We start from the raw sequence: 104,471 nt of genomic DNA, 5'->3' as shown, positions 1-104,471 counted from the left end.
TAGAAAAGGAGAGCCAAACTTGGTCGTATGCCCACGTAATTTTGGGCAGTCCACTAGACAATGGGGGCAAGGTGTCAAGGCTCCCTGTCTCACAGCTACAAAGTATATCGGCAAATGGAATTCTCCCAAAGCAGCCAAACAGTTCTGCTGTTGGGACTGAAATGAGGCGAGCCAACATAAAGGCTCATCAATATTCAGGAACCATCAAGCAATCGAGGTCAGCTGGACTGGAGTTTGAAATCTGCCAATCCCAAATAGTGAGGAGAACAAACTCTATGGGCCCAGATTCTGGTGCTGAACTCATCTAGGGCATAGAAGTATTTCAAAATCAGATTTATGACAGAGGTCAAACTAAGGCAATTGATACCATTAGAGGAGATCCCCAAAAAGTCCAAGTGAGAGGTTACCAATTTCTGCTAAGTTGTTCTAAAGGCGTCCATCCTCAGTAAAAAGAGCCCACCCATTTCTGGGGAACTGTGGGCTTGTAATTTTTTTAATGGGGAGAAAGGGAGCAGTATAGTTGCCAGGTCCCCCCTGTCCACCAGCAGGGGATGGGGGGTGTAGGGTTGCCAGGTTGGGAAACTGGAGATTTAGGGATGGAGCTTGGGGAGGACAGGAATTTCAGTGGAGTACAATGCCATACAGTCCATTCTCCAAAGTACCCATTTTCTCCCGAGGGAACTGATCTCTGGGGATCCTCACCTGGAGCATCCCTAGAGGGGAGCTTTTCAGAAGCCCCTGTGTTTGCTCCAAGTGACTACTTTATTGCTAAAAGGCCTGACCTGAAGAAACAGTAGGCAGGAGCTACAATGAAAGTTCCATTGAACTTTCATTCAGGACCTTCCTGGTGAACTCTTCCTTTCACATTCGCTGAAATTACTTCCTCGGGAGTAGGGTAGCCCTCAGGTAGGGTTGCCAGCTCTGGGTTGGGAAATATTTGGATATTTTGGGGATGGAGCCTGAGCAGGGCAGGGTTTGGTGAGAGCAGGGACTTCAATGAGGTATAATGCCATAGAGTCTACCTTCCAAAGTGGCTATTTTTCCAGGAGAACTGATCTCTGTTGCCTGGAGAACAGTTGTAATAGCGGAGGATCTCCAGCTACCACCTGGAGTTTGGTACCCCTATCCTGAGACCATCTCTTTTCATTCAAGCTAATTTCTTCTGAGAGCCCCGTGGCGCAGAGTGGTAAGCTGCAGTACTGCAGTCCAAACTCTGCTCACGACCTGAGTTCGATCCCAACAGAAGTTGGTTTGAGGTTGCCGATTTAAGGTTTACTCAGCCTTCTATCCTTCTGAGGTCGGTAAAATGAGTACCCAGCTTGCTGGGGGTAAAGGGAAGATGACTGGGGAAGGCACTGGCAAACCACCCCACAAACAAAGTCTGAGTCTGCCTAGAAAATGTCAGGATGTGACGTCACCCCATGGGTCAGGAATGATCCAGTGCTTGCACAGGGGACCTTTACCTTTAATTTCTTCTGATACAGGCCTTCTTAGCATATGTTGGCTGAAATCACTTCCTAGGGAGGAGGGTAAGAACTCTGAGAACTTCACTTCACCTTGGAGGCCTGCTAGGCCAGACTGATGAAATTTCAATAGCTTCTGTAAGTATTTCCAAACATCTCTGGTCGCCAATAGAAATTTGGACATTTCAGATATTGTAAACCTAATGTGGTCCAGCCTTTTAAAGGAGAGATCAGCTGTGATTCTAATTTAGCCCACTCACGTCCTTCATTTGTAGGGGGCAGTTTGTTTCCACTATTTGGCCTGTGCTACTAAAAAAACAACATAGTATAATTTGAAGTTAGTGCAGCCAAAACCTCCCTTGGACTAGTGGAAGTGGTCTTCCAAACTCGAATACAGTATACAGTTACCACTCTGGATGGATTTAATGGAAGATCTTCTGGACCTTGCTGCAAAAGAAAAAGCAACATTTGTCCACAGAGCAATGGACAATAAATTCCATCATATATGAAGACCTTTCCTGGAGCAGCAGAAAACTACATCATTATTACTCTCTGTCTCTTTCTTTCTTTTCTAAAGTAGTTCTTAATCTAATGTTTGAAAAATTTCTAAAATTCAATAAAAATCTCTCTATGTGTGTGTGGGTAAAGTGCCATCAAGTTGCAGCTGACTTAGGGTGACCCCAGTAAGGAGCTTTCTTAGGGTTGCCAGGTCACTTTGCTCCACCAGCGGGAGCTTTGCTGGGCGTGGCTGGGGGCGCTTGATACACGTGTGCACCCTGCACAATGTGCATGTGCCCTTCATGATGCAGATGCTCTAGCAATCTCCTCCAAAAACTCTATGGTTTTCATAGAGTTTTGCCAGAGGTTGCTAGAGGGTCCGCGTCGCTTACGGGTTAACCTGGAAGCGATGTCAGCTCAGTGCAGGGGTTGCACATATGAACATGCGCCTCCCAGTCTTTTGCCTGCCGACTCTCAGCTGGTTGGCGGGCAGCCCGGTGGATGGGCGGGCTTTTGCCCACTCCCACTGGACAATTGGTAAGCCTAGGCTTTCTAGGCAAATAAGAAGCAGAGACCTTTCTGGACAGAGTCTTTCTTGGCTGTCTCCCTTTCAAGTACCGACCCTGCTTAGCTCCTATCCTATCTTAATCTATCTAGCACATTAAGAAGTCATTCTGGTGTCACAGACAATGACAACAGCATTTCTATTGTCTGGAATACTTATCATTCACTGAAATCTCAAAATTAATGTGAACAATATAATGTTTAAAATAAAACTTGCCCTGTGGCATACAATATATCTAAGTCATTGCCACATGGCACACATATTTATATAGTATTTCTTCTGCCACTGTCCCCTAATTTGTGGAAGCTGCTTCTATGATTTATCATGGCAAGAGTAAAGTTAAGAATAATGTAGAATTTCTGAACCTCTTGCAAGTACCAGTCATAATTATGGATCAAGCACTGTACATTGGTGCAATAAAATAACATAAAATAAATCAGTAGTTATAGCCTAAGATCCATGGTGAGGATAAGTTTGTGCTTCTGCTTGGAATCTTTCACATAGAGAGGGTGAGTTGAAGTATAATTAGAATATGAATCAAAGACTGCGGCAGGACACAGCCCTTTCATATCAAGACTATTTATTTATTTTACATTTTTATACCCCAACCTTCAGCCAAATTGTTCTTAGGGCAGATATCACAGTTTATTTCTGAAAGGTGCCCAGGTCAAGAGAACAAAGCATGCACATGAAGTTACTGCATGCAACTTAAACATTTTTAATTCATATTTTACTCCATGGGTTGTGAAGGACAAAAGTCAACAATGGTTTAAGTTTTGAGTTTTGCTTGCATTTGTTCTATCACTGTGGGTTTCAGTCTCACTGAAAACATCTGCTGATGGAGGGATTTCCATCAGTGAAATGTGACTTTCTCACACCCTAACTCCTGTTGCTTCCCAAATGTGCCTCAAAATTAGGGTTGCTGACCTCCACGTACTAGCTGGGGATCTCCTGCTATTACAACTGATCTCCAGCCGACAGAGGTTGGTTTACCTAGAGAAAATGGCCGCTTTGGCAATTGGACTCTATGGCACTGAAGTCCCTGCCCTCCCCAAACCCCACCCTCCTCAGGCTCTGCCCGCAAGCCCTCCTGCTGGTGGCGAAGAGGGACCTGCAACCCTACTCACAGTGCTGCTCCTGGGAGGCAGGGGGGACTCCCCCGGGAACAGCATGAAGGGGGAACTGGAGGTCTGCTGTGGGTGGGAGGAGTGATGGAAGTCAACCCCCCTCCCTTTCATCAGCAGAAACCCTCTGTGGAATCCAAACCTATGAGAGTGAGATTTCACATTGTAATTAGGAACCTTTCCCCAATGGATCCCCTGAATATTCAGACCAACAAAACTGTGCGTTCGGTTTAGATATTTCATATGCTTATGTTGCGAAAAACAATCTGCTGCTGAGCAATTTGGCCATGGGAATTCTGTTGTACATAAATCACAATGCCTGCTTTAAGCCATCTCTACTGACCATGCCTGTGAGCAAAATAACGTTCTTGTACAGAGAGAAGAGGGGGTCTGTTGATATTGCAAATCATACAGCTGCTTTGTGTCAGTGGATGATTGGTGGGGCTAGAACTTGCAAGGTTATGTGAATAATTGGAATGCATGGTGGAGAAGTATGCTAATAATGAAGGAATCCATGCACATTATCAGCCAACAAAGGTTTTGAGAAGTCATTTGCAGGTGATGTATGGAAGCTTTGTTGCAGTCACAGTAGAGACGGAGAACCCATAGTCTGAAGAAAGCAACGGTGGCTTTGTCCTTAATGCAAGAGATTGTTCCACAGTCTGTAGTTGCCACTGTGTGTAGAAGACTGGAGTCTTGGTGCTGGGAAGAGTACAGCCTGTTCCTCAGAGAGAGACTCAAAGAGTGCCTAGTACCATTACCTGATCTTATTAAAAAAAATAAATTTCCACAGCTTTGCCCTCTGCAAAAGTATCAAACATCGTTCAGCTTGCAGGTCAATGGTTTAAAGGCTGTTTACCTTCCCTGATGTTGCCTCCTGGTACTGGTATTCAAAGGTTTATTGCCTCTGATCGTGGAGATTCCCTTTAGTCCCTATGGCTAGTAGCCACTTATAGACCTATCCTCCATACATGTCTGATCCCCTTTCACAGCTGTCTATGCCTGTGGCCATCGCTATAATCTTTGGCAGAGATTTCCACATTTTAATCACTTGTGTAAAGAAGTATTTCCTTTTGTCTGTGCTGAACTACTGCCCATAAGCTTCATTGGATACCCTCAAGTTCTAGTATTTTGGGAGAGGGAGAAAAGGTTCTCTTTGACAACTCTTTCCACCCCATGCATAATTTTATAAACCTCTATCATTTTCTCCCTTTGTTGTCTCTTTTCTAAATTGAAAAGTCCCAGACTTTTCAGCCTGTTTTCATAAGGAAGGTGCTCCAACCCCCTGATCATCTTGGGTGCCCTCTTCTGTACTTTTTTAGATAAGGTGACCAGAACCGCACACAGTGTTCCAAATGAGGCCTCACCATAGATCTATACAGGGCCAATATAATATCGCCATTTTATTTTCAATTTCTTTCCTAATAATCTCCAACACAGAGTTTTCCTTGTTCACTGCAGTCGCACACTGGGTTGACACTTTCATTGAGCTGTCTACTAGGACCCCAAGATCTCTTTCCCTCTCAGTCTCAGCAAGTGCAGTCTCAATTAGCATATACGTAAAGTTGGGATTTTTTGTTACAACATGTATCACCTTACACTTACCAACATTGAACTTCATTTACCACATTGTTGCCCACTCACCCAATTTGTGGAGATCCTCCTGGAGATCTGCACACCATCCTGAATAATTTGCAAATTTGGCTCTAAACTGCTCACCCCTAGTTCCAGATCATTTATGAGCAAATTAAATAGTACTGGCTGCTACACTGACCCTTGTGGGACCCCACTGCCTACTTCCTTCCATTGTGTGAACCGCCCATTTATTCTTACTCTTTGCTTCCCGTCATTTAACCAGTTCTTAATCTGTAAGAGGACCCATCCTCTTATCCCATGACTACTAAGGTGTTTCTTTTTTCTTTTCTTTTTTTGCTGACTTATGGTGACCACTGGTGGGGTTTTCAAGGGAAGAGATGCTCAGAGGTGGTTTACCATTCCCTTCCTCCTCGTCATGACCCTGGTATTCCTTGGAGGTCTCCCATCCAAATATTGCCATGGTCAATCCTGCTTAGCTTCTGATATCTGACAAGATCAGGCTAGCCTGGGCTATCCAGGTCAGGGCCTGTTAAGTTTACTCAGGCCAAGTATATAATGTCTACTGAGTCACTGCTGTCTACATGCTTGTTCACTTTCTCAAAAAACTCCACAAGGTTGGTGAGGCAGGACTTCTCTTTGCAGAAGCCATGCTGATTTTCTTCAGCAGGCTTTATTCTTTTATGTCCCCAATAATTCTGTCTTTGATTACAGTTTCTATTCATTTGCCTGGGACAGACGTCGTTAGTCTCTCTCTCTCTCTCTCTCTCTCTCTCTCTCTCTCTCTCTCTCTCTCTCTCTCTCTCTCTCTCTCTCTCTCTCTCTCTGATACAGGTTTTTGTATAGGGCAGTCATTGATTAAACTATGTACAACTAAGAAGACATTTGAAGAATGTGCCTTTCATGTTATGTTTCCTTGGATATGTAAGCAACTGCAGCATGCTAGTAGAACTGATGTTGTGTGGGATTTGTGTAACAAAAGGAGTTCAAAAGCAGCATTGAAGACTGTAGGAGACAAAGGGGTTCCCAGAATGGTTGAGACGTTTGTTCACCTTCCAGGTAGCTGGTTCAGCTTCTGTGTGTTTGCCGTAATACGACAGAATAAGTCTTCTGCTAAGAAGGTAAATAGATAACAGCAGCAAGTTCCCTTTTCTTACAACATATGGGCGACACTGAGTATGTGTGAAGCATCATGGCATAGCAGCAAGTTGCATCCCTGACCTAAGTACATGCACTTGAAGGTCTATAAAGGTCTCGTGTGCATGCAAGTAAAGCCAGCCAGTTCAGATTTGTCTCACAAGCCCTATTCTCTGTGCCCATGTCTTCAGAGGTGAGGCAGGTGGTGACTAGACACAGGGCATTTTCTGTGGTGGCACCTCATCTTTTGAATACCCTCCCCCTTGAGACCTGGTACCTACTTTACTTTCTTTTAAGTGCCAGACCAAAACACCTAATTTTACTCAGGCTTTTAATTAGGGGTTTATCTTATCAACTTTTTAATGGTATGTTCTGTTTTTTGGATAGTTTTTATGCTGCTTATGGGTGAAAACGCATGGTCACTTTATCTTCCTTCAATCCCTGTTTTAGCCAGGATCGAACACACATTGGGTGAAATGCATATGTTCGATCCTGGCTGAATCCTGGCTGAAACAGGGATTAAAGGAGGATAAAGTGACCATGCGTTTTAACCCTATGTCTAATGGCTTGTGTGTGTGCTTTTTTAAATGGCTGTGGTTTTTAATTGTAAACTGCATTGAGCAGGTCTCTGATGAGGTGGCATAGAAATATTCTAAATAAATGAATAAAGTGTGCCCATGTGGGCACTTCTCCAATAAAAAAGAGAACAAAAAACAGGGTGCCCAATTACAAAAGAGCTATATATGTAGAAGAAGAAGAAGAAGAGTTGGTTTTTATATGCCGATTTTCTCTACTTTTTTAGAGGCTTACAATAGCCTTCCCTTCCTCTCCCCACAACAGACACCTTGTGAGGTAGGTGGGGCTGAGAGAGTTCAGAGAGAACTGTGACTGGCTCAATGTCACCCAGCTGGCTTCATGTGGAGGAGTGGGGAATCACACCCAGTTCTACAGGTTAGAGTCCGTCACTCATGTGGAGGAGCGGAGAATCAAACCCGGTTCTCCCGATTAGAGGCCACCGTTCATGTGGAGTGGGGAATCAAACCCTGTTCTCCAGATTAGAGGCCACCACTCTTAACCACTACACCACACTTGTACACACAAAAGACCTTTACACATATTTCAGTGGAAGTGTATAAATTAGGACTAATCTTGTCACTATGATGGCAGTTCCCACCCCCACCCCCAACATGGTCAATCTCACTAATGTGGTGTGAAAAGAGCTACAGATAGGAAGCAACCTGCAGCATCTCTAAGAGCAACACCTCACAGTTGCCTCCATGTACACATGCTGAGGTAGACTCTGGGATTTTCATGAGCTTTTGGTGTCCTCTAATTTATGATTGCCCTGACCTAGATGGCCCAGGCTAGCCTGATCGCGTCAGAGCTCAGAAGCTAAGCAGGGTCAGCCTTGGTTAGTATTTGGATGGGAGACCACCAAGGAAGTTCAGGGTTGCTGTGCAGGGGAAGGCACTGGCAAACCACCTCTGTTAGTCTCTTGCCATGAAAACCCCATAAGGGGTCGCCATAAGTCAGCTGCAACTTGAAGGCACTTTACACACACACACAATTTATGATTGGCAGCATGAGATTGCCCTAGGTTCTGAAAACTCAAGGGCACATCTGTTTTTCACATATATACCAGTTGTAAGGTTGCCACCTGGCCAGTAAAAAAAAAAAAAAAAAAAAAGCCCTGTCCCTTTAATAGAGGTTTAATATGCAGAAATGTGCAGCTGAGGCTTTTTATGGCACGGAGGTAAATAACATCACCTGCTAATTGCCACAGCTCCAGCTGAGACTGAAGCCACAGCTACAGGGACCAGTTCAAATGTTGGCAACCTTCAAGTTGTCACTCTGTGACCACTTCTAATGGAGAAGGACAGTGTCAAGCACTTGGCATGCATTTCCTAATGAAAATTCTGTATTTGTATCTTTGGCCAGTGCACCGACAGCAATTCTGATGGACAACTTTGCTGAATTACAAAAATGCACCGTTTTATTATTTGAACGTTGTGGTGGAGCTGCTGTCAACAGTGCGCGAAATCAGCTGTTTACTTATAAGGGAAAGGGCACTGATTATTTATTACACACACCCAGATCAGCACTCCTTCAGCATACCAAAAGTACAGCGTATCAGATGAAGCATATCTGGGACCAAACAGTAGCCATGTGTCTACACTCCCCACTCCTCCACATGAGAGGTGGACTCTAATCTGGCAAACCAGGTTTGATTCCCCACTCCTCCCATGAAGCCTGTTGGGTGACCTTGGGCTAGTCACAGTCCTCTCAGAACTGTCTCAGCCCCACCTACCTCACTAGGTGCCTGTTGTGGGGAGAGGAAGGGAAGGTGATTGTAAGCCAGTTTGAGACTCCTTAAGGTAGAGAACATTGGGGTATAAAACCAAGTCTTCTTCTAATCTGGTGAACCGGATTTGTATCTCCACTCCTACACATGAATCCTGCTGGATGACCTTGGGCCAGTCACAGTTCTCTCAATCTCTCAGCCCCATCTATCTCACAAGGTGTCTGTTGTGGGGAGGGGAAGGGAAGGTGATTGTAAGATGCTATTTGACTCCTTAAAGGTAGAGAAAAGTGGGGTATAAAAACCAACTCTTCTTCTTCTACCCGCCTTCCCCATAGTAAGTCTTCCCAGAAGCAAGGTTGGGCTTCTGAATGTTGAAAACTTGTCAACATGACCAGGAAGAAACAGTGGGACAATGGAATGTGAATATGCCCATAATTGATGACTATGTGTGTTGGTGTGGCAGCTGGATCTGTGCAGTTCCTGGCAAGCAGTGCCTTACTTGGAGATGGCCTGCAGAACTCCAGAGGGATAGATATGTAAAAGCAACTGGGGAAAAGAACAAACGAAGAGGAAGGACTCAAAAGTAAGCATTTGAGGAACCACATACAGAGGAAGGAGTTTGACAAGAGGAAGAAATAAATAGGGTGGAAGGGGCAGGTCAAGGAGAGGAGCCAAATAGGGACCTAGAGAGACAATAATATTTTTAACTCAGGGAGGTTTGACACTCAGCCAAGGGCATTTGCTAGCAGCTAAGAACCTGGGTGTGTTAGAGGAAGCAACCATATAAAGTTGAGTGGATTAGGCTGGGTCCCAGTGATGGAACTTGGGGCCTAGGCCTTACATATGGGGCCTATGCCAAGGCATGGAGCTGCATACTAGGCTAGAAGACCTCATGTCTCTACCTTTAGAGCCCACTCAAGGTCAAAAACCACCACCAGGTAGAACCATATTGAGACATCTGGTCTTTTGTTACTAGGCTTACCAGGTCCCTCTTCTTCTTCGGTGGGCGGTTTTTGGAGCGGAGGGGGGGGTCGCGCACTCCCAGAAGTGCTGCATTGCAAAGGGCCGGTTTCCACTCAAACACCCAGTTTGAGTGGTAAAGGCCTGTTGCGATGTGGCACTTCTGGGTGTAAAAAGCACCACAAGGGGCCGTTTTCCACTCAAATGGCCCCTTGTGATGCGTTTTACACCCGGAAGTGCCGCATCGCAACAGGCCTTTACCACTCAAACTGGGAGTTTGAGTGGAAACTGGCCCTTTGCAATGCAGCACTTCCGGATGTGAACCGGAAGTGACCTGTCCCTGCCTGCACAGATTGCCCGCTGACCCTTAGCTGGTCAGCGGGTGGCCAGGTGGATTGGCGGGGGTTTGCCCGCCACCACCTGGCACTTGGCAACCTTATTTGTTATCCACCAAGCAGCTTGCCAGAAATGTTCCTTCTACCCTGGGGACTTTCTGTGGCACTCCTAGGATAGACATGGGGTAATATTATATGCTGGGTTATGTCTTTGTAATATTGACTGCAATGAGTACATTGTTTTGGAAACTTTATCCTGCAATTTAGTAATGTTTATGTCAAATTAATGGTAGATGTTTTGGTACAACATAATGCAAATGGTATTGTCTTGCAGTGCTAGCCTAAACAGATACTCCATTGAAGACAAATTCTGCTTAGGATGACAATGGTTGGCTACCAGTGACTATTATACCCATGTCGAACATACTTCATGCTGAATGAGCCATTCCCTTGTATGGGATAATGTTCCAAAAGTATATGTGTGCAATCTTCCAATGTGGATGTATGAGGTTTCATAATAATAATTGCTTTCCTTTGTAGGACAGTTTATCACACTAGTCTTTCGATAGCCACATAGAAAAACTGCCATTAATATTCAAAGTGGGTGTTGACTCCCTATCTTCTTCACATCTCAACTTTGGTCAGATTTCATGAATAATAAAAGGCACAATCCTAATGGTACATATTGCCTCTATGGGTAGAGGAGCATTTGTAATGATTAATGATGGGATGTTTTTCAAATCCCTTCCTGCCGTTCATTGTGTTAGCAGGTAGCCCTTTCAGAAGCAGTGAATCAAGCATACCACTCCTGGAGGAATAAAAGTGCATGCCTGTAACATAGGTTTAGCTTTGTTTTTCTGCCCATATGAAGTTCTTTTCAAAGAAGTCTTAAACTTGAGGCACAATTTAGTTAATTCAGAATAACTGGATTTTCATCATTTTAGAACTGCATAAGGGATTTTGAGCCATGATCATTATTGCAGATACTCCAGTAGCATCCATATTCATGTTTTATAAATGGGAAAGCTGGTCCCAAAGAGACAGTGGTTTGCTCAAGATCTCTGCAAGTAATGTCTGACCAGGGATTCTTCTTCATAACAAGACATTGTTGTTGTTGTTGTTGTTTAAGTTGTGAGGATAAAATGGAAGAGCAACAAAAACTCTGACTAGCCACCAAATCATTTATGTCTTACAAGGGAAAATAGAAGCCTGTAACTTTTGAAAAGCTTTCCTGCATGGTTTCACAGGAGGCAACCAAGGGCCAAATGCCACATGATAACATACCCAAGTCCATCATGGGGACTTGCAGCTGTACTGCAGCTATGAGTTTCTCATCCCAAATAGGCCAAATAACACCCCGGGGCCATTTTGACTCAGGAAAATGGCATGTGGGAAGGCAGGAGCCCCTCGCCTCCCACACACCATGGTTCCAATCCGAATTGGACACCAGCGATACTTTTACATGGAGTTCTCATTAGGAACTTGCAGCTGCAATATGGCTGCAAGTCCTGTGGTGGTTGTAACGTGTAGTTTGTGTCCAAGAGAGTGGCTATTTAGAAGAATGGGTTACATGGAAAGATGACTCTGTAGTCTGATGATTTTCATCAATAAGTACAGATGAAATGAGGATGATCCTGAGATCTGTGGCCTTAATTTAAAGAACAGTTTGTGAAACATTTATGGTTAGGTATGTTTGAACAGCAAAAGAAAGAGGCACATGAGAAAGTGACTTATTTGACATTGAACATCTAGGTCATGTCTGTAGGAGGGTTTATGTAGCCTTGATTTTGAGTTTGGGTATAAAAAATAAGCCCTGACCTGGATGGCCCAGGCTAGCCTGATCTTGTCAGATCTCAGAAGCTAAGCAGGGTCGGCCCTGGTTAGTATTAGGATGGGAGACCACCAAGGAATACAAGGGTTGCTGTGCAGAGGAAGGCACTGGCAAACCACCTCTGTTAGTCTCTTACCATGAAAACCCCAAAAAAGGGTCACCATAAGTCGGCTGCGACTTGAAGGCACTTTACACACACACATAAAAAATAAAAAAATGTTGAGGCAGCTTCCTGCTCCCAGGCATCGTGTTGTATGGGTACCTCATTCCCTTTTCTGCACTGGCTATACCATCCACAATTACCACAAGAAAACCTTGAAATCAGGGCTCCCCCTTCTGAAGTGCAGAATCAGCATGGAAGCTGTCTGGTTTGTCAAAGTCCTCCTCAAATCCCAGGAAGACATCCCCCAAACTTGCAGAATAACTGGAGTCACTGTATCATTCCAGTATAGATGCTGCATTGCCACATATAAATAGTGTCCCCATTTTCTGAACCCGATTAACCAAACATATACTCCACAACATTTGAGAGATGATCTACACAATATAAGTATCTGGTACGACTCCCTCGCACTCTTTTTTATTCTTCTGTTGCCTCTAATGTGTCTTAGAAATTCTTCATACTGCTAACAGCTCTTTCTATTTGCAATTCATTTTATGCCTTTGCTTCTCTGCGTTTTCCTGTGATTCCTTATCATTATAAAACTCCTGGTGTTGCCACATTAGTCTCTCTTTTTTTAATTCCCTTCCATTCTTTCCACTGCATAAAGCTCGTTCATTTTTGCATCTCTGATATAGACTCATTAAGACAATGCTTTCCTTTAGTGCTTTTTCATTTAGTTTTTCTAGCCATTAGCTGGGCCAGCCCGCACACAATAGATAAAAGGTACATCTGCCCTGGTTTTGCTTTTTAGAGTGTCCCTAGCAGCAACCAGTTAGTGGTTGTCACACTCCAGATACTCTTAAGTTGATATCTAGGTTGAAAGGATGAGATCATAAGCAGATGGTGGTTACTCACATTTCCCACATGTCATCTTGGAGCATCTTAGTAGATAGGAAGTCAAGAAGCATTGGAGTACCTTTACCATCCTCTTCTTTGGATATCCCTACTGTTAGGCAGAGAACTTTTGAATTGTTAAGGAAGTATGATCAGGATAGAATTAACCAGGACGCTAAAAGAGTTTGTTCTGCGCTTTATTGAGGCTTTTCTAGCCCTTTATTTCCTGTCCAGGAACAGCATTTTAACTTTCTTACAGTCCCAATACATCATCAACTTTTCTTGCTAGCCTGGGTAAATGGACTACCTTTGGCAGAAACAGTGGGCTGTTGGGCTGGAGTCCCTCGAGACGAGATTCTGACCATGCAGAAGAGCAGGCATTGAATCATTATATTCCACTCAAAGGGCTTGCTTTATAGCACCTCTTATCGCTAAGGTCCTTTATGCATGGGTACTTTGACTCATGTTCGCCCCTGGACTGACTTGGTTATTCCTTGGAGTTATGCATGAGTTTTCCATCCCTCAGAGATGACCTTGCACTCAACCTTAGAAATGCAGAGTGGGCCCTGGTTAGTACTTGGATTGGAGACCATCAAGCAAGTCCAGGGTCATTACAGGCAATGATAAACCACCTCAGTTCATCTCTTGCCTTGAAAACCCTACAGGGTCGCCATAAGTCTGCTATAACTTGGTGGCACTTTCTATCACCACAGACAGAACAACAAAGAGGATAAAATGGGGGAGAAGACCAACTCTGCTCTGAGCTTTCTGGAGGGTGGGTGGGATAAAAATCTTATAATTAAATAGATTCTTCCTACAGATCAAGGCTCCTTCTACTGGAGCAAAGTTCTTCGCTGTGTGAAAAGGAGTAGTTGAATCCAGCCCTATGAGTATTGTGGTACTTAACTTAGATGAACAATTTTATTGTGGCATAAGCTTATATTACATGAAATGTATGAGTCTCTAAGGTACTGCAAGACTCTTTATTGTTTTTATTCTTTACAAAGTTTGTTCAAGTCCACTTTTCTTGTTAAATTGCTCCCACTCTTTACTTTTCTTTTGAAGACTCGTATAATGAATGTTTTCACCCATTTTGCCAATCAACCTCCATTTTCAACCAATTCCACCCTCTTAGTTAAGATTGGTGCTAAAATAGCTACTACCTAATTACTTCCCCCACCTTTAAAGCAAAGGCTTATATGTGACACATATCAAGAGCTTGCAGAACAGACTGTGCTTTAATAATCTTCCCACAGATACAAAACGAGCTAATAAGGGCGTAAAGTTTCTGCTGAACTGTCTCCATTTTGTTGTACTCACCAAAAGCCAAATTTCTGCCACCCGAATGCGCTACACAAACCTATACAAACAACCTAATTCTTGTGCAGATTGATTAGATTTACAGAATTTTGAGTACTTAAAATGAAATTTGTAATGTCTTGATATAAATAATGTTCTGGGAGAAAAGGAGGAGAGAATATTTTGTTGGAGGTAACAATGTCTAGCATGCAAAGGAACTGAGAAGACCCAGCAGGGGGTGTGCAAGTGGTCAGCTAGATAGGGCTATAAGGTGAGAGACCCTTCCATCCTTTTGTGTCTGTCCTTAGACTGATAATCCCAGGTCTTATTTCCTCCTTCTTCTCAGAAGTCCCTTCCTCGTCCCTATTCTCAGCCAGCTAGACAGCTAGAGGGTCTCTATCTCTTGGCTTTTGTATCTGTAGTTCCCTAATAAACATTTAACTTTATCTTTAGTCAGTGAGTCTACTGCTTCTCTGTGTAATTTGCACTTTTCCAACTTATTTATGGTCACAGGAAAAAAGTCAGTGTGGTAGTGGAGAAGAAAGGGGACAAGTTCACTTGCAGGGTTAGGTAAGTGTGAAGATTATAGAGTTTTTGCTCCTTATCATAAGCGAGAGTGTCTGGAAGTAAGCTTCCCCAGTGCTAAAAGGTGATACTTTTTCCATACCCCCTCCCAACTGCTTGTTCTCAGGTCATACTATTGATTTCTTTACACTCTCTCTTCAAACAAATTCTTCAAGCTTCTGGTTCTTCAGGTCGCTAAAATCTTTATCCACACTCAGATTCCAAAGGCAGCATAAGGTGACCATAAGGTGAGGTAGCCCACAGACAGACTTTGGGTGCCATTAAGAGTTTCAGAATAAGAGCCAAGACCTCTAATTTCAGTGCTCCTGTGAATATACTGACCTACAGAACTAATGGACATAGAATTTTGTGCACTGGATATACCATGGATGAACACACACTGAGGGCCCAACTAGAAGATCTACACAAGTATGTGTTTGGCGATCACTTTCTTTATAGTAAAATAAAACAGGAGTCCAGCAGCACCTTAAAAACTAACAAAATTTATTCTAGCATAAGCTTTTGTGAATCAGAGTTCACTTCATCATATGCACAGGAATGTAAATCCATCCAACCTGATTTATATACCACAGCAGGAGGGGGGATGTAAGAAAGTTGGTTGTTGTTTTTAAATATTTGTATTGATTTTCAATGATAAATAGGGGTACAAAAGGGAAAAAGGGATGGGGAGGGGGAAAAACCAGCAATAAATTATTAAAATAATATTTAGCGGTGTAGCGCCTTATACTACCCCCTTGCATCTTTTTATTAATACCGTTATTTTCTAGTAGGGTGGATTTAAGCTCCACCTTGAATCTACTGTGACTCTTGGAGTCTAATTGTTATTTTTTAGTTGTAACGTAATCATAGAAAGGTGTCCATTTGTCTCTATTTTGTTTTTGATTATTCATTTGTAAAGTTTCAGTCAGTTGTGCCATTGTTATATATTCATAGGATTTATCCATCCAGGTCTCTATGGTAGGGATTCTGTTTGTTTTCCATAGAGATGCTAATACTACTCTTGCTGCTGTGATTAAATATTTCAGCATATTCTGTTGGTCTTTGTCAATATTATCCGGAGTTTTACTTAATAGAAATAATTTGGGGTCATATGATATACTTTGACCAATAATGCCTTCTAAGTTCTTATGTATTTCCTTCCAAAATTTCTGAACTAAATCGCATGTCCACCAGCAGTGATAGAAAGTGCCCCTAGTTTTACAACATTTCCAACATAGGCCAGATGTTAGGTTGTTCATATTTTGAATATCACTTGGCATGAGGTACCACCTATGTAGCATTTTCAACCAGTTTTCCTGGATCCCTTGACATAGCGTAAATTTGAGATTCTTACAAAATAACTGTTCCCATTCATCAATCGTTATGGTCTCATTCAGATTCTCCATCCATTTAATTTGGCACAACATCACTTGTTCGTCTTCTGTATCATATGTCACCAGTAGTTTATAGATTTTACCTAGTAAATGTTGAGTTGGTTTGCATATCATCTGCTCAAATTCTGTTTTCATTTTCAGTACTCCCCAAATTAATCAGTTGGTTTTAAAACAATATTGAATCCAAACAATAATCAGTCGATTCAGCTTAGATGTGACAATCCCAACTGTTGTTGTATGATCAAAACATAAAGCCTAGTACAGGTTGAAATGAGATAAGCAAATAAAGTAGGAGGTTATAGACATTTAGTTGAAGTCATATCCAAGATATCAACATCTATCATAGGTAAGGAATAAAAAGTCCATGTCAAGGCCAGGCTGAAAGACAGGGTTGATCCTGTTGATGAATACATCAAAAGCGTATGAAATGTACCAGAAGGGCACAGTAGGCAGGGCACTGGCTCTCTCAGGTCTGCATTTATAGGCAATCAATGTGCAAGGGCCTATCAATAAGTTTTTTCCCTCACATAGGAGTTCAGCTGGAATCATGAAACTTGCACGGTTTGTTGTCCCATATCCTGCCAATTTATGTTCCAATTGTTGTCTTTTCGGGTTGAAGCATTTGTGAATTAGACTTGCCAGAATGACCAAAGGTGGCACTCTACTGAAACTTGAATACAGAGCAGTGATCAAGTTCCTTCGTTTAAAAGGCAAAGGAGCCATAGAGATCTATGAGGAAATGGAAAGTGTTTATGAGGAACAATGTCCATCCCTAGGCACCATAAAAATGTGGAAAAGACATCTGAAATGTGGACTCAAAGGCTGGAAGATGAACCCAGAGAAGGGAGACCCTGTTCTGCAGCTAATGCTGATGTGGTAAAGAAAACAGGAAGGCTATTCATGGAGGACAAACAAATTACCATCCATTCCATTGTGGCTGAAGTGGGCATTACTTATGTGTCAGTGTCCACCATATTACATGACCACCTTCATATGTTTAAGGACTTGGCACGGTGGGTGCCATGGTTGCTCAGCCCTTTTCAGAAGCAACAGTATCTGGATTGTGTTTCCGCTGGGTTGGCCTTGTGCCTGTCTAATGAAGATGACTTTTTTGGTCATCTAGTGACAATGGATGAATGTTGGGTGCATCACTTTGACCCAGAGACAAAGACCATGAGTAAAGAGTGGAAGCACACCTCCTCACCACCCCACAAGAAGGCCCATGTGCAACCTTCTGCAAAGAAAGTCATTTTGTCTGTCTTCTGGGATTCTAATGGTGCTATCCTCACTGATTACATGATCTGGCCATAGCATTACCGGGGCATATAATAGGGGATTCCTGGAAAGGCTTTGGGATGCTCTGAAGGAGAAATGCTGTGGCAAACTGACTAAAGGTGTTCAGCTGTTGGTGGACAATGGTTCTGCTGAGAAAGCTGAAGAGACACTCACATGTGTGAAACGGTGTGTTGACCATCTCTTTGGGGAAAAAAACCCTTATTCACCTAACCTGGCACCTTCCGACTTCTTCCTCTTTCCAAAAATGAAGGAGTCATTGCAAGGTTGGCATTTTTGTTCTGATGCGGTCGCTTCAGCTGTGGAACAGTAGTTTGAGACGTTATACAAAGATGAGCTGTGAAAGTTGAAATTTCGGTTGGAGAAATGTGTGATTCTGCAAGGTGATTATGTGGAAAAGGGCTAAGGTACCCTGCACGTTTCAGGATTCCAGCTCAGCTCCTATGAAGGGGGACTTATTGGTGGGCCCTCATAGGAGTGATCACAAGGTCAAGGATCATTGCAGAGGATCTTGTGTACTTTGATACACAGTTCATCCATGTCAAACTAAACTGCAGATTTGTGCCCATGTGAGAAGACCCTTTAGGCCAAACCACATGTGATATTGGAGTTCTGTGATTCAATTTTTTTATTTATTTACTTATTTATTTTGGCCTAAGAAGCAGTTGTGTTGAGGCCTGCTATGGACTGGTGCCATGTCTCTGGGGATGGGGGAGTTTATCCCTACTCTCTACACCACTTCCCCCATTCATGTCCCCTCAGCTTCTTTAAATTCTAGTAGAGAGGGAAAAACGGGTCCCCGTCTTGTGCCTGTCTTTTCTCCCCATGGAGGCAAAAAACAGTCCTGAGGGTAGTGTTGAAAAGGGAAGCAGCATGTGGGGGTTAACACCCTCTCCCCAGTTCCATGGCCTCAGTCTGCTACCATATCTGCTTTTTAAGACCAAACACATCTTTGAAGATCCAATCATGGAACTCCAGTGTAATCTGGATCTAAGTCTTCTAGTTCATGAGGTTTACACAAGGCTAGCAACAACCAGTCCAAATTACAGCCCTGTAATCAGAGTTTATATTCAACAGGGTTATCCATCATGAACCCAAATCCTTTTCTTTCCAGGATATATAGTTTATACTTGTACAGCTATCAAATACTCCTTGTTTCCCTTTAGTAAACATCTGTGGATAAAACTTCTAGCTGCTGGGTTCACTTCTTTCAACCAGGATGTTTAATCTCTTTCAAAATTGTTGGGACAAGCCAATTGTAAACAATCAAATCTTGCCAGGGCATAGGGGGGGGGAACCCTCCCCATTTCACATCCACTCACACATAAGAAAGTCAGCAGGAGTTACCTATGTGCTCATTCAGGTCAAAGAGAACTCAGAGAGTGGAAGAACTTCATTTCTTCTTGTACCCTATTGCTGAATATATCAATCTCTGTCCAGTCAACTCAGGCCAGGGGGCAGAGCTGGAGAATATTGCTCAGCTGTCCGCACACTGGCAACTATCCAGTCTGTGGCCACGGTCTGTCAGATTCTTGCAGAAATGGTCTTTTCCTCATATTTGCTTTGAATTTACCTTTTTGGCCACAGCCTTCTGGATAAAGTCTCCCAATTACACAATTCCCCACCAAGTCAATGGTCACTTTAAAGTGCCATGAGGACAGGACTCCAATCCTGAGTACTCCATGATACTTTCCCTACTCGTTATTGGCTGGAAGGACCAGCAACAGAAAGCAGATGTGCTTGTAAAGTTTACAGTAAATTCTGTCTGCCTTTTTTTTTTCCACCAGTGAAGACGCAAAAGGAAACCCGACTTTAAGAACTCTGCAGGTTGGAGCAGATTTATTATCTGCTGTTCTTGCAGAGATCCAGGAAATACTCTAATTGCTAAAGAGGTGGTGTTTGAAAGTGGAGATATTTTCACAGAAAAGAGCGAGTGTAGCCAGGATTGCTGAAGGGGATCTCAAGCGACCTGGGTTGTATCGGTGATTTGCTAGAACATACAAGCTTGCCGTTCTGGAATATACTGAACACTTTAGTGCTCTTCTCTGCGATGAAGCTGTGCTTTGGGACAAGTCCTAGACTGGTGCTTACAATTACAGTGCTATTCCTAATTAAGCAGGTAAGAAACCATGTCATTTTGAGAGTTTCCATTTTAAAACATAGATGTTCCTTTGGGTTAATATTTCAGCATGCGCAAACTATACAACATTTCCACAAACTGCTTATTTTGCAGCTTGTTGGTGCAGTGCATAACAAGTTTTTATAAGACTTTGCATGATGTGTCATCTCTGCCTTTTCACCTTTTCCAGGCCAAATATTATTGCTTTTGTTTTTCGATTGCATTTGTAGATAGGATATATTTGATTTCCATTTTCCTTATGTGCGTTAATTAACTTCAGCACTGGTTTTACTTCTACTTTGTAATTTTACTAGACAAACTATTGTTTGTTAATTCACTTTGCTGTTCTCCATCTTCTATACACACATATCCCTAATTTCCATTTTGAAAGCTTCTTATTTTTCACAGGAGGCTTTAACGAGGAAACATTAGAAACAATGAGTTAATATTGTTTATTTTGTTCACTGCTGGAACTTTCCTCTGAGTTTTAGACTTTTTGTTTAAAATCTAGCATGTTTACAAAGCATCAACAAATGATTTAAGAATTACTAAAATTATTTCACTGCTTAACAACCCCACTGTTGATAGCCAAACTCATGCTTCTGCAGATCTGAAACCATTTCCTGAACAGTTGTATCATTCAGAAAACTCTTCAGGTTGCAAACTTTGCAAAGTAGTTTTTCTCATCAGGAACAAATTAATGCATCCATTCACCTCAGACTGACTTTAAAGACTGGATTTCAACTAGACCTGTGTATAACAGAAGAATTTTAGTGCAGGTAAACACCCTTCACAATCTTTTGATTCAGATAAGTGTATCTTTAAAAAGTTATTCAGCTGAAGACAATGCCCATGGTCTATATATCTCCCCATATAGTGAGAGACTGTCATATTTATTTCATGAGGTTAATTGTCCTGGAAGAGGAGTATGAATAGGAAGCATAGTGGCTTTTGTGCAACTTCATTGTGAAGCACATAGTCAGTCCCTTTAACGTCATCATGGTGTCACAAGTTGACCTGAGATGTTTTGATTCGGAAGTATTACCACATACCAATCACATTGTATTGTTATGTGTCACACTATCCCATTGTGGTAAGAGAAGAAATAGTCCTCTGTTTCCATGACTTTTTTGTAATGTTCAGGATGACACAAGGAGCACAGAAAGGATGAGTGCAATACAGCTGCAGGGAATTTATCACAAGGCTTGGACCCGTAGCATTGGAAGATCGCCTCTCAGCCTGAGATGAGAGGTAACAAGCTGGATTTTACTGACTTAGATCATCACATTTGCCAAGTCCGCAAGGTGATAGTGCACTCGAATCCGTCATGCTGCTGTAAAAACCCAGTGGAGAAGGCACTTGAAGCAACACCTGTCTATAAAACTGGGCTTTATATACTTTGAATTTGGCCCCCAAAAGAGGAAAAGCAGCCTCAACTTTTGGAGGAGGCTGAAGAAGCAGTCTGGGGGAGTGAAGACCTGCTATTGATTTCAGGGAATCATGCTACTTTGGGAATACGGTTGCCTGCTTTTCCCCCCCAACTACTTGTTTTTTGTTTTTAAATAACATTTCTATCCCACCTTTCTGCCCTCACAAGGTAGCTAACAAATTAAAACACGTGTGTGTTAAGTGCCGTCAAGTCACTTCCGACTCATGGCAACCCTATGGATCAATGTCCTCCAAAATGTCCTATCTTTAAAGCATACATAGTAAAATAACTTTTTAAATAATTGCGTATGAGCGTGTGTGCCGTCAAGTCACAGTTGACTTATGGCGACCCTGTAGGGTTTTCAAGGCAATAGACATTCAGAGGTGGTTTGCCATTGCCTGCCTCTGTGTGGGCTAAGAGAGACCATCCAAACAACCACACATAATTAGAACATTTAAAGCCAGAACCAAAATAAAAATAAAAAGACATAAAACAAAAATTAAAACACTGGGCAGGAAAAGGGGATCTCTGAAGGGATGCCAAATGAAACAAAAAATGTCTTCACCTGCTGGTGGAAGATGGCAAAAGAAGGGGACAGACAAATCTCCCTGGGGAGAGAGTTCCAGAGCTTTGGTGCCATGACCAAGAAGGCCCTCTTCTGGGTTGCCACCTGCCTAATCTCAGAAGGTAGGGCCATCTGATGCAGGGCCTCCAAAGACGACTACAGCGGTTGGATAGGCTCATAAGGTTCACCAGATTTCTAGATTTCTAAGCAAGCAAAAACACCCCACCCCACATTTCTCCGGTGTTCTGTTTTCCTAAGGAAACAAACACTGTACAGTTGTTCTGAATCTTCTAACTGCTCAGAGAAACAAGACATGCAAAATGGCATAGAGCTGCTTCATAGCACAGAACTGATTACATAGGATGTGCTGGTATGGAACTTGGGACAACATGATTGAACCGCATCCTCTCACAGCTGGTAGTCATTTTTTGATAGTAGAAATGCAAATATGCCAGAAATGTTTCTAATAGCCTAGTCCTATGCATGTTTATTCAGAAGTAAGTCCTGCTGATGTCAGGGATATGTGTGCACAGGATTGCCATAAATGGTTGGCTCCAATCCTAAACATATATACTTCAAAGAATACATCGCTGACATCGAATCAGTGAGGCTAAAATTGTGGGCAGGTGACTGGTCTGTGTGGAGATGTATGAAGAAGAATTGTTTTTTATACCCCAATTTTCTCTACCTTTTAAGGAGTCTCAAACCGACTTACAATCACCTTCCCTTCCTCTCCCCACAACAGACACCTTGTGAGGTAGGTGGGGCTGAGAGAATTCTGAGAGAACTGTGACTGGCCGAAGGTCTCCCCAGCAGGCTTCATGTGTAGGAGTGGGGAAACAAACCTGGTTCACCAGATTAGAGTCCACCGCTCTTAACCACCATACCACACTGGCCGTGCATGGAGAGAGGATTGTGATCATGCCTGCAGACCCTGTCTAGTATTACGCATGACCCCCATATGTTTGAGGTGACATCTGCAAGGTGCCTCTGTGCATACAGCTATGCCCCAATGTTTGTTCTAAACCTAGATATGTTAGGATATATACATATAGGTCCCTGTGCAAATGTTATCACAAATCCATGGAAACTGGGCGTGGCCAATGGGCCCAACCAATGAACACAGTCCAGAACCCCTTCCACCTGGCCATCTCACTCCATCTATAAAAGCTTTAATTTCCAGTAAACATGTTTGGGATTGAGCAGTTAATCCAGAAGCAAAGTTCATAACAGCTGTGGATTAGGTAGACCAGGTGGCTGGTTTCTTCCCTGGATAAAAAACATGGACGGCTCTCTAGTGAAGTCACATTCAGTTGCCAGCAAGTATAATTGTCAATCCTACCCATAAAGTGATTAATAGAGATAAACTGTCTCCTTCAGTTGTTGTTGGGAGGCGCAAATGCAAATTAAATTAAGTTGAGGATGCAAAAAGCAATTATCAGTAGTTCTGAAAGAAAGCTTTTTGTAAGCCTCACTGATCCCAAAGTAGTAACTTTTTATCAGATGGGAATGCGTTTACATGTTCCGAGGCTGAATTAAATGCAATGCCCATGTAACAGTTTCTCTCTTCTTTTTCACTAAAAAAAAAAAAAAAAAGGCCCGAATAAGTTTAGTTCAGTTTAGTTCAGTTCTTTATTATTATTGCCCAATAGGTATATCAAGGAAACATTAATTACAGAAAGAATAAAATTAATGGCCAGAATAAATAATACTGAAATTAGTACCTTAGGTGGATGGACAATGTTTACGAATCTCAGCAAACACAGAATGACACAGAGTGACCCGTTCCTGTGGAAGCGATCATTTGACCATTGAAATATTGAGGGAAACCCAGCAAGGCTCATCCAGTCCACAGTTTTCTCTAACCTTTGATTAATTTCCACAGTTCATTAACCTTTGATTAATTTCCCTCCTTCTGAACATTTATGTGTAGTCTGGCCACTACTATGCTGGGACACACATATATTCGGTGCATATGTACGTGTGTGTCTTTTTTCCAGTGTGGTGTAGTGGTTAAGAGCGGCAGACTCTAATCTGGTGAACCGTGTTCGTTTCCCCACTCCTTCACATGAGCGGCAGACTCTAATCTGGTGAGCCAGGTTTGTTTCCCCACTCCTACGCATGAAGCCTACTGGGTGACCTTGGGTTAGATTTGACAGGTCCCTCTTCGCCACCGGCGGGAGGTTTTGGGGGCAAAGCCTGAGGAGGGTGGAGTTTGGGGAGGGGAGGGGCTTCAATGCCATAGAGTCCAATTGCCAAAGCGGCCATTTTCTCCAGGTGAACGGATCTCTATCGGCTGGAGATCAGTTGTAATAGCAGGAGATCTCCAGCTAGTACCTGGAGGTTGGCAACCCTGCCTTGGGCTACTCACAGTTCTCTCCGAACTCTCTCAGCCCCACCTACCTCACAAGGTATCTGTTGTGGGGAGAGGAAGGGAAGGCAATTGTAAGCCAATTTGATACTCCTTTGAAAAGGTAGAGAAAATTGGGGTATAAAAACCAACTCTTCTTTTCAAAAAGTGGTTCTAATCTACCTCTTCCTTGAGTGCAGCTATTCCACCTGGGAGTAAGATTATCTCAATTACATCCTTTTGCAAGAGAACAGGACAATGAACTACTACTCTAGAACAGGCTTGCTTTACTTCAGTGATAATTATAGCAGTCATAGTATTATTAATTTTGTCACCTAGAATTCTGGATTCCAGCATTCCAACATTAAAAAAGGTAAAGGTCCCCTGTGCAAGCACTGGGTCATTCCTGACCCATGGGGTGACATCACATCCCGACGTTTCCTAGGCAGACTTTGTTTACTGGGTGGTTTGCCAGTGCTTTCCCCAGTCATCTTCCCTTTACCCCCAGCAAGCTAGGTACTCATTTGACTGACCTTGGAAGGATGGAAGGCTGAGTCAACCTTGAGCCGGCTACCTGAAACCAACTTCCGTTGGGATTGAACTCAGGTCGTGAGCAGAGCTTGGACTGCAGTACTGCAGCTTACCACTCTGCGCCACGGGGCTCTTATTCCAACATTAACTACTTCCAATTCCAGTTCCAAAATTCCAATTCCAAAATTAATTTTATTTCTTCCCTTTCACTTTTGCTAAGTATTTTGGCTAAATAAATCTGAGAGCCAATAGGGACAAAGCAGGTCTCAAAATGTCAAGCAACTTGTAGACAGAATAAACTGCACAGAGAGTCCACAACTAGGAGGATGTGGTCAGTTTTATCTTAGCGGTAGGACGAGCCATCAAGTCACAGCTGACTTACAGCAATCTGGTAGGGTTTCAAGGCAAGAGAAGTTCAAAAGTGGTTTGCCATTGCCTCTTGCTGCATAGCAACCCTAGACTTCCTTGGTGGTCTCCCATCCAAGTATTAACCAGGACCAACCCAGGTTAGCTTCGGAGATCTGACACGATAGGGCTAGCCTGATCCACCCAGCTCAGGGCTACTTTATCTTACCCATTCTGTTATATTCTGGCTTAATGGACAGCACTGGGTCTGTTCTGCCTCTGACCTTGAAAAATTACACTGACAGTAGCAGTCAGTATCATCCACCCAGACCTTGTGGTACCCCAGGCTCTGGCACCAGGGAGGTAATGAGATCAGAGTCCTGGGACTGGATATTACTGCTAAAGCTGGAGATTCAGAACAGATAAAAGGAAGTATTTTTTCACACAACGCATAGTTAAATTGTGGAACTCCCTGACCCAGGATGTGGTGATGGCTGCCAACTTGGAAGGCTTTAAGAGGGGAGTGGACATGTTCATGGAGGAGAGGAGTATTCATGGCTACTAGTAAAAATGAATACTAGTCATGATGCATACCCATTCTCTCCAGGATCAGAGGACCATGCCTATGTTATTAGGTGCTGTGGAACACAGGCAGGACGGTGCTGCTGCAGTCGTCTTGTTTGGGGGCTTCCTAGAGGCACCTGGTTGGCCACTGTGAGAACAGACTTCTGGACTTGATGGGCCTTGGTCTGATCCAGCAGGGCCTTTCTTATGTTCTTATGTACTGTACAGCTCAGGGGTCAATTGGACTTTGCTAGGCAGCTTGAAAGCGAGAAATCTTGTGGGCATGTGACACTTTTCCTCATTAAGGAGGTCTAGGTCCAGTCAGTTTCTGTACAAGAGACTCCCTGGGAGATCTATGCATGCCACCTTAATGTATATCCTCAAAGAAAGTCAGTATATAAATGTAGGAAATAAATAATTAGCCATTTCATTTTGTGGTCAGTACTTAGGGTTGCCAGGTCCCTCTTTGCCACCAGCTGGAGGTTTTTGAGGCGGAGCCTGAGGAGGGCAAGGTTTAGGGAGGAACTTCAATGCCATAGAGTCTGATTGCCAAAGCGGCCATTTTCTTCTGGTGAACTGATCTCTATTGGCTGGAGGTCAGTTGTAACAGCAGGAGATCTCCCGCTACTACCTGGAGGTTGGCAACCCTATCAGTACAGTGTAAGGTTTACAAAGGAGTTGAAGGATTTTTTTTCTTGATGTTTTCCTTTCCCATTCTTACAGAGCATGATTGATAACATGTGAGGTTTGGGCTTCGCTGCAGTCGCCGGGGTGGACGGCGTCCCGCCTGTGATGGAGGATGGCCCGGGACATAACATGTGCACACTCTTACCTTGTGTCTGGCCTCCACTTTTAATATGCTGCTGAACTGGGAAATGAGAGAGCTGCATCTTCCTCCCCCTCAGTCCTGCCATCCATCTCCTTTCTATGTCATGCTGCGTGCCACTCATGGACAGCAGAGGGGAGTAGATAAATTCAATGCCATAGAGGGCAAGGAAAGAGTGGGCACGAATTCAGTAGCAGATTTTAAGGCGTTGGGGGGGGTATATTCTACAAGTTGCAACTTTGGAACTTGGCAGCATCTGCATATGTTAAAAATAAATTGACAAATGTGTCTTCGGAGCATATTTGAAATGGCACATCATATTCCCCCACTCCAAGGGAAAAAAGCTGCTCAGGAAGAAGATGTAGAAGAAAGTACACTGAAAGAGAGAGCAGTAAGAAATCTCTCCCCTTATATGGGTCTTCTGCTGCAGGCTGCAGCTTCTGTGGTTGCATTTTATATTTAAAATAAGGAAACATCAGGAAAAGGCAGCATACAGTGGAACATAATGTGTCGTTAAACCCTGAGCATGTACAGATTGCACAAACAGCACCTGCAGGTTCACTCTTGATTTTTCCTTTAAAGGTCTTTGCTATTGGCTGTTTACTGCTCCTCTTTGTTTTAATGTTAAGTTGGGCCTGTTTAGTTCATAGAGCATGACTTTGATTTTTTTTAAAATGCGTCATTTCAGTTCCTTGCCTCTTAAGACGAGGTTCATTGACCAACAAGTATCCTCTCATCGTTTACATTTGAGGAGAGGGGTGCAGAGAAAGGGGGAAGAGTAAAAAAAAAATCAATTTGGTTTGGATCCTTTCCCTAAAGGAGAATTCCTTTCTCTTGGCTCTAGAAAGCTGTCTTGCCCTGAAGATCATCAAGTGACTCTCTGCGCTCCCAGCACTTGAAACATTCATTAACCTCCCATGTTCTTTTCTGACCAATGCTAAAAAAATTTAAACTGCCAGAGATGATGTGACAAGGGAGGTGGGTGGAGGAAGTAGTTAGTTACCTCTTTCAGCTTTGGAAGTGCTGTGGTTTTTTTCTCTTTGAAGAAGAAGTAGTTGGTTTTTATACCTTGCTTTTCTCTACCATCAGGAGTCTTAAAGTGGCTCCCAGCACAGTAGCAAGTAGTAGATGTTCGCCCCTGTGCTGGGAGCCTTGGCCACATAAACAATCTGTGGCGCAATATTTCACGTGCCTAACTGTACCCCAACAGCGGAGAGCATATATGCTCGCTAGATTAAATGTATTACCATCTGCATTACTACATGGAAGATTTAATAAAGTTCCATATCTAAATCGGGTCTGCCCATGTGGAGAAGGCGACATAGAAACAGTTTCACATATCCTCCTTAAGTGTCCACTCTATGATAGGGGCCATTCCAACCTCATAGACCCGTTACTTGCTGATAGGGACTGGTTACCTACCAATTCAAAGGTGTCCTACCTTATGACCACGCAGGATCCAACCATTATTGACTCAGTGGCAAGGGTTTTTTTGCTTGTAATTAGAGAACGTGATGGCTACTCTGCACCGTATAATGGTTAACTCAGGATTAAATAACCAAGTAACCAATCTAGTGGGATTTGTATGTTCTTATAAAAATGATTTTACAGTAGACTTTACCAGCGATACCTGCATATTTTATATCATGATTTTACTGTAAATTCCACTGAACGTTTTCCCTTTTAATGCCGATAAAGGCTTTCGTATTCTTATTCAAGTGGCTTACAATCGCCTTCCCTTCTGCTCCCCACAACAGACACCCTGGGAGGTAGGTGGGGCTGAGAGAGCTCAAAGAGAGCTGTGACTAGCCAAGGCCACCCAGCTGGCTTCATGTGTAGGAGTGGGGAAACCAGCCCAATTCACCAGATTAGCGTCAGTCACTCATGTGGAGGAATGTGGAATGAAACCCAGCTCTCCAGATTAGAGTCCACCACTCCAAACCACCACTCTTAACCACTACACCACGCTGGCTCTCTAAAGTAGATGGAGTGGTACAGAGATCTTGATTGGATACAGGAGAGGCAAGAGTAACAAGAGGTTGGATGGTCATATCAGACAATAGCAGCTGCTTTGGGTGGGGAGTGCCAAGTAGAAGGAAAAGGAGTTGGAAAGAACCATAATAGGTGGGCAGGAAAAACAACAGGGCCAGTTCAAGGTATTTTGGTGCTGGAGGTGGAAATCCTTGCCAAAACTTTTGTACAGATCCAGTTTATTTGGTGGAGGTTGTATCTTCCAGAACAGGTCTTCCACCTTTGTGGTGGTGAAAAGTGCAGTCAAGTCACAGCTGACTTATGGCAACCCTGTAGGGTTTTCCAGGCAAGTGATGTTCAGAGATGGTTTGCCATTGCCTGCCTTCCACCTTTAATGATACCCAAATACCTGTTTCCATGATGGAAGAAGCTGTGGTGACTAGCCTTTCGGTGTAATGGCATTAGCTTAAGGTGAAAGTCTTTCTTGGGTTGGGAGGTGGATCGACCCCTTCTTATTTGAAGGATTTCCTATATATTTAGCTGCACACACACAATGACAATGTAAAAAAAGAAAAATAAGAATGAGGAGGGAGAGCCAGCTTTCTCCTTTACTTTTGACGCAACCAGACGGAAGGTTAAAAAGCATGTAAGCTATTTCCCCCTGAATTGCTGATAAACTTAGGTGGGTGATGTGACTGCCATCCATTCAAGAGGCAGCAGAATGTGTTTCCAAAACAATAAAGGAAAGCGAATTATTGACTTTCAGCCAGCACTCCAAATAGGTTAGAAGTTCACAATGTGAAGCTTGAAGAATACTTGGATGGAAAACAGGAAAAGATAGCTCTATTCATATTCTGCGCTTCTCTAGAAAAATTTAGTACCCAGCCCAGGAACAGAGTTTCTAGCTTAGTGAAGCCAAGACAGGCGTATGTTGTGTTTCCCTGCCAGTACTTGGACATTTGCCAAGCTGCTAACAACTCAAGTCACCACAGATGTGGGAAGGGCATTAACTCTCTGCTAAATGAAAAAAATAGATTTCCCCTGGAAAGCCTTTCTGTATAGGCTGTCGTTTAAAAGGAAGTTTTGGCATATAGTCAAAAAGCCAGACCTGACAATTTGCACAATTGTCAAAAAGCAACAATTTTTGGTTAGGGTAATAGTGAATGTTTTTTTAGGCATTTCCAGTTGTTATATTGATATTCAACTGTTTAATATGTAATAATTGAAATGACTCCTATCATCAAAATAGCCACCAAATTCACAATCCCGCTGAGCCAAAGTAGTGGAACTAATGTGCTAAATTCTTATTTAATTCAACAAAATATACCCATTGTAAAAAATGCTGTATTCCCAAGGGGTCCAGCCATTCTAGTTCCCCTTGAAAATTAATTCAAGTATTTCCTTCATAGTATTGTGACAAACAGACCCCTAAATATAAAATTTAAACCAAAAACTTCACTCATCTATTTCATCATCTTATATTCTAATAGCGAAGTCGGCCAAATCTTTGAATACTTAAATCCTGTGACTGGAGATGTGAATGGTCAAGACAGACCTTTCTACAAACCTGAAAAGGGTCCTAGATTTGCAGAAAAATGTGACATCTTAAAAAAATACATTGGGAATTTAGAAAATCTGAAAATGATAAAAGGAGAGCCTGTAGCTTCAAGCAATGGATTCCCTCAGTGGAGGGACCTCAGAAGGGTATAATGCCATATACTCCACCTTCCCAAGTAGCCATTTCCTCCAGGGGAACTGGTGTTGCCAAACTCCAGGAGAGGGCTAGAGATCACCCAGAATTACAGCTGATCTCCAGATGACGGAGATCTGAGGATATTCAAATCTGGAGGCTGGACCCATGAAGGTCCAAGACAGATCTTTCAACAAACCTAAAAAAACACCACAGGTTCGCCGAAAAATCTGAAATCTAAAAAAACCCAAAAATTACATTGGGGGTTTAAAAACCCCAAAATGATAAAAAGAGTGCCTGTAGCTTTAAGCAACAGATTTCCTTGGTAGCCATTCCTAGGCAACCACAGCAGGCTTGGTTTCTATCAGTGAAAGGGAGGGAAAGGGCATTTTCCAAGGATATTTTGGCCTTTGAGGAAGGACTTATTGGGGCCAAGCTGGGTAGCAACTACCGAATGGCATGCTACCACCAACTTGCAAGACTTAACCTAGGCTTGGCTGCTTGCTACTATTCTACAGCAGCCGCAACACAAATGCCAGTGTGTTGAAGCAGTTAAATTAGTTTTTTTGAATTCTCATTCTGCAGTGGAAACTCACTAGGTGACCTTGGGGCAGTTCTATCTTCTCAGACCAATTTACCTCACAGGCAGGGGGGAAATGACCATTAAGAGTACCTGGATGCCTCCTGGTGGGCCAATGGCCTGCCCCACCTGGGCTGGCCAGCCCCCTGACAGAAGAGCTGAGACCCACCCACCCAGGCCTTATGCAAGGCAGGAAAGGCAGCACCCAGTCAGCCTGAGGTGAAGCAGGGGAGGCAGAGCCTGGCATGCCATGCCCTGCACGAAAGGCAAGGTGGTGATACCTGAGGGTGCTAGAGGTCACCAGGGATAGAGATGGGTGGCACACTATATGGGGAGGAAACAAAGGTAGCTTGGTTGATGGATGGGAAGGAGAGAAGGAATCAGGAAAGGGGGAGAAGCTATGCAGTCTTTCAAGGAAGGGGAAAAGGAAATAGTGGGGGAGAGGGGGAAAGATTTATCCCGCAAGTTAGACTATAATTCTTTTAGCTCCCCCCACAACCAAAAGAACACAAAGATTAGATATTATATATGTGACCAATTTATATTATTTTGAGTGTGGGCCTTTTGACTTTTCTATCGTCCACATCTTCTACAGAAAGTGTCAAGGAAACATGGTCAATCCATTCGTTTTATCTTGATATGGCAAATTAGGTCCTAGATATTTTCCAACATTTCTTGAGCATGGCCACACTACAAACTTTACAAGTTTTCTTTAAAAAAAGGTCTTCAAAGGTTTAAAGGGTTAAAAGTGTATCGATAGGAGTGCCTGGCTAGGCTAGGGTTCAAATTCCCTCTCAACCATGTGGTTAACGGGGTGATTCTGGGCCTTTCACTCCCTTGATTTCACTTACCTCGCAGGGTTGTTGTGAAGCTAAAATGGAGGAGCAGAGAACAGTGACTTCTTCCCTGAATTAATTGGAGGAAGAGTGGGATAAAGTTTTTAATAGATAGAATTCTACCAGTGAACTCTGAAAAATGTGATTCTGTCACAGTAGTAAAGAAGATCCTGAGCCCCTGCTAAGAACTATATTTCCTCCCAGTTCTTCAAGGTAAACTGATAAAAGTTAAATTCCATTTATGTTGATGGAATAGATAACCCTTAAGTGTGAAGAAGGCTATGTCTACACTTTCACAGTTCCTGGTTTTCTTGTTTCCAGCAGAGGTTAAAGCTGAGAAATTTGTACTCGTATACCACCTAGCAGGCTCCAACTGTTAGGCAATACCAGTCTGAAGATCAGTGGCCTGATTTCCAGGTGCCTAGCTGATAATATTACCAATATGTAGGGTTGCCTCTTCGCCACTGGCAGGAGATTTTTGTGGCAAAGCCTGAGGAGGGTGGGGTTGCCAAAGCGGCCATTTTCTCCAGGTGAACTGGTCTCTATCAGCTGGAGATCAGCTGCAATAGCAGGAGATCTCCAGCTAGTTCCTGGAGTTTGGCAACCCTACCAATATAGTGAGTCATCAGAAATAGTACAGTGAGCCATCAAAGTAAACCACAATGTTCTGCTGAATCTCAACGTATCATTTTGCAATCTCCAAGATAAATAAACATCAAAATCATACTTTCTTGGCTCAAAACAATTGAGTACATTGCACAATCAATTTCCCAAGTTTAATTATTTTATAGTGTCAGGAAAACTGGAATTACTGAGTTTTAGCAGGTAGATATAGTAAGTGGCATCTGTCTCTTTCTCTCTCTCTCTCTCTCTCTCTCTCTCTCTCTCTCTCTCTCTCTCTCTCTCTCTCTCTCACACACACACACGCTCACACACACAAAGATTTGAGTAGAGGAAGGGCTCTGGCTGAAGTAAGTCTGAAATAAACTAACTTGCAAAAATACCAGAGCTGCAATTGGAGAAGAGTTTCAATATGTCTGCCATTTCACTAGACAGCAACACCTCTGCCAGAAGATAAAACTTGTCAGCACACCAGAATTGCTTTGATCAGAAACAGAAGATGTGAAATGTATGAGAGAAAAGATTTTGTCCAGAGAAGATGTCAACAGTTATCTTGGCTTCATACTGAGAAATGTAGAGGAAAAGAGTGACAGGACACAGAAGGCCAGAAATCGAAAAGGCAGAAATAGGGCAAGGGGGATATGGGAGAAGAAGAGATGGAATTGAGGGAAGAAATGGATAAGAGCAAAAGTGAGGAAAAAACAAGTAGACAAATAAAATATAAAAGGAAGAGGATGCTCTAAATGATGAGAGGGAGTTGGGCAATCGGGTAAGATTGGTATTATTTTGGTTCAATTGCCCTATTTTCCCACTAAAAGTGGTCTCCTCATTCCTACCAGATTTTTCTTATGATTAGTGAATTATCTGTTTAAAGTTGGGGTTTTTTAAACTTGTTATAATTTAGTACATTTGAAACAAATTAATTCCTGAGACCTTCACAATATCTTGAATGACAACAATCCTTTGATGTCCATTGGGAAGCAGCTAGGCTTCCTTTAACTACACAGAAGCAGTGCCCAGACATGAGGCACACCAAGCCCCTAGAAGGAAAGGTGGAATTAATTGATAATATAATAAATTAAATGTTGGAGAAAGAGGGGGTAGTAAGAGCTCGTGTCCTTTGCTCTGCCTGGTCATCAGTAATGGCAGCATGTCATTTTGAGGGGTTAAGGGGTGTGAGAGAAGGTTGTTACATTTGAGCTGATGCAGACAGCCTCTTATTTAGGATGGCCTTCTCCACTTTTACTGACTATGTTTGCCATACGGTAACATTTCATTTCATGCCTGATGTGAAAAGTCAGCCATTTCATTGAGCTGTCACAGCGTCTAATAGGATGCACAGAGCTGACATAAGTCAAGAATTCCATAACTGGCAATTACTATGTCCTGTTTGCTTCCTTGAGGAAAATTTAACTTGGCAGGAGCATATCTTTTCACAACACCATTGCCTTGGTGGGATAACCTAGGATTGGAACTGACTGGTTTTCCACTGGTCATAAGGAAATTGGATAGACCATTGCCAGGTTCTACTGTGATGTGCTGTTCTTGTCCCTTTAACATTCTTTGTGGAACCATATCATTTCATACTCCTTTGATGAGGATGTATTACTAACTGGGGCCATTCATGCATGGCTGTTTCCCCGTGGTCAGTCATCCTGCTGTCTACTTCGGGGCTTTGCCTCGATTATGCATGCGTTTTCCGACCGTCAGAGGTCGCCTCACTCTCCCCTCGTGGTTCCATGCATTTTGCCCACGTTTTCTGGATTTGTGTTTAGCCAGCATCCAGAAAACCCAGGCAAAATGCGCAGAAACATGCAGGAAGAGCAAGGTGACCTCTGAGGGTCAGAAAGTGCATGCATAATCAAGGCAAAGCCCCAAAGTAGTTGGTGGGGTGACCGCAAGGAAACAGCCATGCATAAATGGCCTGGGTTTAGGGTTGTGCATATCAATAAACCTGAACTGAAAATAAACCTGAAATTAGCCGTTTCAGTAAAGTTTGGGTTTCGGGTTTACTGAATGCCAAAACATGGGGATAAAGTCAAAGCTGAACAGGCGATCCTGAAAAAGCCAAATAGATATTCGGCTTTTCAGGTTTAGTTATTTGCCTTTACTCAGAGGCATCGCTCTGCTTTCTCCTCTTTTTCTTTCTTTTTTTGACTGGTTTTGTTAGAGCCCCATAGTTGGGGCCCTTTTGAGATTAAAAGACAGGGCTCACCCAGTCCCGTCCGGAGGAATGTGTGTGTGTGTGTGTGTGTGTGTGTGTGTAAAGTGCCGTCAAGTCACAGCCAACTTATGGAGACCCCTTTTGGGGTTTTCATGGCAAGAGACTAACAGAGGTGGTTTGCCAGTGCCTTCCGCTGCACAGCAACCCTGGTATTCCTTGGTGGTCTCCCATCCAAATACTAACCAGGGCTGACCCTGGAGGGATATACCCTCCAACAAAAAAAGAGCCTAGAGGATGGGGGCAACCACTTTGCAAGCCCATAAAATTCCCCCCCCCTGTTCCAAAGTTCACCAAACTTTGGTGACCATCGAAGGAGAGTCCCTTGCAGCCACACTGCAAATTTGGGGACTCTACCTCCAAAAAGGCCCCCCGTCCCAGGATCCTCGAAAAAAACCATTGACTATAATGGGCCTGAATTTTTCAGGAAACCAAAAAATAAGGCGAATACTGATATTTACTGACTTATTTCAGCTTTACCAAAAAAAAAAAAAAAATCAAACCAAAAAGACCCGGACCCGAAATTTACAGATTTATTTTTTATTGCGCAACCCTACCTGGGTTTGATTTTTCGCTCCTCCACATGAAACCTGCTGGGTGACCTTGGGCCAATCACAGTTCTCTCAGAACTCTTTCAGCCCCAGCTATCTCACAAGATGCCTGTTGTGGGGAGGGGAAGGTAATGTAATTGTAAGCTGCTTTGTGACTCCTTAAGGTAGAGAAAAGCTTGGTATAAAAACCTTCTCTTTTTCTTCTTTACCTGCAGGTCAAAGGTGCTTTTGACACAATAACGCTTAACTGGCATTCCTATAAAGAAGCATGCATGAAAAAGTTGCAAGCATCTACAAGAAACACAGGTAAGAAAACAGTGACCAAGGTACAAATAAGCATTTTATTAGCACCTAGATTTCTAGATTTCAACTATGAAGTTACTACAGCTTAGTGGCAGAAACATGCCTTGCTTTTAGAAGGTACTAGGTCCAGTCCTTGCGTCTCAGGGCCAATAAAAACCTTCTGACATGCTGACAAGCTCCTGCCTTTCAGAGTAAACAGTACTTTCTCACCGAGTCAAGTTTTTGATTTTATAGTTTACCTTTTAGAATCACATCAAGTTTTGAAGCAAGAAAAATGGACTGACATAGTAGACTTAATTCAAGTCATTCTCTGTATATCAAAATACATTGACCTGAATGATTGTAACTTTCTTGTTATTTTTTATTGTTTCCTATGGCATGTGGCCAATCATCTGTGCACAGAAGACACAAAAAGTTTTCCTGCTTTTCTATCCTTTCCTGCAGTCACTTCTGACCCCTGAAAGATCATTCGTGGCATTGAGGGATCTATGCAGGGAAATAGCCAGTTCAGCGGGCTGGAGTGAGAAAGGACAAGGAGATGAAATTAGTCTCTTTCCTCAGCAAAAATGCAATTTCATCCCATTCCTTCCTTTCTCCAGCCCCCCCCAACCAGTACAGCTGTTCCTTCACGCTGGTCCCACAACCCTGAGAATGATCTTTCTGGGTGTCAGAAGGAAAAATATGGGTCAAAAGAGAAATGAAGGGAAACACTGTATTGTGCACACAGAATGGGGTTGCCAGGTCTCTCTTCACCACCGGCGGGAGGTTTTTGGGGCGGAGCCTGAGGAGGGCAGGGTTTGGGGAAAGGAGGAACTTCGATGCCATAGAGTCCACCTTCCAAAGCAGCCATTTTCTCCAGGTAAACTGATCTCTATTGGCTGGAGATCAGTTGTAATAGCATCTCCGGTCAGTACCTGGAGGCTGGCAACCCTAACACAGAATGATTGGCTATATACCACTATATACCCCACCATTCAGCCTCTGTCAAGGCCCCCAAGGTGGCTTACCATTACAAAAACATTAAGTACAAAAGTACATCAACCTACCCAAAATCATAAAATGAAAATGTATTTATTTCCTTACCAAAATTTCCATGCTACCTTTCTACCCAATTCAGGGTCCCCAAGCAAACATCAAAACATTTCAAATATTAAATTTGTTAAAATGTTTCAAACATTAAAAAACATTTAAAATACAAATATATACGGAATATTTAAAACAAACAAATCATAATATAAACAGATAAATATATAAACACACAAACAGGGAATAGGGCTAATGAGGGTTAGTGAGGGAATGCCAAACAAAACCACAAAGTCTTCATGCAGCAATTGCATTCAGAACTTGCCCCTCACAACTAAGAATAAACCAGAGTTTTGACTGTTATGTTTTGAACACAGTCAGTGTGAACTTTGAGGAGCAGGAATTCCTGTGTCCTGTTCTCACTATACTCCATTGTGCTTTCAAAATTTTGTTCTTGGGAATCAGCAGTCCACACCCCAGGAACAGCATGAGGAGAAAAGTGTGGGTTCTGCAGTGGGAGCAGGGAAATTGGCAGAAATTAATGTCCCTGTCTTCCATAGATTCATAGAATCATAGAGTTGGAAAGGACCACCAGGGTCATCTAGTCCAACCCCATGCACAATGCAGGAAATTCACAACTACCTCCCCCACATGCCCCCAGTGACCCCTACTCCATGCCTAGAAGATGGCCAAAAAAAAAAAACCCCTCCAGGATCTCTGGCCAATCTGGTCTGGAGGAAAATTGCTTCCTTACCCCAAAGTGGCAATCAACAGTACCCTGGGGATGCAAGAAAGGGCCATGAGAGCCAAACACTGATGCAAACCTTCCTGCCCTCCCTCTCATGATCTGCCTACGGTCACAGAATCAGCACTGCTGACATATGCCATTGAGTCTTCATAACTGTGTTCTGGATACATGCTAGTATTAGTTACAGTTCTAAATTTTAGATACACATAAGAGGGTTTGCTTAAATTGATAGCAAAAATCCTGCTGACTTTAATAGACTCAAGGTTCCATCTATACATGGAACAACAGATCCAATTACATTCATACATCTGATGTTGCCTTAAATAGACTCAGGATTTCCACCATGGCCAACCACTGATCTTCAAAGAGACTACACAGGTTCCCCCAATCCCAATACAAAGTGTTTTCTTTGATTTTCACTGGCTTAATTCCATCAATATAAACATTGGTCATTTCCATTTCAAATTATTTTAACAATTACATTGTTAAAACGAGCTTTTGTTTGAAAAGTCTCAGAACAGAACTATATTAATCACATGGTGGTTGCCACCAAAAATAGGCATAATACATGGAATCCCTTACCTTCATATGCCATAATGCCTACAGCAACTAATCTATGTTCAGACATAATGGGGTTGTACATTTGTCTACACCAGCAGCCAATTTTGAAAGGCAGGGGAAAGAAATGTACAATACTGGGTCATTAGGACATGAGTAAATTGCCCTAGATATTACAGAGAGGGAGGGGCAATTAAATGCGATGCTGCCATTTTTGGCAGTGGCTACACATTTAATTTGTAAGTAGCTCTACCCTGACACAATGGACATAGCAATCAAATACGCAAATTCCAGAATTTGGTCATTGTATTTGAGAAATTGTATTTCTTGAGAACTACTCATATTTCCTTCAAACCGTATCTTCTGAATATTGTCGAAGGCTTTCACGGTCAGAGTTCATTGGTTCTTGTAGGTTATCCGGGCTGTGTAACCGCAGTCTTGGTATTTTCTTTCCTGACGTTTCGCCCGCAGCTGTGGCAGGCATCTTCAGAGGAGTAACACTGAAGGACAGTGTCTCTCAGTGTCAGTTGTGTAGGAAGAGTAATATATAGTCAGAAGGGGGTTGGGTTTGAGCTGAGTCATTGTCCTGCAAAGTATTAAAGGTAATGTGCAAATCATTGTCCTGTAAGTATCAAGATAATGTGCTAATGAGGGTGTGGTATGTTAATGTGGAACCATTATATCCTGAAGTGATCTGTTAACATGTGGAATTCAAGGCTAATCTGCATGGCTATTGTGGACTGTAGTCTTTGTTAGTCTGGAGGTTTTCGGGACAGGAATTCATAAACATCAGCACAACTTTAACAGAAAAGAAGAGAGTTTAAGAATGAATAAGGCTTGGCTTCCTGTCCTGAAAACCTCCAGACTAACAAAGACTACAGTCCGCAATAGCCATGCAGATTAGCCTTGAATTCCACATGTTAACAGATCACTTCAGGATACAATGGTTCCACATTAACATACCACACCCTCATTAGCACATTATCTGGATACTGCACCATCAAACAAAGAATCTGAGCTAAGATTTAAATAAGTTAATACAGGGGCTAACATATCTATTTGGGAAGTCCATGTTTCTCTGGGACTTTGGGATACGTTTGTAAAACCGCCCCAGTGAAGAGGCTTTAACAGCTTTTAATCACAGAGCAGATCCTTAGCTGTGATAAACGGCAAATCTGCAGGTTCTGCTCTCTGCCATGTTCCCACACCTAACATCCCTGCAAATTAGTGTGACCTTGATGTTGACAAGGTGTTCCGGCACTCTTGCCAGTAGCCCTAGTGTGGGACTTCCCTGTATTCTCACTCTGGCTGAATCATTTTAAGTGGGAGTGTGACAAATCCTGACAGGGTGACGGGTCAGGCAGAGTCTCAGTAATAATAAATAATACCAGGTGGCTTTTCTGATATGGCCAGTGGTTTGAATTGCAAGCACTCTCAATTCTATATCAACCCATGTGCATGATTATTTGCTGAAGATGCTTTTTTACCAGTGTTTCTCTGATGATGGACTGGGTAATGTGAAATTTTCCCTCTAATTCCCCACCACCCTGTAACTCCCCAGTCTCCAAAGTTCCTTGGTTAATTTCTCACTCTCTTTCTGCTACAGCACATAACCCCTCCCGTCAATAATCCCTGTGTGAGATTTTTCCCTATTCCTGTTTTCTCCTTCCTTCCTTCCTTCCTTCCTTCCTTCCTTCCTTCCTTCCTTCCTTCCTTCCTTCCTTCCTTCCTTCCTTCCTTCCTTCCTTCCTTCCTTCCTTCCTTCCTTCCTTCCTTCCTTCCTTCCTTCCTTCCTTCCTTCCCTCCATATCCACTCATCATTCCTTCAAACCTGTTTTCCAGTCCACGGCCTTCTCTGTCCCATTTCCTTTAGCCTCACTGTCAGTCCAACTTGCTCTCCTTTCAACTTATCAGCACAGGTCATTTTGTACCTTAGACCTATGTGAGGTTTTTCTCCACTAACCATTATCCATTGAGCTCTCTTTTATCTACGGTTGCAACCTCCAGGTACTAGCTGGAGATCTCCTGCTGTTTTAACTGTTTTAACCAGCTGATAGAGATCAGTTCACCTAGAGAAAATGGCCGCTTTGACAGTTGGACTGTATGACATTGAAGTCCCTCCCCTCCCCAAACCCTGCCCTCCTCAGGCTCCACCCTAAAAACCTCCCGCTGGTGGCGAAGAGAGACCTGGCAACCCTACTTTAATCCCTTTCAATATGACTTGGGCTTCCAACCTCCTCCACCTATCCATCTTCCCAGATTCCTGTTCTACTGGCAACACTTCTCTTTTGTGTAAGTACCTGTCTCTGATGGTCTCCATTCCTTGGCTTTCTTATTTCCTAAGACTTCTTCACATTTAGAAGAAAACTGGACATGACGGTGCAACAAATCCTGCCTACAAAACTATCTTTATTTGCCATTTTTTCTTAATCCAAGCTTGTTTTTCACTGTTCTCACAGAAATATCTATTCACAAATTCATCCTGGGCAGTGAATAAGTTTTTGAACATTCTGTGACATCACAGCAGCTCAACTAATGACTGGGGGTGGGATGTTACAGGCAATCTCTGATTCAAATATAATCTTAGCCAACAGATAACTAAGTGGCCTTAGACAAAATGCTGTTCTATCTCCATTAGTCTCCAATCTGTATCATGGGGTGATAATAACATGTCTCTGCCTGTTATAGAGATTATTCTTTATATAAATGCTGATTATTATTATTAGTTTCTGAACCATTTGAGCGAAACTTTGCCCTCTTGGGAACTTCTTGATTCATTTTTTCTCACTCACCTTTGTTTATTTCCTGTTGGTCTGTGGCTTGACCAAGATGATAATTGCTGAGAGCTGTTTGAATGCAGACCAATGGTTATTTATTTGTTTTAACTTTTCAACTAACCTTTTGGTGTCTTGGGAACACTTGATTTGGTTTCTCTCATTTATCTTCATTTGTTTCCTGTTGATATGTGGCAAGACAACATGTTATGGTTGAGACGTTAATCAACTGGTGTATTCTTGTATGTTGTGCTTGTTTCAATAGTTCATTTCAGTCTTTATGTTAAATTCCGAATTTGTTCAGTTTATTTGTTTGGTATGTGTTTGTGAGAATATTGGGTTGGATCTAGCCATCTTTTCTGCTGATGTAAAAGGAAAGAAGTATCCCCATTACTGCAAAAAAAAAAGGCTATGCTGGAGATTATGAGAACTGTACAGACAAAAGCAATGTAGTAGGATTGCTACTACGGGTAGAGAAATTCTTGGTGACTTGGGGGGAAAGTCTCGAGAGGGCACAGTTTTGGGGGGAGGGAGCTCAGCAGAGATATGGTGCCATTGTCTACCGTCCAAAACAGCCATGTTCTCCAGGGGAATTGATCTCTGTGATCTTCAGATCAGTCATAATTCTGGAAGAACTCCAGGCCAACATGGAGGTTGGCAACTCTACCATATAGGATGAGGAATGTAGTAAGGAATTGGGCAAAACAGAGTGAAAACGCTGGTTGGATCCAACCCATTGGTTGTGAAGCTTTAGATACATTTCATTCATATCGGGTCTCTCAGCCTAAAAAATCCCCATCTCTGAAAAGTCATTTTTTTTGATGGTGCAAAATGGGTTATTAATATGTTTCATACAGGTTGGCCCATTCAGTGCTGGTACTGAATGTCATGTGATCAGGCTGTGAATTTCAATGCAGATATTAATTTAAACCAAATCTGCTGGGTTATCTATCACAGAAGTAATTACAGTATGTGTGATTTCATACTTAAGCCATTCCATGGTGATCAATTGCAATGTTAACAGTTAATTAAAGTTAAAAATGCTGTATTCTCTCTCTTTCTATTGCAGGAATATATTGCAATGGGACTTTTGATCAATTTGTTTGCTGGCCCTATTCATCTCCAGGAAATGTCTCTGTTCCTTGCCCATCTTATTTACCTTGGCTAAAAAATGGTAAACAATTGATGCCATGTTGTAGTATCTTTCCTAATCCTGCCATACTGTATACACAGTGGTGGGTAGGGTTGCCAGGTCCCTCTTCACCACCGGTGGGAGGTATTTGGGGCGGAGCTTGAGGAGGGCGGGGTTTGGGGAGGGGAGGGACTTCAATTCCACAGAGTCCAATTGCCGAAGCGGCCCTTTTCTCCAGGGGAAATGATCTCCGTTGCCTCGAGATCAGTTGTAATAGCAGAACATTTCCAGCCACCATCTGGTGGTTGGCAACCCTAGTGGTCTACAAATCCATGGTGGGGAGGTCTGCAACCTGGTCACCCTCCCATATGTCTTTCTCACAATAATACAGTCTTTAAAATGTGCACTAAAAATCTATGTCCCTTAGGGCATGTCAGTTGTCTGTATCATCGCTACAGTATAGAATCTCATTCACAGCTATCAGGGGCTTTGTATGCTGGGGATATTTACCCCCCACACACACACACACATGTTTTTGGTTTGTGTTAAACATTTTTATTCTTTTTCTTTACTATAGCTATTATACCTGTTCATTTTTTTTCTGATCTTGATTCATTTCCATTTGTTTCCATGGCAAACATATTTCCAGCGATAACATTTTTGTTTTCCACAAAAGTGGGATGAAATTCTCAGGGGCTGTACCCTGCACCTGCCAATTAAAATTCTTGTTTTCACTGTAAGCAGAACCTCCCCCCCACCCCCCAAAAACCCCAAGTAGATGGCAAAAATAATGTATATTAAAGGGTTCCTGTGAATAAGTCCCTCGGTTCAGGGGATGGGGTTTAGTTTTTGACCAAAAATAGGCAAGGGAAACCAAATGCTGCCCCATCCTATGCCTTCCAATGCTTTCAGCATCTTTGTCCAGTCCAGCTCCAGTATTGGATGTGAGTCGGCCAAGAAAAGAGGTACTGAAAGCATCCCAATGCAGCAATGTGAATGTAAATGTAAATGTTTATTGATACGGCACCAGCCAGACAACAATAAATATAGTAGCAATGTGAAGAATGGCAGTGTTCAGCTCTGTGTGCCTACATGTGCTGGTTTTGTTTTAAAATAGGCACATAAAAACACATCCCAAGTTTTTACACCAAATGGGGGACAGCCTTTCTTTTGTCTATATTGAGGCTAATAGCCAGCAAGAAGGAAGGATTTGTTGTCAGAGAAATGAGGAGGCTGCTTTTAAATAAAATTAAAGAAGTCGAGAGATCTAGATCCATCCTCTTCATTGATAATCCTGCATTTCATCTGGTTCAGCTCGGGTCTGTCTGTCTCTTCCTGATAATGATTCCCCTGCACGCACATTGATACATGACACTTGCTGCCTATTACTGGGGATGGAGGAAGTGAGTTTGACATTTGTCTCCATCTCCCCTGTGGCTAGCAAAGAGAGAGAGAGAGAGAGAGAGAGAGAGAGAGAGAGAGAGAGAGAGAGAGAGAGAACAGAATAACAAACAAACAGGAGCCATTACACATACATAGAATCTGATCAAAGCAGCTGCTTATATAAACACTTCTTTGAAAAGACAGGTTTATAAGCATTGTCCCCTTTTGCAGCAAGGTCAGTGGGTCACTCTGCTCATTGGTAACCTATCTCTTGCAGATCTGCCCAGTCATTGTCTCCTCACTCTCCCCTATGATCTTCTCCAACTCTAAGCAGTTCGGCCAGGGGCCATTAAAATTGTTTTTCAGATGTTATGTATTATGTATGCGTAGGTTAAGGAGCCCCGTGGCACAGAGTGGTAAGCTGCAGTACTGCAGTCCAAGCTTTGCTCATGACCTGAGTTCGATCCCAATAGAAGTTGGTTTCAGGTAGCCGGCTCAAGGTTGACTCAGCCTTCCATCCTTCTGAGGTCGGTAAAATGAGTAACCAGCTTGCTGGGGGTAAAGGGAGGATGACTGGGGAAGGCACTGGCAAACCACCCCGTAAACAAAGTCTGCCTAGAAAACATCGGGATGTGACGTCACCCCATGGGTCAGGAATGACCCGGTGCTTGCACAGGGGACCTTTACCTTTTCCTTATACGTAGGTTACACATGAGGCCGGAGACAGAGTTCCAACAGCAACCGCTTTATTCAGTTAACAGGGAAGAGAGAACTAACTTAACTGCAAAACACCCCAACCTATATACAGTTCCCAACCACCCAGAGCCACCCCCCTAGTTCGAGATTGGATGGCCAAAGTCTACTGTCCAATAGGAGAAACAGACGACGGAGCCTGGAACAGAGCCTCAAGCTCAACATAGTTCAGCACAGCTGAGTTCAACAGTTCAGCAGTTCAATAGTTCAGCATAGTCCTTGCGCCAACCAAATACATTACATTATGGAATGCCATTAATTTTCCAGTTCAGTAGAGTTATAATTATACAAGGAACGGGTGTGTGTGTTTGGTTCAGGTTCTGATTAGTTACCACCCTAGCGTAGACCCCTATCGTCTGCTCCTCTCCATTTCTCAGTCACAAGCCAACAGCCCTCTAGGAATTTTGATTTCTGTGGTTAAGTTGGCACATGTCTACAAGATGAACCCCAAGCAATGGTCTCCCTTGCTTAACATGACAGTTTTGGAGGTAGGATTGCCGACCTGCAGGTGGGGAGATTTCTCCAAATTATGACTGATCTCTAGATAACAGAAATCACTTCCCCTGGTGATAATGGACTCTATGGCATTATATCCCACTGAAATCTCCAGGAATTTCCAACCTGTAATTGGCAGTCCTACCTAGAGGGCCTCCATTAGGTGTGCTTTCACTGGACAGCAGGTCTTGTACATATCTCCAAGGGGCCTGCCCCTCCCCCAGTAATAGAGTACAATATTTACACACAGAGGTGGGTGAGATGGTAAACATCTGCATTCAAGACCTACTGCCAGTGAAGATTGGCAGTAGTCTGGCTAAATGAAATATTGGTTTGTTGAATTCTTGCACCCATGCTCATAACTCAATGACTGTAATCTCAGGTGCTGACCTGGCTGCATATGTGAAATAGCCATCAAGCACCACAGACAAAGCAATTGTTTTCAGTGGCATCCCTTCACAGATTCAACTGTGAATCATCGAATGTGACAGAGTGATGAGATAAGCAGTGCACATGGATGAGTGAATCAGCTCTTAGCAAAAGTCATCTCCTTTTAACCTTATGCCCTGAAGACATACTCTTTTCTGTTGTATCATCCAATAGAAATTTAGTGGAGGGGGGAATTCATCTTGATAGTCGTTAGATTTCTTACGGAGTTGTAATTTGCTATGTTATCCTGCAGCTAAGTTAGGAACACAAAAAATCTAGTTGTCTCCTACGCTGGTTGGGAGGATATAAAGAAGTGTGCCTATAAGGAACCAGTGGAATTCCATGAGCGTAGAGTTGCCTAGATCCATTCAATCAGAAATCTATTTTTAATATGCAGCCCTGAATTTGTTAATTATGCCATACCAATTAAATATTTTCCATCCCACAGACCAATCAATCAAACGGCTAGGGAAAGAATTAATTGAAATACAATCTTATCCTTTGGATTTAAGCATGAAAAGAGCTTTAAACACAGAGAATTAGGAACATTTGACAGTGTTAATCCATTTATAAATATTGAACTTTCTACAGTTGCTTCCCAACTAAACAGACATTACAAAAAGCCACCTACATCAAGCCAATTCTCCCTTTTCTGGGGTTTTCAGGCGAGCAATAAAAGGGTGACAGCATTAAACTATGTCTGAAAAATGAAATTTGTGGCTTGACCTTTGGGCCTGAATCTCTGTTTACTTTTAGGAAGTGCAGGAAATGTATACAGAGTCTGCTTGGACCAAGGAATTTGGAAAACATTTGAAAACTCCAGCCAGATTTGGAGTAACCGTTCAGAGTGCTTGGAGAAGTACCACGGCCAGTCAAAAGTAAGCAGCAGTTGCCTTTTTATGGTTTAATAGACTGCCCTACTTAATCCTCTCTTGAAATCCTCTCATAGTCAAATTGTTTCGCCCAAGTCCTTTACCTGACTGTGATTCAGTCATGATTATATCAGCTGCAAGTCAGTAGCTTTAGTATTTATTTAGAAGAGGATTAGGTTGTTTCAGGCTTGGAGAGGTTAGTTTGAACATTCTCTTCTTGTGTATGGTTTGGGTTTTCTCCCTTCTGTCGAGCTTGCTTTAAAATAATCGGGGAGGAAAATAGAACTCAGTGCAAGTTAATAGAACACGGGTGCACCATAAAGACCTTTCATTAGTTTTGATACCTCATATTTTCTCATATGTGACTCTGCAAGAGTAGTACAGGAGCTTAGTTCAAAACTATTTCTGGCTGACCTTAAGGGAATATTTTGTTTTGTTATTGCTTTTGAACCAGTTGCCAGTAAAAGCAAGGACAAGGTTGGTTCTTTCCCTTTCGGCTTGCCCTTTTCAGTTGTACATTCTACGTGAATCTTGATTCTGCCACAAACTTCCTAGTGGGGAGGGCATATATGTGCTGGAACTCCCATACACCTGAAATGTGGGGATGAGAGTACACACTCACTGTACAGGACTGTTCAAGGTGTATAACAAGGTAATGTATGTATGTGGAATATTGGAAAGCACTATATAAATATCAGGTATTATTATGTGAATAGACAAGGATTTTTGTCCTCAGACCCACCAAAGTCACCTCTGGATCTACTGGAAGCGCCTATCTGGAGGCCGCAAAACTGGCTCGAGATATTTTGCCACCCAAAGCACATTCCTCTTGTGCTGGCCCAGGTGTGTCTAAGACACACTGCAGAGCTAGTTCATCTGCAGCCCACCATAGGTCTTTCATGCATGGCTGTTTCCCTTACCATCCCCCCTCCGACAACTTTGGGTCTTTGTGTTGATGATGCATGCCGTTCCTGGCTGTCAGAGGTCGCCTCGTTCTCCCCCTGCATTCCCCCGCATTTTGCCTACGTTTTCAAATTCGAGATGAAACAGATCTCTGAAAATGCGGGGAAATGCAGGGGGAGAGCGAGGCGACCTCTGACGGTCGGAAACAGCATGCATAACCAACACAAAGATCCGAAGTTGTCAGAGGGTTGACAGCGAGGGAAACAGCCATGCATAAAGGACCTTAGACATGTGCAGCAGTGGCACAAGCTTGAAGGGCAATGGCAGTCACAAGCCATGCCCGTTGCCTACTCCCACACTGCTGCCCTCTTCCAGTTCGGTGCCCCAAGTAGACAGTGAGCCAGCTCTGAGAGGAATTCTGATATTAAGGGGCTTTTGGATGGTGTTGGGAGGATGCCACTGGAGAAGGGAGCTGAAGGGGTCCCATGCATATGCCAATCGCAGAACTGGGCAATGGAAGAAATAACTATACACTCAGTTATGCATCGTATAAGACATGAATGACAAAGGAAGAAAAGTAATAAGGGGAAGGAAGGGTGTGAAGGGGGAAGTTTGTAACATGTAATACATCTATATGGCCGCTGCCCATAGTCCCAGGTTATAGCTTTGGAAGTTTCTTTAGAAAAGGCAGGTATTTCCCCACACAGCCCCTCACACCATAGATACTAGTAAGCATGCCATGAAAATTGCGCAAGGAACAATTGCCCTGTTATGAGCGGTGTGGTTACAAGGGCCAAGCACAGACAGGATCCTCGAGTAGCTATATGTTGTTGACATTGCACGCACTACGTAAAAAAAAACTTAAGAACTGCCTTGTTGGAGCAGCACAGGAGCTCTAAAATCAGACACTTTGACCAGAAGCCTTTGCAGCTGATTACACCAGCAGGGCATAGAGAGAGCCATCTCATGTTGCTTGCCTGCAACATCAGAGGTGTCTGTCAACATTTCTCTGGACATGGTGGTTCCATTGAGGCAATATGGCGTATAATAATGCTATAATGCTGTATGAAAGCATCTAACAAATGCATCTGGTTCTCAAATAAGTAATTGCAAATGGTCCCTAAGATATGTGTTAAAGGAATATGCTACAGGGTCTCTACTGGGACTGGGCTCTCACATTTCAGTCTAACTCCTTTGTTTTCTTGTTGTTTCTAGAAAGAAAAACATCTATTGTATGTCTCCCTCCGGCATGTTTATACTGTTGGATATTCTTTTTCTATGGCTTCCCTTGTATTAGCTCTACTCATACTGCTCTGGCTGAGGTTAGTATGGACCTGTCTAGAACAAATTCCAAATTCTTTCTTTTGATAAGTAGTGAGGTGCAGGAAAATGTAGATGGTTTTAATATTCTGTAGTTACTCCTTTTTTTGGGGGGGTCTTCAGCTTCCATACTTTGGCAAAAACCAATCTAGCTGCAGTAATTATATATGGCACAATCTGCTGTTGATTGCTTGTGATCCATATAACATGATTCAGAAGAAGCATTTCTAGTTCACAACTTAATTAAAATCGAATGCCATATGATAATACTGATGTCAGCATTTCCCAGAAGCATCAAGCTTGTGAATGCAACCACCACATATGTGTTAAAAATGCATCTCTTTCAATACATGACTGGTCAGTCTATCAAGGATTTCATTTTTTTAGTCATCCAAATCTAGCACCTGGTTTTTAATACTGACCTGTATCCAATGACTCATTCTGGAGATTTATGCACACACTTAAGCTCTTGGAAAAGGGGGCAGCAATTTTCACTAAGCTCCCACTCCTAATTGACCCCTATGCTGTTCTTGAAGCTCTCTTACCTCCAGGACCACAATTTTGGAGGCTGCATTGAGGGGAAAGGATCAACCAAAAAATGCTGTCCCTCTTCCAAAAGCTTAAGTGGCCTTAAATTTTGGGGATTGCATGGTTGTACTTGGCCTTGGCCTGGATGGCCCAGGCTAGCCTGATCTCTCGTCAGATCTCAGAAGCTAAGCAGGGTAAGCCCTGGTTAGTATTTGGATGGGAGACCACCAAGGAATACCAGAGTTGCTGTGCAGAGGAAGGCACTGCCACCTCTGTTAGTCTCTTGCCATGAAAACCCCAAAAGGGGTCGCCATAAATCGGCTGCGACTTGAAGGCACTTTACACACACACACATGGTTGGACTCAGGCAACAGAATCCAATGTGCTCTTCAAAACCAAAATTAAACAAAAGTCCAATGGCACCTTAAAAATTAACAAAATTTATTCCAGAATAAGCTTCTGTGAGTCAGAACTCATTTGTTTAGAGTTCTTATGAAGTGAGCTCTGACTCACAAATACTTATGCTGGAATAAATTTTGTTAATCTTTAAGGGTCTTTTGCTGCAACAGGCTAACAAGGCTGCCGCTCTGGGATTAACACAAAAAAATTTTCATCTTTGGGGGGGAAAGATGTGAGAATAATTTTAATTTTTAAAATTTGAATTAGCCTTTTTGGTTTTTCTCTTGTTTGTTATGTTTTGTTAATGTATTTAATAATATTTTCCAAAAGAGGAAAAACCAGCTGTGGAGAAAAATTTGAAAAAGTCTTATGCAGTTTCTGCTGATGGCTCTGGGGCAAACAGCATGGGATTCTGCAGTTCTGCAACTGAAACTCCAGACACGCAATGTAGCCCTAAAGAAAATCGAGTGGGGGGGGGGAAGGGGGCATTGATCTGGATGGGAATTATTGTGGCAGGTTAATTCTCTCCCCCCCCCCCCCGTCTGGTTTAAGCTCCAGAAAGAAAAAAAGACAAGGGCTTCAAGCAGTTGGGTGTGAACCCACCCTTTCTTAGTACCACTGCCCCAGTCCAGATTCCCCACATTTGGGCCACATTCCCCACATTCCCCACATTTGGGCCACATTCTACGTCTGGAGTTCCAGTCACTGAACTCCACTATCACACACAGAAGAAAACAGATGACTGCTTCTCAAGTTACATTTAATAGGCACAGGTCAACACATTTCTGCTTGAGCATGTCTTATGAAATGTTAGAATGGCTGCATAGATCTCTCTCTTTTTTGGCCTAACGCATGTTTGGTAGTGGAAACACTTGCTTCAACCTGCATCAACAAGGCCAAAAAAGGTACTGGGATATGTGGTCTTGCTTGTGTAAAGTTGTACCATGCAAAGAAGACACCACTGGGGTTTCTAAGGAGGGTTGCCAGCTCTGGGTTGGGAAATGCCTGGAGATTTTGGGGGCAGAGCCTGAGGAGGGCGGGGTTTGGGGAGGGGAGGACTTCAATGCCATAGAGTCCAATTGCCAAAGGGGCATTTACTCCAGGCAAACTGATCTCTATTGGCTGGAGATCAGTGGTAATAGCAGGAGATCTTCGGCTAGTACCTGGAGGTTGGCACCCCTATTTCTAAGGCCAATCTGCAGTATAGTAAGTACCCTATACTATCTCCACGCAGTGTTCTCCTCCAGAAAGATGCTGAAGAAAAATAGTGAGGGCTGATTGTAATTTAGGAACCGGCCACGCCATTCCATGGAAGCACTTCCAGCCGCCATCTGCTATGCCTGTATTTATCTGCTTAGGAGAGGAACCAGACAGACGAATGTTTTGATAACCAGTTATAATGAGCAGAATATAGGAGAAATTCTCTACCGTATGGCCTGCAACTTCTGTTACTGTCTCCTGTCCCTTGTTTCACTCAGTGAACTTGGTGTTAGGGTTGCCAACCTCCAGGTACTAGCTGGAGATCTCCTGCTATTACAACTGATCTCCAGTTCACCTGGAGAAAATGGCCACTTTGGCCACTGAATTCTATGGCATTGAAGTCCCTCCCCAAACCCCACCCTCCTCAGGCTCCGCCCCAAAAACATCCCGCCGGTGGCGAAGAGGGACCTGGCAACTCTACCTGGTGTACTTAGGACAGAGTCAGGGCTAGCTGGGCATGGCATTTTCCATTATCCCCAGTGGATAAGCTGCTACCGCCAAGGAAGAATGCCATTCCTCATTGCTGTTTGTGGCAAGCAGCAACTTGTTGTTCAACGTGACTCCAGTCGGGTGTTAATAGATGACATGCACTTCTCTTCCTCCACAGGAAACTGCATTGCACAAGAAACTTCATCCATATGAATCTGTTTGCTTCGTTCATCTTGCGAGCCGCAGTGGTTCTCATCAATGACAGTATAACCCACAGTACTTTCGTGTTTGTTTATTTTGCCTCTGAAAAGCCAAGTGATGAACATGGATGGCTTTCCTTCTTGAGTGCAGAGGTATTACAACCAGCTCTAACGTCCAGTGCTAATATTAAATGGGAAAACAGGCTCCCGGCATTTGCATGGGTTCACAGTAAAATTCTGAAAATAGGGAATTTGCTGTAAAATTCAGTTAATTTAATTCCTTCAGTGCAGTGTATTTTTCTTTGTTCCCCAAACCCACCACCTTCCATGCTGTTTGAAAAGAAAGTCATTCACGGGCAAATGCAAAAGGAGCTGGTATGAGTACTGAATGGATTTATTTATAAAGCATATGCAAATGAAGAACAAGAGGATTTAAAATGGTCCATAAAATAATAAACAAATGGTGCTGCAGAACTCGGAATCCAATTTCAGCGATAGCCAAAATTATAGCAACACAGAGCCGTTAAACAGACACTCGTCTCTTACTCCTCATCTCATGGTGTGAAATTAAGTTCTTTAGAATGTGGTGATGGTCTGACTTTTATATATCAGAAAAGCACCTACAATTTGCCACCAGCAAACTTGTGAAAATGGGTTAAGGCCTGTTACGGAGGTTTGGTAACTGTTGAGCACATTGTAACTCTCCCATATATCTTACCAGTCACTTATTGTAAACATCTATTGGTACTCATTCTGCAGATTTTAGAGCTCATCTAGATGGTAGCTCCTTGTGCTCTTGGTTGAGCACTGTGATGCTCAAGCAGGAGTCTTGAAAGATTCTTAGGGAGGAAACCAGGTACCTTTTGACCTTGTGTGGTCTAAGTCACCATGAAGATTGCACTCCTGGCCCTAGTCAGACATGAGAACTGACAGCAAACCGTCACCTGGAAGCAGAGATCAGAAATGCTGACAGAGCATACCCTGTGTCCAAAATAGGGGCCCTTCTGCTTATGCTGTATGTATATTGATCAAATATTATTTTATTTATGACCCTGTTTATTGAGACTGGCAAAATACTTGGAAGGATGCCGTCATAGTCAAGAATTGTTTTTTGAGGGCAAGCAACACACACATACTTGTGTTACCTGATGTTGTTTTGGGGAGTGTGGATTTGATGAGTCAGTCGGGCAGCATTTGGTAATTTTTTCCTTTACCTGTTTGGGGCATATTGTTGTATTGTTCACATCCCTTGTCATAGAGACCTTACTGCTTATTGGTCCATCTTTCCTTCTGTGCAATGCTATCCTCAGCAGAGATAAAGCTAAGTTGTTTGGGTACTGCATTTGGGTTTGAAAGATACTCCTGTTCACGAGACTGGACCAAATAGTCTTTTCTTATAATTTTATGATTTTTGTAGAACTGCGAGTGGCTTTGAATGTCAATGATATACATAAATACAGGAAGTGCAACTCATTAATGCATCTGTATTTACACATATTGTTGTCGAGGCTAGCGGCAGGGAGGAAGGGACTCATGAGCCCAGCAAGAGTTATTATATACAAGGCCAGATGGAATCCTATTGGCTTCTCAGGTCAACTGATCCTGCTGTACTCTGACCATCAGTAAGGATCATGCAGCAGATATCAAGCCAGCAATTCCCTTAGCTTGAATTCTATGAAGGGCTGTGCTTCAACTAGGGTTGCCAACCTCCAGGTAGTAACTCCTGCTATTACAACTGATCTCCAGCCAATAGAGATCGGTTCACGTGGAGAAAATGGCTGCTTTGGCAATTGGAGTCTATGGCATTGAAGGCCCTCCCCTCCCCAAACCCCGCCTTCCTCAGGCTCTGCCCCAAAAACCTCCCGCCGGTGGCAAAGAGGGACCTGGCAACCCAAGCTTCAACAATACAGAAAATCCCCAGGCAAAGCCTTGGCATGGTTGGCATGAGCTGGCAGCGTTCAAGTGAAGGCTGAGTCCACCCAAGGCTTGTTACTTTAGGAAACAAATGGATGGTCTTTATTGTTAAAGAAATCTATACGGTAAGAGAAAGGCATTCTAGCTATCTAACTAATTCAAAGGTTGAGGGAGATTCAGAGACTTCATATTGCTCCCTTGAAGGCCGAATAGAGATAGAACAAAAAGAGAGGTAGCCAAAAGGAAGGAAGTCCCTAGGAATAGTGATCTGAGATCAAAGAGACAGCAGCAGAACAGAGGATGCAGAGGAATCTAATCTGTCCCCCTCACTGGCTGTACTCGCTCTCTATAGTACTGTTATGCTTGGAGCAAAGATACATGGACTGTCTTTCACTTCCAACAGGCATCTCCAGTTGGGAGAGAAAAAGATTTAAATATAGCTATAAAGATGAAGATTTCAATTTCCATGTATCTGTATATCTCAAGTATCAAGTTATATTAAAATGTGAATATCCAATATCATTAACATTTCTTCTTCTTCTCTTATTTCTGCAGAAGTTAACTGTTTGCAGGGTGTTCCAACTTTTCATGCATTACTTCATTGGGGCAAATTTTTTCTGGCTTCTAGTAGAAGGAATTTACCTCCATAGGTTATTGGTAGCCACTGTGCTGTCTGAGAAACACCTTCTGCAGAGATGTATGTTCATTGGATGGGGTAAATATGTATATTTTTCTATAACATGACTTACAGTTCACTTTGTCATTCTGGCCTGTGCAGTTAGGGTTTGTACCTGGCCTGGAGAAAAAGTCCTCTTCCTTTAATAGAAGCTTAATGGGATGTTGTTTACCAGGTGACATTATTTACCTCAGTGCCATGAAAGGTTTCAACTGCCTGAAGGGACAAGACATTTTTCTCCAGGCTGTTGGCAACCCTGTGATAAAATCAGGAATGTTTTCCAGTCTCCTTCCATCCCGTCCCCTTCCATTGTGTGTTTGTAAACTGCCGTCAAGTAGCAGCTGATTTATGGCAACCCCAGCAAGGAGCTTTCAAGGCAAGTGAGAAGCAGAGGTGGTTTTGCCATTGCCTTCCTCTGCAGAGTCTTCAGTTGTGGTCTCACGGTTTACCTTCATGCCGCGAAAAGCTTCATTTCTACGCATTAAGCATCTGCTAAAGGGACTGGTCATTCTTTTCTCCAGATTGTTGGAACTCTACATGCTATGGTGTTACTTCTTTTTTTTACAGACAATAGCAGAACCAAGCTCCCCTATATTATACCTAGATTAATGGTGGTCTCCCTTCCAAATACTGACCCTGCTTAGCTTCTGAGATCTGATGAGATGGGGCTATGCCATGCTGCCTTCCTTTCCATTCCCTTATATTAGCTACCCCAGGATTTATGTATGTGAGTGTCGTCAAGTCGCAACTGACTTATGACTTATGGCAACCCCAGCAAGGGGCTTTCAAGGCAAGTGAGAAGCAGAGGTGGTTTGCCATTGCCTTCCTCTGCAGATTCTCCTATCCAAGTACTCACCCTGTTTACCTTACGAGATTTGACAAGATCAGGCTATACAATGCTGCCTTTCCTCCTTCCCCAGTACTATCTTTATTTAGGATTACATAATTCCAAATGAACCAGGACCTATTAAGTATGCCACAATTCCCATCACCATCTTTCTTTTCTTCTACTTCTAGGTATTCCAATTGTGTTTGTAGCCTCCTGGGGAATAATAAAATACCAACTGGAGCATGAAGGGTAAGTTATTGCCTCAACACTATCCTCCTAAATTGGTTTGTTGATTCCCTTTCTGCCTGTTTTATGCCAATAAAAAAAATAGCTTGCTGTTTTTTCATAGATGTCGCAAGCTGACTGTAGACAGCCATTTGTTCCATGGTGACCATATGTAAATTGTTTGCAGAGACAGTCTGACCATACAGTGAAGTCAATTTTGCTATAATTCATTCTTGGAACATCCAGGGTTGTTGTTTAGCATTGTTGAAGCTTGGAGAAAAGAACAATGGGAGCTGGATGAAAAGAGGAGGAGGAGGAGGAGGAGGAGAAGGAGAAGGAGGAGGAGGAGGAGGAGAAGAAGAAGAATTGGTTTTTATATGCCAACTTTCTCTACCACATAAGGGAGAATCAAACCGGTTTACAGTCTCAAAGTGGCTTACAACCGCCTTCCCTTTTCCTCCCCACAACAGACACCCTGTGAGGTAGGCGAGGCTGAGAGAGCTCTGTGACTAGCCCAAGGTCACCGAGCTGGTTTCATATGCAGGAGTGGGGAAACCAACCCGGTTCATCAGATTAGTGTCCGCCGCTCATGTGGAGGAGTGGGGAATCAAACCCGATTCTCCAGATTCGAGTCCACCACTCCAAACCACCGCTCTTAACCACTATACCCCACTGGCTCTCCCAAACTCTCTATTAAACTCTCCCAAATTGTCCCAAACTGTCTATTAAGAAAGGGTGGAATGAACATGGTGAATACTCAGACCTCCCATGCAAGAGATGACTGGCCATATTAAAGAACTCATATGCAAGTAAGGTGACCTGTACGGTAGACTTGCCCCGTTGAACACAAGTGGGTCATCATTATTTGCTCCCATATATCAGTTTCTTAAACCTCCATCAGCTGCCCAAAATAAGAAATTGCATGACAGTTCCCTGCAGCCAACACCATTAGAGTAACTCTCTGGAGTTCAGGAAAATGTATGCCTTGGGATTACTTGGTTAGGAATGCATGATTGTCCAAGATTGATTTTGAAAAATTGAATCTTGATGAGTAAACCCATGGCAGAAAGCCAAGAGTTTCCAACAATGTAATATTACTTTCTAGAAAAACTGGGGGATGGCAGGCATGTCTGCACAGCAGTTTTTTCTCACTGTTGATCTGACAGTTTAGCATTCACTAGGAAGCCTACAAAGGAAGACTCTTTTGAAGGCTCATTAATGGAAAGACAGTCATGCAGGAGGGTTGTGCATTTGGGAAGGGGTGGTGGAAGAAATCGATGCATTCCCAGAACTGTGTGCTACACTTGGAAATCATTAACTGCATTTTGAAAAGCTCTGTATTTATGTGCTCTTAGGAATTCCATGCCTCCTTTTCTCATTGTTTTGATCTGGTACTTTCTGGTCAGTAACACCATCTGTCTCTAAACCACAAGAGTTGGGCCCATTGATTACCGGAGTCATTCTTAGAGACTCAGCACTATTTCTAAACAAAGGGGGTATCCTATTTTTCCTCCCTCAGCAGGCACATAAACAGCAAGGCCTACATGAGAAAAAACCTCTCTTTTTTAGTATTCTTAACATTAAAATAGACCAATGACGTTGCTATGGCCTTACTGAGTCAAAATATGTTATTTTTGTAATGGATTCATATATAGCCAAGGGAAAGGGATGGAGGAAGTGATGTTCTGCAGCTTTCTCTGAAACCATTAATTACTGGAATCTTTCCCATATTTTATGATTGATGCGTGCCTTTAATCAGGGCCAGACTGGCCATCTAACTTGCTGGGAAACTTCCCAAAGGATCACCATTCTGGGGAGACAGCTGTGGCTGCTAAAGGGCCAGTTCCTGCTTGCTGGGGCTCAGTTTCCCTTGGCCAGCATCACCATGGGAGAAACCAAGAGTCAGTCAAGCCCATCACCATTGCCGCTGGCCAGGTCTGAGGTGGAGAAGGGCAGGAAGCAGCTGCTGCAGTTGTCATGCATGCAATGAGCAGCACACATTAGCTGCTGCCTCTCCTCCCTGCAGGTCTGACTGCAATGGCTGCCTTTGCCTATTTGCTCACACTCCTGGATAGGATTCATAAGGAAGAAAAGATGATGGCCACAAGGAGTGTACTGGGCCAACTGCTCACCTCAGTAGCCAGGATGGCCTGCATCAAAAATAGGGTTGCCAACCTCCAGGTAATAGCTGGAGATCTTCTGCTATTACAACTGATCTCCAGTCGATAGAGGACAGTTCACCTGGAGAAAAGGGCTGCTTTGGCAATTGGACTCTATGGCATTGAAGTCCCTCCCCTCCCCCAAAACCCACCCTTCTCAGGGTCCACCCCAAAAACCTCCCACCAGAGGCAAAGAAGGACCTGGCAACCCTAGCTAAAAATTATGTGTCATGTGACTAGGGTTGCCAGGTCCCTCTTTGCCACCATCGGGAGGGTTTTGGAGTGGAGCCTGAGGAAGGCAGGGTTTGGGGAGGGGAGGGACTTCAATGCCATAGAGTCCAATTGCCAAAGCGGTCCTTTTCTCCCGGTGAACTGATCTCTGTTGGCTGGAGATCAGTTGTAATAGCAGGAGTTCTCCCGCTAGTACCTCGAGGTTGGCAACCCTACATGTGACATGTTATATATTTTTTTAAATTTACCGATCTACCACTCCTTCAAATCATAGAAATGTGATAAGTAAACCAATTCAGAGGTTTTAGCCCAACCTTTATTTTAAAACCATGGGTTACTATTTATATGTATAGAACATAAACAATATCTCTAGATTTGTCTCCCTTTCTAGATGCTGGGCAATGAATCGGAACATGACATTCTGGTGGATCATTCGAGGGCCGATATTTTTTTCCATTGCTGTAAGGATTTTGTTATTATTTGATTTATGTGTTCAAGAGTTGTGATAGTTGTTCTTTTATATTGTTCACAAAATAGTGATACTGAGCCTTCTCCATTACTGGCTTATCTCTGCATTGTGCAAGATAAAGAGGTAATAAAAGAACTGGAGAAAAAATGTAGGTGGAAGGCAAAAGACAGGGCAGAGATACAGTCAAGCAGGTTCTGCAAATGTGAAAAAAGACAATGGTTTTTAAATGAGCGTTTGCTTTAGGAGACTGTATACTATAAATTCCATTCAAAGTGATGCTTCTTACATGTAAATAAATCAACTAATGCAGGGATCTTATGTGTGTTTAGTTCTCTTATGGTAATTGTGCTGCATATGACAATGGTCCACTAGTAATTTCAGAAGAGAGAAGAGATTTCCATCTACGTAGCACAACTTCCACCCATGTAGCACAACTTCCCTTGCTTGCTACAGCCCAAACTGTGACTCAAAATGCTGTTCCTGGGGGGCAGGGTCCCCCAGGAACAGCTGGGAGGGGGCATTCAGAGATCTGCAGCAGGAGGGGGAAGATCGACAAAAATTGCCCTCCCTCATTCTGGTTGCAGAAATCCTCTGGTGGTGGATGAAAACTAATCCCTGGTACTAATGGCAGGATTTTCTAAAAGGCCCATTTAAGGAATCAAAATGTTTAAGAGATCCACAAACTTCTTAAAACTGCCCCATTTATACTTAAACCGGCGTAGCGCCTTTGGCAGTAGTACACTGACTTCAGTGAGTATCTTTCAGACTGCAACACTTCAGCAAATTCAGCATTTTTATTCTATACCTAGGGTTGCCAGGTCCCTCTTCGCAAGCAACGGGAAGTTTTTGGGGCGGAGCCTGAGGAGGGCGGGGTTTGGGGAGGGGAGGAACTTCAATGCCATAGAGTCCAATTGCCAAAAAGGTAAAAGGTAAAGGTCCCCTGTGCAAGCACTGGGTCATTCCTGACCCATGGGGTGAGGTCACACCCCAATGTTTCCAAGGCAGACTTTGTTTGCGGGGTGGTTTGCCAGCGCCTTCCCCAGTCATCTTCCCTTACCCCCAGCAAGCTGGGTCCTCATTTCACCGACCTCGGAAGGATGGAAGGCTGAGTCAACCTTGAGCCGGCTACCTGAAACCGACTTCCGTTGGGATTGAACTCAGGTCGTGAGCAGAGCTTTTGACTGCAGTACTGCAGCTTAACACTCTGCGCCACAGGGCCAAAGCAGCCATTTTCTCCAGGTGAACTGATCTCTATTGGCTGGAGATCAGTTGTAATAGCAGGAGATCGCCAGCCACCACCTGGAGTTTGGCAAACTTATCTATACCTCAGCTTATTAGGGATGTTCAACTGCATTAAAGCAGTTGTATCTCTACTCTGAGTGTTGAATGCATTTCTTTGCAACTGGCAGTTCCTCCTTTCAGAGTATAACAACCATTGAGGGGAAACTCCTCCTCTTCCATCCATTACATATTATCCTGCCTACGGAGTAGGCTTGCCAGCTCTGGGTTGGGAAATACCTGAAGATTTTGGGGTGGAGCCTGAGGAGGGTGGGGTTTGGGGGGGAGGGGAAGGACTTAAATGCTGTAGAGTCCAATTGCCAAAGCGGCCATTTTCTCCAAGTGAACTGATCTCTATTGACTGGAGATCAGTTGTAATAGCCACCTGGAGGTTGGCAACCGTACTACAAAGTCATATCTTGCAGGAGCTCAGTACTGATTAAAGCACCAGTTTAATAAACCTGTAAACTTAGGAAATAGAGAATTTTCATAATATTAATTTAGTAGCATGGGCTGTAGATAGGGTTGCCAACTGCCAGGTAGTAGCAGGAGATCTCCTGCTAATTCAACTGATCTCCAGCCGAAAAAGATCAGAACACCTGGAGAAAAATGGCCGCTTTGGCAATTGAACTCTATGGCATTGAAGTCCCTCCTTTCCCCAAACCCCGCCCTCTTCAGGCTCCACCCCCAAAATCTCCTTCCGGTTGCGAAGAGGGACCTGGCAACCCTAGCTGTAGAAATTAGTGACCAGAAGTGAAATACATACACATATCCATAACACACACTCATTTCTCAGCCAAGAAAAGCAATGTGTCTTACTGCATGTTGCAGCAGCAGCAGTATTATTACATTCACTAATTAACTGAGGGTCTTTCTATGCTGCTTCAGGTGGCTTACAATTAGGACTTTATGGCAGGAGCTTCATGTAAACATTGCCGTTATGAAACAGGTTTGCTATAGTTTTTCAGTCCCATGAGTCACTGCAGCAGGAGCAGCCTGCAGTAATTGATTTCATCCAAAGGACACAGGAGCTGAGCCTAAAAGACAAATCAGAATGGGGTCGTTTGTTTGTTTGTTTGTTTTGCTCCAATGCCCTGGATTGAAAAATAGTGGCTGTAAATAAAGAAATAATTTTGTTAAGCACATTGGAGTCTCAGATTATGCCTGCTGTGAATTAACCCAAAGACTGTGGCCTTGCAAGCCACTCTTTTGCTGAACCATAAAGGGTAATTCTCAATGCTTATACTGTAGTTGCTATAATGTATTATACTGTAGACCTATACATTACATGAAAATGTCTTTCTTTCTTTCTTTTTCTTTCTTTCTTTCTTTCTTTCTTTCTTTCTTTCTTTCTTTCTTTCTTTCTTTCTTTCTTTCTTTCTTTCTTTCTTTCTTTCTTTCTTTCTTTCTTCTTCTTCCTTCCTTCCTTCCCTCCCTCCCTCCCTCCCTCCCTCCCTTCCTTCCTTCCTTCCTTCCTTCCTTCCTGAAATGTATATGCTGCCTCTTCAGAATCCTGCTTGAGTCCTTCTATAAATGTGTGGTAGCCATTTTTTTCCTATGGAAAAGCAGCTCTGGTAAGGGAATTTGAAGCAGAAAAGCAGCTGTGGGGATGCTTGAGACTTTCCCACAACCTTCTTCTTGGCAACACATTTTCCCCTCCAAGATGTTTTCCCCCTATCATGTTCCAGAGAGGCAAAGAAGCACATGTAGCTTGTGGGGGTGGGGGTAGGGTTGCCAACCTCCAGGTACTAAGCAAAAATACAGCACAGATACCAACAGCGAACTGTGGAGAAACAAAGGTATCAAGCTCACAATAGTAATGCAAAAAGTGCTCTGTTATTTGAATATATTTGAATTGTAATATATATTTTTATTGAGGAAGAAACTATATAGCTTCTATTTAGCAACACTGCTTTATTATATTATCATAGGAGCAACAGTTTGAGGCCACCGGCTGACGAAGCTGTCTTCGGACGGCGAAAGCGTTTAAATCATCCGGCAAACACTCCAGCAGAGGCGTGCCTCCCCCGATTCCAGGCTCCATTATTGCTTTCTGTTAAAAGAAGAAAGTTGTCAAACAAATCATTGTACTTACTTTTGCAAACATTTGTCTTCTTCGTGTAGCTTTGAGCTACACATTGTCATTGTGTTATGTTTGTATATGTTCATGATATTTTTGACGCTTTGCATTTGTAAATAACAGAGCACTTTTTGCATTACTATTGTGAGCTTGATACCTTTGTTTCTCCACAACCTCCAGGTACTAGCTGGAGATCTCCTACTATTACAATTGAGCTCCAGCCAATACTGATCAGTTCACCTGGAGAAAAGGCTGCTTTGGCAATGAACTCTATGCCATTGAAGTCCCTCCCCTCCCCAAAACCTGCCCCGTCAGACTCCGCCCCAAAAATCTCCAACCCAGAGCTGGCAACCCTGGGGTGGGAGGCTTGTGCAGCATAGTTTGGAGTGGAGGCATGCCAGGTAAGGAATGGGTGAAGCATAGGGTTGCCAACCTCCAGGTACTAGCAGGAGATCTTTTGCTATTACAACTGATCTCCAGCCGATACAGATCGGGTCACCTGGAGAAAATGGCTGCTTTGGCAATTGGACTCTATGGCATTGAAGTCCCTCCCCTCCCCAAATCCTGCCCTCCTCAAACCCTGCCCTCCCTAGGCTCCACCCCAAAAACCTCCCACTGGTAGCGAAGAGGGATCTGGCAACCCTAGTGAAGCACCCTCTCCTCTACTCCTATGTTTTCCTTGCTCTGCATACTCAAGCCCACTCCACATGCTTAGGAAGAGCTACTTTCTGGCTTTTGTTGTACATGTTTGTGTTTAACGTATAGTGAAGGCCCTATGTTCCAGAGCTAGCAAGTGAAAGTTGTATATGAGATGACAACATGCAATGCCTTGTTAGAGGGTTGTTGTGTGTATGAACAGCACTTCCCTGTTCTGTTGTATGTTGCGCATCTTTGGTGTTCTTTTTCTCAAGTACAGGTTGAGTATCAACCTTACCTAAAAATCCAATATCCAAAATGATCCAAAATCTAAAACCTTTTGAATGCCCACAAAGGGCTGGTCGTGCCAACAGCAGGTTCCCCATGATGCCCCACATGCACAAAACTATTTAAAATATTGTCTAAAATAACCTTCAGGCTATGTGTATAAGGTGTATATGAAACATAAATGAATTTCATATTTAGACTTGGATGCCATCCCCAAGATATCTCATTATGTACATGCGAATATTGCAAAATCCGAAATGATCCAAAATCCGAAACACTTCTGGTCCCAAGCATTTCTGATAAAGGATACTCAGTGCCTCCTTTTCCTCCAGCAGCTGTGGCTGGCTTGGATCAGAACTTGTTTACTTGGGAAAAAAATACAGAATAAGATAAGGCAGTTGCAGCAAAAGTTGCTTACATGTAAGAAATAAAAATACTTCTTTATATATTCAGTGGTTCAGTTTCTGCTTTGTAAATTTATCATAGTTCTTCTCTTAACAGCCGTTCTCTGTCTTTTGACAGATGGATGGGCAAGCAAAAACTCACTGCATTAATTGAAACTAACCAAGGTGCATTTTTCTCTTTGAAGGTTAACTTCTGTATCTTCTTAAAAGTTCTAAAGCTGCTGCTTTCGAAACTTAAAGCCCAGCAAATGAATTTCCGTGATTACAAATTCAGGTAGGCATTGAATTGCCAGATTTGTACTAATCCGTTTAGCCTTTGGCAGAACTCTTAAACTGAAAACAAAATTTTATAATCGTTTGCAATTACGTTTGCAAGGGGGAACTGACGCTTTTAAAAGAATCTAACATTAAATGAGAAAAGAAATTCCACTAAAATGGATATCGATTTTGAGACTGAGGATAGGAGGCCTCATGTAGCACTCCAGTTCTCTCTGAAATGGCTGGGATCCACAGTTTAGATAAAAATCATCACTAATCTCTGCCTACATTGAAAAAGTTCTCCAGATTATGCCTTTTGATAACCCACAAGGGATTGCTGGGGGAAGGGGAAAAGGGAGACACCCCCAACACACAAAATGAATTCCGCTGAGCCCACCCCCCTTTTGCTCCCAGTCAACCATGGAGAGAGGTATGGTTGCCAGGTCACTCTTCACCACTGGAGGGAGGTTTTGGGGACGGAGTCTGAGGAGAGCGGGGTTGGGAAAGGGAGGGACTTCAATGCCATAGAGTCCAATTGCCAAAGCGGCCATTTTCTACAAATGAACTGATCTCGATCAGCTGGAGATCAGTTGTAATAGCAGATCTCCAGCTAGTACGTGGAGGATGGCAACCCTTGAGAGAGAGGAGAATTAGATTCAGAGACACTGTAGTCCAGTTCTTTCTTTCCTGGTGCTGCTGCTGCTGCTATAGCCTGAGAACTGGGGTTGCCAGGTCCCTCTTTGCCACCGGCGGGAGGTTTTGGGGGCAAAGGGGACTGTGGAAGGGGAGGGACTTCAATGCCATAGAGTCCAATTGCCAAAGCGGCCATTTTTCTCCAGGTGAACTGATCTCTATCGGCTGGAGATCAGTTGTAATAACTAGTATCTGGAGGTTGGCAACCGTACTGAGAACTCTCAGGTATAATAACATTCTGTACTGGATTGACTCACACAGGTCATCATATTAGCTGACCCAGGAAGTGAGCTGTGCTCATTTCCCATACAGTCATTCTCCTCTGGTTCCAGGGCTAGCACTTGCCTACTACCCTCAGCTTAGGGTTACTCCCCGCCCTCAATGAGGGAAGGGGATCGTCTGCCGTCAGCTGACATTTCCCACCATGGGCAAGTGGTGGCGGGAGACAACGTTTTAAAAATTGCTATTGGCTAATGTCATGCCTCTCTATGAACCAGCATGGGCATTTTAGCAATTCCTAGACAGGACTGACATCACGTCTGAGCTTTTCCCAGAAGTGATGTTAGTCCTGTCTAGGAATCACTGAAAAACAATATAGTTTTACCATAGAGCTTCGGCCAATTCTTAGAGGGGTTTTCCTGGAAGTGATATCACACTGCTGGTTGATGGTCACCCCCAAGTCCCTCCCCCCCCCCCGGCTTCCTACTGGTCACCAGGCTGGGCCTGGCAACCCTGGCAACTCTACCTCTGCTGTCAGGTGGTTTGGAGGCTTGTAGAGACAGGGACAAGTGATTGTTTTGACTATTTCTATGCAAGGCCTGTATGATTGGGAAAACCCATTCTTTCCTGCCTTTCCCTCGGTTTAGGCCCTGTGAACATTCTACTACTTTAATAACAAATAAGTACAGATAGATGAGGGTGTATAGTTCTAGGTCCAAATATATGTACTGTAAACGTGTCGTAAAGGAGTTATGCTGGCTATCAATTTGCTTATGGGCTCACTTCAAAGCACTATTTCAAAAAAAATTTGGTCTGAGACTAGGATATCTGAAGAACTGGCTATTCCATATGAACCAGCCTGTTTACTGGGGTCATCATCCAAAGCCCTACTCTCTGTATCTTCATTATCTGAAATAAGGGGATAATCACACAAGACAGGGACTTTTTTGTAGTGGCCACTCAGCTATGGAATATACCCCCCCCCCGACCCCCAGATATTCAGCTGGCACCAAGTAAGCCTCTGGAGCCAGCAAAGGCATACTTGTTTAGCCTGTCCTTCTCTTCATTATTTTAAATGTTATTTTAATATGTTATGCAAGTATTGTTAAACTATTTATATTTTTTTGAATTGTCTGTAAGCAAGAGCAAGATAGAAATGATTAAACTACCGTTAATATTACAGTACATTGAGCCCTGACCTGGATGGCCCAGGCTAGCTTGATCTCGTCAGATCTCAAAAGCTAAGTGGGGTCAGCCCTGGTTAGTATTTGGATGGGGGACCACCAAGGAATACCAGGGTTGCTGTATAGAGGAAGGCACTGGCAAAACCACCTCTGCTAGTCTCTTGCCATGAAAACTCCAAAAGGGGTCGCCATAAAGCGGCTGCGACTTGAAGGCACTTTAAACACTTTACACACAATATTACATTGAATCAATCTTTTGATCAGTTTTGTCTCAAGGATATATAGCTTACCATTGTATTTTATTTTAAGGCTGGCAAGATCAACTCTGGTGTTAATACCATTACTCGGGATTCAAGAGCTTGTCTTTTACTTCATCCTTGATGAACAAGTCAGAGGGGTTTCCAGGCATATAAAACTCTTCATTCATCTGACAATGAGTTCCTTCCATGTAAGTTTTCAGGATAAAAAGATGTTTTTAACGCTATCATTTTTATTTTAAATCATCAAATGACATATGATAAAAAGTAAAAAAAACAAACCATAAAAACAGGGGGAGGAAGCTAGTATTTCACAACAAGGAAAAGAGATTATACAGTTGGGTAGAATAATTAAACCTCTCATTCTAGTATGAAACAGGGCCCAGTGCAATACAAACGTATTATCTGCCTGGCATCCCTCCCTAACCATAATATAAATTTGTCAATTTTATCATCTCAGCTGTTTGCCATATCGTTTCTAACCAGTCTTAGGAACGGTTGTCTTTTTTCCAGTTTGTTGCCAAGTTAATTCTGGCTGCATATAGATTGATAATAAATTCAGTGTCACGTATCTTGGCCTTCCCCTTCAAGTCATAAAAGAAGTATGGTTAATGAGTCTACTGGTAATTCATAAGCACTAAAAAGCAAGATCTAAAGAACTGTGGTCGTAGTTTTGTTTATGGGATGGGCATTTCTCATCTCTCCTTGCTGCAGCTGCTTATGCCACCAGAAAAGCTATTCCTGAGGAACCTTCAGGAATGGCATGGGATACAGCATTGAAGGGGGAAGTGTGGGGGACAGAGAAATCATTTACTTTCTTTTATGTGGGCAAAAGTGTCTTCTGTTCACACTAACTATGGTTTTGAGCCAGCCTGATATATTTGTATTGTCAGGCCAAACAATTTGTAACAGAAAAGACATTAAATACCGCATATACTACTTTTATCAACATTTCCTTTCAAGTTTCAAGATGTTTCAGGTACCTGGCTCATCAGTAGCAGTTTTGTCTGGGCTTGCCGAAGTGGTCTCAGGTCTGCTGTTAAGGACGCCCCCCCAGGATGGTTGTTCTGGGGGGCTGCAACATTCATGCTTAGGTGAAGTTGTAGTCAGACCATTTCTGCTGAAGTTCCAATGGATCCGTGTGCTTCCCATTTGCAGAGGTTGAGAGCCAGTTAGAAAGGTCCACCACTGGAGACTATCTTGCATTCCTGAAGGGGCCCCCCAAATGCTCTTAGGAACCAGTGTCCCCCCCTACGCCAGTGTCCATGCCACTTGCACCATGCAAACTGGCAACGACGCCAGCGTTGGGCCACTTAGCACTCCCACCAGCATTTTCCTGGCACAAATCCCTGCGCCAGCATCCCAGGAGGTTTTCCCAGGGGTGGAGCTGCCGTTAGGCAGCCTACAAATCCTTTCCACCCTGGGAATGGCTCCCTGGACGGCAGCAGTCCTGCACCTCTTTTTTGAGGTGGTGCAGGCACACTTTCCCCTTTGAGGGAAAAAGCCTTTTTTCCTCTTTTTATTTTGGAAAAAAGGCCTTTTCCCCCTCTGCAGTGGCCAGGAAGCCTCTGAGGAGACTTCTCAGCTGTGCCGTCCCAGCCACCGTGGTCCCCCCCTTCAGGGATGCACTGTAATGGATCCAACTGGTTTCCAGGAAGCTTTGGGGGGTTTTGAGAATCTAAGGGGTGACATTTTAATTTTGTTGGGGACCTGGAATTCCAGCTCTCAGTGGCAATCAATACAATCACTCCTAGGTGCCCTCTGCCACTCTCAAGTAGAGGCCATGCTCACTGGTTTCCCTTGTTTTTCAAGACAGCTGGGAAACAGCTACAGCATTGGTTGTGGAAAAATCGTGCTGAGTGTAACAATATTTGTTTTGTGTGTTTCTTAGCTGATAAAATATCGGATGTGAATCCTACTTTGCAGGCAAGTCAGTTGGTAGAAGTGTCAGAATTACTTTCTGGTTAATATTATAAGGATTGTTTTGAATTGATCTCCTTGAATGATGTTGACAGGATCCTGGTGCTTGTGAAGCCAATCATGTTTTCTCAATCCTTGTCCTTCTTGGTTAATTCAGTCTTGTAGAGACAAAGTGAAGATTCCTCTATTTCATATTAACTCTTCTCCAGAAAGAGGCAAGTTTCCAAACACCATAACAGAAGCAATAATTAATCCTGTCTTTAAAAAGTCCTCTGATGACAGAGACATTATAGCCAATTATTGGACTCTGTCAGATTTACCAAGCTTGAGCAGAGTAATTGAGAGAGCGTTGGTGGAGAAACTCTAGGGTTTCCTGAATAAATCATGTAACTTTGACCCATTGCAGGCTGGCTTTGCACCTGGCTTTGACATGGAGACTAGGGGTGTGCGTATCAATATGCTGAAGTAAAAAAAAAAAACCTTTTCAGTATTTTTGGTATTTTCAGGCTTTTTTTTACCAGCAAGAAATGGTTGCAATAAATGGGGGCCGAAAAAGCGGATCCCAATAATGCCGACTGGGTGGCGGGGGTGGCTGGGAGCTCCCAGGCAGCCCTGCCTCCAGTCCTTTGGTGCGGCAGCAGAGCTCTTGCGCTGCGCCAAAGTTTAGTGCAGGTAAGTGAGGGAGGGAGAGGGAGGGAGCAGAGAGTCTTGCAGGGGAAGGGGGTGGCCCTGCCTCCAGTCTGCTTTGGTGCAGAAGTAGAGCGTGAGCTCTGCTGCTGCGCTGAAGCAAACTGAAAATGGGGCTGGATGAAGCGTGGATTGCCGTCAGATCTGCCCCGTGGTCTTCTCCGGACTCCAAAGAAGGCCAGCAGGGCAGATCTGAAAGATCCAGGGTTTTCGGTATTACTAACCCTCAAAATTTTTGAAAAGTCTGCATTTTATGGATTTTTCAGAAATTTCCAGGTTTGATAAACCCGAACCTGAAAATACCGGGGGAAAATGTGCACACCCCAAATGGAGACCACTCTTGTTGCATTGGTGGATGATCTCTTACTCCAGCTGGATAAGGGAAATGCCCTCTTTGGATGAATACCTTAATGTGGTGAGGGGGTTTCTGTGTCAGCAAAGCTGGAAGCCATACCGTAAGGGGTCTAAACTCTGTCAAGATGCTAAACTCCTGGCAGAGTCACTCAAGCCAGAATGGTCACAGCTGAGACACCAGACGAAGATGCAGCCATCTTCTTCAGGGGTCAATGGCTACATCAGCAGAAGAGAATAGACAGTTCCAATGGTAATGGGGGCAGAGGAATCCTTGAAGGCTAGCTACTGGGCAGCAGCAGTAGCGGAAGGTGACATGAGCGGAGGATCTTTCATAGACAATGGCAGTGCCAATACAGCTAACCCTGGGTTGTACTGAGCAGAATAAGGCAATGGTAAACCACTTCTGACAACCCTTACCTGAAAAACACTATGATGAGATAAGCCAAAATGGAAAAAAAAGTATAGTGCTGAAAGATGGTGTCCCCAGGGTGGATGGCACTCAATCAGCTACTGGGGAAGAGTGGAGGACAAGTACGACTAGTGCTATTATTAATGATGCAACTGGACTAAAGCCAAAAGTACGTTCAGTTGTTGACAAGAATGGATGTAAAAGGACAGTCCAAAGCTGTTTGTCGCATATAATAGGAACGTGGAACAAGAGAAGTATGACTCAAGGTAAGCTTGAAATTGTAAAACAAGAAATGGAACGTCTAAACATTGCAATCCTGGGAGCGAGTGTACTAAAGTAGGGCATTTTCAATCCAAAAATTACAACGTGTTTTACTCAGGGAATAGTGAGGCAAGATGTAGCACATGCAGTCAGGAGCTATAATGCAAAGTCTGACTGAATAATATCAATCAGACTTCAAGGAAAGCCTATCAACATAATGATCATTCAAGTTTATGCCCCAATTAAAGATGCTGACAAGAAAGAAATTGAAAGCTTTTATGCAAGTGTCCAGGAAGAAATTGAGCACACACCTAAACAAGATGTGCTGATAATCATAGGTAACTGGAACACAAAAGTAGGAAACAAAGCAGAATCAAATATTGTTGGCAGATTTGGGCTAGGAGCATGAAATTAAGCAAGCGAGCGACAGAATTCTCTGAAGACAACAATTTGTTCATTGCAAACACATGTTTCAGGCCATCAAATAGACGATTATATTGGACATCATCAGATGGCCAGTATAGAAATCAAATAGATTACATAATTTGAAGCAGAAGATGGAGAAGCTCTATGCTGTCTGCTAAAACAAGACCAGGAGCCGACTGTGGTACAGACCATGAATTGTTAATATAAAAAATTAGAATAAAGCTGAAGAAAAATACCAGAACCTTCATCGTGCCAAAATACAATCTAAGCAACATTCGTGAAGAGTTTAAAGGCCATGAAAAGAACAGATTTGCATTACTAAGTTCAAGTGAATGTAAACCAGAAGAACTATGGGTTGAAAGCAGATATATTATCAAGGAAGAATACACAAAGACTATTCCTGTAGCCAAAAGAAATGAAAAGCCTTGATGGATGACTGAGGAAACTCTTAAACTTGCTAAAGATAGCAAAAGTAAAAGGTGACAGAAACAGAATCAAAAGTCTAAATGAATTCTCTATTATTATGTATGGGTGTGAAAGTTGGACAATGAAGAAAACTGACAGGAAGAATGTAGATTCCTTTGAAATGTGGTGTTGGAGGAGAGTGTTACGGATACCGTGGACTGCCAAAAAAACAAAAAACAAATCAGTGGGTTATAGATCCAATCAAGCCTGAACTGACCCTAGAAGCTAAAATGACTAAACTGAGGCTATCGTATTTTGGTCACATTATGAGAAGACAAGAATCACTAGAAAAGACAGTCATGCTAGGAAAAGTTGAGAGCGGCAGGAAAAGAGGAAGACCCAACAAGAGATGGATTGACTCAATAAAGGAAGCCACGGCCCTCAATTTGCAAGCTCTGAGCAAGGCACACACACAAAGTCCTATCGTTAACAGCCTTGCTCAGTTCTTGCAGATTGAGGGCCTTGGTTCCTTTAAAGAGTCTTTTTAATGAGGTTATCCAAAACATTGGAGTTGGGTTTTATCAGTATGCAGTTTCTCTCCAGTCCAAATACATTTGGTAATATATAAACCCCAAAGGTCATAACAAGATCTTTAGCAAAAACACCATCTTTGCTATTTATATTCTTCCTTTCCTTGGCAATGTAACCTTAGCAGTTTTTTTGTGTGATTCTAGCTTTCTTTAATGAGTTTAGTCAAGAATCAGAAAAAAATATACTCACAAATATTTAATATCATGGTTTTTCCATAGGATTCTGACAATAGTGTATAACTCATTTTTCAAATGTCCTGCCATATCAAATGTGCTATATATTTTTTCTTTTCAGAGGTTCTTGTAAATATTTTTTAGATCTTCTAAAGCTATCATAGCAGCAGCATAGACACTTATTTAACTATTTGATCCTTGTGTTTTAATATGTCTGGTATTCTTATTAGCAAGAGTTATAGGTCATTCTACAAGGTAAGTCTCAAAGGGCATCTCTGTTTAATTCCTCTTTGCAATCAAACTTTTTTTTGACAGAGGAGCTGTTAATACTGATGATCATATAATGACTAAATATTATATCTATATATTAGTTATTATATAATTATCCTTTAAGAAACTTTTCAAGAGCTTTCAACAAAAATGATCACCAAGGTGATCAAAAGGCTTTTCTTTATCTAAAAAGAAGGCAATGATTTGTTTTCTTACTAAATGAATGTATTTATTTTTTAAAAAATCTGTGTTGCCTTTCCAATCAGTTCTGGGACCTCCAAGGTGGCAAACATTAAAATGTTTCAAAAATTAACATGCATTAAAAATACAATTATATGTATAAACACACAATTGTGCTTACCAATATTCTTATATTGTTAGTAAGTTTTCTACCAGTTACGAATCCTGTTTCATTTGAGTTTATTATTAACTACTTATTATATCATATCGTTGTGAAAACAAAATTGTTGCCCAGTTTGATATCTTAATTTCATAAAGCAGTTGGGTGATGGGACCTGACTTTTAAAGTCTTTTTCATCTTTTAACTATTAATATAGTTATAATGTCTTTTCCTAAGATCGAGGCAGTTTTCCTTTGATCACAGCTTGATTAATAATGGCAGTAAATGGACCTGTCAATATATTCAGAATAGTTAATAATACCTCCCTGGAAGTCTATCCAAACCAAGAGATTAATTATTAATTTACTGATCACTTCCTTCACCTCTACCCTAGTAACAAACAGTGCAATTCTAAGCAGAGTCACACCCTTCTTAGCCTAATATCTTCAGTGTTTGTTTTACTCCTCTTTGTACAAAATGTTCCTTCTTTTTAATGTTTTTAATGTTTTAGAGTTCCCTTCACTACAATGTGTGTGCATGTTCTAAGTGTGCCCAACATGAGGTCAGAGAGATGTAGCCCCATGCCTAGGGTTGCCAACCTCCAGGTGGTTCAAAACAAAGCACAGCACGCACAGAATATTTCAGTGTATACAAAATTTATAGAAAAGAAACTGTACCGAAGTACCTAACTATCTAACTAATCTAAAGACATGCAACATAAACATACAAAGTGGTACTGAACAACAAATATATATAGTTATATACAAGAGGCTTTAATAGCCAAAGGTGGTCCCATAGGAAGTCGAAAAAGACTTTGAACAGACTTGGGAACGGGCTTAAACAATCTTCCGAACCCGTTGATTTCCTTCCGTTTCACTAGTATTAGGATTAATTGGAGTTCCTTAAAACGGATAACTTCTCATGTCCGGTGGGACCCACAGACAGTATTTGTTCAGGACCGCAAGAAAGAAGGAACACAATTCCCAGGTATTATTTTGCGTTTCACCGAGTACGGCTTCATCAGCCGTTTTGAGTAAATATACACAATAGTGTTGAAAGTTCTGAGAATCAGTAGGACATAAGGTGTAAGTCCAGACACTTCGGGTGACCATGTCTGCCCGAGCTTGAGGATGATGAGAGAACGCTCGGTCTCATGCACTGGAGAGTCGGGTTAGAGCACGGTATCCTCGTGATCCAGGGTGTAATCCCCGATGTATGGGAACCCGGTGCAAATCCCATTTCGCAGAAGCTTTGTCTATCGGGAATTCATAAATACAACAGATGTGCGTCTATAGTTTGAGCCTTAACAAGGACACTTGTTTCAATGCAAGCTTTCAAAGCCAGTGGTAATAATCTCCCATAGGGATGAAGAAAAGAAGCATACCATGTAGAATTAATATATTCTAATATATATAGAATATATATAATATAGAATCATAGAATCATAGAGTTGGAAGGGACCACCAGGGCCATCAAGTCCAACCCTCTTGTATATAACTGTATATATTGGTTGTTCAGTACCACTTTGTATGTTTATGTTGCATGTCTTTAGATTAGTTAGATAGTTAGGTACTTCGGTACAGTTTCTTATCTATGTATTTTGTATACGCTGAAATATTCTGTGTGTTCTGTGCTTTGTTTTGAATCTCTCATTACAGCACTGGGTGATTTTTGGTTTTGTATAACCTCCAGGTGGTGGCAGATCTCCTGCTATTACAACTGATCTCCAGCCAATAGAGATCAGCTCACCCGGAGAAAATGGCCACTTTGGCCATTGGACTCTATGGCATTGAAGTCCCACCCCTCCCCAAACCCCGCCTTCCTCAGGCTCTACCCCAAAAACCTCCCACTGGTTGCAAAGAGGGACCTGGTAACCCTACCCATGCCACATGCTGTATTGTCTGGGCTATCAGTTGCCTAGCTGGGGTTTATATAGTATTTCTGGAAGCTGTGATTGGGTACAGACTTAGCCCCTTCCTAAGCTGAGCCATAGCTGTGCACAGGCAGTGAGAGATAGCAGGTTTTTTACTCCTAATGAATTCAGTGGGGTGTATTTATACCAGAGTTTTTCCTGGTGTAATGTAATGCCATCAGAAGGGGCTGAGCACAGCTGAAAAGTCTTAGAATACTGACTAAGCTTCTTTGTGCTCTGGCATGCTCTTAGCACTGCCCATTTCTAACTGCCATCCACTGTCCATGACCTCTGTACACAATCCCATCCCCTCTGCTCTCCATTTGTTTCTTGCTGAATCTTCTATAGTGAGGGAAGGCAGCATGGTATAGCCCAATCTCCTCAGAAGCTAAGCAGGTTGATGCTTGAAAAGGTGACTACCGAGGAAGACTCTGCAGAGGAAGGCAATGGCAAACCACTTCTGCTTCTCACTTGCCTTGAAATCCCCTTGCTATGGCTGCCATAAGTCAGCTGTGACTGAACAGTGCTTTACACACAAAAAAACCTTCTATACAATTGTCTCTTTCATGCTTCTTGCACCTCAGGATTCTAGAAGGCCATTGAGGGACCTGGGGCCAGCTGCAGTATGTACTTCTGCACTCTGGATGCTGCCTTCATATACACTGTAGTGCCAAGACTAACCACACTATGGGGTGAATCCATCAAACCTCCGGTGAAAGGATCGGGGATCTTTGCACAAGGATAATCGATCCTCCCTGCTTTCCAATCCCCTCAGCACCCGTTCTGAGCCCCAGGAACATGATTTCCAGGGATGCAGGACCTGCATAAAGTAATAACCACATAAGTCATGGGTTGTATTGAGGAGAGTGAAGGGGGCCAAACTGTTCCATTCTTCATCTTCTGCTGGAAGGGCATTTTCACTTCCTTCTCTCTCCTCACTGCAGGCCTGATTGCTTGCAGGGTTGGAAATCCCAAGAATTAGCTTTTCTGGAGTCAGAAGAGAATGCTGGGTGAAGGAGAATGCAGGGAAGATCCATGACTATCAGTGCCTTCTGGTGGTGGGTCCCACGTTAAGAACCCGTGTTCTTAAAAAGCCTATTTTTACTTTTCAAATGAGAAGAGCAGCACATAAATCCTGGTTTCAGTTAGTGAAACAGAGCAGGAGGTTTGAAGGGTTAGATTTCCTGTTCCCTGATCCAAACTGTGGATGTGTGTGAAATTTACAGATATAACAGAGTTTCACAGTGGGTTGATTATCTACCACCAAACAGAATTTCAGATTTACTTGGAGGTATGTCTGTCCCAAAGCAGGAGAGATATGAAGTAAGTAAAGTGATGCCATCTATTGGATCTTTCATTAGGAGTGATGCAGAGTCTTTCAAACTTCTGCCTGAATACAGAGTATTTAAATTTTAGATGTTATGACCCCTATTGCCAACAAAAACAATGTGTACCAAAGTCAGATTCACATTAGTCCAATAACGAGTAGCTGTAAATAACAAGTAGAAGGTATGTTGGGAAGTTGGCGAAAATTGATGCTGATCTTCTCAAAGTTCTTGGAAGAGATAATTTCACTGGATTAAATGTAGTTTTACTCTAAACCTTAGCCTGCAATCATTCCTGCACAATCTAATGTGAAAAGCACAGCTTAGGTGGGAGTCATATATTTCACTGGATCCAATTTAGTGGTTCAGAACTGCAAACCAGACACTTCCTTGGGCAAAACCGTGGAAAGGGAAATAAAATAGATTATTGGATATGGGCATGGGTTTGAAGCCCTGTCACATGGTCCCTCTGAGTCAAAGACCATTCTTCAATAAAATAAAATTAGATGCATTAATGTTCAGTTTGGCAGCATGATGGCTCAGGTTTCATGTGCTTTTAGGAACAGCATTATGTGATTATATAAGCTTAGAGCTGAATTATGTTTTGGCAACTTCAACTCAAATTTAATTTATCTTTTCTCTCTTCCAGGGGTTTCTTGTAGCACTTTTGTACTGTTTCTGCAATGGTGAGGTACGTTAATACTCTGATAGCCTTGTTGCTAGAAAATTTTCCAACAATATGAGTGGAAACAAGCCAGAAACTCCCATCACCAAGATACCAAAAACATTAAGGACAGTGCCTGTGCTGTTTGTTTTTCCTAGAATATGCCCCAGGACATACTAGCAGGTACAGCCTGTACCTCAGGCTGAGTAGAGTTCTTAATGGTCTTCTGGGTTTTTTTTAATGGGAAGGCTCTTTTCTCATTTAAAAGATACTAAATTTTCCCCACAATGTTCCTTGGGATGGTTGAGGAGAACAGCAGATGGAAGACTGTCCCTTTCAGAGAGACAGTGTGGTGTAATGGTTAAGATCGGTGGTTAGGAGTGGTGGATTCTCATCTGGAGAACCGGTTTGGTTTCCCCACTCCTACACACAAAGCCAGCTGGGTGACCTTGGGCTAGTCACAGTTCTCTTAGAGCTCCCTCAGCCCCACCTACCTCACAGGGTATCTGTTGTGGGGAGGGGGAGGGAAGATGATTGTAAGCCGGTTTGATTCTTCCTTAAGTGATAGAGAAAGTCAGCATATAAAAACCAACTCCACCTCTTCTTCTTCCTCTTCCTCCTCCTCCTCCTTCTTCTTCAACTAACAGGTCAGGCGAGTGCCTTGTGAATGGATCAGCTTGTGATCACAGCCCATCTGCTGTGTCGAGCAACAGGCTGACACGTTGGCCTTTGAGTGCCTCTCTTTGAGAGTTGTGAGGAAGAGGCTCAGGCCAGCCTGTTATGTTGTGCAGCAGATTGGAACAAAGCTGAGCCACAATTCGGGGAAGAGGGTGCTTTTCTTGAATATTGTTATAGCCCTTATTTGTTAATAGGTGTGAAGAGAAATGGCTGGTCTCTGGTCAAAGCAACTAGGTCAAAGCAACACTCTCTCTCCCTGATCAAGCTGCACATAGTTATTAGTTGAGGCAGAATATGGATGGAGTTAGCTAATTCAGGTACACATCCCATTAAGAAAAATGCAGGGCAGATGGATGGCATCTGCATTGTGTTCTGTCTCTACTACATTTTTTTTCTGCTGGGATATACATTCAAAAGTGCATCACTGTCCCCATTTCGTGCTAACATAATTGTGCATGACTAGAGCTGGATCAGGGCACATGGCTTGCTGTGCAATTCCAGTAGGCAAGGAAGCAACCATCCCCACAGGACTGCAGTGTCAACCCAGTTGGCTAGGAATAGTTTCCATCATTCCCCCTCCTACCCTCTACCTCCACTAACTGCGCATTCCTGACTTCCGGTGGCAGCCGCACCCAAAGGCCTGTGGAGGCCGGCGACGGCCCATGCCAGCGCAAGGGCTAACAGCGCTGGCGTCTGGGAGGCGCACACCGACGTTTGTGGCCCCAGCGCTGGCATGCAGGGCTGGACGCCGGTCTCTGGCCACTACTATGTTCCTGGGGCGTAACGCATCCCGGGAAGCGTTCCAGGGGCGTTATGCCGAGCTGTTTCAGCTCGGGAATGCTCCCTTTTTTCTGGCCGAGATACACCACCTTTTAGGGATGTGTACCTAGCCGAGATACATACTTAATGGGATGTGTACCTGGCCGAGACGGCTGTTGAAGGCATCTTCAGAGGAGTAACACTGAAGGACAGTGTCCTTCAGTGTTAACTCCTCTGAAGATGCCTGCCACAGCTGCTGGCGAAATGTCAGGAAAGAAAATACCAAGACCACGGTCACACAGCCCGGATAACCTACAAGAACCAGTGAACTCTGACCGTGAAAGCCTTTGACAATATTTTGAACTAATGAATGTTTACAATATCTTCTGCACTGTAAAATCCTATTGAAGACCTTTAAATAATATCTAGGTACAAGTGTCTGGGTCCTCTGTCCAAATATGGTGGCTTCCATACATCATGCAAACTGAACACATGAAATGTGGTAGGGCAATGCCAGATGCAAAATAGATCTGGGACCACTGCAAGATGTCAAAAGTGTAGTATCAGAACATTAGCAGTTGCTGCCCACTTGTGAGTCACACTTCTGATATCTTCCAGTGGTGCCAGGTCCCTAAGACTTTCCTATGAATTTTTACTTGTGCTTTTCCTGGTAGTCAAGACTTTCTCCTGTAGGATGACTCTAGTGCCTACTCCAAGAAGCTCTAGAGCATGGCAAAAATGCCACATCTGTATGCCTGTTCTGCCACCTTAGTACTGAGTGCCCCAGGATAGGTGGTGCAGCATTTGCAAATCCCCACTGAAGAATTTTTGCCCTGCTTACGGTCTCTTTGTTTTCCAGGTGAAAGCTGAACTGCGTAAGCAGTGGTCTCGTTTCCTGCTGGCACACCCCTTTGTCTGCCTGCCATGGGAGTACATCAAGCTCCTGGGGAGGTGTCCGAAAAAATCCAAGAAGCAGCACTCCTTGGGAACGTCTCGGCCTCGGAGCCTGCAGGTGGCAAAGCAGAGAACCTGCTGCAATGTTGAGCTAAGCCCCACATGGAGACCCAAGCCTAGAACGAGCAGCTATGACAGCAGTGAAGGAGAAGTCACCGCTGGTGAGACCACTGAGGAGGTCTTGGAAGAAAGTGAGATTTAGATGCACAGTACAACCAGAAACAGAGACTTCATCATGAATTGGGGGGGGGGATCTTGCATCATGCAGTGCCTGAGGAAAGCCACTGGAATGAATGATCCAGCGAAAGGAAGGGACACAAACAACTTGTTTGCATTTGCCTTCCAGATAATTTTGTCCAAGGCAAATGTGAGCAAAGCCTGGGAACGGAACTGCAACTCCCTTTGATCCTTCAGAAGCCAAAAAGCTCGATGTGAAATTATGGCTATAAGGAACAGAATTATCACCTCCCCCCAAAGTCTGGTGCTTTCCCTTGTGGTACCTCTGGTATGTCCAGCGGTGGACACCGCCATATCTTTTAAAAACTGGTTGTCCCCGCAGAACGGCTTTCAGCTTTTCATAAAGTTGCTTTTGTGATGCCAGTAAATAAGCAGCTGGATGCCAGGCAATGAAGAAACGAACTGAACTGATAGTTGGGTTGAACACAGCACCTTCGGCAGCTTGCATGTATATATTTATCAGCACACTTTTCAGCCTCAGCTGTAATAATTAAATGCTGAACTGTCTGGTTTCTAGGACAGCATTATTATTAGTTCTACTGCTTTTAAGGTACACAAATACTTTATAGTCCTCATTTCCATTATCCATCCAACGAGTAAGTCATGATTATTTCTACTTTACAGATTAAAAAAAGAACCCATACATTTTAAAGCAACCCAGCAAAAAATATACTTTAGAAAATGAATGGGAGGAGATGAGAGATCTGAGGGAGCATAACCCAAATATATCTATTTGCAAACAGAGAGACAAGGCACAGCATGACTTATAAATGCTAGATGAGCATATGATCCAATAAATAAGAAAGTAAATTGGTAAGTAGGAAGACAAATAGAGGTTGCATGTAAATACATGTAACATTCCCCTCCCCCCCCCATTTTTTTTAAATGAAAAGCTGCCCTGGGATACACTGGTCTTGAGAGCCAGTGTGGTGTAGTAGTTAAGAGCGGTGGTTTGGAGCGGTGGACTCTGATCTGGAGAACTGGGTTCGATTCCTTACTCCACAGGAGCAGCGGAGGCTAATCTGATAAACTGGATTTGTTTCTCCACTCCTACACACGAAGCCAGCTGGGAGAACTTGGGCTAGTCACAGTCTCTCAGCCCCAACTACCTCACAAGGTGTCTGTTGTGGGGAGGGGAAGGGAAGGAGATTGTAAACTGGTTTGAGTCTTCCTTAAGTGGTAGAGATAGTTGGCATATAAAGCCAACTCTTCTTCTTGAGTGGAAAACTGGTGAGGGATGCTTAACCCTGTCATAACTGATACCCCTGGGCCTATCCAAAACTGCTATGTTATATCCTGAGGGCCCGCAAAAACGGCTGGACTCTGCTTACTGTGGGCCTTACTGAGACAGCAGCTTTGTTTTCTTTCAATCAGTGACGGTCCACAATGTATTCCCAGAAACATGGAGTAAGAGCCTGCCAAATGGGTTTCCTTCCGGACACGTTTGCACTGTAAATTGTAACATGCACCAAAGACTGTTTTTCTAGAGCTAATAACATGTAAGGAATGATTCACTGTTGTGTGCTCCTGAGTGAGTTTATTGAAAATTCACAAACTAGGTAATTTTGTTATAACTTTTCAGAAAGTCATTGTATTGAGGAATGAATAGGTGTTTGAACTTTTGCCAAAAAATTGTACACACACACACACACCCCATTTTTTAATAGTGCAAAGATCTTTTTTGGTAGCTGGAAGAAAGGAATTCTCAGTCTCAAACTTTGGAATAGTTTAAAAAAATGGAGTAGGGGAAAACAAAGTGTCTGGAGTTAGGGAAGGCAGTTACAGTTTTCCAGAGATGCTTCCACAGGAGAAAATGAAAAATATAGATTGTATGCATTTGTTTTACGACAGAGCAAGAGAGAAGGGGCTCAGAAAGGTGAAAGAGAAGGAGAGGTTGTTTTGTTTGACGCTTACATGTAGCCATGTAAATAATGTGATTTTGTCACAGGAGTCAATAGCAGGTTTAGGGGGGCGAAAATAGGAGAGGCTAAAACTGCTTCTCCCTGCTTCCTTTGATCACAAAAAGGCAGCTTGTGTCTGGAAGGCACAAAACTCCTGTTGCGTATGTGATGCAATGTCCTTGTGTTGTTCGCCAATGCTGGAACCTGACAGGTGAAAGAGAAGGACAGGTAATGTTGTGGTTGCCATGGATGTAAATAGAGAGGAGAGACGGTAATTAGACCAGTGTGTGATCAATAATATAAGACCTTTAGGACACAAGTACCAGGATTCAGTGGTGGTAGCAGGAGTACGTTGTGCAAAATCTCCTTTATTCTGCCATCTCAGAGAAAACAACATCCCAGGCTCTTTCGACCAGCCAATAAGTTTTACACCCTGACCTGGATGTCCCAGGCTAGCCAGATCTCAGAAGCTAAGAGGGTCGGTCCTGGTCACTACTGGAATGGGGGAGACCACCAAGGAATACCAGGGTTGTTCTGCAGAGGAAGGCAATGGCAAACCACCTCTATTAGTCTCTTGCCTTGAAAACCCTACTGGCTTGCCATAAGTCGGCTTCAACTTGACTGCACTTTACACACACATACATTGTACGTCCTAATCAGGAGGCAAGCTGATTGGCCATTGATGTTTTTTAAGGCAGAAAGTTGTTCATTTGGAGGACTCTGGGATGTCTGTTGTGTTTGTTTGTTTGTTTGTTTTGGTAGCCATGGACCAGAATTTCTAGGAATCAATTTGACTAAAGACTATAGAGCACCCATATTTTGTGGCATGCTGTAGGATCTGAATCCTATTGACGTCACATTTACCACCTTACAAAGACCTTCTTTATTTTTGTTTCTAATTCCAGGATACCACAGAGCCAGATAACTCAGGATTTGTAGAGCAGAACTATGCTGTAGCTGTGTTTTTCAAGAGCTCACTTAGTTTACTAGAATACCGCGGTCCCTAATTAGTCTTTCCGTTCTTTCCTGTTCACTTATCAGGCCTCAGTTAGGAGTACTATTGCAGCACCTAATGAGAGGCACCTAAAATGGCACCCAGACTGTAAACATGTCTGATGGAAGCCAGAGAAAATTAAGCCGAAGTCCTATAAAATTAATGGAACTAATTTCTATAGAACTGTGCTTACAGTCACGCAGCTTCCATGTAACAGACGTCAGTTCATCCAAGGGTAGCCTAAGGACTCTGGGATTCATCTCCCAGCTGATGTCCTGAAGTAATATTTACATAAAGGAAGTGGAGAATGCCCAGGGCACCATATCATTATGCTGGACAGACAACTCTGCAGACATTAAGGGGGGAAGGTTTTCCCTATACTCAAGGAAGGAATGAGCTGTATGTACACAGATCTCTTCAACACAAAGCTCTGAACACCATTACCCAGCAGGCAATATTCCTTTGTGTGCTTGTTTGGTACATGAAAGAACAAGGATCTCTCTGAGAAAAAACATAGAAGACAAAGATGGTGCCTTTTAAACAGAATATATCAACTTTTAAGAACTTTATTTTTTAAAATCAAATATTCGAATTAATACAGTTTAAAACAAAAAAGAAAGAAGCCCTCTGTAGGTATAAGAGCTAGATTTTAAAAATAATAATCAAGAACTGAATGCTACATTCCATATCACACCCCGGACTCCATAATAGTAGAACAATTTAATAAATGTACTGAAAATCCACAGATATTTTTAGGTTTTCCTCTACATCTATGGATTTCAGCAACAGTTTTAAAAGCACCTTGTGACTTCTGATCTTATTACCTTATTGCTTCAGGATCTGGGTGTGACCTTTCACCAGACTTGGCACCAGAGATTGGCATAGTGAAGCCTCTGTTGGGCCCACCTTTTGGTGGGGTGCTTGCCATTGACCAAAGCCCTCAATACCATCACCTTTCTCCTTTCTCTCCTATTGACCTGGCATATTCTGGTAGGCAGATGTGGGACCGGTTCTAAAGGTTCAGAGACCCTGATGTCTTAGCCTGCCCCGAGCTCTGGTTCCAGAAATCACAGAAGGCAGAGCAGTCTTGAAGCCCAGGCAGAAATACCTCGAATATACCCTATCAGAGTTGTTACAAGAGAGCCAGCATGGAGTAGTAGTTAAGAGTGATGGTTTGGAGCAGTGGACTCTAATCTGGAGAGCCAGGTTTGATTCCCCACTCCTCCGCATGAAGCCAGCTGGGTGACCTTGGTAGTCACAGCTCTGTTAGTGCTCTCTCAGACCCACCTACCTCACAGGGTATCTGTTGTGGGGAGGGGAAGGGGAGGTGATTGTAATCCAGTTTGATTCTTTCTTCCATAAGCGGTAGAGAAAGTCGGCATATAAAAACCAACTCTTCTTCTTCATCATCAGCCAGAAAATGTGCTAGCTGCAAACCAAGGAAGGATTTATTTATCAAACATACCACTTCTACTCAGGATAGTGCTATCTTTTTTTCATTACAATTTTCTCCACTGGCTGTGCAGATCAAAAATAACACCCTTAGACACTGGCATTTGTTAAATTCCATTGTGATACCAAGCCTGTTATTGGATTTACAAAATTTCAGTCCATTAAAGATCTTTTGGTACATGCTGACTTAAAAACCTGAAGCCCTGGCCAGAACACCCAAAGAGCTTTTTGTTCTTCCAATAGCACTTTTTTTTCTGTATGTTACTTTTAATCTGTTTTGTGTGTGAGCGTGAGAGATGGGGTACATGTAGGGTTGCCAACCTCCAGGTACTAGGCTAAGACATAATCGTTTTGAGAACTCCTGATGGCAAATATTTTATACCTTTAAGCACTTAGTGGACTTTAGACATCTGGTCAAACACTGTGTAACTAACAGTTTCTATTTGATTTTGTGTTTAGTTGTAAATAAGTTTATCTCAATATCATGAAGCTAACTGCGAAGCTAACAGCTTCTTCCACGCTTGTGCCCATTCCTATACTTTGCAAACTTATTGTATGTTTGTATGTGATTAATAACATGTCATTTAAGTGTTTCTATCTTATTGATTCTTTGGTTTGACATAGCTTCTGATATTTATGTGGACACTGTATAGGGCAATTTTTGCAATTTTTGATTTATTGACGACAGCCATTGTATAAATAAATAACCATCAGCCTTAAGTCACTTAGTCCTATCCATTCTCTTGATAACGAGCCTACATGCTGCTAATTATGTCAGTTTCAACCTCCAGGTACTAGCTGGAGTTCTCCTGCTATTACAACGGCTCTCCAGCCGATAGAGATCAGTTCACCTGGAGAAAATGGCCGCTTTGGCCATTGGACTCTATGACATTGAAGTCCTCCCCTCCCCAAACCCCGCCTTCCTCAGGCTCCGTCCCAAAAACGAAGAGGGACCTTGCAACTCTAGGTACATGTGTAGTTAATAGGGCATGCATGGCAGAATGTGCTTGAAATTATGTGACAGAACACATCCTGAGATCTTGTTTAAGGGTCACCTCGACCTTGAAACACTCCTGCTTCCCCTCCCCCCCCCAGATCAGCTTGGAAGTGCAGATCAGGATAAAACTCTTCACAATATAAGGTAAGGTAACCTTGGGCTAGTCACAGTTCATTCAGAACTCTCTAGGCTAAGGTTGCCAACCTCCAGGTACTAGCTGGCGATCTCCCGCTATTACAACTGATCTACAGCCGATAGAGATCAGTTCACCTGGAGAAAATGGCTACTTTGGCAATTGGATTCTATGGCATTGAAGTCCCTCCCCTCCCCAAACCCTGCCCTCTTCAGGCTCCGCCCCAAAAACCTCCTGCCGGTGGCAAAGAAGGACTTGGCAACCCTAGAAGTATTGGAGATGTGCTTCTCAATGGGCCATATGATGCAGCTTTAAGTCAATGAATACGCTTCATGTGCTTAGTGAACCCAGTTGCTGCTTTAAAAAAATAAATAGTTCAAAACATTCATGGAAAATTGTCATTTAGATGTGCAAAGAGATTGCTCATTATATTGGAAGGATTACCCAAGCCTAGCGTGCATGAAGATGGAAACCTTCGTGGTATTAAAGGGACAGGGTTTGCACATATCTATGCTAGAATAGATGGACTTTGATAGGATCCTGCAAAACGCTCCTTAAGTAATCTCTGTCCACTCCTCCAACCTCTGCTTTTGTTTACATACTGCAAACTCTCTGGGTCAAAAATAGGGTTGCCAACCTCCAGGTAGTAGCTGGAGATCTCCTGCTATTACAACTGATCTCTAGTCAATAGAGATTGGTTCACCTGGAGAAAATGTTTACTTTGGCAATTGGACTCTATGGCATTGAAGTCCCTCCCTTCCCCAAACCCTGCCTGTCTCAGGCTCTGCCCCCAAAATCTCCAGATATTTCCCAACCCAGAGCTGGCAACCCTAGTCTCAGCCCATGCGGAGGCAGGCAATAGCAAACCACCACCTCTGAACCTCTCTTGCCTTGAAAACCCTATGGGGTCACTGTAAGTCAGGTGTGACTTGATGGCACTTTCTACCACCAAGGTAGATTAAGGTAAATACAAGTGCTTTTTGTTACTCTTTTTCTTGGATACAGATTCTTTTCACTGACGTACCATTTTATCATCTATCTATTCTTACACAGACTTGCAGAAGATCCTCATTAATTATACTAGGCTTTATACCAGACTTGGCCTAGTTCTGAAGAAATAAACATGTGTCTAGGATGTACAGCTTCAGAATGCAGGTGGAGGCTTACATGAATAATTCTCCATAGGAAAAATATATCCTTGCAGGTGTAGAACACAATGCCAAGGAAAAGGGTTTTAGCATAGGCTTTTCCCTGCCTTGCTAGGGATAGTGGATTTTTCTTTGCTATTGTTTGGGACAGAGCATTCTCTAGACCAGGGATGGGGAACCTCAGACCCGGGGGCCATATGCGGCCCCCGAGGACATTTTCCGGGGCCCTCGGGAGCTCCAGGGCCAGGTGTGTGTGTGTGGGGGGGAGGCGTGGAGGCTGGGGACTGGTCGTGTGGGTCTGGCGTGCACGTGTGTGTGTGTGGGGGGGAAGGCTTTCTTCCTCTTTTTCTGTCACTCTCCTTTCTCTCCCTCTCTCTCTGTCTCTTTGTCTGTCTCCCTCCGTCCTTTTCTTTCTTTCTCCCTCCTCCCTCCATTTCTTTCTCCCTTTCTCTCTCTTTTCCCCTCCCTCCCTTTTCCTCTTTCTCTGTTTTCTTTCCTTCCTCCCTTCCTTCCCTGCGGATTGGCTGTGGGCTGTGCCCCCTGGCGCCTCGTTTGCTCGGGCCCACCGCTGGTTGCCCTCCCGCCTGGGGCGGAGGACGGGGGGAGCAGGGGTGCCCTCCAGGCCTTCTCTGTGTGGCCTCCCCTGGGGTTGCCAACCTCCAGGTGGTAGCTGGAGACCTGGCAACCCTAGCCTCCCCCCCGCCGGGTGATCTACACCTTGTTATGGCCCCCGAATGATGTTATAAATGTGCAAATGGCCCTTGGCAGGAAAAAGGTTCCCCATCCCTGTTCTAGACCGTCCCCATCTCCAAACAGAAGTGATACAAATGATACAAGTTTAATCAGCTTACAGCACTTTTCAGGTAGCATCATGTTAACTTCCCATTGTAAATATTTTGTATCATCTACGTGTGCAAAAGCTGGCAGGTGGTTTTCAAAAAGGTACCTGCCAAAAAATTTTTTGATTTATTATTATTATTATGGCATTAGCCAGGAAAGATACAAACCTTATCAATAAAACCCATTACATGACAAAATGATCTCTTTGTCAAAAATACAGATAAAACTTTATCAATTAACATTAACCTTATTAACACTAGTAACCTTTTCCGAATGGATTTTGATTGCTGTAGAACAATATTTGGCTACCTGTAAATAACATTGAGAGTTTCCCTCCCATAAGAGGAATTTCATTTTCTCTTCCTCCGGACTGGATTCCATTATGTTAATGAGAGGAAGAATTAGCTTCTGACTAATTCCCTCATAATGAATACACCTAAATAGAACATGACTTATATTTTCCATTTCACCTGACCTGCAAGGGCATCCCCACTCAGATCTTGATAACTTCCTTATATTTTCCCTCCAGGATTGCTGAACGCAAGGCCAACACTCTTGCCAGGGTTGCAATTTTTATTTTTTAAGATGGATGCCTCTTCTAACTAATGATGGGTAGCCATGTTAGTCTGTCACTAGCAGGAGAAAAAAGTAGCAGTCCAGTAGCACCTTAAAGACTAACAAAATTTCTGGCAGGGTATGAGCTTTCGTGAGCGACAGCTCACCTCTTCACTTCTTCTGAAGAGGTGAGCTGTGGCTCAAGAAAGCTCATACCCTACCAGAAATGTTGTTAGTCTTTAAGGTGCTACTGGACTGCTACTCTTTTTTTCCAACTAATGTATGACAGAATTCTACATTTGGAAACAGAAATCCACTTTATAGATATGCTCTTAATTTACACACCTTGAAGAGTAGCAGTCTTTTGCTAATTTTTCATGATGCAAACACTCTCAGGGGCTTTAGGAAACTGCCAGGCATTACTGTCCTTTTTCTGTGCTGTCTTGGAGACTGCAGAGGAAGAGGAACAGTGCCCTCCCTCTACAAAAAGCAATACAATGGCATTAAAGGGTTTAGCACGTCTGTTACAGGTTGTATCATCGGATTATCATCCTGCAGAATATTAAAACATAAATCCACAGCAGGGACGAACTAAACTCAGTGCTGCTGCTGACCTCACAGGTCTGATTGGAGGATTGGAGGGAAGGGAGATGGGTCTGCAAATCAGTGTATAAATTAGAGTGTGTGGAAAGTCATAAAGAAGAGGTTAATGTTTGGAAATTAAGCATCAGGTGCAGAAGATTTTTTTCAGAAAAAAACTGCAGAAGCGTGCTGGCCCTGACTAAAATACAGATTTGGTCGATGTAAGAACAAAGTGAAAGTATCAACCACGGAAAAAACCCAACCTCAGACGTTAGTCAGTCAATGCAAGCTATTGTGAAGATTGTAAGAGTTTGCAAGACCCTGTAACCAGTGCAGTGCAGTAGTTAAGAATGTCAGAATAGGACAGGGAAGGCCTGGTCAACCATTGGGGTTGCCAACCTCCAGGTGGTGGCTGGAGATCTCTCAATATTACAACTGATCTACAGGTGACAGAGATCAGATCCCCTGGAGAAAATGGCCGCTTTGGCAATTGGACTCTTGATAAGACGACACCATGGTCCTGGGGGCGTCTGCAACGGTCCGCCTTCAACACTGTGAAGCAATTACTGTCATCGTCCAGTCTTCTGGTCCACTTCGACGAATGAAGGCCGGTCGTTCTGACCTGTGACGCCTCACCATATGGTATTGGCGTAGTCTTGAGTCACAGGTTGCCAGATGGCCGGGAGGCCCCAATCACTCACGGACATTGTCTCCGATGGAAAGGAACTATGCCCAGATTGACAAGGAGGCGCTGGCAGTCATCACAAGCGTAAAAAAATTCCATGACTACGTCTATGGTCGCCCCTTAGCCATCGTCACAGACCACAAGCTGCTCCTGGGCCTCTTTGTTCCTGACTGGCAAACACCTCAGATCCTGTCTCCTCAGATGCTCAGATGGGGAGATCTGCGCATGCGGGAAGGAATTTAGCAGCCCTTCTCTACCCCCTCCGAGGAGAAAGCAATTAAATAGCCCTTAAATGGTGAAAGTTTGATTGGAAAGACAACTATTTGTTGTAAGAAAAGGTCAACATCACTGGGAAGAAACTTTATGGTGAGTGAGCTGTTGCTCGGACTGTGAGTTGTTTTTTTTCCGGCTTATCAGCAGAAGAGGTGGAGGAGGAATAAGAAAAAATGGCCACCAAAAAGGACATTAAAGATATAATGTCGGCTATTGCGGGCCTGGAGAAAAACTTTAAAAAGGATTATAATGATTTATACGCTGAAGTTAAAAAAACAAACACTGAACTGCTAAAGTTTAAAGAGACAGTCAAAGCGAATGAGAGAAGATCAAAAACCAACAAGAAGAAAATAGCGGAATTAACAAATAGGCTGGCTGCTTTAAATGACAGACAGAAACGAAGGAATCTTCGTTTACAGGGCTTTACTGAACAAGTGAATGCAAAAGAATTGGAACAAACGTTCGTAACTTGGCTCCAGGATCTGGGGGTGCAAATTCAGCCTAACGATTTGGAAAGAATTCACAGGGCATTGAGACCACGCCCCCCAGTGGGAGCAAACCCACGTGAAGTAATAGTTACCTTTGCCAGGGAAAAAATGCAGGAGTATGTGTATAAAGCCTTGAGAAAAATCAAAGACCTGAAATTCAAAGAGAATAAAATTGTAGTTCGACAGGACTTTTCAATGGAGACATTGCAGCTGAGAGCAGTAATGAAACCATATGCCCAAAAGCTGTTTGATAATGGAATAATGCTGTCCTGGGCCTATCCAGCAGTGATTCTGGTGTATAAAGCTGGAGTCCTGCACCGAGCAAAGAACCCAACAGAGGCTTTAAAAATGCTGGAGAAGTTTGGCATAAATGCAGGCAACTTGGAACAGGAGTCCAGGGAATCGATGGAACTACAGAGTGAGGAGGAAGAAGATGAAGAAGAGGAGGAGGAGGAGGAACCAGGACCCAGCCAGACTCAAAGCAGAGCCAAGAGACCCAGACAAGGCAAAACAACGGCTTGAAGTACAAGTATGTTTGGGGGGGGAAAAAGAGCTACATTGATAAATTGGAACTATGGGGTGTAAACAGAGATAAGCCTAAGAAGAATAAAGAAGAAGAAGGAAGATATTAAACTGTTTAAGTGAAACTAATTGTTGACCTTTTGACAAGTAATTACACGGGGCTTAACAAGAATGGTAAAATGTTGTTAAGGGGGGGCATAAGGGGGGAACGCAGATCTCCATTGAGAAAGAAGATGGGAAGGGGTGAAAACCCCTGGTATTTTCAACATCTTCTGAGGGAAGGGGGGTGGGGAGGGGGGAAGGGGAGGGAAGGGGGGAAGGGGAGGGGAGGGAGGGAGAGGGGAAGGGGGGAGGACCAACAAAGGGAAAAAAAGAGGGACCATGGGCATACCTTAATTTTAAAACTAATAAGGAATGGTAGAGTCAATTAAGTTACTTTCTTTGAATGTAAATGGCTTGGCCTCAAATGTAAAAAGGTATAGACTGAAAAATATATTACAGAAACAAGGAATAAACATATTATGTATCCAGGAAACACATAAAGATAAAAAGGATGCAAAACCTTTGTTAAATATACCCAGATGGCAGACCACAGTGGAGGTGAGGGGAACGAGGAAATCCAGAGGAGTGGCAATACTAACTCATGACAGTATGAGTATAGAGATAATGGAGCAGATAATTGATAGGGAAGGTAGATATGTATTCTTGAAATTTAAAATGAATAGAGAAAAGTTTACAATAGTAAATATATACGCACCAAATAAAGGACAGAGAAAAATTATTGAAGGAATTTTTAGAAAACTACAGAAATTTCAAGAAGGGCACTTAATCATAGCAGGAGACTTTAATCTGGACCTACATCAAGGTAATAAAATAAATTTAAATAATTGGAAAATACAGGATGTTTTCAAAGTGGTTGGGGGAGACTGTCAGCCCACATACTTCTCTAAAAGGCATAAAAAATTTACCCAAATAGATTATGTGCTGGTTAAGGACATGGGTGAGCTAGAAGTAATAAAGGCAGAAACGGGAATAATTTGGGTGTCTGACCATGCACCAATTACAATGGAGGTTAAAATAGGGGAAGAGCAGAAAAGGAGAATGTGGAGATTTAAAAATAATATATTAAGAAGGGAGATAGATAGAATGGATATGAAGAGAGATATAAAATATTTTTTTAAGGAGAACAAAAATACAGCTAAGGAGCAAGTTGTTTGGGATGCTTTCAAAGCAACTATGAGGGGCATTTGTATATCTAAAGAAATTAGACGTAGAAAGGAGATAAACAAAAATAGGAACCAAAGTTTGAAAGAAATTAATGAATTGCAACAGGAGTTACGAAAGAGATATGATAGTAACATCCAGGAAAAAATTAGAGAGATGCAGAAAAGGATGGATGAACAGGATGAATTATTCTTATGGAAGAGGGATACCTTAATTAAAAATGAGTTTCATAGAAACAATGTAAACACAATGAAAAGATTAGCAAACTATCTGAAGAAAAGAAAAGAAATGCATAATGTGGGAAGTATTATAGGAGAGGGAAAGAAACAGGTATATGTAAATAAAAAAATAAGAGAGGCTTTTGCTAAATTTTATCAAAATTTATATAAAGCAGAGGAGGGAGCAGAATTTGGGGAAATAGTAAACACAAGATTGAAGGAGGAAGAGAATGAAGGGTTAAATGAAGAAATTACAGTACAGGAAATATTAGATGTAATAGTAGGTTTGAAGAATGGAAAATCGCCAGGACTTGACGGGTACACAGCTGAATTTTATAAAGAAATGAAAGAACTAATTGCTCCTGAGCTATGCAATTTATGTAATAATATATGGAAAGGGGGAAATACCCCTGAATCTTGGAAAAGCGCAGAGATAGTCACTATATTAAAAGACTCAAAAGACCCATTAGAGTTAGGCTCTTATCGGCCAATTAGTTTAATGAATCAGGACTACAAAATATTTGCAAAAGTATTAGCGAACCGCTTGGAAAAGATTTTGCCAAATTTGATTAAAGAAGACCAATATGGATTTGTTAAAGGAAGGTATATAGGGCATCCTATTAGAAATGTAATTAATATACTGACTCATAAGGACAGGAGGAACTTTGCAATAGTAAAATTGGATATTTATAAAGCATTTGACACATTAAACCATGATTATTTAATACAGGTAATGGGAAAGATGGGATTCAGAGGTCCTTTTTTGAGAGCAATAGAAGAAATCTATAGAGCAGGGAAAGCAATAATTAGGGTAAACGAGGGGCACTCGGAAGAGATCCCTATACAAAGAGGGGTCAAACAAGGGTGTCCATTGTCACCTATGCTGTTTGCATTGGCAATGGAACCATTGGCTGATAGAATTCGTAACAGTGTAAGAATACAGGGATATAAGATAGGAAAAGAGGAGGTGAAAATTAATCTGTTTGCAGATGATATTTGATAATGGAACAACCATTGGCAGGTCTTAAAGAGCTAATGATTATTTTGCGAGATTTCAAGAATATTTCAGGGCTGGGAGTAAACATAAAAAAATCGGAAATTATGTGGTTCAATGGAACGAAAAAGGAAAAAGAGGAAGTCAGGAAATATACAGAAATGAAAACAGGCGTTAAAAAAATTAAATACTTGGGAGTACAGTTACCAAAGAATATAGAAAGAATGGTAAATATTAATTATAAGGAGATATGGAAAAAGATGAGTAAGAAGATGGAGGAATGGAAGAATAAAAGCTTGAGTATACTAAATAAAACTAGGGCAGCCAAAATGTTTATAATATCAAAAATGATGTACTAGATTCACGGCAAGTGGGTGCGTGGGATGAAGCTATTAGGAAATGGGTATATGGAGGAAAGAAGGCAAGAGTAATGAAGAAAATTATTTATGCGCCTCAGGAGGAATTGGGATGGGGTCTCCCACAATTACAACAGTATTATGAAGCATTTCATTTAAAAGCATTGATGGAGATTGAGGGAGCTGAAAATATGAAATGGATAAGAGTAGAGAATGAATTAAATCAAGGTATGGGGAAATATGGGATATTTACAGAAAATTTAAATAAAGCTTTACGATTAACCAAGGGCCCGAGACGGGCAGTATTGAGTGTTTGGAAGAAATGGAAAATGAAGTGGATGAACAAACAATCAAGATGGACCCCAATAGTCTGTGTGAAAGAAAGTGTTATAGATGGTAACTTAGGGTTAAAAATGAAAAATAAGGGTTATTATAGCGTGAAGGACATATTAGATCACCAAGGAAATTTGAAACCTTTTCAGAGAGTATTAGATGAAGTGGGCCAAAGACATTGGCTGGGACTGAGGGGACTATATGAAGCAGTAAAACAAGGAAGATGGGGAGAATGTATGAAAAGAGAGGACAATGAATTGGAAGAGTTAATAAAGAGTGAAGCATATATTAGAAAAGGATTAGCAGGGAAAATATACAGAATGATGATAAGAGATAAAGAATTTATGATTAGAATAATACAGGCAAAATGGGCAAAAGAAACCACAATATCAACACAAATGGTGAATACAATGATGAAGGGTATTAAAATGTTGAAGATGGATAGATATAAAGAGTTGGAAAGGAAAATAATGCTGAAGTAGTAACGAACACCGGCCCAAATAGCACATATGATCAAAGGAATGAGACCGAATTGTTGGCATTGTAATGCAAAAGAGGGGTGGTTCTCACATTTGTGGTGGGAGTGCCCAAGGGTAATAGAGTTTTGGAACAAAATACTTAGTAAAATTAGAGAATTGTTTAAGATTACACTTCAAGTAACTGTAGACCTGATGTTTATGGGAATAATGGGTTGTGAGAAGGTAGAAAAGAGTGAACAAGAGATGTTTAAAGCAATGATATTAGTGGCTCACGCAGTTATAGCTTTTGGATGGAAAGATAAAACAAAGTGGACTATGGACAGGTGGAATAATTATGTGTTCGAATACATGCAAACAGATGTATTGGGATACTTAAAACAACAGACGATGGGAGAAACAGAAGAAATGGAAATGAAGACTAAGTGGAACCCATATATTAATTGGGTGAAAAGAGGAGAAGCCAACGAAGAGACTTTAGTAAAACTAAAAAGGCTATGCTCATGGCTGAAAATATGAAAATATGATATTATGGATTGGTCCGTGGGGGGAGGGAAAGGGGGAAACTTGTATTGGAAGAAGGAAAGTGTAAATTGTAATTATAAAGGTATGGAGATGTAAAATGACTTCCAATGCAATAAAAATATATTTGGTGGGTAAAAATAAATATGTGGGTGCCCGTGACCATCAGCGAGGCCACTGGTCCAGTCTCATACAGAGTCACCACCAGTGCCACATTGGCCAGCTGTGGCGCCAGCTTGCGGACCCCCCAAGGGATGGGGTGGCCCCAGCGGCCTTACCTGAGCCTGAACTCAGGGAGAGCCCCCCAGTGGCTCCAACACCAGCATCTGGTCCAACCCCCCCTCCAGTGAACATTGCGGACCGGGAGATCCCAACAGAGACCATAGGACCAACCATGTCAGCTCCATCTGAGCCTACAGCGGTGGCTGCCGAGGGGCCGCGCCACTTTCAACGGACTCAGTCTCAGCCAAAGTACCTGTGGGACTATGTGTGCTGAAAGCAGGTATGCTCGTTCTTAGGAGAGAGGGGTGTAATGTATTTAGTTGGTGCAAGGACTATGCTGAACTATTAAATTGCTGAACTGTTGAACTCAGCTGTGCTGAATTGTGTTGAGCTTGAGGCTCTGCTCCAGGCTCCGACGTCTGTTTCTCCTATTGGATGGTGGACTCCCCTAGTCTGTGGTTGGCCGTCCAACCACGGACTAGGGGAGGTGGCTCCGGGTGGTTGGGAACTGTACATAAGTTGGGGTGTTTTGCAGTTAAGTTCGTTCTCTCTTCCCTGTTAACTGAATAAAGCGGTTGCTGTTGGAACTCTGTCTCCGGCCTCGTGTGTAACCTACGCATACATAATAGCAACCCTATCACATGTGGCCTGTCAGGAGTTGAGGGCCCTACCCCCAAACCTATCTGGGCCAGTGGAGACTCCTGGGTGGGCTATGGTAAAACCCCAATGGAAGCCCCACTGAGAGCAGGTGAGGAATAGCAGGGTGGGCCAGCAGCACCCCCATCCCTCTTAGGCCAGCTTGGGCCCAAGAAGAGGCCCTTTAATGTAAAAGGGGAGGAAGGAGCACAGGAAGGGAAGGCCTGGGCCAGGAATCCAACTACTACTGTGGCTCACACCCAGCAGGACCACACCCCATTCCATGAGGCTTTACATGAGCCTTGGGCTGCCTACAGGACATCCTTTAATAGGCAGAAAGCAGGGTAGCCAAGAAGGGCAGGCCAGACTTCTCGCCTGCAGTTAGAGGAGAGGTGTGGAGCAACGAGAGAAGGGTTCCCCTCCTCCCCCAACAACTGGAGGCTTTTTAAGAACATAAGAATGTAAGAAAGGCCCCGCTGGATCAGACCAAGGTCCATCAAGTCCAGCAGTCTGTTCACAAAGTGGCCAACCAGGTGCCCCTAGGAAGCCCACAAACAAGATGGCTGCAGCAGCATTATCCTGCCTGTGTTCCACAGCACCTAATCTAATAGGCATGCTCCTCTGATCCTGGCGAGAATAGGTATGCATCATGACTAGTATCCATTTTTACTAGTAGCCATGAATAGCCCTCTCCTCCATGAACCTGTCCACTCCCCTCTTAAAGCCTTCCAGCCATCACTGCATCCTGTGGCAAGGAGTTCCACAATTTAACTATGTGTTATGTGAATAAGTACCTTATTTTATCTGTTTTGAATCTCTCACCCTCCAGCTTCAGCAGATTACCCCGCGTTCTAGTATTATGAGAGGGAGAAAAGCTTTTTCTGCAGCCTGCTGCTAAAGGATTCTAAAGGCAGCGTCCCTTGGGAGCCAAAGCCTGACAAGCTGAAGAATGAAAGAGTGGGGGCTGCCCCAGTGGCTGCCCCACTGACATTGTGCACAGTCCTGGAATTAATTTTTTTCTGGCGATGTACCAAAGTCCAAGCCATGCTGGAAGAGCCAGGACTCAGTCAAGGGATATGATTTCGGAATGTAATTTTTATCTGTTTTAGTGAATTAAGTCATACCCCCAATTACCACTTACCCTGAACAATCAGAATGGGGTGAAGTTAGGGTTGCCAACCTCCAGATACTAGCAGGAGATCTCCTGCTATTACAACTGATCTCCAGCCAATCGAGATCAGTTCACCTGGAGAAAATGGCCGCTTTGGCAATTGGACTCTATGGCATTGAAGTCCCTTCCCAAACCTTACCCTCCTTAGGCTCCGCCCCCCAAACCTCCCACCGGTGGTGAAGAAGGACCTGGCAACCCTAGGTGAAGTAAATATATAGGTCAGGATCTACAAAGCTACTTAATGTGTGCACAAGAGTTTGGACATGCCTAGTAGGATGTTTTTACTTTTCTTGTTTGAGTGGCAGACTCTTCTGCGCCTTTCGAATTTCTCCAGTTTCAAAAAAGGCTAGCTGCACAGCATAGGAGACACCTATTTTGAAAATTTTAAATCCTGATTTTCTCTGGCTATGCAGATCTAGCCACACCGCTATTTGGATACAAGTCAATAGTAATTGCACAAGTAAGAGATGTCTAGTATTTTTATCAGGCTGACTTAAGTAGTACTCATAGTAATCTTTTGAGGTCAAAGAAGAAATTTCTTCCCTGAACTTTCTATGTTTTGCCTCTTTGTCTAAGGTATCTGAGCTGAACACTGTTGGAAAAAGTTTACTGAACAAAGCACATTTTTTAAAGTGTGGGACTGAACCATCTAGTTCTGAATCAATGCCCAGCATCAAACTCATGGCCGTATTTGGGACTGAAAGAAAAATTCCAAGCAAGACGGTATATCGTTTTTCCTCTTCCCCAGTTTGTACACATGGCAGAACATACCTGTTGCAAGCTATATGTATTTCGTATCTGTCATCTTGGATACAAAGTACATGTACACCTATTAACTCAGAAATGTGTGTTGCCATTATGGCTAGAGTGTTAGACTAGGATCTGAGAGACCAAGGTTTGGATCCCCAGTCAGCCATGGATGCTTGCTGCATGACCTTGGGCGAGTCACACACTCTTAGCCTAACCAACCTCTCAGGGCTGTTGTGAAAATAAAATGGAGAGGACAATGCAGGCCATCTTGGGTCCCAACTGGAAAGAAAGGTGGTATAAATGATGTAAATAAACTACTAAAAAGACTCACTGTGATTTGCTAGTTTCAGAAGGTAGGTATGTTTAGCTTGGAGAGGAGAAGATTGAGGGGTGATATGATAACCATCTTCAAGTACTTGAAGGGCTGTCATATAGAGGATGGTGCCGAGTTGTTTTCTGTTGCCCCAGAAGGTCAGACCAGAACCAAATCAAAAGAGTTTGTCTAAAAATTAGGAAGAACTTTCTAACAGTTAAGAGCGGTTCCTCAGTGGAACAAGATTCCTCGGGAGGTGGTAAGCTCTCCTTCCCTGGAGGTTTTTAAGCAGAGACTAGATGGCCATCTGTCAGCAATGCTGATTCTATGACCTTAGGCAGATCATGAGAGGGAGGGCATCTTGGCCATCTTCTGGGCATGGAGTATCGGACACTGGGGGTGTGGGGAGAGGTAGTTATGAATTTCCTGCATTGTGCAGGGGGTTGGACTAGATTACCCTGGTTGTCCCTTCCAACGCTATGATTCTAAGTGTGTTTTTCTGTTGTAGAAGAGCTAGGTTTGAGTCCAGTTGAACCATAGAGACCAACAAAATTCTGACAAGCTTTCGAGAGTCAAAGTTCCCTTCGTCAGATTTACTAGGGTGTGTGGCTAAACTATAGCCATAACTGTGGTAATTTTGTTGGTGACATAGGTGCTGTGCGCGAAGGAACATACCTACAGTGGCATAGACTGGAACAGATGCTCTTTGGGATTGTTATTTCCTTGAGACTGGAGTCTCCGGGGTGTGTAATTCAAGGCATCTTGAATTTTGCCCTGTCAAAATAAGCACCACCACCACAGATGGCCAATGGATAATATTGCAGCTACCAAGTCAACAGGAACCAGAAAGAACTAGTGTTGGTGATGTTGTAAGACCATCATACGAGGAATGGGGACGAAGGACCCTGTGTTCAAATTTTCTCCACTCAGTCATGAAGTGTCTTGATACTTTGGGGCAGATACAAATAGACATAATTGTGCTTCTCTCCCCGTCCAACAAGAGACCAAAACTTGCCAACATTTGCATTTATAAAAATGAGAGGATGCTAATTTTTTTCACTAAATGGCCATTATAATTTGTTTATATTGAAGCTGCAGATTCCAGAGGAATTAGCCAGTTCTTTTTTATGTTTGTAATTATTTTACTTTTTCTTTGCTTGTCATTGGAGGTATGTACTGCTAACTTTCAGCTTGGCTGTTTGTATCTTGTTGTCCAACACTGCAAATCGTATACTCCATCTTCTGAAGATTCAGTATACATTGTATCCTTCTCTGTTTACAGGCTCATGTCTTGCTTTTGGCCTTAGAGATATATTAATATTCTAATTTTGAAGTGCTTGTTTGTGGAAGGAAGCCCAATCTCCTCTTTCGGGTGTAATTTGTTTACTTGTTTTTCTTTGGTGACCTCTCATATGCACATAGCCTTGTGGCAATGTTATACGTGGGAGTGCTGGAACATTCTCTCCTAGGAAAGGGGCTGTTACCTGCTTGAATTACTGGCTGAGAAGGGTTTCTTGCTTGGAAATACCCATTTGCCCAACTGCCAGGAAATGGCAAGATGAATGGCTATTTGGATAACCTAGGTAGGGCCATAAAGGAATGAGACACACACTCTAAATTGACTGGAGAGAAGGGAGGAGTGATCCACGTGGGACTCTACCACAACCTCACAATATGAAAAGGGAACACCCACCCATCTGGGCAGCAAGGGTTAGTGGTGCTTAAGCTGGGTTTGGAGATGAGGGAGGAAAGTGGAGTCTGCCCTACCAGCTTCTATTTCATATGTCCCAGCATAGTCATATGTCATCCCAAGGAGAGGATGCTGAGGTAATATCTGTGACTCCAAAATTAACATTTAGCTTCATACGCTTTATTTCCTCTCTTAGTTCTGCAATAAACCTTTAGTGCTGGTGATATGCCCTTCCTATGTTGTGTTACAGTAAATAAAAAAAATCTCTTTTTTTAAAGAGCTTACACTGTTTTCAAAGTGTCTCACCTTCGCACCTGACTACTTCTTCCACGCACTGACAAGAACCTCCTGGGTAGGCTAGGTTGGATAGTGAACAGTAGGAAGTGAGAAGAGAGTTAGAAATAGCACACATCTCACTCACGTGTACAGAGATCCTACAGGCGTCCCAAGATGCTGGTAAATAAGGGGGAGGGCAGCAGTTGAATGGTGGGGCTACCCCGTATACCCAGTGGGAGGGGGGAGAAGTGGTGTGCATCCTCGCACATGCATGCGCATCCCCTCAACCCACCATGACAGTGCTCAGTAGAAAGTAAGCCAATAATACTCTCCATAGCACAGAGTAAAGTATTGGGGTGTTATTGCTAGAACTCTTCATTTGATACCCCTGGTGAGTTACAAATAATTGCTTCCTTCCTGCAGGCATACATCAACCTTTCCCATACGTAGACAGAGCCTTTTGGCAGAGTGGAATGGCCACAGAAATACTCTTTTACTTGTCAGTAAAAACACAAGTCTGGCAAAACAGAACGTAATGGACTGTACAATTTATTTTACATGAGATGAGACAAAAGCTTTTCAAGTGCATAATACAAACTCGCCAAAAATACAAAGTTGATGGAAATGTTTGTACACAGGACAGAAAAAGTTTTACAGCAAATACCTTCAACATTTAAGGGCTAGATCTTTAACTGGGGTAAATCAGTGCAACTCCATCGACATTCGCAGTTAGGAGACATACCTGAACCGACAACATCGCCCTTAAATCTTTACAAGCATTTACCTCTTTAGCTGCAGTCATACAGTTGCATGGGACAAAAAAGCCATATCAACAGATTTCACAATGATTAAGGGCTCACTGTTTTTATTCATACACAGAGCTTACAGTATAATTAAGTTTTTAAAGGTCTAGTCAGCCAAAAATCTGCAGCGAAATATTACAAAATTCAAAACCATTACTGTTGGCAGAAGACACGTGTTACTGTAAAAATTTAGAAACTGTTTAGTAAAAGTTACAGAATAAAAAGACCAGATAGGATATGTCATTTTTTTAAAAAGGAAAAAAAAAGTCGAATTTGGAGAATCGTCGGTGTCTAGCAATACCGGCCTTCCAAATTTACCATTACATCTTCAAATCTGTATCAAACAACTTTCATTTGCTTTTCGATGGGGAAAACAAATAGTCTTGAATTCATTTATCCATATTGTGACGTCTACAATGTTTGAAAGCACAAATTTAGATATAAGGGAGTGGTCTCCTAAGGTTACTCTGACATGGGAGACATGTATTCAATTCAATTACTCTGGAGAGATGTATAAAACAAGATGCAGAAAACAAAAAAATCTAGTGTAGTCCCATTTTGAAAAGGGACAGACGTATCCATTTGCCAGATTTAGAGTGCCGCAAAGCATGCTTAAAGGCAACAATCCTATATGCACAAAATTTGGGATAGAGTCCCAATGAACTTAGTGGGGCTCTGGAGAAAACATGCATAGGATGTAAGTTCAAGCTGACTGCAGCAGGACTTAATTATGCATCAGACTTAATTATGCATCAGACTGCAAAAGCCGCTCGTTCTGTGACAAACATTATTGCTACTACTCAGGCATGATGAAAGAACCAGAACCAAAGACCCAAACATTGGAGGCAGTCTTGAGTTTCTCTGCTAGCAGGATCTAAAATGTCAGTAGGGTCAACCGATCTAAGAATACCAGCAAAATAAAATGAAGACAAATGTCACATTTTGTAAATGCTAGCTTTCCAAATATTCACTAGAATCCTCTGAAAGCCTAACTTGGGAGACAAAGATATCAGAATTAGTTTTGTTTCTGTCGTCAGAGAGCACTATCATTGGACTGAAGACTGCCAAACTTGAATTTGACCAGTTAATTGTAACGAGTATCTCTTTCAGTGATGAGTCTCATGGAAGGGGATAAAGTTCAAAGCTTGCTGCAGTCCACCAGGTAAGTGATGGGCTTCCTAGCTGATGTTCGACTAGTTCTGTGGGTTGAACAAATCCTATAACAAAAATCCACACAGTGGATTCTGAACTCAGAACTGCAGTCTAATAATGTCAGGAGGATTTGTTCTTGATGAGATACCGGTAGTTTAGGCATTTAAATGTTGGTGCCAAAACAGCCACTTGAACCACATGGTAAGCAGAATGTAACTAGGCTATGCCGTAGCCCTGCGGCAGGAACAATTTAGCCATCTTGTTTCCCTAGCTGCTTGTGAAAAGGGCAGCAGTACAAGAAAACAGACTTTCTCTAACCAATGGATGAGAATGCTTATTGAATTTAAATACTTTTTTTGTTGCTTTATATCCCTAATGGATTGTTTCGCCTCAAAAATATTTCAACTTAACGTAAGTTGGGGGAAATCTAAATTTTAACAAATGCTAAGATTTCCCTCCCACAAAGCTTCTACAACTTTCTGATTCTCTCTGCCTCTGAAATATTTTTTCCCTGAAAGCTCCTTACAAAATGCCTCATATAGTAAAAACATCAGAATAAGGCTATTCAGCTAGGCCTTCCACAACACTGGACATTGTCTCAGGGTTACAAACCATAGTTGTGACTCCCTTCTCACTGAAATCAATGGCAAAACTGCAGCTCATGTTCTGAGTACTTTTAATCATGGTATGCCTCCCATCTTCTTAAGGGCAGAAACAAAGACAGATGAACATGGGACGTCTCACCGAAGGAACCATCGTGCAATCCAACTAGTACTGAGGACAAGTTTACACTTAAAATGGGGGTACATTTTGTGTTTACCTAAATGGACTTTGCGAAAAGGACAACAGCAAGACAAACCAGCTCACATCTGCAAACAGTTCTACACCCATCCAACTAGTACTCACCCTGGAAATCTGACAAAAAATGCTGTCTGACTCAAGTCTTGATGAAAAACTGTGAAGCGTACATGAATGAATGAAGTAGTAATGGATATTGCACAGAAATCAGTCAGACATAAAGCTTCACTGTTTAAAAACAAATGCGAGCTATATATATATATATATTGGAATGCCAATCTCTTGCTTCATGGTGGGGTGGGGTAGACTTTTAGAAGTAAGGGAATGAACAGCTACTTCACACTGTCCAATTAAGAGTGGGCTTCAGACTCCCCAAAAAATCCATTTCAAACACTTCCACAACCATCAGGAAGCAAGTTTGTTGATTTGCTAAGATGACAATCAAAGTTGGATCACAGAAAAATAAAGGAGGTATCCCATTTTGTGAGTTCAGCATAACTGATGCAGGTGGTGACTCCTCCAGGCAGAGTATAAAGTTAAGCAATGCTTACTTTGAGGTTGAATGCTAGTCAAATTGCTGTCACCCTTTTACATCATTTGTACCAAATATAGTTGTACACTATGTCCTCTGAGCTTCAAAACCCATTCTGATGCATCTTTGTTATTAGCTTTAGTTCTCAACTGAATAGATTTGAGGGTCATCTCCACCTTTGGGCTTTCTTGCAACACTTCCAGAACGATTTAGCTGCTTATGCAGCCCTATGATGCAGGACCACCGGCCTTGCTCTTCTCTCTGAGACCTTTCACTGCCATAGCTGAACCACACAGCTTTGTTCTTTGGATCCACCACCATCTACTTCCAACAGCCAACGAACATTATTATTGGAGAGCGTTCGAGGTGCTGTACCAGATGAAAGTCACTTATTTACATGATTCACATATGCGTATCCACAGTATGTACACAAGTACTCATTCTCTTAACTCACAGCGATTTCTACACCTCAGATTTAGATGAGTTTAAGAGTCCACCTCTCTCCCTGCTCCTGGTTCCATAGCACTGAAGCTGAGAGAGGGGCTAGGGATTTCTAAATGAACTCTCAGCATCATCAACAAACTACAGTTCTACAGATGCTTAGGAGGAAATCATGACAGTTGAACTCTTATATTGGTTTTATACATCTATAAGGGTAAATATGACCTGTGCAGAGAAGCTTCTCAACCAATTACCTGGAACAAAAGCCTCCGTTCCTCTCTTTGCAAGTGTCCTTCTGTTCACGTAAACAAGCCTGTCATCTTCCCACCAGAAGAAAAGCATAAGAACTTTCCTCCTGAAGATCCAGACAAACTGATTTCTGTACATATTACAAAAATAATCTACTCTTTTAAACACATCTTGATTTTATAATATTTAGGGAAGCATTATTAGACCTATTTATTTGTTATTTTATATAAGTATTTATACCCCGCTTTTCTCCCCAATAGGGACCCAAATTGCTTACATCATTCTCCGCGCCTCCTCACAACTACCACCCTGTGAGGTATCTTCGGCTGCGAGAGAACGATTGGCCCAAGGTCACAAACCTGGGCCTCCCAGATCCTTGTCTGACATTTTAGGCACTACACCACACTGGCTCTCTGACTTGGGGGGTGGGGAGTTCACAAATGATCCTTTCAGGCTATAACACCACTACGGACTCACTAAATTCCCTTTTTAGGATTGCAGAAGTAGCTTTCTACACTTAAACGCATCAATCCTCTTGGAAATACTGGCTAGGAAGCATCCAAAATGAAGGACCTGACAGACTTCTGCCATCTCTCCCTCCATGTGATTCCTAAGCTACACTCTCCCATGGTACAGTAATATCCTCCCTAGCGCGCCCAAGTATTTCAAATACTGGCTGAACTGTTTTTTTAAAAAAATGGCACCAAAAAAAAAAAAAAGGTTTTATGTACAAAAATATCTAAGAAGCTTAGATAAGTCAAATCAGTATTTTGGGTCTGACAGTAGCCATTACTGGGCACTTAGGATAAAACCTATATAAAAACAGGGCACCTAGAGCAAATCCATTATTTTGTCATTCCCTTCAAACTGCCAAAAAAAAGAAGACGACTAAAAGCAAACAAAACAATGCTTTTCTGTCTAGTGACTGATAACCATGAATCATATGTGACTAACTGATCATTCTTGTATCTGCCTGGCTTTCAAATAGCGTACGCCAAACAGCGCTACAGAGTAATTGTCCGCATTGTTTGAAGAGTCCTTTAATTTGGTCCTCCAACTCCACGAAAATGGTTGCCTGTTAATTCCACAGGATGTTTCAGAGCTCTCGTCTCCTCAGCCCTGGCCTTGTACGCATCTGTCACGGCCTCCTTTTTAAAAAGGAAATTGCTGCTCAAACATAAGCCCTCCTGTGCTCACAGCCATCTTTAGCATTTGCCTTTTCTGTGTTATTTGCAGATCACAGCCCGGCTAATAATGGAGAGCGGGGTCAGCGCGCCAGCAGAAAGCAGCTGCAGAAGCCGTCCGAGCAGCTCTGCCAAGCAAACTCTAGAACGAACTTGTACTGTTTTGTTTTAACAGAACGTAGCAGGACGTTTGCTTTCCCTTTCCGTCCTACACTACGGGGAGACGGGGGCAGTTGGCTAATTCTTAGCTGCACGTAGGAAGAAATCGATGAGGGAACAGATGTACTGGAAAGAATTCAAAATTCCATTATGACTTCCTCACTGCTGTGAGGGGGGAAAATCAAATGTAAAAAAGGCAGCCTGCAGAGACCCTCAGCTGCTTCAAAATTGATTGAAATGGAGTTTGTGGGGAATGCCCTGAAAACACAGGGAATGGTCCGCAGCGCTTAAAAGATCCAACACTGCCCAAAAAAGCTCCGCGTGTTTTACAGCGGGCCTACAGCTGACCTTGTTTGGAAGGCCTGGCGTTTATGAGAACACCAAGTTGTTTTATCAGCCATTAAAAGAGCAGATCTGGTTGATGTTATGAAGCTGCTGTTTCTCAGGAAAAGGGCAACAGATGGCAAACCACACTGGTACGCTCATGAACACAATCCAGGAAGGACAACACCGAGGCAGATAATAAGGACTCTTCTTAAAATCAGGTACAGCAGCAGACAGCTAGACAAGGCTGTCTGGCATGGAAGGCAAATATTGTGCTTAGGTCTGTTAATGTACTCCCTAGGAAAAAATAATAATAATGAGTTTTAAGGAAACTGTAACAAAAAAAATGTTTAGATAGCAAACTCAGACAGGGTTACAACTTCCCTGTATTCTAGCTCCAAATGCATAGTTGGCCATCAGGCTTTAAGTTAATCCAGCCCCCTTCACCACAGCATTATGCTTTTCTAAAGACAACAGCAGGAACAACGTGTGTACATTCCATTAAGATCTGCATATGTGTGAAAGGGCAGAGTTAAAGTCATTAAACAATCACGAAGCAGGATCTGACAAATCTTCTGATGCCTGACAGCTCCAGATGAGGAGCCAGTGAATACACTCAGCGGCTCACAAGATGACAAGAGGGATTTATAAAGTAGTGTATGATTTTTAGTGTTGTTTTAGGAAAGTATATTTTAATTAGATAACCCATCGAGGTGGACATGGGAGATCATAGGTACTGTGGCAGGACAGTATGTATATATCCTCATGTCCCTGGCCTGTGGGGCTCACAGTTGGAGCAATCCTAACCAGGTCTGCTCAGAAGTAAGTCCCATTTTATTAAATGAGGCTTACTCACAGGAAAGCGCCCTTAGGATAGCAAACCATTGCATGACAAAGTGAGAAACACCAACAACATAAAGGTTCTACCCATGTACCCATAACAACAAGAAAAATACTTATTTAGTAGTAAGAGAAACAGTAGGAAGACTGGCCAGACACTGTTGAGTATTTTACAATTAGTGCACCAGATTTGAGCCCTAAGACATCACTAGGGAGGAGAAGACGTCATTGTTTGGGCAATCTGCACAGGCAGTTTCCTTTACATTGGTCAATACACAGAGGAAAATTAACTAGGGATTGAAATGGATATAATCCAGGAAGTAGACTGCTAAATAGTACCAGAAAGAGCAGGGAAGTCCTTGAAATCAAAGGGAGGCAACCGAAAGATAATCTAGAGAATGGGAAGCTGGTGAAAGGATGCATAGAAGATGGAAATGTGGCTCTGGTTTCAAAACAGGAAAAGGAATTGAATGGCTGCCTTGGAAATCTTTTTAATGCTGGTGTTTGTCCAAGGCTCAATTTCCCCACACATACCAACAGGATAAAATGTTCTTTTTTGCAACCTTGATGGCCAGCTTCTTGGGGAAAACATGAAATATGTTTTTTATTATTAAGCTGAGGTTACACTGAAAACAATGGAGGCTAAAGCAAAGCAAATGGACGAGTAGATTAAAAAAAATCAGACGAGGTCTCGCAAGCAATGTAATTAACTGGAGTAGATTGTTGAAGGGCTTAATTTATTTATTTATTCGATTTATATCCCTCCCCGACTGAGGTCAGGCTCAGGGCAGCTCACGTTCTGCACAACTAACAGCACAAGTATCAAGGAATCAAACAAACTTCTATGCCCACTTTTAGAAGCTCAGGAAGTTCAAATGACCTGCAACATATATCCCCTTTTAAATTGTTTTACACTGGAAATGGGGAAGTTTATGATCACTGTTGACAAAGATGGGAGACCTGACTTTTTCCCAGAAAATAATTTAGACAATGTCTAAAATTAAAGGGGCTATTTCAAATGGCAGCTGACCAAAGAAAACATTTGGCAATGCCAGGAATGAAATGAAATCTGATAGCTCACAGTAAATATTGGATTTATGTAAACATCAAGGCAAGATTGACAAAGGAGCGGACCAAGAAAATCAGTGCTTAACATCTGGGAGCTCAAAATCAATTGGCAAAACCACGAAAGTCTATCGTGATCCCGTCATAATGGGATTTCAGATAACATCTAGCTTTACAACGCACCTTAAGCCGGATTCACACAATTATTTCTAACTTGCTGTGTGATATTTTTGCCATTAACACCTGCTGAGAACTGAATGGAAGTCATGTCTTGTGAAAGGGCTTAATATCAACCGAGCTATGATTCATTTCAAAACAAAAAGCTGGTTTTGTTGCCATGTTGATCAAGAGCCAAAGATACATTGGGACCTCCTAAAGACCAAATTCCACTTGAATCATTCTGTGGCGTGAATGCAAAACTGAAGCAGTTAAAAAATTCCAACCTGTATTTATTAATTTTTATTTTAGGGATTTATGAGCGGCCCCTGAACTATTGGATTCCTGAAGCAGCAAAAACAAACAACGAAACGAGAACAAATCTAACAATAAAATCTTGGATAATATAATTTTGAAGTAAAACATGCTGGCTACGAAGTTGTGCCCTCTACAATCCGTAAACTGTAAGTTATTTGGTGGAAAGTAAAGATCAAGTTATATACAGTATATGATCAATTTGATTTGGTAAACAGTCTTCCAAGGGAAGCATTCAAACTGTTCTTTGATGAGTACCTGCTGTACAACACCAGAGTCCTAGCCAACGTGGCCTTAAATCTATTCAGCCCACTCCTTTTCTACTAGAGGGTAAAGATAATGGGCTACAATTTTCAGATAGCTTCCTCAAGGGTAGTCCCCAGAAATATCAACAACACTATGAGAATGTCATATCATCATGGAGCATGAGGATTGAAGCCAGTGAGTACCTGAGAGGGAGTATAAGAAGGATCT

General features: G+C 42.7%; 1 protein-coding gene across 1 annotated transcript; it reads left to right on the top strand.

The window, feature by feature from the left end:
* Positions 1-19,405: 19,405 nt before the first annotated feature.
* Positions 19,406-76,194, top strand: GLP2R (glucagon like peptide 2 receptor). The gene is made up of 13 exons (XM_056855757.1): positions 19,406-19,474; positions 34,770-34,860; positions 41,030-41,134; positions 44,909-45,030; positions 47,143-47,249; positions 50,042-50,216; positions 52,533-52,692; positions 53,671-53,731; positions 56,489-56,558; positions 61,438-61,526; positions 63,916-64,054; positions 73,586-73,627; positions 75,897-76,194. Exons 1-13 carry the CDS (start codon positions 19,406-19,408, stop codon positions 76,191-76,193), a joined length of 1,527 nt encoding a protein of 508 aa, XP_056711735.1. The 3' UTR covers position 76,194.
* Positions 76,195-104,471: the final 28,277 nt, after the last annotated feature.

Source organism: Euleptes europaea, chromosome 1 (genome assembly GCF_029931775.1).
Source record: "Euleptes europaea isolate rEulEur1 chromosome 1, rEulEur1.hap1, whole genome shotgun sequence".
Taxonomy (NCBI): Eukaryota; Metazoa; Chordata; class Lepidosauria; order Squamata; family Sphaerodactylidae; genus Euleptes; species Euleptes europaea.
The sequence above is the reverse complement of the archived record's forward strand: the minus strand, read 5'-3'. Positions and strand labels throughout refer to the sequence as shown.

Coding starts and splice junctions, on each gene's coding strand:
- GLP2R (XM_056855757.1), top strand. CDS start 19,406: ATGAAGCTGTGCTTTGGGACAAGTCCTAGACTGGTGCTTACAATTACA. Junction 41,135..44,908: donor TTTACCTTGGCTAAAAAATG/GTAAACAATTGA, acceptor GTTTACTTTTAG/GAAGTGCAGGAAATGTATAC. Junction 64,055..73,585: donor TGACAATGAGTTCCTTCCAT/GTAAGTTTTCAG, acceptor TCTCTCTTCCAG/GGGTTTCTTGTAGCACTTTT.